General features: G+C 32.3%; 8 protein-coding genes and 2 long non-coding RNA genes across 15 annotated transcripts; 4 read left to right on the forward strand and 6 right to left on the reverse strand.

Moving 5' to 3' along the window:
• Positions 1 to 3,696: 3,696 nt before the first annotated feature.
• LOC109816843 (protein NODULATION SIGNALING PATHWAY 2) lies at positions 3,697 to 5,667 on the reverse strand. The gene has a single exon (XM_020381990.3). The coding sequence runs from the start codon at positions 5,203 to 5,205 to the stop codon at positions 3,883 to 3,885; it is 1,323 nt and encodes a 440-aa protein (XP_020237579.2). The 5' UTR covers positions 5,206 to 5,667; the 3' UTR covers positions 3,697 to 3,882.
• Positions 5,668 to 9,156: 3,489 nt separating this feature from the next.
• LOC109816838 (histone-lysine N-methyltransferase) lies at positions 9,157 to 15,911 on the reverse strand. Of its 6 annotated transcripts, none has more exons than XM_020381987.3 (4): positions 15,684 to 15,911; positions 15,534 to 15,602; positions 15,247 to 15,432; positions 9,157 to 9,471 (listed from the first exon to the last, which is right to left on the reverse strand). In XM_020381987.3, exons 1-3 carry the CDS (start codon positions 15,837 to 15,839, stop codon positions 15,253 to 15,255), a joined length of 405 nt encoding a protein of 134 aa, XP_020237576.1. In that variant the 5' UTR covers positions 15,840 to 15,911; the 3' UTR covers positions 9,157 to 9,471; positions 15,247 to 15,252. The 6 variants fall into 6 exon arrangements, with proteins under 6 accessions (XP_020237576.1, XP_020237573.1, XP_020237574.1 ...); XM_020381984.3 differs by lacking the exon at positions 9,157 to 9,471 and adding an exon at positions 12,418 to 12,720; XM_020381985.3 differs by lacking the exon at positions 9,157 to 9,471 and adding an exon at positions 14,308 to 14,723.
• A 454-nt stretch (positions 15,912 to 16,365) lies between these two features.
• Positions 16,366 to 22,817, forward strand: LOC109816840 (uncharacterized). Its single transcript, XM_020381988.3, has 2 exons — positions 16,366 to 16,530; positions 22,321 to 22,817. The coding sequence occupies exons 1-2, from the start codon at positions 16,481 to 16,483 to the stop codon at positions 22,553 to 22,555; spliced, it is 285 nt and encodes a 94-aa protein (XP_020237577.1). The 5' UTR covers positions 16,366 to 16,480; the 3' UTR covers positions 22,556 to 22,817.
• A 792-nt stretch (positions 22,818 to 23,609) lies between these two features.
• On the reverse strand, positions 23,610 to 27,845 carry LOC109816842 (uncharacterized). The gene is made up of 7 exons (XM_020381989.3): positions 27,450 to 27,845; positions 27,223 to 27,364; positions 27,040 to 27,141; positions 26,272 to 26,396; positions 24,788 to 25,068; positions 24,629 to 24,713; positions 23,610 to 24,215 (listed from the first exon to the last, which is right to left on the reverse strand). The coding sequence occupies exons 1-7, from the start codon at positions 27,561 to 27,563 to the stop codon at positions 23,778 to 23,780; spliced, it is 1,287 nt and encodes a 428-aa protein (XP_020237578.1). The 5' UTR covers positions 27,564 to 27,845; the 3' UTR covers positions 23,610 to 23,777.
• A 3,178-nt stretch (positions 27,846 to 31,023) lies between these two features.
• LOC109816833 (Ribonuclease II/R family protein) lies at positions 31,024 to 37,568 on the reverse strand. The gene is made up of 7 exons (XM_020381965.3): positions 37,012 to 37,568; positions 35,966 to 36,357; positions 35,827 to 35,880; positions 35,623 to 35,691; positions 32,812 to 35,073; positions 32,577 to 32,648; positions 31,024 to 31,851 (listed from the first exon to the last, which is right to left on the reverse strand). Exons 1-7 carry the CDS (start codon positions 37,124 to 37,126, stop codon positions 31,441 to 31,443), a joined length of 3,375 nt encoding a protein of 1,124 aa, XP_020237554.1. The 5' UTR covers positions 37,127 to 37,568; the 3' UTR covers positions 31,024 to 31,440.
• A 4,037-nt stretch (positions 37,569 to 41,605) lies between these two features.
• On the forward strand, positions 41,606 to 45,712 carry LOC109816829 (glycine-rich protein). Its single transcript, XM_020381960.2, has 4 exons — positions 41,606 to 41,761; positions 44,956 to 45,059; positions 45,165 to 45,348; positions 45,469 to 45,712. The coding sequence occupies exons 1-4, from the start codon at positions 41,743 to 41,745 to the stop codon at positions 45,501 to 45,503; spliced, it is 342 nt and encodes a 113-aa protein (XP_020237549.1). The 5' UTR covers positions 41,606 to 41,742; the 3' UTR covers positions 45,504 to 45,712.
• Positions 45,713 to 54,807: 9,095 nt separating this feature from the next.
• Positions 54,808 to 60,732, forward strand: LOC109816831 (flavonol synthase/flavanone 3-hydroxylase). The gene is made up of 3 exons (XM_020381963.3): positions 54,808 to 55,316; positions 59,848 to 60,178; positions 60,340 to 60,732. Exons 1-3 carry the CDS (start codon positions 54,847 to 54,849, stop codon positions 60,550 to 60,552), a joined length of 1,014 nt encoding a protein of 337 aa, XP_020237552.1. The 5' UTR covers positions 54,808 to 54,846; the 3' UTR covers positions 60,553 to 60,732.
• A 32,567-nt stretch (positions 60,733 to 93,299) lies between these two features.
• On the reverse strand, positions 93,300 to 94,243 carry LOC145951699 (uncharacterized). The gene is made up of 2 exons (XR_014429593.1): positions 93,746 to 94,243; positions 93,300 to 93,603 (listed from the first exon to the last, which is right to left on the reverse strand). It is a non-coding gene; the product is annotated as an uncharacterized LOC145951699 (long non-coding RNA).
• Positions 94,244 to 103,598: 9,355 nt separating this feature from the next.
• LOC145951821 (uncharacterized) lies at positions 103,599 to 108,762 on the reverse strand. The gene is made up of 3 exons (XR_014429755.1): positions 105,977 to 108,762; positions 103,859 to 105,892; positions 103,599 to 103,772 (listed from the first exon to the last, which is right to left on the reverse strand). It is a non-coding gene; the product is annotated as an uncharacterized LOC145951821 (long non-coding RNA).
• A 139-nt stretch (positions 108,763 to 108,901) lies between these two features.
• On the forward strand, positions 108,902 to 110,416 carry LOC109816846 (Pathogenesis-related thaumatin superfamily protein). Its single transcript, XM_020381992.3, has 3 exons — positions 108,902 to 109,044; positions 109,270 to 109,933; positions 110,044 to 110,416. The coding sequence occupies exons 1-3, from the start codon at positions 108,984 to 108,986 to the stop codon at positions 110,177 to 110,179; spliced, it is 861 nt and encodes a 286-aa protein (XP_020237581.1). The 5' UTR covers positions 108,902 to 108,983; the 3' UTR covers positions 110,180 to 110,416.
• The last annotated feature ends 15,107 nt before the right edge of the window (positions 110,417 to 125,523 follow it).

Consider the following 125,523-nt stretch of genomic DNA (forward strand, 5'->3'; position numbering starts at 1 on the left):
TTTTTTATTATAATTTATTTTCTCTTCATCCATTCAAACAAAACAAATTTATAATATTATTTTTCTTTTATTTCTCACCTATTTCTCTCAAATCAAACAATTTTATTTTCACTTTATTTCTTGTCTTTTTTTATTCACTCATTTCACTCACTCTATTTATCTCTATTTTATTTCTCACTTATTTCTCTCCACCAAACATAATATAAGGAAAAAAAATTAGAAACAGGAAAGTGTTAAGCTAGTCATATTTCTTCCTTCACATTGATATTGTTTCTCTCACGTGACCATATAATAAAGTGTTAAGCAGATCAATTACTTTTTTTTTAATATATATATATATATGTAAATCTATTTAGCAGATCAATTACTTTTTTTTTAATATATATATATATATATATATATATATATATATATATATATTTATTAATAGAGTATATTAAAAACTTAAAAAGTACTCGTATATGATTAACATTTATCTCTTATATACATTACAGTACTGCTGGTTGTAACGAGCTGTTTTGGGAATGATTGAACCTGCTCTTTCTGCAGTATATACGTGCTGTAATTGGTGTTTCCTGTGCGAAATTAGTTGATGATATTCTTTTAAAGGATGCGTGCATCGTAGCATTTTGTTTGTGACAAAATGTCCGAGAAATAATGCAGAGAGAGAAGAAATATTATCGTTCAAATAAGTTACATCATTTGTTAAACAAGAGATTCATCCAAGGAAAAATTTGCAGGCGTGAATTCCATGTACGTAAGTTTCTCCATAAACTTGAGATGAAATACGAAGAAAACCAAAAAGAGAGACAGAAAATAGTTTTTTCTCACACTTTTATCCCTCTCCATCCATTCGAATAGGTTGTTGAAAAAAAAAAAAAGATGTATTCGAATATATATGGTCTTCTACTGTGAGATAGCTTGTGATGAATAAAGGTTTGCATGATGTATCATTTCAATATATATGAACTATCATTTGAATATCAAATACACTTTTTTTCTTGTCTACTTTCTCATTCGAATACGGTGCTTATTTGAATAGTTGTATGATGTATTTTAATATCGGAAGTGTTTATTTGAATATATAAAATGTTTATTTGAATAAGTGATACTTCGATCAAATATTACTTCATTTTATTTAAATATATATGCTCTATTATTTGGTTTTTTATTCAAATACATTGTAAATTCTAATTTATTTTATTTGAATATGATGTATTTTTATTTGAATGAATAATAAATAGAAATAAAAGAAATAAGTTTACATAACATAAAAGGGTAAAATTATAAATTTTTTTGTTATTATAATTTATTTTCTCTTCATCCATTCAAACAAAACAAATTTATAATATTATTATTTTTTATTTCTCACCATTTTCTCTCAAATCAAACAATTTTATTTTCACTCTATTTCTTGTCTTTTTTTATTCACTCATTTCACTCATTCTATTTCTCTCTATTTTATTTCTCACTTATTTCTCTCCTTATAACCAAACATAATTAAGAAAAAAAAATTAGAAACAGGAAAGTGTTAAGCTAGTCATATTTCTTCCTTCACATTGATATTGTTTCTCTCACGTGACCATATAATAAAATGTAAAGATAATACTTGTAGACATGCACTTTAGTACTTACTTTAGGTGGTTTTCAATAGAGTAACAATATAAGATTAAAAAAAAAAGTGTACCGAAACCTCATTAAATTTGTGTGAGACACATGTAGACGATAGTAACCTAATTTCATGATCTTCCTATATTTTCTTCCGCGTGCTGTGGAAGATCATAATTAAGCAGAGAAAGCCTTAAGGTAGAGAGCTACATCGAATGCGTGAAATGGAGTGGGGGTTCATAATTTATAAACTCAGTATATATGGATTTGAGGTCAAATACATTCTGTTTATTAACATGCAAATCAAACAAAGTTAAGGAATAGTTAAAATGTTAGTCTATTTTAAACATAGAATTTATTTGGTCTAGTCCATTTAACAGGTGGGTTATACAAACATCATTTGCATGTAAATCTATTTAGCAGATCAATTACTTTTTTTTAATATATATATATATATATATATATATATATATATATATATATATTATAAGTTTTATAAAGTTTATATTTTAATTTTTATAGTTAAAAATGTTTTATTTAAATTCTTATATATACATATCATTTTTATTCCATTTTAATCTCAATTATTTATTTCTATAAAGACTAAATGACAAATTTTATGAAATTATTCTCTTTTCACCATCGCAATCATTGAAACAACCACACTAAACAACTCAACCCCAAACCTAAACTACTTAAAAGCAAACCCCAACCCAAAACCATGAGCTAGCTTTGTTATTTTTTTCTTCCACCATATCCAAGTACCTCCTCACAAATTTTGATATTATCAATTTATCATATATTTTTTTTGTAGTTACTACTTACTAGCAATTGGTAAATATTTTCCAAAACTTGTGGGGGCAAAGGGAGGAGATGTGTCCCATTGAAGAACATTTTGTCGATTTTGTCCCTATCATTTTCTCGTCTTCAATCCTTGTTGTTTGTGAAAATGCATTTCACATTATGAAAACTAATGATTTTAGACTCAGTTTCACTTGAACAGAGTTTAAATTTTGGATTGATCTTTTCATTATGAATTATATGTTGACTTCTATAATCAAAAGATGGCAGAAGGAGATGAAATGCTTGCAGATAACAGTAAATTAAGATTTTTAATTTGATTTAAATACATTTTTAGTTTGTATAATTTGATATTTTAATTTTTCTCCCAGTTAATTATTTTAGTTGTTATAATTGGTATTTTACTTTTATTTTAGTTTTCATAAAATTATTTTTGTTATTTTGATCCCAAAACACATGGGATGATTGACAGCATAGTGGCATGACATTCTATTTATCATTGTTTAATAGAATATCTCTAATGACATGAATCAAAAAGCGAAAAAAATAAATTAGAGTCTGTATTGTCCCGGTCAAAAGCCGATCTGACCCCTAAATAGATATTGTACCAATATCATGACTAACTAAGCCCCTACACCTTGTAGGCTCGGGCTGGAAGGCAAGTGTAAGGTCTCGATCAGAAGTCGATATGATCCCTCTATATGAGTGGACTCAGTCAGAAGCCGATCTGACCCCTCTAACATGGGTTCACTCGGTCAGAAGCTGATCTGATCCCTCTATATGGGTACACTCGGACAGAAGCTGATCTGACCCCTCTATATGGGTGAACAAATATTCTCAAATAAAAACCGTCGTAAAAATCTCCGCACTCACAAGGCCTATGAGGCCCATGAACAAGAAAGTATAAGATCTAAAACACTAGAATTAAGGAGACAGATTACACTCTTGAATACTCTAGCTTGCGAGACACCACCTAGGACAAAACCCTAGACGCCTCCTTTAGCTGAAACAGAGTCTAAAATGACCAAAATAACGATAAAGTGACTTAAAAAATTAAATATGTAAATTACATGACTAAAGATATTCAACCTTATCTTCATTATATGTATAAATATATAGATAGAGATAGAGATGTATAAATGTATATGAAATAATCATAAAAATTATTAAAATAAAAAACTACAATCGCTGTAAATTACTTTCATAAATTCTATTAAAACTCTTTCAAGCAAGTTCACTAAGCACGAAAATGAAAAGGTAAAAACACAAGTAACTGAAAAGTCCAAATTTCAGGGTACATGCAATGAAAGCCAATATCCATTTGATGTCACTTAAGAAGAGAACAGTCAAACATAACAAAATCATTAAAAGAAAGAAAACTGAAAACATAGTTTGAATTGTTCCCTGCAAGACATATGAGAAGGAACAGAGGAGAGCCCATTTATTTTAAGAATGAAGAGACAAGAAAAGGAATCAAGAATGTGAAGTCCAAAGAGAAGCTGAGAGCAAGCGGCGTGATTTCCAACCCAACACTAACTTGTTATTCCCCAACTCCTCCACCCTATATCCGTCGTTAAATAGTCCCACCAACAGATTCGCTTGGCAATGATTGGCGAAGCTTATGGGAACTCCCCTGAAGCCGCCCGCACCCAACCACTCCACCCACGACCCTCCCTCCTCCTCCTCCTCAGTCTCACCCCCACGAAACATCCGCCCCACCGAGCCCACTATCCTCGGGCCCAACAACACGCGCTCCACCAAACCCCGGGCCCATCTCTGCATCGGAAACCCAACCTCAAGCGAATCAAACACAGCCGAGTAGCGGTGCAGGGAGTCCATAAAGAGGCCCAGAAACCCCCCGTCCCCGATGGGGCCCACCTCTTCCTCGACCACAACGACCAGGCTGGCCTTCAACTCCTTAGCACCTTCCAAAAACGAAGCAACCGAGGCTGAGGGTCGGAAAGCGAGGTGAGGCAAATGGAGAATGCAGTTAAAGACCAAAGCCTCGCCACGAACGAGCTTCAAGGAAGAAGGACGAAACGTTTCGTCGGGGTCCAACCGACAGTGGTGAAAGGAGAAGGGTTGTTTAACGGAGGCCGCGAACGCCGTTAGTCTCCGTCCGGTTTCCTGAACGGTGGCCAGGGATTTGCGTTCTCCGCCTCTGGACAAGGCAGTGATGCGGAGGTGTGGGCCTGGGGATGAGGAGAGGGCTTGGATGAGGGAGGCCCATTGGGCCCCTTGGGAGACGTCGAAGTCGACGACGTGGAGGCGTTTTTGGTGGGCCAGGGATTCTAAAATGGCCTGGTTGGCGGTGAAGTGGGCGAAGTTGACGTAAGGGGACATGTCCTGGAGAAGCTGGAAGGCGAGGAGCGTGTCGGTCACTGGGAGTGGGGTGCTGTGCGCAGTGCCCGCGCCGTTTAGCAGATGCTCCAGGGCGTGGCTAAAGTGCGCGCCGAGTCTTTCCATGTTGGTGCCGTGGCTGGGGGACGCCAACTCGTTGAGCCGAACCAATATCGCTCGAGCCAGGGAGTGGCTCTCGGTGCCGGAGCTGAGGGCCTCCGCCGCCGCCAGGAGGAGGTGCACCAGGCGGAGGCCCTTCTCCTCCTCCTCCTCCTCCTCCTCCTCCTCCTCCGAGGTGGCCACGGTGGAGTCGGAGTCTTCGGCGGGGGGTGGGTCTGGGCTGAGGACGAGGGCGGCCAGCGAGTCCCAGTCGATGAGAGGGGAGGAAGGGGTGGTGGCGCTGTGGTGGTCGGAGAAGTCCAGAAAATCAGGGTCGTCTATCATTATCATGTCCATGGCGGATGATCATGAGAGAGAGAGAGAAGTGACAAGTGTAGTAGTACTAACTACTGAGCTGTGTCGTACAATTTATTAATGCCAGATTTATAATTATAACATGGTTAACTAGGATCCAAACACACTATTATTTTATCAACACTTACACTTGTTCTGCTCTCATTTAGGCTAAATTAATTTTAACATATGTCAATTATAGTTAACCCTCACATACAAGCTTAATTAAAGCTTTGCATTTTTTTTTTCAATTCCGCCATATATTTCCAAATATTATACAAAACATACATTAAATAGTCATCTTTCCTCGAGAAGGTGAGAGAGTCAGGGAAAGAGCACGTACTTGTATCTTTGAATTTTATTACGGTTATTATACTTCTCATAATTAAAGAAAAAAAAGTATTGATCAATAAGATTATAATATTAATAAGCAATTGAAGAGAAAAATATTATTTAAATTAATTTTACTTTTGATTACTATTTTATCATTTTTATTTTTTTATAAGATAAAAATTAAAATTAAAAGAATAATTTAATCTAAATATTATTAAATATTTATTGTTATGTGTTATGTATTTAATGTCTATTTTGGTGATAAGATATGAGACTTGTCACTAGAGTAATCAAAGTGACATTTCTTTCTTTCTAAAGGTCTTGAATTCATTTTGTGAATAGGTGTTAAGGTTGTGGATGTTCTAGTGAATGGTGTCAAGTTGTAGGAGGTTACAATGTCAAATCAATGTTAATATATAATTTTAATGATCAATAGATGAACATTTAATAGTTAAAATGAAATTGAAAATTTATAAAATTAAGAACTAATTAAATTATAAAATTAAAGATTAAAAATTAATATCATAAATTAAATATTATAGGATAAACAAAATTATAATTTAACTTAATTGAAATATCATAAAATGGAAGTATCATAGTCTTAATTAGCATGTACCATTAACACAAAGTGGTCTAAAGACTAATAATTTCTTGACATTTAACTAGAGATACAAAAGCAAAAAAAACACAAATATAACATGTAATAAAAAAAATAAGAGAGATAAATAATTAAAGAAAATGGTGAAGGTGGTAGTTATTTTCACGGTCACAACCACCAATCCCATTGTTGTCGTGATCATGTGGAGACAATGATGATGGTGCTGATAATCACCATCATTACCATCATTGCTACTAGCATTCTTATCGTTATCACAATCTCCTAATTATTCTCCTTAACCACTATCTTTGTTGTCATCTGACAAAAATGATAATAGGTGTGATGGTTGTGGCAACAGTACAAGTGGTGGTGGAGATGATAGTAGCGGGGGTGGTTGCGATAACCTTCACTCCAAACAATTCTCTTTATTAACTAATTATAATATGAAAATCAAAATACAAGCTATTTTTATCATGGATAAAGGGTCACATTGTTCTTAATTTTGAATGAAACTTGGATAAAATAATAATGTATATCATAAGTAAAATAAAACCCAACCAATAACAAATTTTATTTAATATAACTTGTTAAATTTTTTTCATAAATAATGTGCTACAAAAGAACAACAAAAGCATATGAAGATAACTTGGTTATAGCCTTTCCACTAATTACAAAGAAATTGATATACCAAATGATTACATCTTGAAATGGAAATTCAGAGAAAAAATTGATACATAATATGAAGGGTTCCCACTAAAACAAAAAGACTTCTATTAAATATTATAGAGTAGTTTTCTAAACCTCTAACTGGTTCTTCCTTTCATCATTTCCTAATTAGCTCTTAACATTAATAATCAAGTCATCAAATAGACATAGATTTCATTGTTGGTTCAATTTTATCTTTGCTTCACGAACAACTTACAAAAAGAAAATAAGGAAAATACATTTAGTGAGTATTGTACTTACATCTCATTTTCTCAGTCCAACACACAACAAACAACAAATAGGAACATATAGGAAAAACCTAAAAATTAATTATATTATCAAGACTTCAACATCAATTTCATCAAGGTTCTCAATACAAACCTAACTGAATTTTCAAGGTTTTTCTCCTCTCAGCCTTCACACATTAAAACTCCATCTAGGTTCACAAGGCTCTTAGTCATCACTCATCATATCAATCCATACTCACTATTGACCAACAAACCATCAAGACAACATCTAGAAAATGATAAAGAGTAAGTGTATCTCTAATCCAAAACCATGACACTTTAACACCAAATTCGATTGTCACACATCATACAAATGTTCATATATTGGAATCAATTAATACAAACGAGTTCTTGATCGTTTTGGCACTGTCACACATCTAGGACTATTTATCTTGACTATCTTAATAATCAAGTGTTAAGACAACAATACAAAATCGAGACCACTGTAATTGGGTCAATTGTGTACTAAGGTTGTCTATCTCAGCTATCAAGAGTGTCAAGATAGCCATATTGAAAAGATTTACAAAATTTATCTTGACTATCCCGATAGTTAAGAGTATCAAAATGACTAGAAACTTGTTCATTTTAATCCATTCCGATATGGCTTACATAAATAACATACCCACATTACGCATAACTAAATTGGGTTATTGCCGTAAAAGATATACCTTCTACTCATCATATATTTCTTGGCAATATTGGGATTATAAGAATCCAAAAGACTATAAATATAATGAAAATTACGTTAAAAATATATCTCACAAAAAATTTAAAAATAATAAATATTTTTTTTTAAAATTTCTTATTGCTTTTAGACTTATTTTCACATGATTTTGATCATATTTATGACACTTTTCTTGTTTGTTTAAACTTTAGTAATTTTCATAGAAATGAATCTAATGAAACATGTTTGAAGTCTTGAATTAATCAAAAATATACTTAAAATATTGTTTAAAAATTAAAAAAAAATTTAGAGAGATTAAATTAACCTAAAATTTAAAAGATAAATGGCAAAAAATAAATATTTTAAAAGATAAAATAGAATAAAAGATCAAAATATAATTTATTCTATTATCAATTACTTCGGTCAACCAAACATTCTTAGATTTAAAAATCTCGTATGAAACTCCCATCGTTTAAATAAAACTAAATGAATAAACCTTGATAAAAAATATATATATATAAAAATACACCTTGAGAGAAAATAAAAAAACTGAATAAATAAACTGATAACTGCATTCAATCTTTGCTGTTAAATAATCTGTTCCAAACAATTAATCATGTGAAGCATGAAACAGAAATGTAAATTTTCGCGATAAACAAACATATAAGCAGAGTTAGCCACCATTTCTCGAAAAGAGAGATGAGAATATGGACTTTGAATTGATTTCTAATTTTTAATAATTCAATTACAATCCTCTTGCCAATCTTGCATGTGCTGATTAACAAGAATCATAACCAAATAGAAACGTGAAAAACGTGAACAAAATATGCAGACAGAGAATTGGCTTCTTTAAAATGAAGTTAACTTGTAACATTTTATTAAGAAATACATCACTAAAATATGATACAAAATATGCAGTAAATTGAGGAATGTGCTCTTGCATGCGCTGAATAACATGAATCCTAACAAAAAAGAACAAAATATTTTTGTTGGCAATTTTTAATTAATAAGATTATTTAAGTACATTGTATCATCCAATATATTTAATCTTTTTGTAAAAAAAAAAATATAAAATAAAAATATAGAATATGGATTTGTTATAGGACAATTTTTCTTAAAAAAATAATTTAAAGTTAAAAGAAGATCTTATATCCCTCAAATTTTGATATTTTAATGTTAGTAATGAAACGTTTTTATAAAAGAAAATATCTTAAAAAATGTTTATCGAGACAAAGTGTAAAAAATAGATCATTTGTAAAACAATACAAAAAAGATGAAACATACGATTTATTCTAGATATATGTTCTTAACCATCCTCAATCGATATGATCATATTGATAAATATTCAAGAGAGTACACTTGTCTACTAATCTTAAACCTGAATGACATAATAATTAGGTCGAAACATTCTTTCGATACACATGATACTCCACATTATTGGTATGACCCTATTGAAAAATATTTAGGAAAGTACAAAATTAATTCCTTACTCCCTACACCTATCACTCCAAAGTCCAAACCCTCTCAAAGAAACTAAAATGCGGATTATCATATATTAATATTCAATACAAACAAAGTATGTTTTAGAGGATAAAGAACACAGGCAAGCAGGATCTTCTTTTATATATGGTTTATGTAGAAACCAAAATTGATAAATTATATCCACTTGAGGTCGACAAGGACTGAAAACGTGAAAAGTACAATGAGTTAATTTTGATTAGTGTTATAAAACCAAAAGCTTTATATATAGAAACAATCAAAATGAAAGCTCAACTGCCGAAAAATAGTGCTTTAATTTCTTTTTGGCCCGTGACCTTCCCAAAGTACTCTTTAAATTATAAGTATATAAAACAAAAGTTCCCCTTAAATTACAATTTACTGTGACAGTCAATTCAATGGAGATTTCATCTTTGAACTTTTTTTTATACAATTAAAATTTGAGAGACCATATTTTTACTATAGTTTTCCATTTTTAAACATATAATTTATCACTTTTAGTATTATCTATACTATTTTTTATATTAACATCCTTCTCTTTTTAAAAAATTTAGAAATTTTCAGTTTGATCATTTTATATTTTATAAATAAATTTAAAATTATTACTTTATTTTCATATCGTTTCATTATCTTCAAGACATGTAGAAGTTTTTTAATACAAATTTTTAAAAATAGAAAATTAAAGTAATGCATCAATTTTAAAATTACATATGAAAACTAAAAGTCAAAAAAGTATAATCCATTTTTTTTTTAATTTATGTACTTACGAAAATAAGATTTTTATTATTATTTACCAGATACTTGTTTAATTGTGTGAATTGTGTGTTTTTGTTGATTTTTTTTACAGCAGTGTTTTTGTTAATTTAAAATTTATGCTGTATTTATTTGATAGTATTAATGTTGTTTACTTTTTAAAAAAAAAAATCCCTTTTGATATTTAAATTTACTTCCTTTCCTTGATTGTTCAACAAAATTGCTTTAAAAAGTACAATAAATAAAATAAATATTTTTTAAATACATATAGTGGCTAATGGAAAGTAAATAACAAATAGTTGATATCATTTCAATCAATGTCTATGCGTAACCTTTAGTGACTTGAAGCCTATGCTCATCTGTTCTGTTTTTCAAGATAAAATATTTAGAAAAATCACTTCAAAATTATAATCAATTAACTCACAAATATTTATATAAAAAAAATTAATACAATTTCAAATTTTCACTCATATATATATATATATATATATATATCCCTATTAAACTAAAAAAATTTAAATAATTTTTTATAATCATACTAATCTTCGTTAAGAAGTGTGAATGTACACAAGGTGTGTATTCCCTTCCCAATACAATTTATTTTATACTCAAAGACTAAGATTCAAACTTTGAATACTTTAGTTAAAGAATATAACTCACTATCACTTGTGTCAATCAATGTTGATAAATTATTTTTTAATGATTTTTTTATTATTAATTTCTGTATATTCTTTATCCAAGTCTAAAAGCAGTATAAACCTTTTTGTTCAGTAAAAAGTAAAAAACTAAAGAAAACACGCACGAGTTTCTGTGTCAATTCTTGTTTTTATGTACGATAAATAGGCTAGTAAAAAATGTCCAGGTTCTTTATCTCATACATAGAGATTCGTTATTGTTATTGTCATTTTGGCAAAAGTCGAAAAGAGTTCCTTATTTTTATTCAGCTGTTGTGACTCTGCAAGAAAATCACTTAGCAGTAGATATGTCACCAGGTAGGACGCAAAACTTGACCAACCCACCAAGTTATTTATTCATAAACAACCATATGTTTGATGTTTTCGTTGTCGATATAAACCTAGTTAATGATGAATTCTTAAATTCTTTAGGTTTGTTGGCTGATCATGCTATAAAGTACAAAAAACTTAACTATTTGGCTAGTCATGCCTGACCACATACTGTATATTAGTCATGTAAATAATTAAATTGTATTCCAAGTATTTATAGGCCAAATGAAATTGGATTACTAGTTGATAACCGTAGCTTTTTGCGTCTCATATAACAGATTATTATATATTCTAATGGGAAAAAAATTGTTACACTTTATAAAAACAAATAAATTAATAATATTTTATTCTAATAGTATGCATCGTATCAATAAAAGAAAATACAATACATTTTTGTTATGAAATTTATCAATTTCGATTTCATTTGGTCATATTTTGCCTCTTTAATTTGAAAATGCATAATTTTTTGTTTCAAAAGTAATTTATATAATACTTTTATAACCGTTTTTAAGAGTTTTTTATACCACTTTAAAGACCACAAGTAATGTATTTCCAAACTAAAGAATCAAAATAGCACAAAAAAAACAAACTTGTTAACATACTAAAACTAAATTTAAAAAATGTTAGAGAAACTAAAAACATATCTTACCTTACAAAAAATATAAATCATTAATCCATCATGTTATTAGTTAAAACTCTTTGTTATATACTAGTGATTTATTTTTCATAAAATTGATGATCAAAGAGCAATTGGGATGAGAAATGTAATTTTATTTTTAGAAATGGCTTTGAATTCAATTGAAGGCAACAATGACACTATATGACAACAATGATAGCAGTAGTGACAACAACAACGATAATAATAGTGAAAATAATAATAACAATATCCATGATAGTTGTGGTAATAATGACAAAAATAGTAGGTGGCGGTGTGATAATAATTATGGAGGTAACAATAATAACAATCACATATCATAGGAGATTTCTAGCTAATGAATAAAAATCGTCAAATTAAACTAGTTTGAATGGTTGGGATTTGGTGTGAAATTAAAATTTGACACATTGATGTTTGTAGATCCTATCCCATGTAATGTTAAGATTTGTTAACATCTGGTATCAAAGTTAGTGAAATTACATTTTTAATATTGTTTTATAAAATAATTTAATCAATTCAACTTATGTATTTAATATTCTTACTAATTAGATCAAAAAGTAAAAAGTATTATAATTAAAAATTATTTAATAGTTCATCACATCACTTTATTTTAACGTTGTTTAAAATATATGTAAATATTTATTGTCAAATGACATATATAGAAAAGTTCAAATTATTTGAATTTTGATATACATAATCATGAATATAATATCACATAATTTAACAGTTAAATCAATAAAATTTGTATTCTACAAAAAAGTTATTAAAAATATAATTTTAATAACTTTGACACCTAGTATCAACAAATCCTAACTCATATTCACAAGTCAACATAAGACTTGAATTCTTTTTCCAATATTTATCAATACATATTAAATGAATGAATTATATAAGCATGTACAAATCTAATACAAAGCATCTCAAACCTAATACATTATAATTTGAGAGAGATGTTAGCGATACTCTATCAACACTTTTTCTATTATAAGCTGAAAGTTATTAGAAACTACTCCTTCTGTCACCTATTATAAGAAGAAAAAAATAATTAATTTTACGCATATTAAGAAAGTTAATTATCTAGATTAAATTTTACTATTTCCAAAATATTCTTCCAAAGTTTTCCTTGTTATAAAAAAATAAAAAATAAAAAAGTGCAAATAAAAGGTCATGCATTAAATGAGTGATATTTTAATGAAAGTATCATTAAATGAGACAAAAGTAGTTAAATTTGCTTATATTCAAGAATAAAAAATGTATGTTTTTCTTGCTTATAATAATAGAGAATAGAGGGGGTACAAATTTTGGTAGATCTCATAACTCATTTAATAAATCTCTCTTGATTTAGTGGCGAGACCAACCAAAACTTGTAATTTTCAATAAAATAAGTTAAGGTTGTTTTGGCAAATGCAAAGGTCATTGGAGATTTGGAGGCTTCCAAAACAAAGTAGATAGCATGATTTTTAGCCACGTGAAAATGAGTATAAAGACACGAAAAAAGACAATGGAGGAAAATATTAAAAGAGATCATGGTGAATAATATCCTTGAAAAATCAGTTATTAACTGAGCCTAATAACATCTCAAGCAATAAGCATTTAATCAAAATGAGGGTGGGTGTTACACAGAAAAAACGGCGGAGGAAGTTGAGGGTTTGAAGTTCAGAAGGGTGATTCACAGTTCAAATTAGAGAAAATAATGGAAGGTGAGCATCGCGAGAAAGTACTACTGGAGATGGGCAGGTATTAGTTAAAAAATGTGGGTGTTGCATAGTAGACATAAAAGCATAGGAAACTACATCCAAATATGAATATTTTAAATTATGAAAATGAGGAGGGAAATCTCAACTTCGCACATAAAAAAACACTACAAATAAAGTTGTTTTGAAGGCAAAAATGGATTTTAGGAAAAACCTCGATCTAGCACTGCTATGGCCGTCGTTATTCAAAACTTTATAGCAGACTATGGCCACTCTGCACCAGTACACCGCTATAGCACACTAATGATGACTATGATGTAAATCATATTTCCATTTCCTCAATCACTTCAAATATGGGGAAAGTACCTTCTTGTAAGTTCTATATGGATGTAAATCATACTGTTTTTAATAAGATTTATGCCACTACCAGTTTGAAGTTCTCATAAAGCATTCTCCCCAGACGTCCACATTATGTTCTTTTACGAGTCTGAGAATATTATACACATTACTCGAGTGCCCTACTGATATTTTTTTGGAGGTTTATCTTGACTTTTCCCAGTTTGGATCATCCAAATTCCAGATTTGGAAGAAGCAAACAATGCTAAGTTCTTTGTCATTGTTAAGTCAAGTTGAATTGGGATGACATTTGTTATCGTTGAATTAATTTATAATATATCTGTAATTCATATTTACAATTGGGAATCTGTGGTTTAGCTAAGTCATTGTAATTTTAGGAATAGTCATGTCATGTGTGGAACTAAAAATCTTAAGATATCTTATCACTAATGGGATAATGGATTTATTTCTTATTCAAATTTAGATTATTAGTGGATGTTGAAATTAAGCTTTCCAAAGGTAGCAACTATCTCACAAGGGGATAAATGTTAGCTTAGATACCAAATTGGTACAAAAAAGGGAAAGAACCAAAAGAAAAATCTTTGTAATAATCAAATTCAACAACTAAGCTGAAAGCCTTAAAGTATACCAAAAGAAAAAGGACAAGCCACAGGAACAATGGTTCAATAGCCAATGCTCCAATGATCAATGCAGCCATTATTTGAAGCATGAAAAAAAAATCATCAAATATACACTTCTGTAATTAATTAATTAATTATAACAAAATTAACATAATACGTTCCTCAATCCTCCTAGTGTTTGCTTCTTGGTTTATGAGTAAATGCCAACGTGACAAAATTTGTGGGTTGAGCCATGAGCAACATGATACGATATGACATTGAAGAAACAATAGTACATGTCTTCTGTTTTCAGTACTACCTTGGTTTTCTTTAACTACAAAACACTCAGTAGGGGGAAACTGGCTGCACGATACTCTGTATGAAAGTGACTTTGAGTAGATAATATGCTATGCTGATCAACTACAGTTTAAATTTTTGCTTCTGTTTTAATGTTCAGAATCAGAACACTTGCTCAAACAGCCTACTGATGGACATGAAATTAAATTGATATCAAACACTGATATACTATGAAACTGTTTAGATACATGCTTGGAAAAACTTTCGAGAGCTTTCTATTGAAACATTTTTTATTTTATTTTCAGTAGAGAAGCTTTCGAAAGTTCATCTAAACTCATATTCAAATCGACTTTCTATTTTGGTCCTCGCTCTTAAAATAAATAACACAAACATAATAACAGAAGAAATAAAAAAGAAGCCTGAAATTTTTTTTGACATAAAACTGTGCATATTTTTCAGTATTGGATGGTCTTCCTTTCCACATAGCAAAAACACATTTCCACTAGGCCAAAAATAAACAAGAACAATAATAACAATTCCCCTAGTCCCTTACCAATCATATCATGAACAAAAACACGATGAACAATTTCACTTCACTGACCTTGATTCACTTTGAGGCACTAGTGTGATTGTCAGGGGTAACATAATAAAGCGACTTCGCCGCTGCTATGGCGGAATCCCCTCTCTTAACAATTTTCTGAAGCTCCTCAACCTTCTCCGACAAGGACGCTACATTTGAGTTGGTAGACTGAACAAGCTCGTTCGCGGTTTCTAGAGCAGTGCATAACTGAACAAAGGATTGAAAAATAAAAACAATAATAACAACGCGAAGAAAACTGCGTTTAATACGTGCAAGAGATTGGATTGAGATGCGTAGCGCGATGATACCTTCAAGGTGAGAGAGGTCCAGGAGTGGTCGGTGCCGGAGAGCGCGGAATTCAAGTGGTCGTAGTGTTCCTGAAACGACGGAAAGGAGTGTCGTTTAAACGCGAGTTAGGGTTTGGAGGAGAATGAATGGGGAAGGGCGAGGAAGGGAACCTGGAAGAGCTTGGTGAGGTGAGGCGGTGGATCGAGATCGGAAGAAGAGGGAGAGGTTTCGCGACGGAGAGAGAGTCCTTGTTCTTCTTCTCCTCCGACGTCGTTTAGGAGATCTCCGATGCATAGAAGGGGGCCTCCGATTCCTCTCATCGACATTTTCGCTACTTGCGTTTCGATATTCCTTTGCTTTGCCTCTCAGTATTCAATCATCATTGTTTGGAATGGGGGAAAAGAACTTCAAATATATATCAGAATTTGATTTAAATAATTAAATTCAAGTAAATATCACTTTTATTTTATTTTAAATTTCGTAAAAAAAATTGTCATTTGCAAAATTTTAATATTTTCTTCATTTTTTTTAGTTGTTAATATTAATTTTAGATGTATAGTATAGTGTTAACATACTTAACAAAATAAATTGTATTAATTAGGATAATAAACAAATATTTTAAATTGGTATAATAAAATTGAGTTAAACTAATTTTTAATTCTTTGACTTTTTAAGAGTTTGATTTTTAATTCTTCTTTAAAAATCTGAGACTAAACATCAAATTATTAAAAAGTTGTGAAAATAAAAACTTACTTAACTTAATAAAATTATTTTAACTGCTTAATTCTTTTTCATATATGTTTTCCTGAAAGTAAAAACCCTAAAAAAACGATTTTTTTTTCCTTTTTCTTTTCTAATTGGTTCTTGTTTAAAAGCACTTCTCCTTGGAGTCGTAAGTAATTGAAATCAAGTGAAACGCATAGTTGTTCTTCCTCTATATCTATCCCGCTCATCGTATCTGCAGAAAATGGGAGGTGAAGAAAATGTTAAGCATCTCGAAGACTGCTCCGTTTCCAAGTCAGTGTCTCTTCTTTATTTCTGTTTTTTTTCCCAGAATTCATTCATAACTTGATGAACCCATCTCATCTAATTGACGGATTCATAGAAATCTAGTATCGATTAAATAGTTGAAGCCAGCTTCATGCACACCCCATTAAATATTGAAACCAAATTTAATTTAGAAGCCACTAACAATAAGGGACTCGGAGAATTAGGGATCCTATTTCCTAAAATCCTAAGTGGCTAATATATTTTAATGAGTTGTCAAATGTTTATTCCTGATGATAAATGTTTTTGGTAGTCCAGTAACTATAATTTACAATGCTGCACCAATTAATGTTTGGCAATTCATGAAGGTATTGGTACTCAGGAACACTTAGAAATATGAATATTGAGTAGACAATATGCTTCTTCGATAAATTATAGAATAAACCCTGCAGTTTATCATCCGAAGTTCCATGAGTCACTATATTAATCCTCCGGAAGTTTATTTCAAATTAGTCAGTCAAAATATAAAACAGACACCAAATTTGTCCCTTTTGTTTCTCCACTTTAGTCTTCCTAAGGACAAATTTGATGATTTTTTGAATACTTGAAGGAATAGTTCAGAATAAAAACCTCTGGAAAATAAATGTGGTGATGCTTGTAACTTTAGAGGATGAAGTTGAAGGTTTACTCTAAATTACTTACTGTATTGTCATTCAGATGTGGGCTTTTTGTATCATCAAATCTGCATACACATAAGTGGTCAGTCACTAAACAAAAAATGTATCTTCTCTGTTGAATCTCGGGCTGGTTAAAATACGATGTTCATGGTCATGATTACTCCTCTGATTTGTAATGACTTCTATGATCTATCTACTAGCACAACCTGTGAGAAAATAATTTGGGGGCCAGTAAGCATTGAAGAAAGGTTCTTGACATGTTTCATTGCAATGCCAGTGTAGTGCCCTCACTTCTTTACCTCTTAACCCTACTTTGTATATCATTTGTTTTATGATTATTTGGTTTTCTTATAAGCAGTTGGGAATGGAGTTAAGGTTGCCTCTTCTATGTTAACTCAGATCAGATTGTATAGAGTGCAAAAGGATAGAAACATATCTAAGAGCACGTCTTATTCACAAATGAAAAACAGCCAAGTTTATAGACTTAGCTCTACAACTGAATTCCTAGAAAATAGCCAAATAACCCACGACTAACAGCATATTCCTAGTTGTGGGAAAACAGATTAACTGAAACACATAAAAAACAGAAATATAAAATTTCAAAATAGATTTCTTAAACTAAAAATCTTCTGACTCAGTCAACAATTCCTCCCTTAAACTGCATGCTCCTTGCAGCAGTTTATTTCAGAATCTTCAAGCATGCCTAGAGCACTTCGTAGGCGCTGGAAATCTTCAACCTTCAGAGGCTTCGTCATAATATCTGCTAACTGATTTTTGGTACTACAGAAATTCAGCTCAATAACACCATCATTGCATAAATTTCTCAAGAAGTGAAATCTAACATCAATATGTTTACTTCTTCCATGCAAAACTGGGTTTTTGGATAATTTAATTGTAGAAACATTATCACAAAACATCACAGTAGCTCCAACCTGATAGTGATCAAGATGCTCCAAAATTCTTCTCAGCCAAACACATTGACAAGCACATAATGCAGCTGCTATAAATTCTGCTTCTGTTGTGGATAGGCTAACCACCAGTTGTTTCTTTGAAACCCATGAAATCACACCACCAGCCAAAAGGAAAGCATAACCAGATGTGCTTTTCCTATCTTCAAGATCTCCTGCATAATCACTATCGGTGTAAGCAAATAATTCTTCATTTATTCCAGCCTTGTAGAAAATTCCCAGATTTTGAGTGCCTTGTAAATATCTCAAAATCCGCTTCGCTGCTATGAAGTGACTCTCCTTTGGATGCTCCATAAAGTGACTAATCAAACTAACAGAATGTGCAATATCCGGCCTTGTAGCTGTAAGATACATAAGGCTTCCTACAAGTTGTTTATATATAGTACTGTCAACCTCTGTTCCTTTATCTTCTTTCAGCAACCTAGTACCTGGAGCAATAGGATTCTTCACTGAATTGCAATCAGACATATCAAATCTGTTCAACATATCCTTAATGTATTTTTTCTGCCCAATGTAAATTCCAGTACAGCTCTGCAAAACTTCAATGCCTAGAAAATATCTCATCTTGCCTAAATCAGTCATTGCAAATTCATTCATCATTATAGTCTTAAACTCTTGAAACATCAACTCATCACTACCAGTATATATAAGATCATCTACATAAAAACACACAATTAAAATTTCACTTCCCTCCTTCTTCAAAAATAAAGTGTGCTCATGAGGACATTTTAGAAAACCGTTAGTTACAAGATGAGACTCCAACTTACTGTACCAGGCTCTCGGAGCCTGCTTAAGTCCATACAACGCCTTTTTGAGCTTGTATACTTGATGTTCACGTCCTTGACATACATACCCCGGTGGTTGCTCTAAATAGACATCTTCATTGATTTCTCCATGCAGGAAGGCTGATTTAATATCAAGCTGATAAATACTCCATCTTTTTGTTGCTGCAATTGCAATAACAGTCCTGACAGTTTCAAGACGAGCTACCGGTGCAAAAATCTCCCCGTAATCTATGCCTTCCTCTTGAGTGTAGCCTTTTGCTACAAGTCTAGCCTTGAATTTGTCAATCTCCCCTGTTTCCTTCAATTTAGTCTTGAAAATCCACTTGACACCTATGACTTTGCAATTTGATGGTGGATCAACCAGCTGCCAAGTATCATTTCTTTGAATAGCTTGAATTTCAGCATCCATTGCATTCCTCCAATGCTGACTTTTTGATGCTTGATTGTATGTTACTGGATCTGCACCAGCAAACATGGCAAAATTCATGGCATCTTCCTCGGTTAGAGCATCACCTGTGACATAATCTCTCATCCATGTTGGTGGTCTTCTAGTCCTCCCTTGATCATGAGATTCTGAAGCTGCTGGAACAGAATAATCAGGCACATTTGAGGATGAGTTTGTTGTTGTTGCACTGGAAGTCGCAGCTATATCATTAGATTTGTCTTGAGTTTTCTCCTCAGCTACTTGTGAAGGCTCTTCCAAAGTATTCAACTCACCCGTATCAAGTATACTACTGTTTTTAGCTTCACTCCAATCCCAAGCAGCATCTTCCTGAAATTTAACATCTCTACTAATCAAAATTTTCTTCTTGACGGGATCATAAAGCTTGTAGGCCTTAGATTCCTCGCTTACACCCAACAACACACATTTGGTACTTTTGTCATCAAGTTTGCTCCTTTGCTGGTTATGTACGTAAACATATCCAATGCAGCCAAAGATCCTGAAGTAAGAAACAAACGGCTTGATTCCGCTCCATGCCTCCTCGGGTGTGATGTCTTTTACAGCAAGAGTGGGGCTTCTGTTCAGAACATGGACTGCCCACATTACAGCTTCTGGCCAAAAAGCTTTTGGAACTCCTTTTTCTCCCAAAACACTCCGAACCATATTGATAATGGTTTGATTTTTCCTTTCCGCCACACCGTTCTGTTGTGGTGTATATGAAGCTGTGAGTTGTCTTTGAATCCCCTGTTCATTGCAAAATTCAACAAACTCCTTGGAGAGGTACTCTCCCCCTCTGTCAGTTCTCAACATTTGAATAGGAACACCAGCTTGTTTTTCAACTAGTGCTTTAAACTTCTTAAATACACCAAATGTTTCACTTTTCTCAAAAAGGAAATATACCCAAACTTTTCTGCTTAAATCATCAGTAAAAGTGAGTATGTACCTTTTATTTCCATTAGAGGTAGGACTAATGGGACCACAAATGTCAGAGTGAATTAATTGCAGCAATTGAGAAGCGCGCCAATTACTCTATCGTGGAAAAGGGTCTCTTTGATGTTTTCCTTTGAGACAATGTTCACAGAGATGAGTTGGTGGCGTTAAGGAGGGCAGTCCTTTTACCATATTAAACTCCAATAAAGTTTTCAGCCCGCTGTAGCTCAAGTGCCCATACTGAGAGTGCCAAACTTCTGCAGGTGGCACTGAACTAACCTGAAAGCAAGGCTGAGAAACTCCAGATTTAACATAGACAGCAAACATACGATTGGTAGTCATAGAGGTTTCAAAAATAATCCCCTTTTCTTGAAACACTCTACACTTATTTTGCTTCATCTCAACAGTCAATCCTTTCTCTTGAAGTTGCCCCACACTAAATAAATTATTTTTCAGTTCAGGCACATAAAATACATCTCTAACCAAATGCACAACTCCATTAATTAAAAGTTTAACAGTAGCCTTCCCAGCCACTTTTGGAGAATAATTATTCCCTAATTTCACTTCATCAGAAAAAGAAAAATCAAAGGAGGAGAACCAATCTTTTCTACCTGTCATGTGGTTACTACAACCTGAGTCAATAAACCACATGTCTTGTGGATTTGATTTTCCATCTGATGAGAGTTGTGCCATCAGTAACACCGCTTCCTCATCGACCTCAACATAATTTGCTTTGCTGTCTTGTGGTTTCTTTGGGCATTCATATTGAAAATGTCCAAAATCATGGCAGTGATAGCATTCTATCATCGTCTTGTCCACGTATCTGCCTCCTCTGCCTCTACCTCTTCCTTGAACATTTCCACCTCGAAAAACTCCTCTTCCACGTCCACGTCTAGCACCTGTCTCATCTTGCGCAACCTTTAACACTTGCTCGTCTTGCGCATTGTGGCCATTTATTCGTTGCTCGTGAACTAACAAGTTGCTTTGGAGTTCATCTACAGTCATGGTGTCCAAATCATGAGATTCTTCAATGGAACACACTACATAATCGTACCTTGAGGTCATTGAGCGGAGAATCTTCTCAATGACATTAAGATCAGACACCCGTTCACCATACATCCTCATCTTATTTGCAATTGTGAGAGTTCGAGCAAAATAGTCATTAATTGATTCTCCGTTCTTCATCTGCAAAATCTCCCATTCACGTCGAAGGGCTTGAAGTTGTGCTCGCTTTACTCTAGCAGTGCCCTGGTATTTTTGTTTTAAAGAATCCCAAATCTCCTTCGATGTCTCCTTCTTCAAGATCGTTTCAAGCACAGCTTGATCAATTGCTTGAAATAAATAATTTTTTACTTTTAAATCTTTTAACTTGAGCTCCTCCACAGTCTTCTTCTCGTTCTCTGTTAATTCAGCTTCTGCTGCATGTTTGGGAATCCCTGGATCTATAAGATTCCAATATTCTTTTGACCTTAAGAAGTTCTCCATGAGCATTGCCCAATGATCATAATGCTCATTCAATTTTGGAATTGCAGGTTGCACAAAATTGCCATCCGTAGCCATGATTGAAGTCTGCTGCTTCTTGCTATAGTGAACCTGGCTCTGATACCAGATGTTAACTCAGATCAGATTGTATAGAGTGCAAAAGGATAGAAACATATCTAAGAGCACGTCTTATTCACAAATGAAAAATAGCCAAGTTTATAGACTTAGCTCTACAACTGAATTCCTAGAAAATAGCCAAATAACCCAACGACTAACAGCATATTCCTAGTTGTGGGAAAACAGATTAACTGAAACACATAAAAAACAGAAATATAAAATTTCAAAATAGATTTCTTAAACTAAAAATCTTCTGACTCAGTCAACAATCTAAACGGTTTCATGTTCTGCTTTAGTGTGGAAATCTGCTTGGGGGACTTCATTTCTTAGATGTTTAACTTTGTCATCTGCGCCATGCCTTTTTAATATTTCCAAAAGTGAATTTGTTTGATATTTTACTGAACATGGAAAGTTTTCAGTGCATTGGGCACTTGGGTATTCTCAGTTGCAGGAGCTTTGCTGGCTATTCCAGTGGGGATAAAGCGTAAATCTCTGGCACCCCTTGTATTTTTCGGCACCACTGGTACTATGTTGGATATTATTATGGGAATTAGTGCTTGCGAGAGGGAACACGCAGAGCGCCAAATGAAGCTACTTGAAGCGCAAAATGATGCTGCTGAGACTTCTTTGGGTGAAACAAAAATTGATTCATAACCATTATCTTGAAGTTGTCGGCATTGTCAAATTTGTTTGGTCATAACTGTAACAAAATGCATTTTTCTGGTAGTCCATGGTCAAATTTTCTTCTAACTGATGCTTTTATGTTGGTCTTTATTGGTTTTTCCTCCAGCAGTGTAGACCAAAGAAGGTGGATAAGGATTTCTTTGTTCATTCATAAAGATTTCTGGGATGTTTTATTACATTATGTTTCCTATATAATGATGGTAAATAAAAAAAACGCTCTTGCTGGCTCCTATTTGGGATGGCTATAACACCCAAAAGGATTATTATTTTGAGAGGCAAACCGTATATCGAATAATTGGAGCACTATACTCTTGTCTATAAGGAAGATGATCTCAATCTTTTTTATCGAATCACATCTTTACCTTGCTCATGGGGCACTCACAATTTTGTGCTCTGTAATGTAATATTGGATTATTATATGCAATTTTTGCCAGACTTGAGCGTGTTTGATTTCTTTTTTTGTTTTATAAACTTTCCTAAAACAATTATACTTTACTTATCAACCAATTTATCATCTAAAAGTCTATTAAGTTTTTAAAACTATGCCCAAAATAAAAAAATAAGTGTTTAAAAAAAAGAAAAAAGAAACAGGGAGATATTTCCCTTTTCACTTCCCAATGATAGCAGATGGAGAGAAAAGAATGGCATCAGAGAGAAGTTTTCTGGAAGCAAAGAACACAAGTTATTTGGGGCTGACTTTTCGTAGTTGCAAGACAAGTAATGGAGATAAGCACTCTTTGCCTCACAAACTTTTAAAATTAAAATAACAAACAACTGAGTAAACAAAAATAGCTTTTGGATGGAGAGAACAGGTAACAACATCGAAAAGACAACTCGTAAAGTGATAAATAGAGCAAGACAGTTGTTTACGATTTTCCTTTCCTTTTATTTATTTTAAAATTTTGCAAGACTTGAATATATTTCCAATTCCTAAAATATGATTTCTTTTTAGTTCTGTGTGAACGTTATTTGGTTCCAATCCTTAAGATTACAAGAACTGAGTTTAATTTTTTTCTTTTTAATGTAAAATTAAAATTGAATAACCTTTTATTGAAACTAAAATTAGAATACATTTTTATATATGTATAACATTTAAACTAATTTTGAAAAGAGCGCGTGGGAGTGTTCAAGAAATTGCAATTTGGACTTTGGAGATGTGCAAGCAAATATGCAAAGTTCAGGATGGATAAAATCATTTGGTTCCAAAGCAAGGCATTGTTGCAGAAACCATTTCAAACTTTCCATTTTCGATATCTAAGCCGGGATCAACAATGATCTCAAATTTCAGAGGCCCGTTCTTTCCTTGTTTCAGCAACATTTTAAGAAGAATTAACCAGACACGGTAAAAGTTGAACTTATCAGGAAGATGCTTTTCCTCTAATTGCAAGCTCTTACCCACCTCTAACGTATTGGCACTAGGAAGTCCTTCCTCAGAAAGTCTCGGGTTAATAGCAAGTCTTTCACCGGCATCTTTATCCTTGCATTTATTTCTCGGACCAAGATTTTGGTTACGCATTTGTTCTCTGTAAGTTGAATATACTTTTCCAGCCTTGATGTTCCCAAACAAGATTTCTGCGGCCCTGTTCTTAACGAGAATTGGCATGTAATCTGATTCATCCCACACGTATAGCTGCCAAAAATTGCACCAGTAAGCAAGTCTAATTATAAATTTGTAAGAATAATCTAAATGTTAACAATCAGATGCATAACAAGACTTATTTTTCCTCTTGTTATCTGATACTATCTTTTAATTATAAAATAAGTATGGTACGAAACACATTCAAGTATACTTCGAAACATTAGATAAAGATGCCTCACATTCCATCAATTTGGCTATGGATGGTTTCTTTCGTTTATAAAAGATATACGAAATTGTGGATTGCTCTTTGACAACAAGACATTTTTCTACTTTCATATGTATTATGATTAGTAATGTATAATTAAACACACCACATAAGTTATTCCTCAAAGTCTAATGAGTGACGGGATAAGATCATGGTGAGGAGAAATACATATGAGCATGATGTATGAACATATATTTACCATGAAGGGCCTATATATCGAGCATATAGAGTGAAGGCGGCTTGAATTTTTCCAACACATCAATTGATTAGCATTTTGCTCAAATCTGAAAAGGGGAGGAATTATTACTGATCATAATGAAAGGCACAACAAGGCTTGAATAATCATATAAACTAGTACTTTAAATCTAAGGGTGAACCACAGAGATGGCAGCCAGTGCATATGAGATCATCTACCAAGTTATTATTCTCAGCCCTGTAAGCTCTCCTGCTAATGAAAATCTTCTCTTTCTTCGTATCACCAACAGTCCTGGAGGTAAGTAGTGGAACAATTTCACCAATAGATGCACAGACAATAGCCTTGCAGGATGCTGTTAGCTGAGAGACTTCCATAAGTGAAAAGCAGTCCCTAGGCTTTTCCTCTTCAAGCACCGTCCAGTTTCTTGGCAGAAGCTCAATTTGCTGTGTGTATCACATTCAGTAGATTTATCAGTGTATCTTAACCAATACTGCATGGATAAGACATGAAGCATATTGAAAATTTATCTAAAAGTGAAAGAAATCAATCTATCAAAGACAACCTTTTTTGTTAAAGAAATTTAGATCTAAAATATGAAATGAACAAAGTATAATAATCTCGATTACCACAATCATTTGCACATGTTTACAACATAATGGGATTACAATGGAACTAGACAGCTATATTACCCATGATACGCTACAAACGGATGCTCGTTATCTATATGAATAAAAGAAAATCAAACAGAAGGATTTGCTAGCTTTTAATATCTAACTTGCCTTAGGACAATTGAGACAACTTGGTGCGTCAAACAAATAAAATGGAAAGATTTTGAATTGAATTATAATAGATGTATTAAAACTTTAAAGTAAATCATTAATTATTTATGATATGTTAAAAATGTACTCAAAGAATCCACTTAATAAAAAATCATCCAACTCATCCATTAACCATTTTATATGGATAGATACCCAACTCATCTATTTAAAGCATATTATATTTAATTTTTTTCAAAAAAATATTTTTATAAAATAAAGTACAATGTTTACAGAGTCCTTGTACTCAGACACAATAGAGTCCAAAACTCATCCCTAGAAGACCTATGCTGAAACAATGAACTTTGAATTATTTGACCCAATGAATAACAAAAATGTGTTGAACGGTTCATTCTCCTACCAATCAATTAATTTTAATTTTTACTTTTATAATTGAATGGATACATGAGTGGATTGGATGAATAGTGAATAAATGGATTGAATAGCCACCCTTAAGCACAAGAAAGAGAACCTGGCATTTCTAACAACAATAAATGTACAAAAGAACATAGCACGCTTATAAAATTTAAGACACTAATACTAGTAGGATAGTCAAGTACAGAGATTTGGAACTTGTACTTATTTTTTCTCTTTTGAATACACCTATGCTATGTGACTTAATCCGCTTACAGTAGGCGTCCTAATTTCATACTCTAAACAGTATGTGATAAATGCAACAGACGATGCCCTCAGCCCAATAGTGTAACCAAAGCCATAGGATACAGGGATGTAACGTGATAATGATATTTTTATGGTTTTTTCGTGAGGTATCCTCACACCCTTGTGAGAAATTATATAATGAAGGCATCAATTACAGGGCAAAGAGAATACTTTATTGGACTGCAAATTGATGTTGCAGATGGTGGACCGAGACTGCTGCACCCACTTTATGACCTTCCTAAGCTTGTCCTTTGTTGTTGTCCCAACACGGCAACCTGTTATCAACTCATCAACAGCTGCACAAAAGCAAATTGTGCGAGTCAAAACTTATTTTAAGCAGAATAAGAGCTTGTCTGGATAAGTTTTTTCAAAAGTACTTCTTGGAGAGAAAATAAAAAGGAAAATTGAAATAAGTTTCTTAATAACCTAAAACATATAGCTTATTTATGAGTTAAAATTAAGATTTTAGAGAAGCTACTAGGAGTCCACAAATTAACTTATGCATAAGTTAATTTTAATTTTATGGAGAAGTTTATTTTATTTCTACTTCTTATTTTTCTCTCATAGAAGTGCTTTAGAGAAGTTTCCCTAACTAACTCTATCCACATTCAATAATTCTTGTCGCACATCACATAGTAACCATGTGAGGTAGCACTAATCGTCGTATGAGAAAACACTTGTATAGGCAACTCCAAGTAGCAATGAAACAATGGTTAAAATTAGTCCCTAAAAGATGCAGCAACAGTCATGCTAGTTTCTAAATGACTACGATCATATCCCTGGTCCTTTAATTAAGCATTTAGTTGAGACAAAATTAAGATGCAGTGCCTTAGGTACTGTTTCGCAATAAAAGTTGAAGATTCAATTCAATAACAAAATCTACTACGAACAAAATAATTTGACGTAGTCAGTCATGAAAAACAGAAGCACATAACAGACCGTTGGAGAGAAGCGATTGGTAAGGGTGAACCAAGCGAAGCAGCGAAGACCACTGAACGGTTCTGGCCTCAACAACACCGCCATACTTCGCAACCTTCAAATCTGCCACGTGTCAAATCAGCGTTAACGCCGTCAAGTGAACAGCTACGACGAGTTTCGAAGAAACGAATAACGGAATTTTACTCTGTAACAAGACGACGTCTCCCGCTGCCACCGCGGACGCCATGTGCTTCTGCCAGAGAGAAACCACGAAATACGTCGTCGTATCGTCGCCGACTTCGATGTCGGTTCGCGTTAGGTCTCGTCCGCGTTTGGACGACTTGCACTGGGAATAAGAAACGGACGCAAACGCAAACGCAATTAACAGAAGAAGCATAATGATTGAGAAACGTGAACCGAGAATAAGAAACCTGAACGGGGAAGGAACGGTGAACGAAGACGAGAAGCTGCACGAAATCGCCGATGTGAAAGGAGGCAGCGGAGAGGTCAATGAGAGGACCGAACCATCCAAATGCTGAAGCCATCTTCTTCGGTTAACGCCCTAACCTAACTATTCTACCCTCTCTTCTTTTGGCGCCAACATTGCTCTTGTAATTCTCATTTCTTAGTTCTTACTTTACACAAGGAAAAGATTTTGGGTGTTGTTTGGGTATCTGTGTAATACTGTTAATCTAAATTGGTGTTTTATTTTAATAATTTATCAGAATAATCTTTTGATTTTGATTAAGGAATATTATTACACGTACCAAAGTAATATACTCGAGTTTGGTTCGTTAAGCAACTTCATCGTTTGATATTTATTTTTGGTCCTAGGACATTATTCATTTTTATTTTCATTGTTACAATTTATTTTTAGTTTATATAACTAAAATGCAATTTTTTAAGTGATATAATTCTAAAACTTTTCACTAAATAGGTTTTACATGTATTTCACATATTTAACTCTTATTTTTATTTAACTCATTTTTTCTTTAATTTTAAAAATAAAAAATATATAAATATAAAAAAAATTGAGAAAAATAAGATTATGTTATTTCATTTAAAATAATTGAAATAATACATGAGGGAATAAATTTAAAAGTGTACGTCACGAGACCCTAGCTAAACAATGAATGATCCAATTGACTTATTTCGAAATGAACTTTGTGATAAGTTCGGATGATTATGTAACAATCTTCTATACTTATTAAGAAGGGACCCATATTCTGAGTGGTGTGATTGAGCCCTAAATAGAGCTTCAAGGACAGACTTACAATCTGGTTACGTGGACGAGGCTCAAAGGTACTATCCATTGGATGGCTACAAATAAAGTTGTAGCTTCAGCCTCATGAACAGGTGGAAGGCCATGAGTCCAACCAATTTTGGCTACGATAAAATGTCCATGTTCATTTCGAATGCATATGCTATACCCAAAACAGGACGAGTCCTGGAAGAGAGCAATGTCAATATTATATTGCACATAAACCATCCCTACATGGGCCTTTTTCCACTGTAGATTGTGTATAGGAGGGATCCTTTGTGTTAATGGTCTTGCTTGTACCACCTGCCAATCCCAAAAATGTTGTTTTGCATGTGAGATGGCTATACCTAAAGGTGGGGCGCCCTAATCCCAAACCTTAGCATTTTGACGCCTCCTGATACAACCAAGCATGACCACGACTTCAATAATATGACTTTGAGTTATGCTACCAAGTAAGGAAAAAAGACCTCTACAATCCTTTCACCTACATCCATGTTGTCATATGTCAGTTGCTTGCCATACAGTCTGTACTTCTTGACAACCAAAGAATATGTGTTAGTCATTTTCTTTTGTAGCTTCACAGTGGGGACAAAAGGAGGTACAAAGGACTCCCTTTTGCTAAAGGTGCTGGCGTGAAGGAAGACAATCTCTAAGAAATCTCCAAAGAGATTTTCATATTATGTGGAATAGGTAGAGCCCATATTTTTTCAATCACTAGAGAGCCTTGAGATACAGTTGCATAACAAAGACTCCATAATAATATGATAAGCATATTTAACAAAGTACAAGTCTTTCCTATTGAGATTCCACGTGAGTGTATTTACTTCATTAAGTTGGAGGAGTGAGATATCTTTTATTACATCATCATCATGTTAGTTAAAAATCTTGTTGATAAGATCAAACTTCCAAATGTCATTCTCAAAATCAATTAGGTCAATTATCCTGATCTCCTCATACCTTGTTGGAGGCAAAAATGTTACATGAGGCTTACCTTGTTGTCACAATTAGGGATCAATCCATGACTTGATGTAGAGAACATTACCAATACACCACCTCATGCCCCCTCTTACCACTACCTGTGAAGCATGGATGTTATGCCATGCGAAACTCAGGTTGCGACCAAGATTAACCCCAGAAAATCTCCTCGCAGGAAGTATTTAACTTTGAATATATTTTAAAAATAATTCAAAGTACTTAATAATATAATTATAATATATTTAAACAAATATTTGTTCTTCTCAAAATAAAACTCCAATATTTGTTTTAACAATACTAAACCAATCCATATTTATATTTAATTGCATTACGTAATATTTCATATTCTCAATGCTACCTATTTTCCATTCAAAATATATTTTTAATAGAAAGGTTAAATCGATTTTTATTTTACGTAATAGTCATAAGGGCTAAACATTAATTCTTAACTAACAAACATAAATATCACACTACTAGTAATAATTAAAAGGATCAAACATATTTTTGACTACATAAATATTAAATTATTGATGCTAACGACTTTGATAAGTTAAAATTTCTTTATACCAATCTTAGCCTAAAAAATTACAAATTCATGTTTGAAATCTTAACATCAATTAAAAATTAAAAAGTTCAAGTTGTTAATGGTGACGAAAGGACTTCTTATTAAACCGAGAATCTAATCATCACATCGTAAAAATAATTAAAAAGAATAAGTCACGAATTCAAACACAATTTTAAACTTAAAAGACATGTTTCAGAAACATGACTTAAGTAGAATGAGAATTTTTAAAAGTTTATCCATAAAAAAAATGAAAATTACCTCTTCGAAGTCAACAAGTCAGAATGATATGTATGTCCCAAAAGCAAAAATATTTTCAAATGGTTATCTTATCAATTTAGAGTCTGCTTAAACTTAAAAATAAATGTTTTTAAACAACTACTTTTAAAAAAAATAATGCTTTTAAAAACAGATAAAAATTACTTCTTAAAAATACTGAAAATTACTTATTTAAAAAAAAATTAGACAAACACATTCAATAAAGCAGTGCTTTTTTTTAAAAAAAAAAAAAAAAAGAAGTTAGAAGGAAAAAAATTAAACAAATGGACCCTTAAATTGTTCTTTCAACAATTACCATGCATACTTCCCAGCTCATTCCTCAACTTTTGTTCTGCTACCCTTTTTCGATTTTATTGGCATTGCTTTTAATTTGTACATCCTCAGCAGAAATCTTGTGTTCTCAAGAACAAGGAAAGCTTATGATGGTCTCAGTTGAGGTATGGTGGTCACACGGTCAAGCTTCTTCCCACCATCTCATCTTTGCTTATATAGCTACCGAACATTCTAAAATGTTTCTTAACAAATTTGTGGGTCTAAATTGACATTATACACCTTTTGCTTGCAGAGATAAATATCACATCAGCTTAGTCCCAGAAGGTGGACTATGATTCAAAGTGAAGTTCACCTGCAATGTTCAGAGCATGAAGCCTAGCGCCATAACACTCTAGGGAGTTAAACGTACCTGACCAATAGTGTAACAAAAAAGATACGTAATTCCTGAGAATGTTATCTACCAACAAATATGGTTAGCTTTTGGCATATAAAAAAATACAAAAATTAACCCCAAAAGAGACGAATATCGGCCGGGACAACAGTGATAGTAATAGACTACAGCAACTGTAACAAGAAAGATCATTCCATTTCACCGTTCACCAAAGTCAGAAAGTAACGTACATAAATGTTGCAGAAACCAAATTACGAGTACAAGTGGCCACCCAAAATCAAAAAATTTATTGGGCTGCAGTCAAACCAAAATAGAACGAAAGTATGAATTGGCATCTCAGCCTCTATAAGGAAACCAAATACGTTGCACATACTAAGTAGATGGAACGGGCCAACAAAAACAAGCGCCAATTCCAGTACGAAGGTTCTGTTAGAAACAGGCCAGCCAGGCCAAAGCTATAACACAACCTTCTGCTTTTATCTACACACCTACTCCCAAATCTCAGTTTTAAACAGGTTCATAGAACATTAGCAAATTTAGACCATGTAATTTTCCCACCTATGTCGGAACTATACACTATTCCACAATGGAGCCAACTCCATTCCATTAATAGAAATCGACAGATTCATCACACCACAATCTTTGGTTGCAAACTGGATCTGCCACCTCAAAACTACCAACTCACCCAAAATAGGAGCTCATGTACAGCCTCACTCCAATATCGAGGGGCCCGTCATCACCACCAACAGCATGAAGTGCGACTGGAATTGTTGAAAGAACACGGACTGTTAGTGGAAAAACAGCAGGGTCAATTTCAGTTTCCACCGAGTCTGATCCTGAAATGGGCTCCCTGTCCAAGACAGATATACTATCATCCACTTTTGCATCACTTACTTTAGAATTATCCATGGTAACTTTCAGGTTATATGGACAAGTAAGCAATGCAACTTCTTCAAATGCCCTCCACTTGTTAGAGCTGCCCTTCCTAAATGCACACCTATTATTACACATGCTGAGCACCAAAGTGGATGTAGTCTCGAGCCACTCCACAGTCAAGCCTTCAACTTCATCATAATATATGCGCCGCTCAATCTGAATATGGAAGATGTACAAAAGAATCATAAGAATGGCATGAAGCGTTAGTAACAAAATCAGCAACTTGTGTGCGTCAAATTATGCAAAAATTCTCAATTTTTCATACATCATATACAATTCCATTTTTTTAAATGAAGTGCAAAATTCAGAATATACAAATTCTATCTCTGGCATAATGGTTTAGTCCATTTGGTGTCTCCAATAACAGATTTAATATGCACCTAGTTAGACTTAATAATCCTGCATTAATAAAATTTTCAAGAATATGACCTTAAGCATCCTTATAAACCCATAGTGAAATGAATAAGGTACTTCTCTGATGATACAAATTCAATTACAAAACATGTAGTATTCCTATTCAAGTAACATCAATGACAAATAACAAAGCGTTTTTTATATTAGATGCAGTCAGCTATGTCATAACGGATCACATGATGCCATAATTTTCTTTTAGGAATAACGTGATGTCAATAGACAAACTACACAATCAACACCCACCCAACCTCTTAAAATGAAAAAATTCCAAGACATGTTTTCATTAAGAGTTGTCTTGACAATCATCGAGAGAAAATGCTGAGATCTTATAAGCAGTTTTCTTATTCCAGTGATTTATGGAAACTGTTCCACATAAAGGAAATAAAAAGCATATTTACTGAAGAGACACTTTGACACATCTACTTTTTGGGCAAAATAGAACTTGCATATGGTCAAAAGTTACTTACAGCTAGCTTTTGAATATAAATTGACATGAATCTTGGGCCCAGTCCCAGTATTCTTGCTTCAGACAATAAGACCTGCACAGTAGAAGGAAGACTTTAAGTGCAAAGGAAAATATATCAGAATCAAACCTAAGCTTGAAACATGACAAGAACCAAAAGCCTCCCAACCAGCTATGAAAAAAAATAATTGCAAGGATAACAGCAGTGACTTCAAGAAAATGACTTAGAAAAGCTATACCTCCTTTTTCTTCAGGAGAAACCAAATGTAAAGTTTATCACAGGCATCCTTAACATTTCTACTAGCTAGCTTTCTCTCATTGCAATAAGCAGCAATATCTGCAAGTATTTCAGCACATGGAACACTATGCTTCTCAGCTGCAGCTGATAGTGCTTCCCTACCTTCTATGGATTCTGCAGCATTTTTATCAAAATTAATGCCTGTGAAACATCTTTTTTGCACTTTCACTCCCTTGTAATGCTTCATATATAATTCCTCAGCCTCTATAGTAGCCAGTAGTGTTCGGTGAACAATAATATCCGGATATCGACGCAAAGGTGATGTAAAATGAGTGTAAAATGGGACAGCCAAAGCATAATGACCCCATTCATTTTCGCTGCCCTTTAAATCTCCACTACAGAAGTAAGATGCCAACTGCATTGGTCTTGTAGCAAAAGAAATAAGTATATTATAAAGCACAGGATCACCTTTGAGCTTTTCCCGGATCTGCTCTAATGACCAATGGAACTGACCAGAAGAAGATGTGTTCAAATCTAAACCATGCTTCTGACAAAATGCCATAAACTCTCTCAGCTTCCGCATATTAGGTTCAGGATGCCTCCGCAACAATGCGCCATCAGGATAAGCTCTACATATAACTTCAGCTGCAATTCTATTGGCCAACAGCATATATTCCTCAACAAGAAAATTAGACTCTTTTCTTTCAGAAAGCATACTATCATAAGGATCTCCATCTTCATTAAACAAGATAACAATTTTGGGGTTTTCAAGCCGTAGAGACCCATCAGTAAACCTCTTCTGTTTCAAAACATTTGAAATTTCATAAAGACTCTTCAAAGACTTAATAACATCAGGCCATTCAAAATGGCCGTACACTCTAGGATAACCATCTTCAATAAAGTTTGAACCTTCAAAATCAAAAGCCCTGTCAATGATGTCCTGAGCATGTTCATATGAAAGCTTACAACAAGAATGTATAACAGTTCGACCAATCCAGCAGTCTACAACATCCCCTGCAAGATTTATATCCAATAGCATGGAAACCGCAAGTCGATCCACTCCAGGACTAAGTGAACCAATATTCTCTGACAATAATGCAGGCAACATTGGTAACTTCCTTTGCAACATATAGACACTTGTTGACCTACGCTGGGCCTCACTATCTAAGGCTGTGTCAGGTAAAACAAAATATGACACATCAGCAATGTGCACACCTACTCTATAATTTCCATTAGGTAACTTCTCAATTGACAGAGCATCATCCAGATCAGTGGCAGTTGAAGGATCAATAGTAAATATGCACATATTTCTAAGGTCTATTCTACTCTGAATTTCCTTCAGCGGCACCTCCCAAGGAACACATGGCAAACAGGACAGAGCTTCTGGTGGAAATTCAGACAAACAGATTGCATTCTGAAACAAAATTGCATCTAATTGGGACTGTACTTCACCACCACGTCCAAAAACACGGAAGACGTGAGCCTCAGGAAAAGGACTTTCTTCAACCCAATTATCAATTTGTGCAGCTACCAGATCCATTTCCATTGTCACATCGCCACTTTTCAGCCTTTTCTTAATACACTCAGGTAACTTTCTAACAGGAAGCATCATAATTGGAAACTTTGGATCAATTGGTATCAGCTGGATATATTCATGCTCAGAAATCAAATTCTTATTCTTCTTCACATCCTTTTTGCTTATGTCCCTGAAAGGAACCCACTGCTTCACATTTAGGTGACCAACAATACCCTCTCGACGTGGAGATCTCTCAATAATAGCAACCACCCTGCCAGTTGGTCTTTTAGAAGGAAAAGAATTAACCAACAAACATAATTTTTCCACTGCATTAACTATTTCACTATGTCCACTACAAGAATTGATCTTTAAGGAATCAGGAGCAGCACAGTGATGTCCATTAATGCTGTCATGGCTGATCATTCCATGTACATCTAAATGGTTAGTAGAACCCCGGGAGGTATTATCCTCGTAAACTAATCTTTTTTCAGGAGAAGGATAACTTCTATTGGAGGAGTTTTGATCAGCATCTTCCTTGATTTGACCAGGATAGCTTCTGCAATGGACTGACTCATAATCAGCATCTACCTTAGCTTTCCCTTTACAAATATTACCACCCTCTTCATTATCTTCTGTAAGATTGCTACCCTCCTGTGTTGCAGTGTTATTACATGACCCGTTTGGTCCTTTCATTTTTGTCCATAATGGCAAGGGATCAATCTTAACCGCAACAATATCACCTTCCACCTATACACAAAATAATCATCAGATGTACATTATCCAGCAAGATACATGGAACAATGAGGCACATTTCAGTTATAATATCAACTATGGAAGAAGCAAAACATCTCTGTCTAAAATCCATGACAGATTACTGATGAAAACTTTTTGTATATTGTAAAGGAGAGGAAGACAAAAAAAATAACATGACAGTACCCCACACATTGTGTGAAAATTATAACTACTACGTGGCTCAGAGAATTACTTTAGATCCCCCACTCACCCCATATACCAGTACACACACATATAATAATCACAAAAGCCTTATTCCATTAGGTGAGGTCATATAAATCGGATGCGCAGAGATCAACATGACCAGACATAGGCTAAGTTGATAATCACATCAATACGCGCATAAAGTAATATATGAAAATCTTAATGAATGGACATGGGACATATAAGCAAATGACCCTATTAAAAGCAGCAAAATACTTCAGTGATTTGTATATGATCAATAGGGGAAACAAATTCCATTAAAAATTTGAGGGGTAATATAATAATGACATCCATACTTACAGCTCTATTTTGGGCTGGAATCCCACCAATAAGAATATCAGTTGACACTCCATCAATTTTGCAGTAGGCCTACATGTATATACATAGAAAATTTCAATCGAACTATATCACAACTTACCTCAACCCCCTCTCCCATAAAAAGAGAGAGAGGGGGGGGGAGAGCAACTAAAAAGACTGCAAGATAGATGTTAGAAGAAAAAAAACCTCATGTTTATTGTGAGCATTGACATGAAAGAGAGCATTAAAAACATCGCCCTTCTGCAAACCAAGTGAAATTCCATTAAAAATGGCAGCAACTTTATATTGCACTACATGTGTGTGTGTAAAATACCGCATTACTAACCTCTGATGCCTTCTCAACAGCCTCTACGGACCAGTGTGGACTAAAATAATTTTTCTGGGCACAAAACCCAATCTGACCACAAGGGACTGAGTCCTTGTTTTTATTAGTTCCTGATGACCCTCTACAACCAGTGGGCTCAGAAAACGATTTTGATTCAACTCCTCCACCATGCATTGGCACGAAACGCAAATCACCATGTTCCACTTGCTCATTGATATGCATGGGGGGCATTGAAATAAAAGCGACATTTGACGCTTTGGAAAATCCTTGCTCATTAGGAGAACACACATTGACCTGCTTCAGTGAACTGCTCAAGGATGCAGAAGCATGAGCAGCTGTTCCATTTTTTCCTGAATCCGGCGACACACCCTGGGCCTCATTCACTTCAGATGCTATCATAACAGAAAAAGAAAACGCCAAGAATCACACAAGAGAAAAAAACTGACCCACCCCATTTTTTTCGCATTTGCTAAGCGCAAAAACAAAGAAAAAAGAATCAAGTTCTTCAAAAACCATTTCACCAATATTATTGATCCAAATTTTAAATTACGGAGAAAAAAAAAAGTCGATCTCAGTGGCAGGTAAACCAAACCACCATGGTACATTTTGCATTGACCAAACGATTCAAGAACCCAACACAACAAGAGGAAACAGCAACAGTATCAAACACAAGACCAACAAATGCAACCTCAGAACCATTCGTAAAGAACAGCAATTTGTGCTACGATTCATAGCGGTTGTGTTGCAGCATATTTTGTAATTTAAATCCACACTGCAATCGTGCAGTTGATGCGCAATTTAGAACCATCTCTCTGCTCGAAAAACGGAACCCGCTCTCGATTTGACTTGTCATAAATACGAACAACACACAACAGCAACTTCAACTAACACAAAACCATATTTTCACAACCCACGAGACCCAATGAGTAACCTAATAAAAAAAATTGAATTTTCTCACCTGGGCAAGAATGAAAAGTCCCCAATACCCCCATAAATAACATAACAATTATAAATAAATAAATAAATAAAAAATGAAATTGCAATACCTGAAGATGAGGGAGGGTTTTGCTTGGATCGACGATTGGATCGGCGCTTCTTCTTCTTCTCCTTTTCGCCGTCGTCAAACCTCTCAGCCAAGGATCCTTCAACCGCCGCCCTCATAATTACCGGAATTAAAAAGAGAGAAAGAAAGAGAAATGTTTGTTCTTTTTTTTTTAAGGAATAACCCTGAAAGAAGAAATTGAGGGAAACTGAAGGAATTGAAATGAAAAGTAAGTTAGAGGGAGGAGGTCTTCCGTATTTGGGAAAAAATATAAATCGGAAGAACCCGAGAGAGAGAGAAAGGGATAGGGTTTTAAGATTTAAGAAGAAATGCTATTGATTATTGAATAGAGGAGAGAAGATTAAACGACACGGGAAGAGAAGGGTGATGAGGTTGAAAACGACGTTATGATTGGTCGGCGGGGACATGGGGCGCCGACTCTCCTTTCCTTTCTCTCTCTCTCTCACACTCTTTTCTTTTCTTCCCAATTCATTTCCTCTCCACTTCTTTTCTTTCTTTCTCTTTCTCTCTCTTGCCTTCCGTACTTCCTACTCTTCTTCAGTTTTCACCTTTTCTTTTTTACTTTAATTGTTTTTTAATTTTTTTTTTTTTCTTGCTCTAGAATCTGAAGGGTTGTGCCATAGAACACGTTTTAATTGATACATGTGTCTTGGAAGTATAACCAGCCAGCTGGAAGAGAAGAACATCAAAACATGCATCTGAATGGCAAATCTTCTTGAAAGCAGACAAAATGCTGAAAAAAAGTTATGACTGGAAAATCACAATTTAGTTAGATTCTGAATAATATTTTTAATGAAAAAAATTGTATTGTAGATATTATTAATGTTATTTTTTTTTATTAAAATTGGAGTTTTATCCACTGATATTTAATAAAATCTTTATTGGATACACATTGACACTTTTATATTGTTAAATTCAAAAGTGAAAGGGTAACATATTTCTCTAATCGTGCGAATCAATATTTTTCTTTTTCGGGGAAAATAAATGCTAAAGTCTAACTTTATGGTCTAAATGAATTTGGATTTATCCATTAAATTATAAGATGTTGACTTGTGGCAACATTTAGTATAGAGTCAATTTGCTATGTAATATACCAATGTAACTACATTCTTTAATTCTTTTGAATTTTGAATAACTTCTAGTATTTTATTTTTAATTATTTAGTAAATCACTTGACGAAAGTAAAATTTTTATCCATTCATGTTTAATATGTGTATAATATCTTCCTGAACTAAACATTGATCTTTCTATTTATTTGATTTTCCCACTCAATTACTTAAAAGGAAAGTTTTTTATTTTTATTTTATATGATGAGTCTTCCCACCTTTCTATTTATATTTTAAAATCGTTGAAAATAATTATTAATGTTAAACTATAATATTTGGAGGATTTTCCTATCCAATTAAATATATCATGAAAGGTAATTCATTTTTTATTTTTATGATCACAATAATGTTATGGTATCATGTATATATTTTTTTTGTACTTAGTCATTTTAATAGAATTATCATTGACTTAAGTATTTTTGAATGTAAGATTAATCATGTAGTTTTAAAACTTTAAATATTTGATTGAAATCAATTAGTTCAAATAGTAATCTAATCAAATTGGTTGAACCAGCCAATCACTTGAATTGACCGACTTTCATAGTAGAACGAAATCTCATTTAACTGTGATAAAACATTAGTGTCATTTTTTGAAAAGATAAATAATTTGAATATCACTACCATGATGTATAGGTAGAATATGGATGAATTGGTCATCTAGTCATAAATTTACCCAACCACTTAAAAGTTTATTAAATACATACCCACTAAAAAATATTTTAGGTAGTATAATTTGAGTTGGCCATCTAATCATGAATTTTCCTACTTAATCTTCATAAGGTTTGTTTTGTTTATTCAATTGACATTATGATTGATGTTTTAGGTTGATTTTTCTAGTCCAATCTCATTTTTGTTGATTGTGATTCTCTCTCAAATTAACTGACCAAACAGCCTAATCTTCCTTATGTCAATTATTCAATATTCTTTAAGTCAATTACCCAACCTCCTCCAAGGCAACTATCAATTCTCCTCCTTGTCTAATCTTTTATAAATTGATTTTCTATTCTTTTCCAAGCCAACAAAGTCCCTAATATTTAGACTAATATTTCTTCCACACACCCACAATGGAAGTCAGGTGCAAACTGACTTATAAAGAGTTATCCTCATAAATATGCACATTGACCATTAGAATACAAAGCATGCCACTCCAAGTTTTTGAAAGACTACCTTGAAAACACCTAGATTTTGATACATGTGTATAAAATACAGCCTTAGGATTGAAATACCCTAAATTACACATCTGAATGTTTTGAACGTCTTTCTAAAGAAAACCCTTTATATCATAGCAAAATATAATCAACAAAAGTCAAAATATTTAATACTTAAATGTAAGGGTGAAATGAACTAAACTAACTAAAAAATAGGTCAAAACTTTACTCGATAATTAACATGTTAAATTTGGTTCATAAATCAAATGAGTTAAACTTAAGCTCGATAAATAAATAAGTCGAATTTGAGTTATTTATAATTCGACTCATTTGGTTTGTGAATTAACTTAATAAAAAAATATATAATTAAATTTATAATTTATTTTATTTTATTAAAATTTGAAAGAAATGAGCATTTTAAAATTTCATGGTTATAATTGAATTTTCTATTATTTTATACAAGATAGAGTAATTTTAATTTATACAAACTTTAGTTGTAATTATGATTCTTTAGAAATGTACCTTGTAATCTTGCAAAGCTGATATAATAATTTACATTTTATCTTTATAATATTTTTAAAAAAATTATCTAAAATATATTATTAAATTCAAAATATGAAATGTATAAGATTAAAAAAAATTGAGTCTTGATTCATATTATTCAAATTAACGATTTGCTAAAAATTGAGTCAAGTTTGAGTTATAAAAAAGTGTCAACGTCAAATTCGAGTCAAACCACAAGTTAGGCTAAATGTTATTGAGTAAAATCGAGTTCGACTAAACTCGATTCGTTTCTAATCCTTAAATGTAATAAAATATTTAATATAACAATAAAATATTTTTCTATTAAATATTTAGCTAAATTAAATTTTGATCAACTACAAACAAATCATTAATTCAAGTAAAATTATTTTCATCCCTTTAAATAAGGTATTAGATTTGAGATATGTTAGACCAATGTAGTTAAAAAAATTGTCAACTAATCTATATCTATACCATTAATAATGAAGATTATCACATTTAGTATCTACATTTTTGAGCAATTTTATTCTCATAACTACCTTTTTATAATTTTTTTTTATAAATTCCCCTCCAAAAACATCTGTTTTCATTTTTAATAATCATTTACTATTATATAATTTTATTATTCATTATATTTTTTAAAATAATTGATAAAGACACATAGACATAGTGCCTTTTGTAAGTTGGTATATTATAAAAAATATATCAATATTATTAATAAATAAAAACGCCTCATTTGGTGTCAATATTTATGAACAATATTACCCTTATAACTATTATTTTATAAATTTTATAAATTTATTATTTTCTCTATGTTTTCGCTTCAAAAGTAATCATCTATGTTTTTAATAAGTATAATTGACATTACTTATTTATTTATTTATTTTTGAATAATCCATGTAGCCACACAATACCTATTGTACGCTAGTTATCGATAAAGACAATATCTTTTTTTTTTTTTTTTTTTAATTTGCATATTCAGCTCACCATTTTGTTGCCTAACTTTCAAAACATATTTTATCTCTCGTACTTTTTATATATTTTTTCTTATAAATTTATTTTTCAAATATTTCATTTTCCTAAAAACTACTCACACTTATTTAATATTAATTATCTTTTATCAATTTTTTAATTTACACAGACATAACTTTTACAAATAAAATGATATTAATGAATACAATTTTTTTAAACAAGAATAGAGAATAATACTAATACTGGGTACTAAGGGTATAAGTGGATAACAACTAATCTGCAAACATAGTCTACATAAATCAACCTAATTATATTTTTGCATGTTAAATTTGTAACTTTTACGTTACCCAATTATGATGGATTCAATAATTATTAATGCACTTTATCTTTTAAAGTAAATTTTAATTTTAAAATAATCAACCATTAATTAAAAAATAATTAATACTATAATTATTTTTAAATTTTATTATACATGAATTTGGTTTGATCACAATTCTTACTGATTTTTTAATTGATAATTATAAATATAGTTTATCTTTTACGATATACTTTCTCAAAGAACTAAATCTTAATTTTTAATAACTTAATTCGAACATCCAAACTCAACCGAATTCCACTGAAATCAGGTGAGTTGTCATAAAAAAAATATCCACCAACTAATTTAAGTTTAATTGAGTTTGGTATTAAAATAGCTCAAATCCGACCGGCCTTTTACGCACCAAACACTGTATATAGTGGGCTGCAGGCAGGGACTCTTTCGGCCCACGGGCCCGTCCCAAATGCAAATGTGAGCTTGGTTTTCATTGTCCAGTGAAAACACGACACGTGTGCATGGTGAAGGAAAATCGCGTAGGGGCTAGAATTGACTCGGAGTCCAGAACAGCGTTGAATTGAATACGTTATAATAACAAATTTATGAAGTAATTTCTCTTTCCATTCAATTGCATCATTCTCCGTCTCTGTCCCATGGCGTACGTTGAACGAGGTATCTTCCTTTTCTCAATTCTCGTTCATAGTATCAATTTTCCTTTCTTATTGCTTAGGTTTAGGTTCTGATTCATCATCGCTGGACTTGGGATTTACAGAACCTATTATCTGTCCTTTCAGATCCATTTTATTTTTAAATCCTATTTTAGTTTTTAAGACAAATTTCCGAATTCTGAAACTTCGGAATTCCCAACTTTCGATGATCGCTAACAATCTCGTATTTTATCCCGGTGTCTCCGGATTCTCCAGTTTTGTGTCATAATTCTTGAAACAACTAATTTTGTTGATATCGAGCAAAGGGGTCTTAATCTGCGTGGAAATTTACGACATATTATTCTCGAACGGGACTGATTTTATTCATCTCAAAATTTACATTAGGAACATCGCCTTCTGTAATGGATAAAATTAAATATCGTCTTATCAAGACAATTGGAAAACTTGACTCCTTGTTGATAAAACTCTTATCAGCGACACACGCCGTGTACACACTTGATTAGTTCTCAAAATTATTTTTTCAAACACTTGTATGCGGCTTGAGTGTGACTCTAATGAGACTAGGTGTATTTTAAGGTATGGTTAGGTATGTGTATATTTCTGTATTTAATCAAACCAGTCATCCCCGCTTGTGAGATGTGAGATACAAGTCTGCTAGCTTATTCTGTTATAGATTTTTCACCGTAATCTACAAGTAATTTATATTTTTCAATATACCCGCACCTTAAATTTTAAAAAGTTGCTGGATTTTGTATCTGTTCTGGGTACCAGTACTGTTCTCGTTTTCATGCAACCGTATTTTAACTTTAAAAGGGTTGTGACTTGTGAGTAGTGTATTCATTTTCAATTGATGATTGATATACCAGTAACTTGAAAGACATGTAAAGACTTACTGGAAACTTTTCAAGTTTAAAACTCTCTTTTAAGGTCAGTATCTTCTTTGTTGTACGTTACTTGGCTCCAATGCAACAGTAACGTCAATAATGCAGAGTAAAGGGTTTGTTGTTATAATGAAGACTAAGTAGTGGATGTGCTGGAGTAAATACCAGTTACTACCATTTAGAGGAGGTTATTTGGTGAATCAGGGTTGTGTCATTTCAATTTCGATCAATTTCTTTTGGTTTCTTTCAGGGGCATTGGTGAGCCATTAACCACGGGCTTGTCTTTTGTCTGTTAATACTTTTTCTGCTGCGAATATTGATTCCTTATCTTCTCATTTTCATTTATACATTTGTTGTTTAGAAAAGTGTTGGAGTAAATTTGGGGATGTTCTGTCAGAGTCTTTTGTAATTCTAAAAGAGTAAGCGACACAATTATGTTGGGTTTGGAGGGAAAGCAAAATGTGTTATCAAATTATTGAATGACTTTTCTATAGTATGTATAATAACATAAATATAGACTAGGTATGAAGCACAATTTTCTTTTGCACTGGGGTACTTATCTTTAAGGTTATAATTTATAGGTGAAATATTGAGATATTGTTATTGACTTATTTCCCATTTCTTGCTTGTACATATTTATTTTATTTATTTTTTTTTTTTTTAATTTCTGTATGATAGTTTTTGGTCCTCCCTTTCTCATTTTGGCTGACATTCCCCTTTTTAATGCTGGAAAGTGATGACCTAAATATGGATAGTACATAGACAGCTGAAATCTTCATATTTTCTATTATATCAATTTTTACTTTACTTTTTTGTTTTAGCCATTGTTTTCGTGCATTTGGCTATTCCATTAGTTGTTCGTTTAAGAGCATAAGATAATTAGCCTAAATGTCTGTGACTGCAAAAGTAATTGCTTGATAATTAGTTGTGGTTGGAATTTATTGATACACTTGAAAGAGGAGTTTAGTGGTAACTTTATTCATATTGTATTTTCAGCTTCTCTATTCCCCTCCAATATATAACCATTTAGAGAGATTCCCTATTTTGTACCTAGGATGTAAAAATGGGGATGTATTCACCAACTATTTAAATCAGTTATGATACTCTTCAAGGGGTCATTTCGTAGTGAAAGCTTCTGATTTTTTTTTTGGAGCTTAAACGCTATCTTAAAATTGAAGTTAAATAAAAGGTTAAAAGTTGTTTGTTAACTAAATTTTTTTAAGCTTAAAAGCTGCTTAAAATTTCTTGGTTGGTGTGTTTTTGGATTACATGAAATACAAAAGGAAAAGGAGTAAAAACCAGAATTCCTATAACTAGCTTTTCTAAAAATTTAAAGTTTATTCCATTAATTTTTTTTTTCTTTTCAAAGTTTCTCTTCTTATAATTCTGTTTGTCTAACCTTTTCTTTTAAGGAGAACAACCCAAAATAAGTTGGGCCAAATACTACTTGAGGCTATTAATTATGCTGTGGTGCCTTTAAAACTAAATTTTTGGAACATGTACTGCTTTTTCATGTGTGGACAGTTTTCTAGCCTATGTAATGAATGGGTCCAAAAGAGATTTTCTATAGGCCTTGCTTGGATAAAATTCTCAATAAGTACTTATAGAAAAAGAAAATAAAAAGATAAAATAAATATAAATTGCTATAAGTTAAATTCAATTTATGCATTTCAACTTTTGTAGAAGCTTTTTAATATAACTTTTCCAAAAGTGGATTTGGCTCCTCTAAATTGAGTAGAGTAGTATTAATCATGATGAAAAAATCAACTATTAATATTTCACCACGTGCATGATTTGATAAACTTGTCAATAAGTCCTTATAGAAAAATAAAATTAAAATGTAAAATGAATTAAACTTCTATAAGTTAAAATCAATTTATGCTCTTCGAGTTTTATAGATGCTTCCAAAGCTAACTTGTCTAAAAGTGGATTTGGCTCCTCTAAATTGAGTATAGATAAATAAAGTATGTAATCTTAATCATTGATGAAAAATCAACTACTATTTTTCCAGTACATTCTTGATTTGTTATGCATGTGTACGTAATATTGACTGTTGTTTTTCTCATCAATGAATGAGATTACTTTAAAAAAAAAAAATGAGATTACTTCTGTTCCAAAGTGAGTTGCTCACTCTTGAAATGCATAATTTTATTTTAACTTGCAGAATTTTGATTCATTTTGTTATTTATTTTCTTATTGTATAAGTGTTTATTATGAAGTTTATTCAAACAAGGTCCTGGATGATTTCTTTCTCGACACTGAAATGATTGTGTCTTGATATTGATTCTTAACTGGAGCTTGATGCATTTTTGTGCAGGTGTTGTTAAATCAAAGAGATCAATATGGCGGCTTAAAACAATCACTGATTTTTTCTGGGCCATTGTTAACTTCATAAGCGTGTTTTTTGCAACAATGTTCTCGGTAATATTTACCTGTTTCTTGATTCATAGTATAGAAATTGAGGAATATATGGTCATTGTATTGAATAATGAATATTGATGTATGCTCATGATGTTTCATCTTCAGATGGAAAAGTCAGATGCCTACAGAAAAGGATCGGTTGGCAAGAAATGGGATGGGGGTGCTCCTGGAGGAGGTCCTGGCGGTGGCGGCGGTGGTGGAGGACCATATGGTGGTGGTCCACGAGGCCCTCCTCGTGGGGGTCTTGACAATGTTCGTGGGCTAGATAGTATAAGGGGACGTGACCATAGTAAGTTTATGGTGTCTACGTAGCTTTTAATCTTTAGTTATTCAGATATATATTCTGCCTTTCGTTTGCTGATGATTTATTCTGTTTTGGGGTGTTGTTTTTATTCCATTGAACTTTCAGATTCACTACCTGCCTGCGGTTCCTGCTGTGGTTGAGTATTGGAGACCTAAATTGTCTGTCTATATGCCTTGTACGTTACTGTTGGTATCTGGTGTTGAACTGGTGAAATATGTAAACATCGATACGACTTTCAAGCTTTATGTGCGCATAGGCTGAAATAACAAAATTGAACTTTATTGTTGAGTGTGATAGTTTTTCAAATGACCAATTATTAATTACATACCCTTCAGATCTTTTTTCTTCAGCTATAAGCTTGGTTCGTGGCTTAAAAGTGTTTCTCAATACTCAAGTATAAATTTCACTAAGATTTGTTTTAAATCTGCGCGTTGTTTTCTCACATTTTCTTTGTAGTGTATATACTACCAACTATGACGACCGGGTTCGAAGCTTTTCAAAGTATCTTAAAATGTGTTTGGTTTAACCTATTTTACAAAAATAATTTATATTATATATATTTATTTTAAAATCAAGAAACCATTTCTTTGTATTCCAGTTGCACAAAATAGGCACGAAATTCAAAATTACAGGGTGAACCAGTCTAAAATTCTTCATTTAGTTGGGCCTGCGTGAGCAAAACTTAACTGCTCTCGACTCGTGCCTGGTTTTTCTTCGGACATTTGCTAATAGAAAAAAGGGCTGATTCAGGATCTGAAATTGTCATTTGTCACTTTAATTCATGAGTAGTAATGAAATTTAAAAAATGTTTCCAAATTCGTAAAGCGTCATTGAGTTCTTTCGTTAAGTAATGTCTCTTTCTAGGAGAAAAAAAAAGTGTCTATTGGACACGGTAGCTGTTACATAAGATACACTTGATTGATACTTGGTACACAAGTAAATAATGCACATCATGTGTTGTGTTATGTGGTTTTACGTGGTATATGGGTTTCGTATGTCAAATGAATATAATGAAATTGAGATGTCCTTTTAGTCTTTAAAATTATAAGGGGATGTTATATTAGGTTTTGAAATTGAAACCTGATGTTATTTTGATTTCTAAATTTTATAATTTTATTTTAATTAATTAAATGTGACTTTTATAGTTTTAAAGTAAAAAAACTAATTCAATTAATATTGTGAATAGAAAAAATATATATTAAAATAATAATATCATAAAATAAATAGTTAACATTGTATTTTTTTTTTCAGTATGTTATATCTTCCTTTCTAATTGGGAATTCGATCTTCTTTTATTCATTTTATTTTTAAAATACATAAATAAAGAAGTTCACAATTCCTCTATTTTTATTTTATTTTCATAATTATTTGACTTATTAATTATTTCTTAATCTCCTCCATTTAAATTAAAAAATGTTTATTAGTTTTACTGCCTAAAAGTTATAGAGTTTATAGGAAGATTAATATATTTAACAACATACTACATATAAGTGATTCTCAAAATTTATCCTTGTATTGAATTTTTTCTTTATTAATCATCTATTTTTATATATTTTAGATTTTTTATAATGTATAAATAAAAAACAAAGATTTAATTTCTATGTTAAACTTTTAACAAGTAATAAATTATAGTTTGATTGTTTCTTTAACACATCTTCTTCAAGCTAAGCTTCTATTCTTATAGTAAGTTGTCAGATATATTAGTCTTCCTATAACAATACTATTTTTTAGTTTAATTTTATTTTACAATTATTGAAATCAAAATTGGAATATCGTAAACTCCTCATCAAATAATATAGTAAACTCTACAATTTTAAAGAAATAGAAGTAATAAGAAAAATAAGAAATAATTAATGAGTGAATTAATTATGAAAATATAATAACATATAGAGAAGCTAGGAACTTTTTTTTATATCATTTATATATGTATTTTGAAAAAAAAATGAATAAGAGAGGATAAAAAATGACAATTAAAAGAAGAAATATAATGTATTTAAAATAAAAATACAACGTTAAATGCTAATTTTATAACATGATTTGGATATGTTAATTTTATTTATAATATTAATTTAATTATTTATTTTAGTGTGTAAAATAAAAAATAAATATTTAACTATTTAAGTGACATTTGATTACCATTTTAAGGATTAAAGTAACATCATATTTGGATTTTAAGAAATAAAATGATATTATATTACACTTATGTGGGAGTGAAACTCTGAAACTCTTATGTCATGTGTCACATCTACATGACATGTTCACTTATATGTTATATATGGATCACAATTATGTCACTTGATATTTATTTTATGTATTAAAAAAAACTTATTCTACTTAATGGAGGGGTTAAAATGAGTATTGAATTACAACTTTAATTTTTTTTATAATGAGTATCACATTTCTAAAATAAGTGTTATGTTAATTTTTTAATATAATATTAATTATCACTTTTTTCTTTTATATATTTCATAATATTTTATAAAAGGTGATTTCAAGTTGCATCATTTATAATAAATAAAATTAATTATAAAATTGTTATTATTTTACACCTATTTATAAACTTTATTTAACTTATTTAAAATAACTGAAGATGAGATTTATTAGAGCAATTCTAATGGAGTTACTTGTCCCATGAAACAACTCAAGTCCCGATTTTTTGTCATTGGAGGACTCTAACGTGGCAACATGAGTTGTTTGAAGAAGAGAAAAAATTGCTTCTTCAAGTAACCGTTCCTTACCAGATTTCAAGCAGATCTTATTGAACATATTTAGGAACATTTCAGAAATAATAATGAAGAAAATTAATTTCGTATAATGTTTATGTATTTACTATTGTTTTATTTGATTTTTAATATCTACTTATTGTGTATTTTTTCTCGTAATTTATTTTATTTCATTGAAGTGCAATTATCCTTTTTAATAAAAATTTAAATTTGGTTCATAAATGATTAGAAAAAAAATTATAAAAATTGAATTGCTTAAAGTTTCTTATCATTGAAGTAAATTTGTGTTTGAGTTGTTTAATGCTAATATGACATACTGGAAATCATTTTTTTTATTTTTCAATGCATGAAGCAACTCAAATGAGTTGTTTCCATTTGAGATACTCTTAATTATAGTATTGTTGTATATTTATTAACGACTTAAAATTCTTAATAATTGTAAATAAACTTTGAAAAAAGTTTAAAAATATTATTGAAAATTTTACTGAAAACAAGCTTGGGGCGTTGAGTATAGGGTACAGTGTCATTCATTTGTGTTTTGAGTCTTTTCTATAGAGAGTGAGCAATTATATAAATAGCTTATGGCAAGTACAGCTGTTTCACATTTTTCAAAGCAGTTTCTAGAATGTGTCCTACTTACCGACTGCTGATATGTTAGCTGCGGCAAAACTAGAACCGTCCATTTCAACAACCTCTAAGATCAAAGCCATTGAATCGGAATTTCTTTGTTAGAATAATTTTTATGGTTAGTAATCCAGAATATTCTTTTAAAATTCATTCACTCATACGTTTATATTTAGTATTTATAATTTTAAATCATAATTTGAATACAAAGTTATTCTTTATACTAATACAACTTATTTTCTTCAAATCAAGAATAACTTTGTATTCAAATTATTTTTTTGTTATATATTCTTTATTTGAATACAAAGTTATTATTTATTTAAACAAACACTTAGAGTTGTTTTTTTGTTTCATTATATCAGTACTTATAACTGTTTTATGAATTCAACCATTTTTTTTCTCTGCTTTCCTATTTCTTTAATTTAAAAGTATACATTTTGATAAAGACAAAGATAAATACTCTCTCCGTTTTATATTGTTTGACTTTTAAAATTATATACAAGAATTAAGAAAATGATTGATATTTTAATTTTTAAAATATTTATTATTTATTTTTCTGTTATATTTTTTAGCTTGTTGGAAAATAAATAGATATATTAAAAATAAATAAATATATTATCCAGTAAACACACTTTAATTATTAAAGATAAAAGTGAAAAAAAAATTAATAAATTATTAATTTTAGAAAAATAACAATGAAAAAATAAAAAAAATAGTATATATTAATAGAAAAAACGCACTTCACATTTATATTAAAAGAATTAGTAGGTTTTTTTATGGTAATTTGTGCTAATAAATGCTTTTTTCATCTATTTTTTTTTTAAGTTTCAGCTATTTTTTTTATATTTAATTGTCATTTTATGATATTAATATAATATTAAATATTATTTATTTATTATATCTTCAAATACTATTAATACATTATTTAATTATTGATGAGAATCTAAAATGTTTAAAAATATATAAAAAAATTATATAATTTATTTTGTAAAATTAGATGTATTAATTTTATTTTTTAAGTCTTGCGCCAAAATCTTAAAAATCTATTTGGTGGTCAAAATATGATAAAATGAGATTAATTATAATTTTAAAAATATCACATGATTTTAGGGAAAGTAACTACATAGATAAAAATTAATTTTTATCTTATATATTTAAAATTATATTTTAATATTTTTATATTTATGTGCAATTTTTTTATTATAATAATGACAGTTATATTTTTTTGTCGAGATTAATTTCTCACGACTTATTGCATTAAAATTATTTTTTATAATGATATTTTTTCATCAAATTTAAAACTTAAATTCGATATATTAAAATTTGATAACTAACACAACAATTATTAAAATAACTAATGTCAATTAGTTTAATATATATGTGCAATTATTAAGTGTAGAATGAAGAAGTATAGACACCGAATTTAATTATCCTAGTAATTAGTATAGAATTTTAGACCAGACTTTAATTACATGAGCGAAATTAGATGTGGGAAGTAATCTGACACATAAAACAATTTAATTTAAGGGAGAAAATGATCCCACGTATATGCAAATTAACTATTGGTGGATATTGCTTTGATTGCAATCACGACTTAATAATGCCTAGTTGTCTCAAGTTTCATTTCCAAGTCCCTTCCTCTATTTATTACTCATAAATGTAACTTTAATGATAGGCAAAATATCTGTATTCGAGGTTGCTTATAAATAATTCTTTGTGTCATATTATATTATATTAATTCTTTTTTATTTTATAAGTTACTTAAATTTTAATAAAATTATTTATAAAATTTTCAGTGTTAAAATTTAAACAATCTATAAAATAAAAAGATGATATGACACAAGAGTTGCTTATAAGAGACCAAACCAATAGAGATGCTATATAATGTACTGACAAACGGTGTATAAGAGATCTTATTTCTGTACTTAAAAAAATAAAATAAAATCTTATATCTATGCTATAATAATATTTATTTCAATGATAAATGTTATTACATATTATTATTAATATTATAAATACCTTTACAATATTATTTTATTTTATTAACAAAAAAAAAAATTTATATTCTGAATAAATTAAATTTAAAAATCATTTCAATACTAATTTGAATTAATTTTTTTCAATATATAAAAATTAAAGAATTTCTTTTAAAATAACTTTTTATTATGACGGGTTGAATTTTTGAACTCAATTTAAAATTTTTATTTTTATTACTATTTTCATTATGTAAAAAAATACTTATCTTTTTTATCAATGTTTTATAAACAAAATTGAATTTTTGAACTAAATTTTACTAGCAAGATATTGGATGGGACGATGCGTGACAGACTAATAGGGTTGAACACGTGACATTTTATTACTTCAACTTTCAATAATTTTTTATTAATCAATAATAAATATTTAAAATATTTTTTTATAAAATTATAAATATTATAAATATAATAAATTTTTATTTACAATATAATTATAAAACAACTAAATATATTTATCATTTAACATTTTAAAATTATAATATTTTCATTTTACAAAATATATTAATTTAAAGCAAGTTAAATTCTTTTTGAATTTAAACAAAATTTTCATGTTATAAAAAAAATTATATTTCCATAAATATTTTACAAATGAGGTGAGTTAAATTTGTGAAGTCATTTTGCTAAGTGAGACAAGGTAGAATGAGGTGGAGCATGAGGGATTAATGGGACAAGACACAATATTTTTTTTATTCTCAATTCTAATAATTTTTTTTATTATTATTCCTTAGTAAATATTTAAAATATTGTTTATAAAATTAAAAAAAAATTATAAATATAATTAATTTTTCTTTACAATATAGTTGTAAAATAATTAAATATATTTATTATTTCACATTTTAAAATTATAAAATATATAAATTTATGATAAGTTAATTTCTTATTAAATTTAAAATAAAAATTTTATGTTATAAAAATAATCTTACATTTTTATAAAAGGGGCGAGTTGAATTTTTGAACTTACTTTACTAAGTAGAATAAGATGAGGTAGAACAAAAAGGACTAATCGTGTGTAACACAAAATATTCTGTCACTTTCACTTCTAATAATTTTTTGTTAATTCATAAGAAATTATCAAAATGTTTTTTTAAGAAAATTATAAATATTATAATTATAATAAAGTTTTACTTACAATATAGTTATAAAACAATTAAATATGTTTATCATTTCACATTTTAAAATTATAAAATATTTAAATTTAAGATAAGTTAATTTATTTTAAAATTATAATTCAATTTTGTGTTGCAACAAAATCATATATTTTATAAATATATTAATTAAATTAATAGACATATATAAGATTATATCCGACTTGAATACTTGTATTCTTTCTATATTTTTGAAAAAATAAAAAAAATCTAATTATATTATCTTAATATAAAAAAAATTATAAACAAATATACTTTCAACATACTAAAAAGGAGAGTGACCTGTGCATATACACGGATTTCGTTCTAATTCCTTAGTAAAAAGGAAGATCTTATTTTAAACTCTCTCTAGTTTTAAATATATATATATATATATATATATATATATATATAAATAATTGATTTATAATAACTAAAAAATAATTAACATCATTTAATTTATTTAAATAACATTTATTTTTTTTAAACTGTTTTTAAACTTTATATATTCATAATAAGAGTGATCATTAAAAATATAATCTCAATTAAATCAAATAACATTCTAAAAATGTAATATTATATAGAGTAATATTAATTAAAATTTACTAATATTTAAAATGTAACGACCTGCTTGGCCGCCACACACAGCTCAACACTCCCACAGCACAGAGAAAAGAACATACATATATCCAAATAAAGTATATACAATATGTTTAATCTAGGGTCTGAAGAAATCAGAGTATAAAATACAGCCCATAGTAGCCAAACTAGTGGCCAAAAACAACAAAACATCAAAAGAATAACTCTATCTTCCAGCTGCAAACCTGCCTATTGACACCAACCTAACCCTGCTCTGCTCTCATACAACGTATGATCATCACAGTACAAACCACATGAAAACAACAAAGGGTAAATTAGTGAAAAGAATCAACATATACACATATAATTTCAAAAATTATAATAAGCTTCAACTAATAGCATATCAGTCAGTTTAGCAACATCAGCATATAATATATCTCACAGCATACATCTCACATCATTCAGCAATAACAACAGTAAACACACAATGCGTCGTCACGCATATCAGCTTGGAGATCTCCTACAACAACTCAGTCTTACGGCCTACAACAACTTAGCCTTACGGCCTACAACAACTCAGCCTTACGGCCAACTACAGCTCAGCTCAGCATATAACAACATCTATCAGCATTGTTCAACACATACCAGCATAACATCAATTATCATCTCCGCGCCCAGCGCGCTCATAATTGCGCCCGGCGTGGCCCAACCAGAGAGTACCAGGGTTCAAACGCGCCCGGCGCAAATTGCGCTCGGCGTGCTAGGAGGCAGAGACCCCAAAAGGTCTCACACGCCCGGCGTGCCCATCCCGCGCTCGGCACAAGGTAAGAAGAGACCTCCCCAAGGTCTCACGCTCGGCACAATACTAATTGTGCCTGGCGCCATAACTAGTAGAGACTCCCAAGGAGTCTCCACGCCAGGCGAGACAAGGTCACGCCCGACGCAGCACCAGAAATCCACAAGCAATGTCACTTACTGATATCACGTCCAGCGCGGTCCAACCACGCCCGGCGTGGATCATCCAGAGGCTCACATTTTCAAGCTAGCCCGGCGCACACACCCCTGCGCCCGACGAGTTTGCTCAAATGGAGCCTTCTGGGGGTCACGCGCCCGACGCCAAGAACTGCGCCCGGCGTGATACTCAACAGTAACCCTCGAACTTCAAAAAAATTCTTAAAAATCTGCATAAACAACCCAAAAATCCACATGCAATCGGCCCAAAACATCACATTTTCACCAAATAGCTCAAAAATATCATCTTTTACAACATGCAACCACAAATCGTTAAAAACCCCAATTTTTACCCAACCCCGAAAACTCCAAAAATGAGTTTTTTTCAATCTCAGCCAAAATCATCCAATCATCAAACCATCCATGAGTTACTAAACTCATTTTCACACAACCGGCATGAATCCTAGCTTCCCTTACCTCGATGTGAAGAAATTCTGAGTTTCGGGCAAGCGGAGAAGAAGAAGAAGAACGATCGGAGACCAACAGAGAAGAGAAAGGAAAAAGAATTCGTCTTCCGGCTAGCTCCACACGGCTTGCGTTTGAGAAATTGAATCTCTAAAGGTCCACAGCTTCAGCTATAGAGAAAATTAAAGAAGTTTGAGAGGGTAAGGGTCAAGGGAGAAAGCAAGGTGAGGGAGATGAGAAAATAAAAGAAAGGCAATGGGTCTCACATAAAACCAATCATAAAACTTTGTTTTGTTCTTAAAAAAATATATGACTTTATATATATATATATATATATATATATATATATATATATATATATATATATATTCAAAATCCAAGGGTGTATGTGTAGAAAAACTGAACGATAATATACTGTTTAACTAAAATATTCTTATTTTATATATGACAGTTGAATGATAATATAAAAAAATATATACCACCGACAATATATATTATTTTTAAAATAATCACATTGTAATAATAATAAAGAATTATTTAATTAACAATATTTTATATGTCATAATATTATATTTATATTCATATTATTTATTTTGAAGTTTATTATATAATATAATATATTATAAATATGTTAGTTTGAGTTGATATTTAAATAATATAATCCAATCTATTAGAATCTTAAATGAGAGCGACATATTTATTTTTTTAACATCAATTCAAATAAATGAAACATCTCGTTAACACTCTTAATTTATATTTATTTTTATTACACTCTCTCAAGGTGTTGATACGAATATATATATATTTATTTATATTAGAAGTTGTAAGAAATAAAAAGTATTTATTTTATGATTTATTCTTTGAAATGGTATGAGTAAGTGGATAGGGTGTTGCTGGTAGGTAGTGGCTCCCCTATAATATTGAAGAGGCAACATGTCACATTCGCATGATATATATTAAGATAGGTATAGTAGGCAACATAACATGGAGGTGCTACGGGTGCAAAACATAGCCACCAACTCCAAAGATGGAGATGCTGCCATCCCCGCCATGTTCCTCAGGCCAGAGACGGAGCAACCGGGCATCACAACCGTCCATGGGGTCAATCTCGAGGTTCCCGTCATCGATTTCAGCGACCCTGATGAAGCCAAAGTGGTGGCCCAGATAGTGGAGGCAAGTAGGGTATGGGGCATGTTCCAAATCGTCAACCACCATATACCAACCCATGTCATAAGCAAGTTGCAAAGTGTTGGCAAAGGGTTCTTTGAACTGCCACAAGAAGAGAAGGAGGTGTATGCTAAGCCTCCAGGCTCTGATTCCTTGGAAGGCTATGGCACAAAGCTTCAGAAAGAGCTTAATGGCAAGAAAGGCTGGGTCGATCATTTGTTCCACATTATATGGCCACCTTCTTCCATAAACTACCGTTTCTGGCCTAACAACCCCACTTCTTACAGGTTAGATAGTTTCATCGTTTCTCTTTCTATATGTCCATCCATACCACAAAACTTATTACTTCACTCTTCTTTTTGCTCCTTTTTAGATTATAAATTAAACTTTTATTCTAATAATATATAACAAATCTGGATTCACATACTGATTAATTAAGAATATTCTTGTACTGATATGTTAAGAAGATGGTTTATTTTATGATGAAAATTCATCGAATTAATCAGTGACGTGCTGGATGTAGATTTTTTTTTTAATGGGGACAAAAAAATAATCTATAATATTTATATATAAGAAAAATATAATAATTCTTTTACAAAATACATATTTTTGTGACAAAAAGAATCTAAAATATCAAAATAAATTATAAATTAGGATTTTTAATGATTAGAACGATAATTTTTATTTTTTTCTCTTTAATTTGTGATTCTAATAAAATTTATATTTGTAATCTTTTATAACTTGTTTAATATTAAAGAAGCGAAATGAAACTATTAGGTTAACTTAGTGGTCCAGGATTGAAATAGTATACATTAGATCTTAATCTCAAATCATTTTATTGTTGTCATAGATAAAAAGTTAAAATGTTAAAAATTAGAAGGTTAAAAGTAATAAAATTAGTATTTTTTTTTACCTTTTATAATTTTTTGTACTCATTTAAAAAACTTATTTTATGAAGATAATACTTATTTTTTTAAGACAAAAAAAATTATTTTTTTAAGTATATATAATTAAATGTAAAATTTTGTGGGGGGGGGCAATTGTCCTCATTGAACTTCACATGGATCTGTCCTTGAAATTAATAGTGATCTTAATATCTTGATTTAGTAGATTAGAAATTACGTGTAGTAAGAAAAAAAATCATTTATTTGAGTAAAACTAAATTTAATCTCCTTTTATAAGATCTCAAATTTGAGTTTTGTCAATAAAAGATATGTGATTGAAAAAATAAATCCTAATTAATCATGAATAAAGTTGATAAATATTTTATATTAATAATATAGTTAAAAAAAATAACACAAAATATAAAAAGTTACATTAATAAAAAAATAAATGTATGTTACGGCAATAAATTTTTGTCTCCACCCATGCTTGATGCCTAATCTTATGGGATGGACATTAAATGTTCTTTGCGTGATTTGTTTTGTCCGGTAGAAAAATAATATTTTAGAGTAAATAAAGTAATAATGAAGATAAAATAATATGTTATTATTAAAAACGAAAATTTTTCAGTAGCGTGTTACTATTTTATTGAAAAATTAGTAAAGGATAAAATGGAAATAGATAATTTCAGTTTCTAAGGGAATTAGCATGAAGTGATACGTGTTATATTGATCAAAACTTCCAACAAAAAAAAAAAAAAAATCCATCCAAATCAGATTAGGGTTAGACATAAGTATACGTGGATGTTGATTGTAGAGGTTTATAACAAGTTCACTTGCAGTTTAAATAAATAAATAAATAATTCTCTCTAACTTTTGTATAAGAAATAATTTATAAATTTTACTTAACTATTTTTATATACTGTCTCTCATATAAACAAACATTTTCTTTTTTTGCTTCAGGATAATTATTAATAGATGGAGTATATGATTAGATTTTTTGAGAATATAAGTTTATCTTATAAAAAAAAGTATTTTGAGCATTTTTTTACATACGTAGTTTACAGAAATTAAAATCATAAATATTTCAATAAAAAGGAGATTGATCGATAATAAAAATTGATTAAAAATAATTTAAAATATATAAAATTTAAAAGAAATAAAATATTATGAATTTTTAATTCTAATGATAAAAGTATTTGAGTATGGAGTTTAATATTTGTCACGTTCAGAGCGTGTTCCTTACTTTATTCATTGCGGAATGAATGGGGGTTTACACGTGATAGTCCTCTGTTTTATAATAATAAATGCTGCTCTTAGTGGGAAAAGCAAGTTTCTGACTTTCTGCAAATGCTAAATTTTTTAAAGACATGGGAAGGCATAAAACTACTAAAACAACATGGCCAAACAGCCTGGACAAATCTCATGAACAGAAGAACAACCAAATACTGTAATTCATACGCATGACATGATAAAATACATTAGGTAACTTTTCAATATATATTTATTTTTTTATTTTTATTAAAATCATTAAGAGTATTACAAGAAAATATTTAATATTACATTAATTTTGTAAAATTAACAACAATTTTTAATTGAAGTAAAAAATAACTACTAAAATATAAAATTAAATGGAACGAAAGGAGTATGTAATGGAGTAGTAATTTAAACAAGGTGAGGAATTTTGAGTTGGTCATGTTAGATAAAAAAAAATAGGAAAAAGAGAATAAAAATTAATAAATAGACGGTAAAAAATATTGTTTGATAAAAGTTAAATACAAAAATAAAATAAAATTTATTTTTTTAAGAAATAATTATATTGAAAATAATAAATAAAAATATTTAATTTTATTATTTTTTATTATAAAACTATTCTTTTATTATTTTTAATATATATAATTTTTATCATAAATGAGCTTATGGATATTCAGAATTTCATGACAAAAGATCGGGATTGATAGAGTATAATATAAAATCAAATTATGATATAGTATGTTTTTTTATAAATATATGTTAATTTGAATTGACACAATAAAATTTTAAATAATTTTTAAATTTTATAAAAATTTATAAATTTATTTATTCAATAAAATTATTTAATTTAATTATTTTATTGTTAAAATTTAATATATATCATAAATTATTTACTTTTTTTTTAATAGAGTAACATCATCATAGTTTCAAACACTAATATATAATCTCTCCATATTCGAACATTAATATTCATTAAGCTATTTAGTAATTTTTCATTTATTAAGTTATCTAATATAAAGATATTAGACATTAATATATATTCTTTCTAGTTTCGAACACTAAAAAAGACATTGATTTCAAATATTAACTAACTAATTTTATTTTATTTAATACTATTATTTATAAATTACTCATTCATTTAATTAAAATTGTATTTTCAATAATTTTTCCTATTGTTAACATTTAAATTTTAGGAAATGATAATTTTGAAAAATAGATTATATTTTAAATTAAATTAATAAAGTTAAAAATATTAACTAATTTTCTTAATTAACAAAAAATTATTTTTACTTGTATTTAAAATCAGAAAGAATAGTAAAAATAAAGTAAGGTAGAATATGGCAGGCCCATTTGTGTCTATTCATTGATGTTATTTCAACAGGAAAGTCGTTGTCAAGTTGTCACTGCCATGACCTTTCCACTCTCAGTCCAACCCAACCACCTTCTCATAAACATCACTCTCCAATTTTTGTTGCCAATGATTTTAATTCAATCAGTAAAGTGAATATGCGTCCAAAAAAATAATAATAAAGGAGAGATAAAAAATAATAACAAATATAATACGTGACATGATGAATAATTAAAAAGATGAATAAGAAGAAGATAAAATATTAATCATAGTACTCTCACACACATCATTATATATATTTATATATTTATATATATAATCTATTTATTTCATGAGTAAATTTACTTAAATTTAATTTATTTAATAATTTATTTTTTATATCAAATCAACTGTTAAATTTAAAGTTATGCATAATCAAGATCAAGTATACAAATTTTTAAATTTTTTGAAAACTCTTTGATATTTTATTTTATTAAATTAATAGATAATTATAAAAATATTTCAAATGTTGATTTGAATTAATAAAATAAAATATCAAATAATTTTTAAATTTTTTAAAAAATTTACAGATTTAATTTAAGTATTAAAAACTTTTAAATTAATGAATGAATCGTTAAAATTTGATATAGAATATAAATTATTAAACAAAATAAGTTTAGATAGATTAACTCATAAAATAAATGAATCTCTCCTTTTATATATATATTATTCATAATTTTCCTTAAAGCTCAAGTTCATAAGAGTTACATTACTAGTTTTGTGTTTGGAGGTGATTTAATATAGAATGGAGAAGAATTGGAGAAATATTAAAAAATTAGAAGAAAAAAAAGGTGTGTTTGGAGGAGAGGATTAATGCATATTTATGAGAATATTATGGTAAAATTTATGTGAATTTAATTTTACTATTTTATAAGTGAATTTGTGTGAAATTTTTAATAAAAAAAATGTTTAGATAAAACTATTCTACACTATTGTCTAAATGTATAATTTGAAAAAAAGTTAATAAAAGGTAAAAATATAGTTACTATCAATCAATTCTCACATATTTTTTTTATTCTCTTCCATTCTTCCTTTTTGCAAACAAAGCATAATTTTCCTTCATAGACTTGAAATTTGTATGAATACAAGTTTAGAAACATTTTTTAAAAATTTTTCTATCAAGAAATACTTTTTATTTTCAATACTAAAACTCTTAAAAATGTTTGTATAAAAAAGGTCTGTTGGTACACTATTTACACTAATTTTTTTATGAATAATAACCTTTTATATATAAAATTATGTTGATAAACGATGAGTTAATTATTATTTAACAAAAGAGAGTTAATTTTCTGGTAGGGAAGTGAATGAGGAATACTGCATGTTCATACGTGAGGTGGTAGAGAAACTGTTGAAAAGCATGTCAATAGGGCTGGGTCTTGAAGAAAATGAGCTAAAGGAGGCTGCAAATGGAGATGATGAGATGCATTACCTTCTAAAAATCAACTATTACCCACCTTGTCCATGTCCTGATCTGGTTCTGGGTGTGCCACCACACACAGACATGTCCTACCTCACCATTCTTGTCCCCAACGAGGTGCAGGGCCTTCAAGCCTTCAGAGATGGTCACTGGTACGATGTTAAGTATGTCCCCAATGCCCTCGTCATTCACATTGGTGACCAAATGGAGGTACGTACCCATGTCCCATACCATATACGTATCTTAATTATTACTATCATGCATGCTCTAGTCTTCATTATATAATTTTCTTATTAAGTACTTGTACAAAACTATAAAATTAATTATTAAATTTTAAACAATGATATTTACTTTATTTAATGGTGGTGTAGATACTGAGCAATGGAGAATATAAGGCCGTTTTCCACAGAACAACAGTGAACAAAGAGAAGACAAGAATGTCGTGGCCAGTGTTCATAGAGCCCAAAGCAGACCACCAAGTTGGTCCTCACCCAAACCTTGTTAACGAAGCCAATCCACCAAAATATAAGACCAAGAAGTACAAAGATTATGCTTACTGCAAGCTCAATAAGATTCCTCAGTGAATCAACTCGCCACTACCCCATAATTAATATTGTCAATGATTTTTCTGTTTGCTTTTATTTGTATTTTATCAAATAAATGTGTAGGTTGTGCGAAGTGGATTAAGATCTATGCCTAATGTTTGCTATATATGTTTCTGACGTGAATAAAGATGACAGGAAGTTGCTTCTCCTGTTTTGTTACTATTATCTAATTTTACTAGCTACAACATGTATACGTATATTCTTTTGAGCATTTTTTTCTTGTTTAGAATTAAAAAGTTGTTTCTAAAACATATAAGTAAAGGCTTTTATAGTTGGAACATTTTCACTGTTAGCGGTTATAATTTTTTTTTTTAAAATTTAAATACGATTTTAGTTCTTGTAAAATGAATATGTTTTGATTTTAATTTTTGTAATTTTTTTATGATCTAAAATTTGAAATTATTATTTTAATTTTTATTATTATATGTGACATCTTTTAACTAATGTGTTTATTAGAAAGTTATGTAACTATACTTTATTTACATATGATATTTCTATGATTTTCTTATATATTTTTAAAATAAGTGTTCTATATACTTTAAAATGGTCATTTAGGATAAAATAGTAACTTAAAATTTTAAAGGGAAAAAATTAAAGAAAAATTTTAACAAGGAACAAAACTAAAATTTGTTCATTTTATAAGACCAAAAATAACATCTATAAATTTTAGAAGATAAAAAACAGAAAAATTATGGAACCAAAAATAAAACTCGCTTAATTTACATATTAACTAAAAATATATTTAACTTTTATTTTAAAACACATGATAGATAGCTTTTATATGTTGCAATTTTCTCGTAAACAACAGTAAAGTTGCAACATAAGTTACCATAGAACAGCTTTACATATCAATTAAATCTTTTATAGCCATGGCCACTAATGTTATGTTCCGGTCCGGGGAGGGCAGAATGGGTGAGAATAGAATAGGGAGAAAAGGAAAAATAATATTGTGTGATTGATGCAAATAAAATTTATTAGATTAGATTAATCTGACAGTTACAAATCATGATCCATCGTGGATCACCCACCCTAGCTTCTTACCTATAATTGTTACTAAAAATATAAAAAGTCATTTTTAAAACAAAACACGAAACATTATTAAAGATATCATATTAGTTAGTAAAAAATTGTATTTTCTTTAACTAAAACAAATAGATAATATATCTGTCTACAACTCTTATATTTCTATAACGAAATAGTTGTTGAGTATTTATTTATCAAAAATTTTGGATAAAAATTGTGCACATAAGATATAAGAACAATTTTATAACTATATTACAATAATTCTTCAACATTAAGATGTTTTGATTAGGTATAACAATGGGTGAGTTTAACCTTCTAAGTTCCCACTCTTATTCTCATAAGTAAGAATGGTAAAATGGATTCGAATTCTACGGATATCTGTAAAAATATTCTCATATGAATAGTCAAATATCTGTTTATATGGGATGGATGGGGGCAAATATAGACCCACTTATATATATACATATATATTAATTAATATAATAATATTACAATTATTTTATATCTAAGATATAAGTTGAAGTTCTTAGAGTATTTTTTTAAGCATTATGGTAACTCATTTTTAATTGAAATTAATAATATTAAGAAATTATGTTACTTATTATTTAAAGAGTATCAAATTAAAGTTAAGAGAATAGTGAAAAATTCAACTTCACGAATAAATGTTAATAAATCAAATTTAGATAATCCAAAAGTTGGTAATTTTTTTAGTAATTATGACTCATTTGTGAATAATATAATTGAAACACAAATAAAGTCTAAAATAGAGCTCTATTTGAAAGAAAATTTTTTTGTTTAGGAGTACTACTTTTGACATTTTTAAATGGGAGAAAACAAATGGGATAAAGTATCCCATTTTGAAAAAAATTGCTAAGGATGTTTTGGTAATTCATTTTAATTTCAATCGTAACCTTTAAAATTTGCATTAACACAAAAGGTAGATCTTTTAGTACTCATCATTTTAGGCTCCATGAATTTACTTAGAAGACACTTATGTGTGCACAAAGTTGTTTGAAACATATGAGGCAAGGTAATAAATGATTAAACCTTATTTATTTAATAAAAATTATTTTATTTTTATTGTTGATTTTAATTATTAATTTAAATTGTCTAATCATTCATTTTCTTGTCATGTAGTTTCTATTGGTATTACTAGACCAAAACTATATATATATATAGACTTGAAAGACAAATATTTGCAAAAATATGAAGAAATTGATTATGATGATGATGTCAAATGGTTACGTATTTATTTTTTAAAATTTATAATATATAATTTAATCTAACTAATTTTTGTATAATGTTTTTCACAAGTCATGGAGAACATTGTTAACGCATAATCATAACGTTGAAAGTTTAATTACAACTTTTATTATGTTGATTTTTTTTAAAGTTTATTTACAAGAATTGAATGTTTTGTAATATTTATTTATAAGAATTGTTACACTAGATTTTTGTAATATTAAAAACCTAACAAATTAATATTTTGTTTGCTTATGTAAAATGTTATCTCTTGATTGATTTATTTACTTTATACATAAGTAAATTGCAGGTCGTAGACGTGGGTATGGATATACATATACCTAACGGATATAGGGATGGAGATTAAAATCGCTATCTATTTAGATACGAAACTCGGTACGAATATTATTTTTAAACACGAATGTAAGGGTAGATACTATAAGACTCTATTTAAATTCTACTCATTGTCATCCCTACCCATAAGAGATAGGGTGAATTTGGGGTCAAATTAAGAAAAGTAAGAACATTAAAATTAAACTCAAGTGTATTTATGTTAGGCTTTTTTTTTTTATCAGTGAGGGTAATTTAATTATATAAACATTTTTAAAAAATTACTTAATGGCATTTATATTTCAATTAAGTTAAAATATATTCTTACAATTTAATATTTTTAAAATTTAAAATAATATAAATATGTACTTTACAATGATAGCATAAAAAATAGAAATGAGATCATAAAAAAATATAGATTTTCTGTTTATAATTTCATATATCCTAATAAATGATATATATTGCAATTAGTATTCTGATTCAAACTCATCTTAATCTTAATAATACTCGATCCATTATAATATTTTATCTTGTTTTTTCTTTCTTCTATCATTTTCTTTAAAAAAATCAAAATACATTAATTATTTTTCACATTAATTATTGTACTCATTCTAAAATTCTTCCAGAATAATTGACATATTAAAATCATTAAAAAAAACAAGATATGATATAAGTAATTAAAATCAAATATAAATTAAAATCATTTAGGTGTATAAATTTATAATGAAAATTAATATTTCATTTTTACTATATATATATGTATATATATTAACAATAATAAATAAATAATTTTTTTTCCTATTATTAGTTGGTTTAAATTTATTCATTCTAACAATTTTTTTAATAATTTTACTAATAGTTCGACTCTAATTAATTTAATAACATTATAATCATGTTATACCAAATTATATATATATATATATATATATATATATATTAATATAATATAAAAATAATAATATTAAATCGAAAATAATTATCAAGACATGTTAATTTTTCCATAAAAAAAAAATAATTATCAAGACATGTTAATTTTTCCATATTAGTGGTTGTTCTTATTCTAGAATCTTTCTTGAATAATTAGCATATTAAAATATTTTTATTTACACCATTAACATATTGAAGTTCTTAACAAAAATTAAAGCATGCGTTAATTAATTACAACCATTATAAATTAGTTGCAAACATTATAAATTCATAATGAAAATTAATATTTCATTTTTAGTTTACAATATATATATATATATATATATATATATATATATATATATTCATTTTTAATATATGTTAAAATTAATAAAATAAAAAAAAAATTTACTTATAATATTAGTTAAATTTTTAATTTAAATTTATTCATGTACCCTTATAGGTCGAGGATCGATTGATCATGTTCGTATAAGTCTAGGGTTGATCGATCTTGTTATGCTACCTAAATTCTAATCCTACTTGTCATAGGAGGATAGCCAGTCGATCTATCTCATAAATTACAATAACTCGACTATAACACTAAACAAAAGATATAAATCTATATCCTCATAAGCAAATGATTTATCGACCTTATTACCCAAATGCTGATCAAACTTGTCATAAGAGAGTATTGGACTAATCTATCTCACCAATTACAATGACTCGACTAAAACACTAGATAAAAGATATAAATCATTACTTGATAAGATAAGTGTATCTGATATATGCGAAATTCTGTAATCACAGACGTAACTAAAAAGCGTTGAGATCAAGGATTAGGAAACAAGTCGAAAAATCAAGGCCATGAGACCCTATCGCTAGGTTAAAAAGAAGGAAACACTTCTAGAGGATGCATGTATTCATTGAAGAAACTAAACACACCAAAAAGATAGAGAGAAGAGAAATATTGAGTGTTTCGATGACAAAAAATTGTCTTTGTGACCAAAACGATTAATTTCAACAAGTAATTTTTTTTAATTTTTATATTATTTTAAATGCAAATCTTTTATATGTAAATATAAATAACAATTTACAAGTTAGTTTTTTTTTTTTTACAAGGATTACCTATTGAATTTTGTGATATTGCTCTATTAATAAAGAATGAAAATCATATGAATTTAGTGGATTTTATAGACAACATATTTCAATGTAATCTTATTCAATAAACTGAAATTCCTTTTTACAATTATTTGAGTGGAGGATGAGAACAATTTTACAAATCCAACATCAAAGAAAGAACTAACATCTTACTTCAAGTACTGACAAAGGACAATCATGATTGCATTTACCCTCATTTCATGTAGTTATGTTAGTTTATATTAACATATATATGAAGTTCATAATTTTCAAAACACTTCCTTAAACTCCCACCAAATGAACAATTTGGTTGGATTGGTATTTGTTCGCGTCTTAGATAAGAAAATGAGCATATGTTTCTATTTTTTTGGTATTGACAATTTTATGCTAGTGTTTCAATGTTTAGATATTGACAATTTTATACTAAAATAATTTACTTTTGTACCCTTAAATTATATGATTTTTATTGATTTGAGTATTTATATTATAGTTTCTTAAGTAAATTCCTTTAAACGTGATTAATATAATTTCACATTGTATATTTTAAGGTCCATTGCTAATATACTAAATTTGTTAATAATTTTAACTTCAATTGACTTAATATTGATTTTTCAGTATTTCAAACTAAGTCAATTAAAAAAATAAAATAAAAAATTGTTTTTTAAACTAAATTAAACATTTCATTATTTAAAATGGTATTATTTTGTTTTCACTAATGGAATTTTTTTTTTAATTATCCAAAACCATCTTATTTTCCTATTTAAAAATATCAATAGAAAATAATTGTATAGGTCGAAGGTTGACATGGGACTGTGGAAAGACAATCTATTTTTTTATATAAATTTGCAAATAATTATTAAATATACTGGCATCACATAAGTACAATAATTAGTTGTATGAATAAATTCATATTTCATTATTGATTTTAAGAAAATTAAATAATTAAATATAAAAGATGTTGCACTTTAAAATTTAAATAAAAGCATTGAAACGCTCATTGAAAGAAAAACATTGAACGAATAAGAAAAGCTTTCAATTTATTAATTGTTTGCTTCTTATAATAAAAAATAAAACATGTGAATAATATTAAATGAAAATAAATTTATGATTTTCAATGTTAATTTCTTATTCCTTCAATATAAATTTAAATATGTTTTTATCTTATAAAATAAATGAGTTTTGATTTTAATTTATGTAAAAAAAACTTATTTATTTTATCTTCTAAAATTTAAAATCATTTTTTCCTAATATCACGTGACACTCATTAACCACTTACATTTGAAAAAAAAAATCATAAGATTGACTTGAGAAACATGTATCAGTGTCTATAGTCAATATTTGACATCTTTTAAATTTTCAAAATATCTAAAATAATTGTTATTTATTTATCTTAAAATGAATATTGATGACCAAAATTATTGATTTCAAATTTTGAAATATGATTTTAACAAAAGTAAAATTTTCCCACTTTTTCTTTTGTTTAAATTTTAACTTTTCTATCTTTTAATAATTGATAAAATTGGTAAATAGTTTGTGTCAATAACATGTGATCCAAAAAAATAAAACTTTCTATCTTTTTCTCTTTCTTTTCCATAAAATATTGTAATTCCATAAAATTCCTATAAATCTTAATATTCTTATGATATAAATCTATTAAAATCTAAATTATAAAAATTTAATTGATTATAAAAGTCTTTTAGAAAAATCTTAAAAATTATTACATTTTTGTTCTTTATGTTTAAACAGTCTTTTTGAAATCTCAATAGCTCATATATATATATTTTTTTAATTTTTGTATTGATAAAGTAAGATGGGATTTTTTTCATTTTTTTTTACTTTTATTATATTTTTTGGATGGAAGAAAAAAAATAAAGAAGAAAGTAAACATAGACAAAAAAATGTATTTTCTTTTGTTTGACTAATTAAATTTTAAAAAAAGGAGAAAAATTATTGACTTTTAGAAATAAAATTCAATTTTTCCACTTCCTCTTTAATTTAAATTTCATACTTTTCTATGATTTAGTATTGGCTTTTTATACTTTCCCCGTCATTCCAACTACAAAATTATAATTATAAATAAAAGTCGCTCTAAAAAAATATAAACACCACATTAAAAAAAAGCAAGAAAATGATCTATTTCAATTGATTAATTTATATTATACAAAATTACAAAGTGAGGTCCTAAAAAAAATATACTTAGTGACGAGTGACGAGACGGGAATGGTGAGTTAATAATCTAACAGCGACGTATATGCTAGAAAGGCGCGGCGTTGACTTGAAGAGTTGAAGTTGTTCCATTTATGCTTCTTCATACATACACCTCTCCACACAGAATCTTGGCCTCGCTTCAATGAAAGAAAGAGCCGTTGTTTCCCGCTCCAGACACACCCTTTGGTCTCTTTTCTTACACACATGACACACCCCTTCATTCATTATTTATTCATCACCCATTTTTCTTGTCCTAAAATTTTCATCAACATTATTCTTGTCCTAACATTTGTATTTGGTGCAATAACCAACAACAACCATCAACATCATGACTATGTCGGGAACCCCAGATTCAAAGTCATGCTCAAGCACACCCTCTCCAAGGAGAAGCCCAAGATTGTACCTGAAGTATCTCAAACCAGGAGCACTTGTGAAACTCAGAGACTCCAAGATAAGAGTCTCACGCAACCAAAGGAAAATGCAAAATTCTCTTTCTGAACTCTTGCTATTGACACGCACACCATCACCTTCCTCACCCCCCCAACAGGATCAACCATTCAACGAGGAAAATGGGGTTCCTTGCTTCGACCCACCTGTGTATCACAATCGACCCAATTGCCTCACCCGAAAGAAACTCTTCGCGGTTAATCCTACTTTTACCAACACCGACACATACCAGTTTTAGTTCCTAGGCTTAAACAGGTTTTTTTAGTTGTTTTTAATTTGTGTGTGAAGTTTTAAGTTGAAGTTATGATTCTGTGGCTCTAGCGTCTTACTACACAGAATAAATGTTGTGTAACCCTATATATTTATTTGTGATATTATTGATTATTATCTTTTAATTTGATTTTCTCTGTACACAAGCAATGAACGATACAATTTATTCAACAGTGGTTAATTTATGGTTTTTGATTATTTGTGCACTCTTACAAGTTGTTGGATCCACTTAAAAATAGTAAGGAAATGATCAAAAAGTGCAAGACGGGTTTACGTCTCTGTGATATGTTTGTTTTCAATTGGAATGCTATAAAATTTATCTTTTGTTTTGCTGGTTCCATGTTATATATTAAGGTCTGGGACTATGAGGGGTGAAGTATTCAACCACTTAATGTGCTAGAGTGTTCTTTACTTCATGCTGAAGCGCTTGCAGAATCGCAGCAAGTGAGATCGATGTAAGATCGTGTTTTCGTGGGATTGTCTATTCCTGAAGATAAGGGGGGTTGTTTACGGAAATGGGTCGTGGAGTAGTTACTAGTTCCCCATAGACAACCTTAGGTTAATGAAAGCAATTCTGTTCGAGGTTCGAGTTCGACACTTGCTTTACTCCTCTTCTATTTATTCTTTTTGAAAACCCCATCTTTCTTTTCATTTTCTTTTAATTTATGCTCCTAGTCATGAACTCATGCTATTCAGTTTTTACTATTAATTCATTCTCCTTTTTCACAACAAAGCCATTCTTGTTTCCTTATGTAATTTTCTTCTTCTTTAACTTTCTCATTCCAATTCTAAATACCTTGATTCTTTCAAGTTTTTGCTGTCAAAGCCATTTTTTATTGCCTTGATTTGTTTTATTATTATTTTTTTTATGTATTTGAGTATTCGATTATTTGAAATTTGGAAATTATAGTTAATGATTTATTATTATTCTAAAGTTGTTGATTGTTGTGATTTATGGATTTTTTTTTAATTATGTAGTTTTTTAACTACATGTATTGTATGTAAATATTTTAGATAGGAATGTAGGGTTTTATTATTTGAGTTATGATCCTTCACACCCTTTTTATTCTTAGTAAAATCTCAAATTTAACAATATTTAGATGAATATATCATTGAGGGAATATGATTTTTATACGCTCCTATCTTGTCTCACTTTAATAATAACACTGTTGTTGTTTATTTTGCTTAATATGTTTGTCGCTTTAAATACGTTTATCCCAAAATAATATTATTTCACATTTATCTTAGAAATTAAGCATGGTTTTGTAGTTGTAGTTGTAGTTGACGAGAAACCTTTGATCAATTTCAATGAGAAAATTAATGGCATTAATCTTGGATTAATTTGTTGCACACATTGTTTCTTGATCTTGGTTGTTTTAGTATGTGTTTGAAAAAATTGTGAAAATTAGACTGGTTCAATAATTGATTATATGAATAATCAATTATTTTGTTATAATTGATTATAACTAAAATAAAATTTTGTTTGCGTAAATTTGTTAAAAGAAATATTAAGATGTTTCATTTCTTTTGGATTAAAAAAATCAGTTTTTACTTAAAGTTTTTACGTGGACAGTTTTTTCTCAAAAAGAAAAAAATAGTTGTACGAATTTTCTCAAACATACTCTTATAACTATAAATGTTCCACATTGTAGGAATTCACTCCCCATCGACAAATTCTAACTCAATTGGGTATTATTGCCACTGTTTCAATTCTTTTCTATATATTTGTGTTTTTTTTTTAATTTTTTTAATGGCATTTGTAGGTACTTAGTATGTATTATGGTATGCGTCGGGGCCATTCCATTAATCAGTTCAAAGATGAAGAGAAAGAGGACAATTCACCTGAATGCAACGGCAACTCATCTCGATCCAGTAAATGATGTGAGCATGCAAATAGAAGAATCATATAATTTGGGTGTGCATTCAGGAGAGTGTGCCTCAAGAGTCAAGATTGTATCCCCTTATGTAACCATATTATAATATAACATTTATTTGTAATATTATTCATTATTATAATTTTTTAATTTGATTTTCTCTGTGCACAATCAATGAACAATACAATTTATACAAGTGGTTAATTTATGGTTTTTGATTATTTGTGCACTCTTATTAATGGATCGATCCATCATGCTTGCCTGTTGAAGACAGACGAACGTCAATATATATCATGCATGGCTTGATTAATTGATTTAATATTTGGTAAATTGATATTTGAGAGCGACCGTGTCGCAAAATAATCAACCAAAAATGGGATGTTGCAATTTGCAATTTAATTTAAGGGTGTGAAATTTTCGATATCAATTTGTGAATGCACACTAACTATTTAGCTCAAGAACTTGCATCTTTTGTTGATTTTCCATGGGGGCAATAATAAAGAGGAAACAAAGTCAATTTTTGCTGCCTTACTAGGCTCACCAAAAATATGACACATTATTTTTAATGAAGAAGATACTAATATCTCAAGAGAATATACAAAATATATGTAATATCCTAATGTTTTTAGATAATAATATTCTAAACATTATTATTAAGTGTATTGAAATGTTATGATAATATATATATATATATATATATATATATATATATATATATATAAATAGATATATATATATATATATAAAAATAAGTATAATATTTTTACTATATATATATATATATATATCAAATTTTATTATAACATTTTAGTGAAATAAAATTATAAAATATTTATTTCTAATTATATAATTATTATGAATTAATTAATAAAATAGAATCACCTAATATTTATAATTTTATTATTATTTTAAATTAAATTCTTAAATTTTAGTTAGTATAATTAAAATAAAATAAAAAAATACTAGTGTTTTATTTTATAAAATCTTACGTTCAGTAAACTATATATATATATATGTGTGTGTTATCTAATTATATTATAAATATTACATACGAAAAATAACTTATTATAAATTTGCATGATGTTGTAGACATATATAAAATAAAATGATTCAGTGGTTTAACTAGTTTTGCTTAATAACTACATGTACTGGGTCATGGGTTCAAATCCTACCATGGCCTTATATATTTTTATATAAATAATTAAAACTAGGAAAAGATAAATATAACTCTCCCAAAGTAAATGTTGTGGTGTTTACACTTGCACACATAAACCTAAAGAATAGGTAAATCATAAAAACATGTGGATTTATTATCAAATATTCTTTCGTTCATAAATGCTTGAAGATTATCTTCAGGTAAATATTCCTCGTAGTAGATAAGGAAATTACAAAAAACAAGAAACATTGTAACAGCGGTGTGAGAAATGAGAGAAAGAGAGTGAAGTGGTAAGGGGGACGAGAACTTTATCTTTTTAAAATTTTATTTACTACTATGTTTATTTATTTATGTTATTTTCCATGTGTATTTATCTAGTGAGGTGTCCCTAACCTCATTTATTTGCATAACCTATGATTATTGTTATCCATAATAATTATTAATATGTTCATATTTTATTTTGTTTAATTATTTTATAATAATTATCATTGTCATTTAATTAATTGATGCTCTTAATATATTTTATTTACGTATATGTTATTTATTTAAAGCTTAAATAATGATAAATTTTCAAATTTATTTAGCATGATTATTTTTAAGATTGATTATAATATAATTTTGTTAAATTATCTTAGACTCGTTTTAAAGATAAATATTATTCTATGGTCATAGAAGATAAAATTTGAATTATTTGTAGCTGGAGTTTTGACCTTGGGGATTTAAATGAGTAAGGAATGAAGGTGAAATATCCTATTGTTGGTTAAGGTGAAATATTCTTTTGTTGGTTGGTATTATGATGATGCTCATTTATCCTGACTAGTCACTACAAGTATAATTCAAATTTTAATGTTAATCATCATTAATATATTCTTTTTTAATATTAATTATTGCTACGCGTGTTATGTGATTATAAATATTTATTTGAAAACTGTTCTCATTCCTTATGTTTCTTGTGTTATATAATCATAAAAATAATTAAATAAATAGAGATGGATGTTCCAGCCATTCCAACTCCTTTTCCTTCAGTAATTTCTGCAGTATTTTCTAGGACTACGTGGAGTGTTGATGCGGTAGCAAATGTAGTCACTTTCTTTTTACCGCCCGCTAACCATGTGAACCCAATTGTAAATTTGTTTCAACCACCCATGTAAATATTATATTAGAAGTAGAAAAAGAAACTAGGTTATGTAAATAAGCACGTATTGTAAATGTTTCCAAAAATATGTAATATATATGTAAAAGTAAGCAACTACGCACGTAGTGATAAATATTTATGATATGGTATGATATATAATATTATTACTATACATGTGTTTTCTAGCTAGAAATATTATATATATATATATATATATATACGTATATTACTGTGATTAATATTAATACAACTAGACGTTACAATATATATACAGAAAATGGTCTCTAAAATAATATATATGTTCGGAATCGATTTTGTGTAAGAAGAATATTTGCATATAAAACTGAGTTAGGAAATTCTATAAAAACAAAGAAAATATTTTAATTTATATATTTTATTATTATTATTTTTATTTTCAAAAAGGATTTTGTTTTTTAAGTAAGATGAAAATAAGAAGAAAAAAACATTTTGAATTTGATTTTTTTTAAGAAAAGAGAATTTGAAATGAAAGATTAAAATTTGAAAAGACAACTATTTAATTATGAAAAAGAGTTTTTGTTTATGGAAAAGATAAAAATATGAAACGATTTTTTTTTTATGAAAGGAAAAATTTGAAAAGAGATTTGGTTTTTATGAAAATAGTTATTAGAAAATTTAAATAAAAAGTCCTTTATGATTTCTCAGTCCTATTACACAACTTGACCCAACCAAATTGTACTCGAGTTAGGTTACATGAATATTTTTTTATAAATTTGATCTAACTTGACCCGATTAAATTTCATTAGGTTGGTAATAAAATAATCTAAATTCGACCCTTTTATACTTCAAATATTTTATTTGATTTATGCTTTTGTTTATATTCAATTGATTTGGTTAAAACTTTTGTATATATGGTCTTTTGGATATAATATTTACTTGTAAAAAGTTTTTTAGATTATGTTTTGAATATATAACGGTCTTGTATAAGTTGTCTTTTTTATACATATATTTAGTCTTACTTTATGTATGATCATCTCTTATTCTAATCTAATTTTTTTTGTAATAGAAAAAAATGTGTATATGGTCATTTGGAGTGTCAAGTAGACTTTGTTTTAAAGGTTTTTCTATATATAGTCTTTCAAAGTGTCAAGTGAACCTTTTACTATTGCAAAATGTTAGTAATATATTTCAAAAACCTTATTGTTTATTTAAAACAAATTGCAAAAACTCTTTTTAGAGGGGTAAAGGATGTCACATCTCTCAATCCTCAATTATGATTCTCAAGTTATGAATAACTCATTTTGATCAAATATAAAACATACAATTGATTTAATAGCCTAATCAAAGGATTATAATCATGTTAGAGATCTCACATCAACTAATGAGATGATCATACTAGTGTATAAAAGTAGAGAGAAACCATCACCTTACAAGATAATTTTAAGGTAATGTAATATTAATGTGGATGTGAATTGAATTCCGTTGATAAATATAAGAAGGCATGTAATGAGTAATGTGATGGAAGTGACGAGTAGAAATAATTGTTTATCTTCTCCTAGTTCCATCTTCACGTCCAATATTCTCTTGAGGTGTTGAAATTTACGAACAAGGTTTCAAACTCTTGGAGTTTGAAAGAAGCAACTATGGTGGCGTGGCACTCTTCTTGAAGAATAAGAAGAAGTAGGAACCAAGGCACAAAGGAAGGAATCATTTGTGAAGGTTCTTAAGGATAAGGCTTTCTCCTAGGTTTGGACCTTTGAAAGTAGAGAGAATTTCTAAAAATTCTAATCTCATTAACATCAAAAGTGTTTACAAAGTCAAGGAAAAGACTTATATAGTGAGGGAGAAGCTTGTGGTGCAAGCTAGATTAACTATGGTTCAAGGGAACCACGGTTAACCTTCTTACACTCAAGCTAACCAATCTCATTAGTTAGGAGGCTTGTGGAGCAAACTTCTAACTCATAAGCTTGGGAAGCAAGCTAAGTTAGAAGCTTGTAGCACAAGCTTCCCAAGTGTGTAGAAGAAGCTAAGTCGATTCGGCTAAGGAAGTGAGCTAGGCGACCAAGGTGTTTTCCTTCATTTAGTCCAATCCAAAAATTTTGGAATTGATTTAGTTAGGTTCACCAAATGATGGTGAGACCTAGCTAAATGAATTCCTTGGAAAAAAAATGGAGGAAAACAAGCCTAATATGTAAAATTTAGCCTAGGCCTGCTTCTGGCTCAATTACTAGTTACACCTACATATCTTACTATTTGTCATCCCACTTCTGCTACTAAAAATATGAAAATCAATTATCCTTAATACAAGGTCAAATTGAGCATAAGTCTCCAAGTAACATACTCTAAAATCTCAAAGGAATATCCTATAAGAAAAGAAAGAAAGTTCTTTACAAATATAAAGGCAAAATAAACTTATACAAGTAAATACTATGTACAAATGAGTTACGCCAAATCTTAAGATGTGATGGCCCACATGAAGAATAGCTTGGGCCTAGAAAGCCCACTTTCCTCCAAGCTAGCCAATTCTTCCTGTATATATACTCCTAGTCATAGCTCGAGTAATTGGGCCCTTGGCCCATGGTCTTCCATCATAATGAGACATGATGAATGTGTGAAATGTGAGATTATAGAATCATGTGCATATGATGTATAAAGTTTGTTTGTCATGCATCATATGCATAAAATATTTTTGTAAGAGTACAATATGAAATACATCGCTAGGAAAGGTCCCTTGGGTAAAAGCTTGGGAATAAACCTTGGAGATAGCTCAGTTTGGAAGTCTCAATCTTGCCCTCGTGAGCATAGGATGTATCTTGCCCAACTTAGTTATCTTGACCAGACCCTAGTAATATGTCCTTTTAGTGAGAGTATGCAGAGGATGTGATCCAACATGTATTCCTAGACTATTCTGGTGTGTTGTTAGTGACAATGCACAAATGTGGTGTTTTTACTGGTGTCACATGCATGATAACATGCAGTCTGTGTCTATTGCATATGCATCATGATCTTATATGTTGTTTTTTTGTTATGTTATGAATGAATTAGGTATGATGATAACATGTAAATGTGTATGCTATATCTTATTGTATGTGTTGTTTATGTTTGGTTAGTCGATTTGCATTTCTGCATTTTGAGTTAAAGTGAGATATTTCTCACTCTTTTCTTTTGTGTTGTTTTCTTGTGATTTCTATAAGTAACCACCAGTACGGTGTTGAGAATATTAGTGATGAGACTTAGTCTTCATTGTTGGGTTTTGCTCTGATTAGACACGTTTCATCGTGAATTAGTTAGGACTAACTAGTATTTAATTCATGTTATTTAATCTAAGTAGATTAATTTTAATTTCCTTGTAATTTGTTATTTTCGTTAAATTTAGTTTATGTTAAGATGTGATTACTTCTACTTGTATGGATTTTGAGTTTATTTATTATATTGAGGTTTTTTAGTTTTATATTATATTATGTGTTATGCCATGCGGGGTAGAGGGTGTCACAATTATTAAGTCCCTAGGCATATATAAGGGGCAAGGGTAGAGATACAATTGTTAATTCCCTTAGGTTGTCTATTTGATGTGGATTTCTTAAGTATAATGTTCATTGAGATTGTATAGTTGTTTTATACTAAGGTTCTTATGTATCTTGAATTGATTAAATTGATATTGAGTTTGTGTATTGTAAGGGTTATAGTTAATGTGTGACAATTTTGAGAGTTTTATATTGAAATATGTTAATTTGAGGATGTAGTAATGATTGTAGACACCCAATTTTGTCCGGGGGCATACAAACAAGGACATGGACCTCTGTTATGAAGGGAAGGAGCTCCCGAAGCATGCCAACAAGAAGACAGGACCTTAAAGGGCCCAAAAGCACAAGTTGAGTTTTTTATTGGCCCGGAACGAACCGTTCCAAAATCGGAACAGGCCGTTCCAAGGTCCAGAACGGGCTGTTATAGATTTGGAACGGGTCGTTCCAAGTCTTTTAAAGGGGCCAAAAAACCCAAATTGGAACGGGCCGTTCCAAAACCGGAACGGACCGTTCCAAACTCATCCAAAAAGGGTTAAAAGGTTAACTGGAACGGGGCTAGAATGGGCCGTTCCTAAATATGGAACAGGCCGTTCCAAGGCCGTTCCAGACCAAATCATGTGGGCTTAATTTGGCCTCAGAAAGGCCGTTCTGAAATCAGAACGGGCCGTTTTGGTTCCCCGGAACGGGCCGTTCCAGGGTCCAAATTAACCCACAATGGCCATATCCAGAACGACTGTTCCGATTTTTGAACGGGCCGTTCTGGACCCCCTTCCTGAAGTCTATAAATAGACAGCTGGGGCTCATTTCTCCGGACTCCGAAATTTCGTCCAGACTTCCTATAGCTCGAAATTTCTCTCTTTTTCTCTCTTTTTCTCTCTTCCCCTCTCTTTTTGTATTTCTTGAGATTTTTGTGAGGTATTGTAGTGTGAAGGGTTGCCAAAAAGCACCCAAATATCCATCTTTGAAGATTAATAGAGCTCGTTCAAGAGGTATTCAAATCAATTTTTTTCTCTCTATTTTATTTCTTACATTTGATAAATATTGTTTATAATAAGAGCAATCATGTAGATATTTTAGAGTCAATTGTTAATTTAAATTTTAAATCATGTAAATAATCATCAATAAAAGGAGATATAATATTTAATTTATTATTTCTTATCGCATTAACTTCATCATAGGGTACCGAATTTAGGGCGTTGTAAGGGTGCTTAATACCTTCCTTACACGTAACTGACCCCCGAACCCAATTCTGGTTATCAAGGCCATTATTGGATCTTTTAAAAATCTTTTCTTTTTCCAATGTTTTGAGTAAAACATTGGTGGCGACTCCATAAAACCTATTTTCAAAACCATTGATTAAGGATTAGTCTGGTGTCCGGACATTCCTTAATTGATGAGATCTTTAAAAGGATGTTTAAACCATTAGTCGCAAGATCGGAAATTTTTGGGTTACGACAGATGCCGACTCCACTAGGGACGTTTAAAGAGGGTCAAGCCCATTTAATTGATGAAGTTAATAAAATAAAAATAATAATTTAAATATTTTCCCCTTTACTTTGTTTGCTTTATTTGTTTGGCTTTAATATTTGTTTGCCTGTTTAAATTCCGCATTTGTTTGAAATAAAAATTGTACACAATCCTTTGCACACAACAGTTCCCCCTACACCCGGGGGCATGAGGGTAATAAACATAGGGAGTGGTTGACGTACGACCTGCCCAAGTTTGGCCTTGGAGCCTGCGAGCCTTGTCGGAAATCACACTCAAGGTGATAACCGGTTACTCTAGCCCGAAATACTGCGACAAACCTTAGAGTTTGCCAGGTGACGGCGACAGAGATACTGGGTCCCTATAATGGGGGCACCTTGGGGGCCTTAAGACCAGCGAGATTAGAACTATCCTATACAATGCACTTTTCTTGCAAGGACCACAGACCAAGAATTTAAACGTGATTGTTCGCGGGTGTACATTTGTTTGAGCATATGTGTGTTGCATTTGTTTGTGTTTATTTATTTCAAATAGATAAGAATTACAAACAAATAAATATTAATAAAAAAATATGATAAAATTTTAACTCCCTTCTATATACCCAAACTTTAAAGCATCATATATGATAGTTTATTTAAAAAAAAAAGATAAATATATATCAAAAATCATGCATCATTTCCTTTTAGTAAAAAAAATGAATGATAAAGTTTAGGCAGAAAACAAATATCATGCATCTTTTAGTTTAGCATATACATTCATTAGAAAATGGAAGACACATAGTATGTAAAGATTTTTGAGAAAGGAGAACATTCTAAAGTACAAGAATCGTGTGCTCACACTAAAGAGGCCTACTAGGCTTTGGACTCTCGTCATCCTTTCAATAGAAGGCAAAGTCTACATCTTCTCAGACTTCTTCCGATTTAAAAAGATGTCATTCCTCAACTCAAATAGGAGATTATTTGAAATTTCGAAAAGGAGGCACGCAAAAAAAAAGAAAAAGAAATTGAAGCGAAATTTTTTTTGATGATAAACTCCCTTAATCCTCCAATTCGTTATCAAATCACTCCAAATTGCATCTTTCTTTTCTGACTCATCAACCTCGTCAATAAAGATGAAAATTTTGGCAATCACCAAAATAGTGGTGAACTTGAAGATCCTATTGATGGTTACTTATGATGGGAATAGCAAGAAGAGAATCTGAGAAGAAACAAGAACTAATTGCAAATCAACGAACGAGCAAGCATGTCCATAGGGACATCATTCAAGCATGAGCTTCTGTAGCCTCAACAACATCATCAAAGTGCACCAAAAGATTTGTACAAAGCATGTTCCCTAAACAAATAAATCAATGAGAATGATATTTGTTGAATTTCTCAATCATCTTTGCATCCTATTTTGCACTTCATATAGATAATATGTCTTCCTTGTAAATAATAAATAAGAATAAAAAGGGAAACCTAACCTGTGCGTGTTAATCAAATAATGAGATCACTGGTAGTCAAGTGCAAACTCGATACATCAAATTGAAAGCACTTAAAAACCAGTAATTGTGCAAGAAGACTGGGGGGCATAACACGCCCAAATTGACGATTCAAACACCAAGAGTTCCCCATGCGGAAATGACAACTGTTGGGATAGGAGGAACAATCAAGAATGAATGAATCTTTGCTTCTAGGGAATTACAACAAAACTCAATTGAAGAATAAAGGCATTGCATGACAAAAACCCGCTAGGATGAAAACCTGTAAAGGGTGTCCTAGGCAAAAATTAGGGTAAAGAAAAAGAATCAAAATCCCGATAGGATACGTCATATGCAAAAATTAGGGATACATAAAAATAAAAAAAAATAATAATAAAAAGTAATGCCTACTTGAGTTGAAAACCGAAAGGCGGCTTGAGTATTCCCTTTAGAAAGAAAGAATTCATAAAGGTTTCACTCCGAAGTCGAAACACCCACATTCAAGCAAGTGGGAATGCTTTCATAATGTAGTTCAACCAATCGTCAACCATGCCTCTCTAGGGGGCAACCTCGGTTAATCTCTCTGTGTATGAATCACGAACTCGGGGCATGCCCGGGCCTCCGAGCTTTGCTAAAGGGGCACGTGTAAATTGGAAGTACTGTTTTAAATGCCATAACATTCTTTCATTTCTCTTCTCCCTTTAAAATATTCACTCTAGGCCCAATCCATCAACCCTTAATAAACAAAATATATTTGCGACAAAGATGTTACTCGATAATAGCATGGAAAGGATAACAAAAGAACAATCAGAAAACCGAACATGACTAGGGTTCAATAAAAATAAAGTCGTCCCACACAAATGCTGCGAAAAAGAAGGCCCGGCAGGAAACCCACTAAGGGGGCTGCGCAAAAGTTAGGGCAAGATCTGCTAGGCAACCCACAAGCAAAATTGGGTAACCTAGGCAAAAGAAAAGATCAAAAGAAAAATGTCTGCTAGGAAACACATCTCAAGTGACCTAGGCAAAAGTTAGGACGTTAAAGCAGCAACCTGAGTTGGAAACCGAAAGGCAGCTCAGGGGGATCATCTAAAAAAACGCAACCCCACTTTCCAAAAAGGCTAAAACACAATGATAGCTTATTTGCAACAAATATGCCTTGTTTAATAGCCATAAACACTAAAGCCTACCTTGGCCAGCCATTCTTCTAAAAACCCCTTTTGAAAAAAAAATCCCTTCTAACAATCTTTTGAAAAAATACAAACATCCCTTCTTTCTTTTCGCTTGACCCTTATGGCATTAAAATGGTACCAAAAATATACACAGAGAATGCACAGTGAATACTCACAGAGGAAAGATCGAGACGTCCCCGAACGGAGTTGGGAGACGCTTGACTACACATTGATAATTGAGGAGCCACTGGAACCTCGTGTTCAAAAGAACATATCCCAATAATGATCATAAACGACATGAATGAAAAGGAATCGTCATCATTAACCTTAACACGTACAGGTTAATTTCCCGATATAAAAAAAATGAATTGCATCTTTAGGAGCAAACACAAGCATAAACTGTATCGCATGCATATGAGTTAGGGGCATATGGAAGGGCGTTACACAAAAAAAATAAAAGAATCATTCTTGTCTTGCATTTTCTTTGCATCCATGCATCCATGCATTCTACTTGCTATGGGTCAAGAAGAGTCATCAGGACAAAACACTCGTAAAAGCTCAAAAGCCAAGCATGAGTCGAAACGGTGACAAACAAAAACCCCAAGTGATTCTACGTGCCCACTAAGCAAAGACACATCAATAGTAGAATAGAATGGAATCGACCAAGCAAGCAACTATAAGCATGAAGAGGCCACCACGCCTTACTTCTTCAGCAAATGAAAGATGATCCAAGAGAATGTCAGACTAGGAATGGTTTCCTCACCAAAGCCAGGCGTGGCTTCCGAAATAATACTCATTAATAAAGATTCAGCAAATAACATCATCATGGGATGGGATCCCTCCACCAATGATGACAACACAAAATAAAACAGAAAAAAGGCAAGCTTCGTACATGTAGAAAAAGCCGAAGCATCTAAAAATAGCAGAAAAAGGCAAGCTTCAAATGTGAAAAAGCTGAAGCTAAACAAAGAAATGAAAAGAAAAAAACCTACAACAAGAAGATGCCTGGAGAGGCATTACAATACTCACCTTGACAAGAACAAAACCAAACTCCTACCAACCATCCCACAATGAAGACGCCTGGAGAGGCATCATAATACTCACATGGCAGGGGCAACACTAGAATCCTTGTCATCCATCTATCTTTGCCCACCAACATAGGGGCACATCAAACATTTCCTGCCCATCCACCTAGGGGCAGACTTTCATCTCACAACACCAACAAGAAGACATCAAGTACAACCAATGAAAGGGTTGCTAGATCCCCAAAACTAGTACAAAGTGGGTTACCTGACCTTAGCGAAAGGGTTACTAGATCCCCAAAACTAGTACAAAGTGGGTTACCTGACCTTAGTGAAAGGGTTGCTAGATCCCCAAAACTAGTACAAATTGGGTTACCTGACCTTAGTGAAAGGGTTACTAGATCCCCAAAACTAGTACAAATTGGGTTACCTGACCTTAGTGAAAGGGTTGCTAGATCCCCAAAACTAGTACAAAGTGGGTTACCTGACCTTAGCAAAAAGGTTGCTAGATCCCCAAAACTAGTACAAAGTGGGTTACCTGACCTTAGCGAAAGGGTTGCTAGATCCCCAAAACTAGTACAAAGTGGGTTACCTGACCTTAGCGAAATGGTTGCTAGATCCCCAAAACTAGTACAAAGTGGGTTACCTGACCTTAGCGAAAGGGTTGCTAGATCCTTAAAACTAGTACAAAGTGGGTTACCTGACCTTAGCGAAAGGGTTACTAGATCCCCAAAACTAGTACAAAGTGGGTTACCTGACCTTAGCGAAAGGGTTGCTAGATCCCCAAAACTAGTACAAAGTGGGTTACCTGACCTTAGCGAAAGGGTTGCTAGATCCCCAAAACTAGTACAAAGTAGGTTACCTGACCTTAGCGAAATGGTTGCTAGATCCCCAAAACTAGTACAAAGTGGGTTACCTGACCTTAGTGAAAGGGTTGCTAGATCCCCAAAACTAGTACAAAGTGGGTTACCTGACCTTAGTGAAAGGGTTGCTAAATCCCCAAAACTAGTACAAAGTGGGTTACCTGACCTTAGCGAAAGGGTTACTAGATCCCCAAAACTAGTACAAAGTGGGTTACCTGACCTTAGCGAAAGGGTTGCTAGATCCCCAAAACTAGTACAAAGTGGGTTACCTAACCTTAGTGAAAGGGTTGCTAGATCCCCAAAACTAGTACAAGATCGAAGAGGGTTACCTAACCTTAGAATGGAAGGAGCTACACATTATCACAAGGGAAACAACGTAGGAGCATCACGCAAAGAGACGAAGAGAAGACCCGGACGAAATGTCTACGTCTTTCCTTGCCTTTGGAAAAACAACACATTACTATTCCAAAGGACAAGTAAAGAGGGGCAGCTGTAGACACCCAATTTCGTCCGGGGGCATACAAACAAGGACATGGACCTCTGTTATGAAGGGAATGAGCTCCCGAAGCATGCCAACAAGAAGACAGGACCTTAAAGGGCCCAAAAGCACAAGTTGAGTTTTTTATTGGCCCGGAACGGACCGTTCCAAAATCGAAACGGGCCGTTCCAAGGTCCAGAACGGGCTGTTCTAGATTTGGGACGGGCCGTTCCAAGTCTTTTAAAGGGGCCAAAAAACCCAAATTGGAACGGGCCGTTCCAAAATTGGAACGGAACGTTCCAAACTCATCCGAAAAGGGTTAAAAGGTTAACTGGAACGGGGCTGGAACGGGCCGTTCCTAAATCTGGAACGGGCCGTTCCAAGGCCGTTCCAGACCAAATCATGTGGGCTTAATTTGGCCCAGAACAGGCCGTTCTGAAATCAGAACGAGCCATTTTAGTTCCCCGGAACGGGCCGTTCCGGTTTCAGAACGGGCCGTTCCAGGGTCCAAATTAACCCACAACGGCCATATCCAGAACGGCCGTTCCGATTTTGGAACGGGCCGTTCTGGACCCCCTTCCTGAAGTCTATAAATAGACAGCTGGGGCTCATTTTTTCGGACTCCGAAATTTCGTCCAGACTTCCTATAGCTCGAAATTTCTCTCTTTTTCTCTCTTCCCCTCTCTTTTTGTATTTCTTGAGATTTTTGTGAGGCATTGTAGTGTGAAGGGTTGCCAAAAAGCACCCAAATCTCCATCTTTGAAGATTAATATAGCTCGTTCAAGAGGTATTCAAATCAATTTTCTTCTCTCTATTTTATTTCTTACATTTGATAAATATTGTTTATAATAAGAGCAATCATGTAGATATTTTAGAGTCAATTGTTAATTTAAATTTTAAATCATGTAAATAATCATCAATAAAAGGGGATATAATATTTAATTTATTATTTCTTATCGCATTAACTTCATCATAGGGTACCGATTTAGGGCGTTGTAAGGGTGCTTAATACCTTCCTTACACGTAACCGACCCCCGAACCCAATTATGGTTATCAAGGCCATTATTGGATCTTTTAAAAATCTTTTCTTTTTCCAATGTTTTGAGTAAAACATTGGTGGCGACTCCATAAAACCTATTTTCAAAACCATTGATTAAGGATTAGTCTGGTGTCCGGGCATTCCTTAATTGATGAGATCTTTAAAAGGATGTTTAAACCATTAGTCGCAAGATCGGAAATTTTCGGGTTGCGACAATGATGAATTAAAATAATTGATGTGTTTGTATGAAAGTTTAAAAAAAATTTCAAATAATTATTTTTCTATGGGGTGATCTTGTTTCATTACTCCTACGCTATTCTATATACTCGATGACAATGAGGAGATTGCTACCATGCATGTAAAATTTGGAGCATGCATTACACGAGTCTTAGTTTATTGTTCTGTTTGTATTTTGAGGTGAATTGGTAGTGAATGATGGATGAATATATATTAATTGTTATCAATAACACATATGAGATTGACTATGATATGTGAGATGCAATTTCTATTTATGTGTGTGAGTATATGCTTATATCTTATATATGTTGTTTATGGATGAGATGTATTTCATTCCTTATATTTGTGTTGCTTGGGTTTCGATTGATCGTCATTTGCAAGATTATAACAAGTACGAGAAGATGTGTTTGATGAGAAAAAAATATAAAGAAGGGTTTTGTTCTCATAGTGTGACATCGAGACAATTTTAATTTTAGAAATTGGTGAAATGTTGAATTCTTCTTCATTTGTGTTTTATTGTCGGAATATTAATAATTATGAGGTTATGTTTTATTTTGATTCAAACAATATTTTTTTATGTTTCTTTACTAATAAAGTGATGGATAAAGCTTTGTGAATCCTTTTATTATGTATTGACAAAATAAATTTTATTATTAATTTTATTATATTTTCCCATAATTTTTATCATTTATTTGGGGGAGAGGGTGTCACATAAGTCTCATACAAGTTTTGTTATCTCATCCCTATAAACACCTATTACAGAGATAATTATTATTAATATCACCTAAAGCTCTATGTGTGGGGATTTGTTCTCCTTATCCCGCTCCTTCTTATTCTTTTCCCTTCTATTTTTTTCTTTTTTTATCCCCCTTTTTCCTTATTTCTCTTATAGTGTTTGTATGGGCCTTTAGTAGACTCTAGCCTACCATGGGCTTAAGTATCATCTTAGTTTTGATATCACATCCTTATAAACACCATTATGGGGATAATTATTACTAATATCACCTAAAAACATCCTTATTAATTATTATAACCTTATTTCTAATGTTTAAAATTAAGAATACTCTATATATATCTTTTTTTTCTCTCTCTTCAAAACTACACAAAAAAATAAATAATGAATGAGAGATATAAAAAAATCAATTATGAGAAAATGACACTCAATTATCTAGACTCGAGTACACAAAATTGTGTTATTGAGACCCACATCTTTTTATATATCTCTAAAATCACAATAAAAATGAATAATAAATTAGAGGTGTATAATAAAAGTGATTGAGGAAATGGTAATTGATTATCTAAATTTGTGCACAAAAAAAAATGGTGTTTTATATTGATAATCCATTGTGAAAGAGCATGATTGATTACGAAAACTCATCAAAATCAATTTTTATAAATAGACACTTGATTATTTTATTTCTTAAATAAATTATAGTTGTTTTTTTAATTGATTAGGTAGATTTTAAAATTCATTGTGTAATTCTCACACCTCAATTAATTAATTTATTTTAACAAAATATTTTTATTAATTTTTTTTGCTTTTTATTTTTTGTTTATCTTAAATCAAACACTCTTATTTTTACTTTATTTTTCACTTATTTTTATTTACTTTATTTCTCTCTTATTTATTTTCTTTCATATTATTTCTTATATATTATTTTCCTTCTTTGCAATTAAAATTATAAAAGTAAAAGTATTTTTTCAAAAGAAGGAAAATATTTTTCGAATAAAAGAAAGAAAGAAAAGTAAAGAGAAATCATGAATGACCTCACAAGTAATATAATGAAAATTAAATAAAGATAATAAAAATTAAAAAATATGAAAATAAAATTGGTGGAAAAAATTAATGTGTGACTACTTTATGTAAATAGATATTAATATCACACTCTCTTAATTAATATACTTCTAATTATTAATTATTAATTATTAAATTTTAGTTTGTGCATTTTACATGTTAATTGTTTATTATATGTAATTAAAATTTATAATAAATTATACATAGAAGATTATTTTAAATTATTGATTTTATTTTAAAAATTTATAAATGGACATAATAAATAAAAATTTGATTAAATAAAAAATTAAAAAAATCCTAAAAATATTTACATCATATAATATTTTCTAAAAACATTATTGCACAAGATAGTTATTCGTAATTAATATATAGAAATTAATTTATTTTAAAATATTAAAATTTAATTCATAAATAAATATGATAAATAAAAATTAAATTAAATAAAAAGCTAAAAAAATCTGTATAAACCTTTTCGTGAAAGAATAGTTCTTAAGACATTTCTATTTGATATTTATTATAAGACATTTATAACAAAAACACATAAATTAATATGAGTAATTATTTAAGTTGTTTTTATTTTATTTTTTAAAATTATAGTATACTAATGCTACTTATAGTAGTTATCATTAAATTGTCAAAAGAGATATAAAAATATTACTTCATAAATACCGAACTTTATGCATCAATACTAATAAAAATTGATAAATGATAGTTAGAAAGTTCAAAAGACAAGAGATAAAATATTTATTTATCAAATCATTTTCTCAATATTCAATGTCAAAAAACATATATACTCATAATTTTTAGTAAGAATAAAAAATAAATATAAAATTAATACTTTATAAAAATTATAAAATAACTTATAAAAAATTACTATTTTTTTTCTTCTAATTGTAAGTTATAATAAGGTTCAGAGGAAGCAAAATTTATTTAAAAAAATCAAACTTTGTGAATCTCATTTTTTATAATTTTATTTTATTCATAATTTATAAAAAAATTAAAATTAATAATAAATAATATACTTATTATCTTATAATAAGTGTTATCCTAAATTATTTTATATAAATTAAAAAAAAATTTATAAATTTAATTTTTTTTATTAATTTTCTTTATTATAAAATATTTATCATAACATTATAACAATAACTTTTTAAAAGAATATTAGGAGGGATATAGGAGAGAGTGACTATGATATGATATAATGATGTGTATGGATTAAAAGTAAAGAGAAGTGGAAGTTGCCCTAGATTTGCTTCCCGCGCCATAGAGCATAGAAAGCTGGGTTCCAGGCGAGAAGGGAGCGTTGTTTCCCGCCACAACCACACCCTTTAAAAACCCCTCATCTCTTACTCCCATTCATTCATTCACTCTTTCTCTTGTCTTTATTGTGAACAACCAACCACTCACCCATGACCATGGCACGCACATCCTCTCCCCACAGAAGAACCCCCAAATGCCACCACAAGTACCTCAAACCAGGAGCACTCGCCAAACTCAGAGACTCCAAGATCGCAATCAATCGCACAACCAACTACCTCTTTCTCTCTCAACTCTCATCACCCCCCGCACAACACCACCACACTCTCCACCACCAAAACGACGCCGTTCCTTCCTTCCATCCTCCCATCTACCTCCGCCGTCCCCGCTGTCTCCTCCGCAAGAAACTCTTCGCCGTCGCTCCCTCTTTCACCCACGCCGACCACACCTACCGCTTCTAGGTCTAATCGATTGCGCCATTTAATGCAACTGTAATTCATCATTTCTTTTTCTCATACCTCCCAACGACGTAATAAATGAACCATACAATTTTTCCATTTATTCTGCCTTCTCTTTGCGTAATTCATTACAGTAGTAATCATTCATCGCGTGTGCGCTCTTAATTATAACGAATCCAGTAGATACACGCGTGTTCCAGATCCATGTTTCGATTTCCGATTTAATGCGCCGCGTCAAAACTTGGCCGTTTTAATGCATTTAATTATTCTGCTCATGAACGCGACTTCATTAGATCTTCTTCAATAGAAGGATTGGGGTTTTGTTTTGTTTCATTGTTAATTTCTGGTTTGGGAGAAGGAAACGGTATATACCCTATCTTATGAGATCCATATGCTAATCATGCTGTTGGCTGAAGAGGTTAACTAATAAGGCGAGAATTATGTGATGTTACTGGGAAATGGTAGAAGTATGCAGCACAATCCCTAATCAAATCAGAGTAATAGGAATATTATATACACTACTGAATTCGCCCAATATGAATACAGATAAACCTAACGTTCATTGATATTTCCTGCTTCGTGTTTTTGTGTTTGCAGTGCCTTCTGGCGATATATGGCAACAGATGCAAATTCATTTAGGTGATCTTCTGCTTCCTCTTTCTTTTTGTCTCTGTGATGTTATTCAAACTGTGGTTCGGTGTAGTCCGGCTAGTGAGTTTGGATTTGATATTCTGTATTGTTAATCCTAACATTTGAAAGAATAAGATCAATCTGGATTATATCTGTTAGACGAAAAGATTGTGTATTTAGCCGTTTATTCTTTGGTCTGATGATCTTGAAACCATCACACTGCGAATAGCCTTGGTTGTCATTGAACAAAAATTAGCATTTAGTTATTAAATTATGATACAAATTGTATTGTATATTAAATTAAATATCTCAGACAGAAAGAAACTATGGAAACCAGACAAATCCGAAGCATTGTATTTAAGTTGATGTCAATTAGCTAGCAATATGATATGTTCAGTCTGAATAACCATGCCTTGAATAAATTAATTCCTGCATTACGAATAACTCGACATATTGAAAGCTTATCATGCCTGTGCACATGGGACATTAAACTTGATTGAGTTACAAGCAAGACTGGCAACTCCAACTGGGGTTGACTAGTTTATTAATATATTCTTCAAACCAGAGGTTCTGGATCTTTATGCAGGATACTTTTCTTTTTGTATCAGATTCCCTTTGATTGTTAATAAGTGAATATGTTCATAAAAGAGATGGGAATAGTGGAACAAATTATTGCATGCTTCACTATGATCTCCGCTTTCATTTAAAGAACATTAACATAAATTTGCGTATAACAGTATAAAATCAACAATGGAAATCTTCTTGGAGCATGCATTGTTTGTTGGTTCAGTAGGAGGATTGATAGTAAAACAGAACAATTAATTGGGACTTCACGAGGAATAGGGGTTTAGATGTGTATGAGCTCATAAAGATCCATCAGAAAACTCGTTTGACATCATCATTTGACTCTAGATAGAGCCTATTAATATGAGCAGTACATAAATTACTGTTTTTGTGAACTGCTCAGTCCCTCTTCTAGACAAAATTAGGGGGACCAGTATATGTTATGAAACTTAAATTAGGAGTTTTATTTTGTTTTAATAATATTAATGGTGTGAATTATGAGAGGCATTTAAAATATGTAAACGTTGTTTTTTTTTGTCAGCTACAAATAAGTGTAATTTCATTTTACAACAAGAATGAGAATAGAGAGTTTGTTTTGCTCCCAAATTTATGCCCTTTTTCATTAACAAATTGGCATCAGAGCTTGTGTGCGTGAGGTGAGAGTAAGCCGACCTGATCCGACCTGAGCTGACCTGATCCGACCTGAGCCGACCTGAGCCGACCTGAGCCAACCTGGTGTACCCAGCCCGAGAGAAGAGAAAAAATTCTTATGAGGTGTGTGAGTGGAGCGTATACACTCAAGAGAGATGGCAGGTTTAACTAATGGCATTCCATTACCCAAATTGACTAAAGATGTCAATTACGATAACTGGAAGCTGCAAATGAAGGCCCTTCTCGGCTCCCAAGACAACTGGGATGTGGTTGAGAATGGGTACGAGGAACCGGTGACCACTGAGGGGTATACAAATGCCCAGATGAATGCATTGAAGGTTGCTCGGGCAAAGGACAAGGCAGCACTGTATTTGCTGTACTGAGCTGTTGACGAGTCGGGCTTTGAGAAGATAGCTAATGCTAAATCTTCAAAAGAAGCATGGGACATACTCGAGAAAGCAAAAAAGGGAGATGAACGCGTGAAGCAAGTTCGGCTTCAAACCCTTAGGGGCGAACTGGAAAACATGAGGATGAAGGAGTCAGAAGGTGTATCCGAGTTCATTACTCGGGTGGAGACTGTGGCGAACAAACTAAACAGGAATGGAGAGAATCTTCCCTCAAGCCGAGTTGTGGAGAAGATCTTAAGGTCATTGACAGATGACTTTGAGAATATAGTGTGTGCAATTGAAGAGTCCAAGGATCTGTCAACGCTCACTGTCGAAGAGCTTACTGGGTCCCTGGAGGCGTATGAGCAGAGGAAAAAGAATAAGAAGGAGAAGGGGGAGTCCCTTGAACAAGCTCTCCAGGCAAAGGCGACAATAAAGGAGGAGAAGGTGCTCTATGCTCAGAATAATAGAGGACGAGGAAGAGGTAGAGGCCTAGGTGGTCGAGGAAGAGGAGGACGAGGTAATGAGTATGTCGGCCAACAGAACTGGCGTGGCCGAGGTCAAACTCAGGGTGGCCGAGGTCAAGTGCGGGGAGGCCGAGGTCAGACCTGGGGTGGACGATCAAACACAAATAACATTATTGAATGTTATAACTGTGGGAAGTATGGACATGTGGCCAAGGAGTGTTACTCGATAAAATGCTACAATTGTGGAAATCTGGGTCATATTTCCAAAGATTGTAGGTCCGAGAAGAAAAAGGAGGAACCAACCAACTTCCTTGCCGAGGAAGAAGATGAAGGATTGTTGCTGGTGACAACTATTCCAGAAACCGAGATCAAACCGAGTTGTACTGATAACTCTGTTTGGTACTTGGACACCGGAGCAAGCAATCACATGTGTGGTGACGAGCACTTGTTCAAAATGCTTTCAAAGGAGGAGGTCGGATCTGTTTCTTTCGGAGATGCTTCAAAAGTAACTGTTAAAGGCCGAGGAACGATCCGATATCAACAGAGAAATGGGAAAATCGGAGAGATCAGAGATGTATACTACGTACCCGATCTTAGAAGCAACATATTGAGCATGGGACAGTTAATGGAGAAAGGGTACTCGGTTCTGATGAAAGACCGAGAACTACAACTGAAGGATAAACTCGGGAGACTAGTTGCCCATGTAGAAATGAAGAAAAATCGCATGTACAAACTTGAATTGAAAATAGTTCGAGATGAATGCATGCAACTTGATTTGGAGGATGAGGCCATGAAGTGGCATCGGAGGTTCGGTCATCTTCACTTTAGGGGGTTGACCGAGCTGGTGAAAAAGGAGATGGTGATTGGACTGCCTAAAATGGAGTTTGAAAAGAAGTTCTGTGAAGAATGTGTAATCGGGAAGCACGCAAGGACTTCTTTCCCAAGGAGTTCTGAGTACCGAGCAAAGGAGCAACTCGGACTGATCCATACCGACCTGTGTGGCCCAATAACTCCAGAATCATTCAGTGGTAAGAAGTATTTCCTCTCTTTCATTGATGATTTCTCAAGAAAGACGTGGGTTTATTTTTTGAAGGAGAAGCTAGAAGTGTTTGAAACCTTCAAGAAATTCAAAGTGATGGCAGAAAAAGAGACAAGTAAATTTGTCAAAGCAGTCCGATCTGACCGAGGTGGCGAGTTCACTTCCTTTGAGTTCAACAAATACTGCGAGGAACATGGGATTAAGCGTTTCTTGACTGCCCCATATTCTCCGCAGCAAAATGGTGTAGCGGAACGGAAGAACCGAACTATTCTTGATATGGTTCGATCTATGTTGAAAGGGAAGAATATGCCGAAGAAGTTTTGGGCAGAGGCAGTGCAGTGTGCAGTCTATGTGCAAAATAGATGCCCACATGGAAAGCTAGGAGAGAAGACGCCTCAGGAGATCTGGAGTGGCATGAAGCCAAGTGTTTCTCATCTTAGGGTGTTCGGTAGCTTGGCCTATGGGCAAGTACCAAGACAGCAGAGGACAAAGTTAGAAGATCGAAGCAAGAAGTATATATTTATTGGATATGATGAAAAATCCAAAGCATACAAGTTATTTGATCCTGATAACAAAAAGGTGGTGGTGAGCCGAGATGTTCACGTGGAGGAAACAAAGCAATGGTGTTGGAGTAACTCGGCCGAAGTAGAAACTAGCTCGGATAGCTCGGACATTGTTGTACCTTCAACAATAACTATGACCGAGCTCTCAGATGAAGAATCCGAGCTACAACAGCCAAGGATGAGAAGCCTCAGGGAAATTTACGACACTACAAGTGAAGTCCATGCTGTATGTCTTCTTGCCGACTCTGAAGACTTGAGTTTTGAGAAAGCTGTCCAAGATGAGAAGTGGAGAACAGCTATGGATGAGGAGTTTGAAGCGATTGAGCGTAATAAAACTTGGGAATTGACCAACCTTCCTGAAAGAGCTCGGCCCATTGGAGTAAAATGGGTGTACAAAAAGAAGATGAATGCTGAGGGAGAAGTTGAGCGATATAAAGCTCGGCTTGTTGTGAAGGGCTATAAACAAAAGGAAGGAGTAGACTATGATGAGGTTTTTGCTCCTGTCACGAGAATGGAGTCAATCCGACTTCTGATCTCGTTAGCTGCTCAGAGACAATGGAAAATTCTACAGATGGATGTGAAGTCAGCCTTTCTAAATGGAGTGCTGAAGGAGGTGTATGTTGAGCAACCACTCGGGTACATGAAGAGAGGAGAAGAAAAGAAGGTGCTGAGATTGAGAAAAGCCCTCTACGGGTTGAAGCAAGCTCCTCGTGCTTGGAATGAAAGGATTGATGGGTATTTCAAGAAGAACGGGTATGAGCAATGTCCGTACGAGCATGCCTTATACATAAAGAACTCAGGAAAAGATATGATGGTAGTTGCTCTCTATGTCGACGACCTCATATTCACTGGAAGCAATGCAAAGCTGATTAAGGAGTTCAAGGAGATAATGGAGAAGGAGTTCGAGATGACTGACTTAGGCTTGATGAAATATTTTCTTGGCCTAGAAGTGAAGCAATCGGATGAAGGGATTTTTATATCCCAAGAAAGGTATGCACTTGAAATCCTAAAGAAGTTTAAAATGGAGGATTGCAATCCGGTTTCTACTCCAATGGAACCAGGCACAAAACTTTCAAAGTTTGATGGAGGAGATCGAGCTGATTCTGGGAGATATCGGAGCTTAGTCGGAAGTCTGAGGTACCTTACAAGCACAAGACCCGACTTAATGTTGAGTGTTGGGATAACGAGCAGATTTATGGAGGATCCGAGTTACACACACTGGAAGGCCTTGAAGAGAATTCTGAGATATTTTCGAGGAAGCCTATCACTTGGTCTTTTCTATTCAAAATCGGACGACTACCGATTAGTGGGTTACTCGGACAGTGATTGGTGTGGAGATGTTGATGATCGAAAGAGTACCTCGGGTTATGTATTTCTACTCGGGAATACGGCTTTTACTTGGCTGTCAAAGAAGCAGCCTATTGTAACTCTGTCAACTTGCGAGGCCGAGTACGTGGCGGCATCTTGGAGTGTATGTCATGCAGTGTGGCTTTCAAATTTACTGAGGCATATGGGAGTGATCCGAGAAGAAGCGATTGTGATCCGAGTTGATAACAAGTCGGCAATCGAGTTGGCAAAGAACCCGGTCAATCATGGAAGGAGCAAGCACATCGACGTCCGATTTCATTTCATCCGAGAGCAGATCAGACAAGGAAAAGCCGAGTTGGAGCATGTCGGAAGCCGAGTTCAAGCAGCAGATATATTTACCAAGCCACTGCCGACTACACTGCTTGAAAATTGCAAAAAGCTGATTGGAATGAGAGATGGGAAAAACATTTAAGTTTCAGGGGGAGATTTGTTATGAAACTTAAATTAGGAGTTTTATTTTGTTTTAATAATATTAATGGTGTGAATTATGAGAGGCATTTAAAATATGTAAACGTTGTTTTTTTTGTCAGCTACAAATAAGTGTAATTTCATTTTACAACAAGAATGAGAATAGAGAGTTTGTTTTGCTCCCAAATTTATGCCCTTTTTCATTAACAGTATATGTGTTATAAACATGATTTCCTTCTGTCCCCCTTGCACTTGTTACTTTCAATTCCTTTGTCTAAACAGTTATGTATATTAAGATTCCAACACAAAATGAGACACATTGTAATCAAAGCACAGGAATACGCTCTCCAAGGGTTCTTACTTTCTCTAATTTCATTGAACTCTGCAGCAAAAGTAGGAAACAGTACTCAGACAGCCCCCGTCAGACTAAACTGTAGCAATCTCTGGTGTTGAGTGTTGACCTGCATCATACAGGAAATTCAGGTCATGACATCCAAACTGTGATGTATATCCTCTTTAATAAGAATAAACAAAGCACGGTGCAAGCATCAAGATATGTCATTCAATATCAGCAGATAGAAGTTCAAAGAGAAATAGTATTACCCGATGTAAGTAAATCTCATTCTCAAATATAATTCTGTTTGTATAATTACTGGCTTAGAGATTGCATAAGGCAGAGCCAAGACGCGAGGGGAGTGAAATGTTAGAAACTTACTTCTTTATTTACACTAGCAAAGTGCATCCATAACACTAGAAGCAGATATGGCTACAACAGGGAGGCTACACCCAAAGGCATGCCCAAAGAGAAATACGGGATGCTTCAAGTACGTGGTGCTCAGGAACCCTTGCCAAATTGAGGGATTCGAAAATCAACTCCAGACGCAACCAAAGTATTTCTGCTTCTGAACCTCTTTCCCCGGTTCCCCCCACCCAACAGGATGATCAGCCATTCAACAAGGATAATGGGATTCCTTGCTTCGATCCCCTCATCTATCACAAATACAATTGCATTAATTGCCTCACCCCAAAAAAAATTTATCACGGTTACTCTCCCTTTATCCCCGACGACACATTCTATTCCTAGGTTTAAACAAATGTGATCACAACCAATGATTAGATGTTTCCTTTGTTACTGTACCGGGAGGACCCTGTCGGTCACGTTGACCAACACGTGTTGTTCTGTCAGACACCCATGCGAACTGGACAATACTCAAGGTTGACGTTAGCATCGGCTCGGTTTATAGCTAAAGGCCGAGATTAGTCAACTGGCACATGTCGGCTCGGCTGAAGGCCGATGCAAACAGCATGATGCATTCCCACATACTACGAATCGGCTCGGTCAACAGCCGAAGACATGCAACCTCCCAAACATTAGCCTGTCGGCTCGGCAATGTGCCGATAGGTTAACGGGTTATAGTACAAATCACAGTTAACAATGACAAGTGCATAATTAAGACATGATTAGCTGATTAACATCGTATTACCTAATTTGGTAAAGATTAGAATAGGCCCACCACGTTCAGGCGCATGTCAAGTATTATAAATAGGTCACACGTAACGAGGTACGTCACTGTTCATTAATTATCCTAGAATATCGTGCTTGTCCTAATTTGAGCGTCGGAGTGCCTTTGGCAGGTACCTCCCCCCTCTGAAGAGTCCGTTTGAAGCATCCGTTCGGTCCTTCTCACTATGAAGAATACGAGTGTACCCTCAGGCAGGTACAATTACACTTTGTTTAAAACTAGGGGTGAGTCAGGGATGGTCATACCAGTCTGGCTGTCTGTATTTTTTATTCTTTGGAATTAAAATTACTTGTATTGTTGGTGGACATAATTAATAAATAATCTTATTTTTTAAGCGGGAGTATTAGATTAGAATTTTATAAAAAAAAATTAAGTAGATTTTATAACACTTTGTAAGAATTTAATAAATTTTAAAAGACTTTTTTAATTAAAATTTTATAATATAAATTTTAATAGAATTATATCTTAAGAATTTATAAGATTTGAAATGTTTTTATTAGATTTTAAATGACAAATTAAATATTTAAAAAATTATATAATTAATAAAAAATATAAATAATAAGGTTTGAATAAAGAAAATAAAGTTAATAAAATTTCGAATCTTTCAATAAACAATTGATTATGATTTTGTGTCCTCTTAAATAACATTTCATTATATATAATATTCTATCCATTTATATTTTCTTATTCATATTATTGAATTTGAATAATATATTTAAATTTATAATATTCATTAATTGATAGAATTGTCAAAATATATTTTTAATATATCTAAAATTTGATATTTCATTATTAAATTTTATTGAAAATAAATATTTGTTAAATTTTAAAATTAACAATTTAACAATAATTATATATAATATTCAAAAATAATTTTAAATATTTAATAATTAATTTTTTTTGGATAAATTATACATCAATATTAACAAATGAAAAAGAAAAAATATTGATAGATAAAAAAATTAAAGAAAAGAAGAATAAGAAGAAGAAATAAATGAGAGATGAGCAAAAAAATATAAAATATGAGATGAAGAAGACATGAGAGAAGAGAAGAGAGAGGGAGAGGGGGGCATAGAAAGAGAATAAAGAAGATGAGAGAGAGATAGAGAGAGAGAGAGAGAGAGAATAGAAGATGAGTGAGAGTGAGAGTGAGAGAAAGAGAAAGAGAAAGAGAGAGAGAGAAAGGAAAAAAAGAGAAGCAAAAAAAGATAAGGAAGAAAAAAAAACTCATGTAAAATTTCAATAATTTTGATGAAATTGTTTAATGAATGAATTATATGTAAATTTTACTAAATAATCTGTTGAAGTCTTTATATTTTTTTAATTCTAATACTTTTTTTAAGTGAAAAATGATTTTAATTAAATATTATTAGATTTTGATATACTTCTAAAAATTTTTTAATTATTTTAATTGAATATCATTATATTTTAGTGTATTTTAAAAAAAAATCTTAATTATATTGATGGAAGATTAGACTTAAGCATGTGCATTCAAAATCAACACAGTGCTTTTATAATTACTAAGTCAATTTGGTGTCATGGATAACCCCAACTCATGAAGCAAAGTCAACACAACGTTATCACTGAGTTTTACAGCAAGAAAGTTGTAGATTACCTACATGAGATCACAATCCACCACTCTGAATATGAATGCATTTTAAAAAGATGCAGACATGAACATAATACTCATCAGAACTTTACAATTAAGTTCATTAGGACCAAGTCATTCACCACATAGTTAGGATATCACGATCTTTTGTCAATCATCATATATTTGATTTTATTTCAACTTGTATTATTTCCATTATCATCAATAAAATGACTCAAATTTATTCCTTTCAAAAAATCAAAAATAAAAAATCTAAAGAATCAAATAAGTGACAAAAAATTTAAATTAAATGATAAAGATTTTTTTTAAAGAACGTATAACATTAATCTTTCCCACCCAACATACCCTTTAAAACCCCCCCTCACCCTCTATCTTTTTCTTTACACTCATTCTTCATTCTCTCGTTCTTTGTTCTTGGTTTTTTCATCGATGGCCAAAACAAGAAGCTCAGACCAGAAGAGATGGTTAAAGTTTGTAGCCCCAGGAACTCTTGCGAAGTTGAGGGACTCCAAAATCAGCAAGAGACGCAAGCAAAGGATCTCTGCTTCTGAAGACATAGTATTCACATCTACCTATTCTCCCCCCGAACCCCAATTCAACATGTATACTGGGATTCCTTGCTTCGAATACAATCTCCCCATTTGCATCAACAAAAAAAGAATATGCATATATAGGACTCCCTACTATGTCACCAACGACACATACTACTCCTAGGCTTACACATATGTCATCACAATCAAAGATTACATCTTTCTATTCTTTGACTTTGTTTTAAATCAGGGATCACTCTGCCTGTTTGTATTTTATTTTATTTTATTTTTATTTTTCTGCATTATATTTGTTACTTGTAGTTGGTATATAATCACAAGTCGTAATATAGTTCATAAATAAATTGTCTTTTAAGCATGTGTTACATATCATCTTTGGTGTAGTGTTTTTTTCTTTCTTAATTGTATTTTGGTGTTCTTATAATTTGCAATAGATTGAGAAGCCAAACTGAAACTCTTGGCTGTTTCAGCCCCAAATATGATGGAAAAAGCGACAAGAAACAATCTTGAAATACTTTGGGTATGTTTGTCGTATCAATTTAGCCATGATGAAGGAAAAGATTAAAAAAGAAGCAAATTGAACTTATCTTTTTCAGTATATATTCATATATATATATATATATATATATATAGAGGAGGGTTCAAACGACACCGGTGTAACTTTTACTAAGTGTTACACCGCTTAATAACTTTATATTAAATGTGAATTTTGAAAATTCAACCATTAGATTGAAAGTTCATATCTCTTAGATCATATATATCAAATTTTATATTAATCTAAGATGATTTGATACTTCATTCTCATAAAACAAAATTGACGTAATATATACATTTTAAAATATACTAAAATATGAACACTTTGATTACCTTCAAGTTGTTGTTCAAATTTAACAAAATTTGACATATATGATCTAAGAGATATGAACTTTAAATCTAACGGTTAGATTTTCAAAATTCACATTTAATATAAAGTTATTAAGTCGTGTAACACTTAGTGAAAGTTACACCAGTGTCGTTTGAACCCTCCTCATATATATATATATATATATATATATATATATATATATATATATATATATATATATATATATTTAGATTTATTGGACATGACTTATATTTAGAATGACATATAAATATTGGAGCAAAGTAGATTATGATTGAGTTATTTATTTAATGGATTACAAATTAATTGAGTTGAAGGTGTTGGGTTCATATTTCTAATTAATAATAATGTAGTAATACAATTTATTTGAGTGTTTATTCTTTTCTTTTAAAATCTGATTGTTATCTCTAATAATTTGTATCAAAATTGATGGTGGATCCATATATGAGATTTCTTGTATCAAAAGTATTCTTGGTGAGTTTATATATGGAGAGTCTTTCTAATAATATAAGGATTAAAAGGTATGTTCTAGTATCGTGTATAAAGCGAGAATGCATTTTTTCATAGGAGGTAATCTTTTATTTGAGGAAAAGATTATTGAGATATATCAAAATTTTTCATTGTTACAACAAGAGAAAAGACATGAATTTATAAACACATGAATGTCTGTATTAGTTAGAGGTATTCTAGGTAATATCTAAAAAATTATATTGTATTTTTAGTTTCCCTATTTTTGAAAATACAAAATTTTGGTCATATGTTATTAATTTAATATTCATTTATTGTTAAATTTTGACATTATTTAATAATCTATTATTACTTAAATGATGTTCACGAGACATACATGGATAAGAATTAAAAAATAACAAAAAAGAAATTCATTTATATATATTTTAATAAGTGATCTCAGTATTTATTTTATTAATAAATCTTATTTACATAATTTTTTTATACTACTAAGTATGAATAAATGTTAAAATTTAATGATTAATAAATGTAAAAAATATATATAATTTAAAAAAGAAGAAAAAACGCGGGTGTGAGAGAGAATGTTGTAAAACATTTTTTTTAAATGCAGTTACTTACCTATTAGAAAACAAGTGCAGAGAAGAGCCAATATCCAGAAACACAGAGGGTCCCCCATTTTCTGATTCCCACCGCTAAAAGTTGTAATACTCCCTAAATAATCAGTTGTTATTGCTATGGCCAGATGCTCTGATACATGTTATATGTCTGCTTTGAATACAACACTATATTTGGTGCTTAACTGTGCGATAATAGCACTACAATTACGCTTATAGTCATTGTTGAAATCGGCATTACTTATATCTTATTAAGATGTGCATATAGTTGACAAGTAGTGTTTTACACAATCTTCAGCTGATACTAACATGAAATTTGACAATAAAGACATCTTAGTGCTGAATGCTAATCATAGATAAATTGTTTCCACTAACTCAAATACAATGAAACAAAGAATGGATGAAATCAGAAGAAAATATAGATAAGTTAAACAATTTATTCCTAATATTTCCCATTCTGCTAAGTCCTATCATAAGCAATAAGGTCTTTCAGTACTTAGGTGTTACTCAATTCTAATAGATTACAAGAAATAAAAAAAAAAACTAATTAAATAGAGGCAGAATATAATAAATAAATAAATAATACAAGAAATCTCATGACTCACACGTATATTGCACTTAGTTCGACTTTTGAGTTCATATTATTGGTTTCCTTGAACCAAGTATAAACCACATATTGCAGCAATCATGTCATTGAGTTTTCTTTTACCTTTTCTGTAGTTGTTTAGTACATAATCTGGGAGATGATAATTTGAGTATCTATCAGTGCAGACTGGAAAAGCATTAACTTCATATATGAATATATATGGAGCAGTTAATGCAGGTGCACTTCAGAATTCATGACAAAATCCTGGTAAAAGCTTGGTTTAGTCTCAAGTTTATTGCATGTCACGTGCATAAGCAATTTCCTAAATGGCATAGACTTGGTTTAATTGTGTTGTGTCAAATTTCTCAAAAGTACAACTACAAAATGCTGAAGAGAGCTTATATGCTTTGTGTTTCCTGCAGAATCCACTATTGCTGCATTGGTTGGAAATCTAATTATATTTTACCGAAAAATGATTGTTTAAAAAACTTTAAAATTACTGTATATCTATAAAATAATATTTTTAATAAACACTTCATTTATTTGATAAAACTATTAATAAAATACCTAACAGTAATATGTCTTTAGCATTGAGGGTAGATTCTGACATCAAGTAAATTTACAATTAATGATTTACCAGCTACAGTAGTATCTGTTGTTCTAATTCTAAAGTCATTAATCTAATAAAGATTCCAACTTATGAAAATGCTTTTTAAAGAAAAAAAAGAGTAATTAATAAAACATTTTTCTTCGCCAACAGATGAGTCGTGTGATCTTCATTCAATGGTTCTAATTCACTAATTGAATAAATGCATAAAAAAATTTGATGGTTTAACATTCATACGGATTGAATGTAGCGATCCAATTCATATCAATAATATGTGAATTTGTTGTCATTAGATAGTGTCATCGTCATTTAGTAAAAGTTGACTTAGTTTCTCATGAAGAATTAATCCAATATGCATATAACAGAATTTATTGAATGGATTTCATTTAATTAAACTGATGAATGAGCATGAGAATAACAACTTAAACTTAGGAATAGAGTGCAGCTGCTGATGGCAAAGTTAGGGTCATTACACAATGTTGCCATCAGATAGATTAGCTTAAACTTCTGTGGCTTCCACATTAATGCTTGCATAAAGTGTAGTTCAAGCACCGCAAAGTTATAGCAAACAATATCAAAAAGAAGAAAATAAAGTGATCCACTAACCTATCTGATGAGAAAATCCCTCATCATATAATAAGGTTATCCATGCAAAATCTTAAAGGGAACAAACATCATGATTTTATTTCTTAGCTCCATATATATAGAAAGCAAAACTATAATATAAAATTTAAATAATATAATTTTCTTAATTAAAAAAAAAAAGAAATAAATCCTTAGAAGATATTAAAATAAAGTAATAAAAATATGTAAATCTAAATAATATCCTAAAGATTATAAATTCTTAAATTTGAATTTTCACTCACTCAAATTATTTGAAATTTGAATTATTTTCCCAACGAATCCTCCCTTGATTAACATTTCTAAATAACTAGATGATCAAAACATTTATTTTAAAACTTATCCTTCCAAGTAGCAAAGATTTTTCTCATTCTTTTAACCCCTTCAATATCAAATGCCTCCCATTGTATACTTTGCATCCCTATTTTGAACCAATATACCTATAGCCTTGTGATGTCATCTCTTTTAATGAAATTATATTTTATACAACAAAAAATACATATCTCACATTTTCAAAAGTTTGGATGACATTGTTGTCAAATTTCATTCTCATAGTCTCAATGTCTTTAACTCCCCCTTTTTCACCATTTCCTAACTTGAATTAAGAAAACTCACCATTAATTTTTAAAGTGTGAAACATCGTTTGGTCTCTACAAATGTGTTTTGAAGCAACATAATCTATTACCCATTTTGATTTAGCAACTTCTATAGTAGTTGTCAAATATACATCTTCATCAGCATGAAAGTTTTGGGTTACATTGGTTTGGGAGTTGTCATCATCTCTCCTCATAATTCTCAATTTTTTCAGGTCATCTCTCATTTCTTTATACATGGATTGCATGTGATCTTTCTTCTCACAATAGTAGCTATTATAATATGCCTAAAAGTCTCACATCACTTTAGAATCGAGGTTAAGGGTAGTTTATAAACACTCTCCCCCTTAAACCACCAAGATGTCTTTTAAAGATCAAAACTATGATAGTCCAATAAGTATCAAAGCGGATAATACCTCGGACACGATAGCGAACTTATGGTTGGAACATTAGCGCTAGAAACAGAGTCTAAGCCACTCTTATCCTTTAGCCTCAACTAGAGAACTTGTTCCGGTAATGCCTAAAAGTTCTTTATCGGTTAGGAATTTAAGCTAAAGGTGGTTTATAAACACCTTTCCCCTTTAACCCACCAAGATGCATTTTCAAGGACAAAATCATAATGACCCAACGAACGTTAAAGCGAATACGGTGACCTTAATGATATTAGCAAACACCTTCCCTCTTTAATCCACTGAAACGTCTTTTAAAGGACAAAACCATCACGATCCAATGAACATCAAAACGAACAAAATTTTGGATGTGGTGACTCTAACGATACTAGCAGACTAACGGTCAGATTAGTAACATTGCATATTCCTCATGTCTCATTCCAAACGTGATTGAAAACTTGATCATCCTTTAGGCCCATCTTATCTCCACGAATTACTTCTCCCTTACTGAAAATGTTGTACGGCTGGTGCATGACCTTCCGTATCAATATTCTCATTTTTCATCTTCTCCCTTTTTCTCTTAAAGCGGCTATCACCTCATTTTGCTTCAACAATGTTTTATCTACAAGCAACATATGAACTAAAAACTTATAAGACTTTAGTAGTGAAACCAACAACAAGATTGCCTGCTCTTCATAAAAAAATATTCATTTACATTTAACAATGGGCATACTAGCGGGTTAAAATGATTAATGTGATCATGATGATTTTCTTCCATCTCTATTTTGAGTTGATACATCTCCATTTTCAAACATAAATGGTCAACGACTTAGACGCATAAATACTCTCGAGCTTTTCCCACAAGACTTTTGGAATTGTCTCCTCTAACATCTTGCACTTATCTCGGGAGTAAGAACTAACCAAATCATGCTCATGACCTTCTTTAGACCTAACTCCATTCACTTTTGTTGATAATATTTGACTTTTCATCTACTAAAGTTTGATCAAGACCTTGATACACTAAAATATCTTGAATGGTACACTACCAAATCATAAAATTTGTCTTACCATTAAATAATATTATGTCAAACTTTTGTGTGTTCTCTATCACAATTTTGATGCAGATGATGAAAAAAAAAACTCCTCACACAAGAAAATTACTCACATAGAATCTTAAATGGAACACGTATTATGATTTTATTTCTTAACTTTATATATATAGAGAACAAAACTATAATGCAAAATTTGAAAAATATAATTTATTAATTAAAAAAAATAAATTCCTAAAAGATATTAAAATAAATTAATAAAAATTTATAAATCTAAATAATATTCTAAAGATTATAAATTCTTAAAATAAGTCTTTCAATTTCTCCTCACTCAATTTATTAAAATTTTAAATTATTTTTCTAATACTGTGATCACACTCAAACAAGGGAGAGAGATGGATATGGACAATAAACTTTATAAAAATAATCACCTCAAATCAACCTTTTCCCTTTCCTTTTTGGTTCGTACTCAAGATAAAGAACACTAATAAAGTAAGCAATTCAACTTCTCATTCACTAGTACACAAAGGGTCTTTTATGTCGGGTATTTTGAGCCTTTTACGTCGGAAAAGGTTCCAACGTTAATACGGGAGACGTAAATTAACGTCGCCTCTGAAAGACGACGTAAATTTACGTCGGGGATTCTCTAAGACCGACGTAAAAAGGGGCAAAAAACATGCCACAATTTTACGTCGGACATGCCGTTGACCAACGTAAATTTACGTCGGGCCTTGTAAGGGCCGACGTAAATTTACGTCGGTCAACGCCATGTCCGACGTAAATTGTGGGAGTTTTTTTTTTGAAACGTTTATAAATTTTTGATATACCCAACACCTGCATATAAATATAGTCCAGAATACCAAATCTAAACCAGGCAGTCCAGAATAGAAATTTAAAATTGAATGACAAAAAGAAAATAATATATAAATCTTAAAAAACATAAATTATGACAATGTAAATCCTATTATCCTAAAAAAGCTATAAAACATATGTTTGTCAATGCTATCTAACTAACTAAACTAACTAACTATCAAACTATAAACATAATATCTAACTAACTAAACTTAGAAAAAAAGTTGTCCATTGTTCTCTTATCTTGAGCAACTCATCTTCGGGCAATGGAGATGGATCTTGAAAGACCTGAAACATTAATTTAAGTGTCATTAATATGCAATGTTAATTATCCTAAAGGTAAATATAGTTAAATAAATTTTGATATGAATTACCTGCGCCCAAGAATCAATAATACCCGCAGAAACTATGGCTCTCATCCAATACATGATGTAATAGCCACATTCAAACGAGTCTTGTTGCTTATTACACTAAAATGAGAAACAAATAACTATTATTTCCAAAGTCAATAAATTTAAATATTATTGACTGTATGAATTAATTTGCTAACCTTAGGGTATATGAAATGCAATGACTTTGATGATCTGGCTCTTCCACTTAAAATATTAGCTCCAGACACGATTCTAATTAATTGAAATAAAAACAAATGTTAGCCAATATATATAATTACAGTTTTAAAACATAATGAAAAAATTTAGTTACCCTTGTAATTGACATTTAATTTCGTAGCTTGGTTTTCGATGTAGTGAACAAAACCACACCACGGTGTATTCCTTAGGAATGATTACCATTAACTGCCAATGGGACCTACATTGTATGACAAACAAATTAGTTATAAAATTACCATGATTAAAAAACTAACCCATCAATGTATGGAGCCATGTATATATCTCTTCTTGAGTCACTCATTCATGTTTGCATATATTGTTGGATCTGGACCTGAGTGTTTCCTGATTTTTGGATTGATTGAGGCTCAATAAATCCATATACTTCTGCTTGTGCTTGCTCCACACTCAATTTGTCCATGTACCTAACACAAATAATTATTATAAGTTAAATGTAATTATTGTAAATTTAGACTCATAAAAGAAAATATGACTTACATGGCCCACAGCTGTATGATAGATATATTTAACATGGAGTTTCCCCCAACAATCTCTAATGCATCAGGCAGAGATATGTATAGTGGAACATCAGAGCTATCAACTCCAAAAACTCTAATGTCCCACTGCAATTGAATTGGCTTCTTCTTTAATCGTGGTAATATGATTAGAAGCTTAGATATGGGATCACCCTCAGCTTCTGCGATATTAGCATCATCAACATGAGGTTCTCTCATGACCTTCTTACCACGATTGATAAAATCCTAAAGAAATAATCAAAATTAGTTAAACAATAATAGAATTATAAGAATATAAAAGAGCAATAATATAATTACCTTTGCCCGTGCTGAAAGCGGCATGACCAAACGTTTTGGCCAAGCTAAGAATGTGCCGGTTGCCTGCCCCACTAGTTGAACCTCTATGTTGGGCAAAGGCATTGGAGCAGCAGCATCTTGAACTTGGTCAACCACAACCCGTGTCCAGTCTGGCTGTAGAGGGACACCATGGATGGTTGAGCCACCCTCAAATACTCGGCCAATAGCCACTAACCGTGGGGGGTCATCCTCAACATATAACTCACACTGGTTTGGTACATCAGTGTGAGTCTGATCCGGTGAGGGATTTGGAGCAGCACAACTCCCTTTAGTGCTGACTCGAACACCATCATGAGCAACTGCAGTCTGTTGCTGAGAACGAGTCAAAAGTTCAAACTTATGCTCAAACTCTTTTTGAATATTCTTCAATCTCTCTTCAAACTGACTCTCCAATCTCTGCTCCATTCTCTACATAACCTCTTGACTGCAAGAGTCAACAGTGCTCCTCGATGATCGGGCACCAAAGAAATCTCGGTGGCTCCAAGAACCACCAACACCACGCACACGGCCTCCGTGCTCTAGCCTTCCTATGGCCGTTGTGAGGATATCATTCCGACCATCGGAAACAAATGAGCCCTGGGTGCTCTGCTCAACTAAACCCTCCTACAACATATTAACAATAAGTATACCCTAAACTACACTTATGAATTAAATGAGTTGAAATGAAGAGTCTTAGTTTGTATATTTTTACTTACTATTTTATCCGCAACGACCCTTGCAGACTCAGAAGTCATTTGCCCATCTGATTTTGTCCGGGCTGCTATCCACATCTCATGGCGGGGAGGTGACTCCACACGGTCAGCAGACTCAACCCCTGCTGGCTCTGCCCTAGCCTTCTTCATTTCCTTTTTTTTCTTTCATATCCCCCTCTTGACAATAGATAGGGTGCATCATTCTTGGCCTGTCGTTCTTGGGCAGTTATTCTTTTAGCCTGCAATAATACAAAAAAGAAAATGAGATTAATTAAAATATACCTTAAGTATTTGTGTCAATGTAAGAGTTATCAATAACTAACCTGCCACGAAGGGTCCAATCGAGTGGCACGAAATTGCATCCACTCCTCATCAGTGATCTGGTACTTTAGACAGGGAGTCTCATTTTGTCGCTCTCCAAATACATACTCCCGTGTTAAGAAAGTCTTGAAGTCTCTCCACCTGGTGGCCAGGGCAGATAACATCTTCCTCCTCATGACCTCAGTGTTGGAAATGTCAAAATTTTGCTATTAAAATAACAACAATTAATAAATAATATATTTAAATTATATAATATTCAAGAGATGTGAAAGTATATACTTGAATATCCTGCCACATGAGGTTCTTGTCAACCTCCTGAACGTCATCCCATGATGGAATGATAATAGAAACATGTCGTCGAGCTAGGACTCCCAAATAGCTCTTAAACTTGGTAGCATTTGGGCCTGATGCCTTGCCAGAACGAGGATCCACCTCAACCGGTGTCCTCTCCTTAGCAATGCGCCCAGCTGTCAACCCAGACAATCGGGTGACAGATCTACCTTCCCTCCTTCCACCGCCAGACCCAGAATCCTCCATAATCCTGAAAAAATTAAAGTCTCATTACTAAAACAATGAATTAACTGAATAGACAAATAATGCATCTGGAATGGCCCGTACTGAAACCAGAACGGCCCGTTCCAGATCAACAATTTACAACACAAAAGATTTTAGCAGAACGGCCTGTACTGCTTGCAGAACGGCCCGTTCTGCACCCGTTCCAGATGAACAAACAGAAGGAAGTAAACCAAAAATTTGCGTAGACAAGAAACTAACCTCAAACGTGTAATGTGCAGACACTTAGAGAGTTATAAACGTTCAATGTACACACAAACTCACTGGGAGACTTAGAGAATGAGAGAAAATGGATTATTAGTTTCTGTAAACAGGGAGCGCGGGAATGAAAAATGAAACTTGCATGAATATAGGGCCATATTCACGTCGGGTATGTGGGGTGCAACGTAAATTTACGTCGGACCAGGGGGAGTCCGACGTAAATTTACGTCGGATAGTGAGAGAGCCGACGTTAATGAGCTAATTTACGTCGGACCCCCCTTTGTCCGACGTAAATTAGTTCCCGTTATTTACCATTCTGCCACCCGCGTTTTTATAACGTCAGTAGTTCCTTGTTCCGACGTGATTTAGGTGACGTAAAAGCGTCTTTTTGCACTAGTGATTAGTCCATAAAAAAGCTGAAAATTAATCCTACATAACATCCCCAGTTGTGAAAATGAATATGGTAGTCTCAATAGGCATAGCACTTGTGCAACCAACATTAATGCCAACAAACATGTAATCAAAATGTATGAGTTCTGCCACACCTAACAATAATACATAATCAAAACAAAACTCACATAATTTAGGAATAAATATTAGAAGCACAGCTAAACCATGCATCATAGACAGAACCACCATGCCAGAAGGGCTCAGGTATTTTGCACTTAACTGAGCTAGAATCCACCCCTCTCCTCTCCATTTCTAAGTAGTTCCCTGCAATGATAGTCTCAACCTTCTCTAAAGCCGTTGTTGTCGACTTGTTTCAACTTTCAAGTGCTATGCGAAAGATCTAGGAGATTAATTCCACATTTGACTAATGATATTATTATAATAGTGTATATAAATTAAAAAAAATATTTCTTAATTATAATCAGCTTGTAATAAAATTGAGTTAAATCGAAAATCCACCATGTACTTACAAATAAAAGCACGTCTTTGTGATAAACAAAATCATTTCTAACTTTATCTTTGTAGTAATCCACCGCCGACAGCAGTGACTAATTTCCTCGCTACGTTGGAGGCACCTCAAAGGGTGGGATAGCTGGCCCCAAGATTTAACGCGGCTACATACACAAGGCAGGATTCGAACCCCTGACCTTGCTTAAGCGTGGATCAACCCCTACCGCTGAACCACACGCTTAGGGTTATATTTGTCATTTGTTTAATATATTGGCATGCATTTTTATCATTTTTAATTGTATAGTCTTACTAATTTGTGATTATTTTTAATTAATAATGACAAAATTAATTTAAAATTATACATTTTTATTGTTTAATATTTTATATAAAATAATTAAATAATTGACTAATATTTTAATTTCATACAAAATTAAGTATAAATTAAAAAAGACTTAAATATGTTTTTAGTCTTTCAAATATAGTATAAATTTATTTTTATTCTCTTAAATTTGAAATTGGTCTTTTAACTCATGTAATTGTTTTTAAAAAAAATATTGTTCTCTAATATAATAATTGACAATGAGAAATTAAGATAGTTATACAATATTAATTAAATTTAACTATCAAAAACATTAATAAATGAATTTTTTGATTCAATAACAAGTAAATTTTATTTAATAGATTCACTTACGGCATTTGAGTAAAAAAACAAAAATAAATTGTTTTATTCAAGTTATAAAAATTAAAAATTAATTTTAAATTTGAGAGTTAATTAAAAAATAAATTAAATCCATTTAAGTGCTTAAAAATGTATTTAAGTCATAAAAAGCACAAAGTTTAGATATTTCAAGAGTTGTTTAAAATTTAATCATTGAAGAAAAAAAAAAACTAACGAGTTACTTATGAATTACTTTAACAAGATGTAAATTCAATAATTTGCAATAAAATACATATTTAAGATACTTGACTTAAAGTTTTAAAGTTGTTCTTAGAATAATTCCCAGTGCTTAGACATATGAAGAAGTGAAAGTTATTGCCACGTGTCACATGATAAAGCGTGGGCTTTAGGCCCTGATGTAAGTTGTGGAAAGTGTGGGAAGCATAGAACCTAGATAAACTTGCCGCCATGTAATAATTCAGCAACAAACTTGCAGCTATGTACTTGGAAAAGAATAATAATCATCCCAACATGCATGCATACCTTTTGTTGCTTCGATTCACATCCCTTCTTTCCGCACGTATTCCTTTTTCACCCTTCTTTTATATTCACACCTCCCATCACTTCCTTCCTCGTATCTTAATTATTCCCTTCCCCACCCAACACACACAAACATCATGGAATTGCATCTTCATATCACCTTACCAATCACTTTGCTCTTAGCCATAATTTTATCAGGTAATAATATATATCCATGATCATTGATCATTTTTTATATATACAAATTAATTCGTAAAAGCATTTTCTTCACTATACATGAACATGAATTAATATATATATATATATATATATAATCTTTTACATTAGTAGTACGAATTAAGCTATAGGAAAACGTTACATGAATGTTTTACTTTTACACGTGTATTATAATTAAACAAGGTTAAATTTTGTTGGTTGGGACAGGACAAAGAACATGCGAGTGTGCGAGAGTTTTCACCATAGTAAACTACTGCAAGGAGACTCTATGGCCAGCAGTGACCCCCGGAGAATACTTCAACGGCGGCGGTTTCGTCCTGAAACCGGGCCAATCGGAGGTGTTCACCGCCCCGGTGAGCTGGAGCGGGCGCATATGGGCCCGAACCGGTTGCAAGTTCGACCAAAGCGGAAGCGGGCAGTGCCAAACCGGTTCGTGCGGCAGCACTCTGAAGTGCTCGGCCTCGGGCAAAACCCCCGCATCGCTGGCCGAGTTCACGCTCGCCCAAGTCGACTTCTACGACGTTAGCCTCGTTGACGGCTTCAACGTTCCCATCTCCGTTAAGCCCCTTAACGGAAAGGGCAACTGCTCCACCGCCGGCTGCGACTCCGACCTCCGCTCCACTTGCCCCAAGGAACTCGCCGTCAAGGCTAACGGCAAGACCATTGGGTGCCGCAGCGCCTGTGACGTCTTCAACGCCGATGAGTATTGCTGCAGAGGCGTCTACGGTAACCCCGTCACGTGCAAGCCCACCTTTTATTCCAAGAAGTTTAAGGACGCCTGCCCTACTTCTTATAGCTATGCTTACGATGATCCTACCAGTATTTTCACTTGCTCAGGGACCGATTATGTCATAGCCTTCTGCTCTTCCAGGTTCACATCTTCATTACATGCATTATGTTTATGCCCATTAATTAATTAATATATATATATATATGTTTTATTATTAACGAATAATAATGTCTTGTGTTTTTCGAGTTCAGGAAACGACAGGTGTGCTCTTACCATAATAACAAGCTTCATTGCAGTGGATCACAAGGGTTCAAATCGTTGATTGGGAGGTGGGGGATCCTCATGATAACGCTGTTTTCGCTGCTTACTTTGTGGGTTGGATTCTAGGTGCTCGTGATGATAAATGATTCCACTATAACAGTACTTCATTTTATTTTATGACTTTGTGTATATATATAAATGGAAGTATGAAACCAGTTTTTTTTTTCTCTGAGGATGTTACTGTTGCGGAGGGTCTATACTCTATACCCTTGAAAGTGTTGTTTATACGGGAAGGTGTTGTTTTAACAATTGATTTGATTCATATTCGTTTCCTTTAATTTAAGGAAAATGTTGATGTGCACCTGAGGTTATTCTTATCGTTCCACACATCATTATGCTAGCAACAATATTATACATTTGTTTAGTAAAGCATGGGAAGAAAAATTGGCATGGTTCATTCCGTTGAAGAAAAAGGAAAAGGATATTTTGCACCCAAAAGAATGAGCTTCTAAAATAATCTGTTTTTTTTTTTCCTTTTTTACTATATAGGCCCAAATAAACAAATAAGGCATGTGTCGCAACCCGAAAATTTTCGATCTTGCGACTAATGGTTTAGACATCCTTTTAAAAGTCTCATCAATTAAGGAATGTCCGGACACCAGACTAATCCTTAATTAATGGTTTTGAAAATAAGTTCATGGAGTCGCCACCAATATTTTACTCAAAACATTGGAAAAAGAAAAGGTTTTTAAAAGTCTAATAATGGCCTTGATAACCAGAATTAGGTTCGGGGGTCGGTTACGTGTAAGGAAGGTATTAAGCACCCCTACAACGCCCTTAATCGGTACCCTATGACGAAGTTAACATAATAAATAATAATAATATAAATATTAAATCCCCTTTTATTGATGACTATTTACATGCTTGAAATTTAAATTAAACAATTGACTCTAAAATATCTACATGATTATTTTTATTGTAACAATGTAAAATAAAAGAAGAGAAAGATAAAACAAGAGATTGATGAGTAATACCTCGTAACAAGCTTTATTGGATCTTCAACTATGGAGATTTTAGGTGCTTTGTGGCAACCTTTCACACTACAATAAGTCTCACAAAACTCAAGAAGTACAATAGGAGAGAGAGAGAAAAAAGGGAGAAATTTCGAGCTCTAAGGAGCTTTGGATGAAATTTTGGAGGTCCTTTGAATTGTGCCCGAGATTTCTTATTTATAGGCATCAGACGTGGGCCGAAACGGCCCGTTCTGGATTCGGAACGGCCCGTTCCAAATCCGAACGTTATGTGGTTTTTTCGTACCCTGGAACGGCCCGTTCTGAAATCGGAACGGCCCGTTCCGGGGAACCAGAACGGCTCGTTTTGAAGTGAGAACGGCCCGTTCTGGGGTAAAAAATTTAACCCCTTTAATTGGTTCGGAACGGCCCGTTCTGGTCTAGAACGGCCCGTTCCAACCTATTTTTTTGAGGCCTTTTAGAAGCCTCGGAACGGCCCGTTCCAATTCTAGAACGGCCCGTTCCGGACTTGGGAACGGCCCGTTCCGATTTTGGAACGGCCCGTTCCGGGCCACTAAAAAAAGTTGATTTGGGCCTTTGGGCCCTCTGATGTCCTATCTTATTATTTGTATGCCCCCCGGACGAAATTGGGTGTCTACAGCTGCCCCTCTTTACTTGTCCTTTGGAATAGCTGTGTTGCTTTTTCAAAGGCAAGTAAAGACGTAGACATTTCGTCCGGGTCTTCTTCCCATCTCTGTGTTGATGCTTCTACGCTTCTGCTTGTCTCATGGTAGTGTGTCTCTTTATTTGTGGCTTGTTAACGATGGAGTATATTCTGAGCTCAGCCTCTCCAAGCTGGACTGATATTTAGGGCTTCAGCCGGCCCATAGGTAGGAGCTTGACGGCGGTCCCGATTTTGACTTCAAGGAACTCGGCGGTACCCTCGTTGTCGTTCACTGATTTGAGAGGCTCGACGGCGGCTCTCGATCAAGCTTGGCTGATTTTAAGGCTTCAACCAACCTATGGTGGGAGCTCGGCTGCATCCCGGTTTCAATTTCGAGGAACTCGGCGGTACCCTCGTTGTTGTGGTAGTATTTTCGTAGCCTCTTCAGGCCGTAGTATTTTCGTAGCCTCTTCAGGCCGTAGTATTTTCGTAGCCTCTTCAGGCCGTAGTATTTTCGTAGCCTCTCTAAGCCGTAGTATTTTCGTAGCCTCTCCAGGCCGTAGTATTTTCGTAGCCTCTCCAGGCCGTAGTATTTTCGTAGCCTCTCCAGGCCGCAGTATTTTCGTAGCCTCTCCAGGCCTTTCCCTCACGGCTTTGTCGTATACCGGATTGGGATGCGAGTACAGTCTCTCCAGACCTTTCCCTCACGGCTTTGTCGTATACCGGCTTGGGATGCGAGTATAGTCTCTCCAGACCTTTCCCTCACGGTTTTGTCGTATACCGGATTGGGATGCGAGTACAGTCTCTCCAGACCTTTTCCTCACGGCTTTGTCGTATACCGAATTGGGATGCGAGTACAGTCTCTCCAGACCTTTGAGGAAACTGTCGGTGCCCTCGTTGTCATTTACTGATTTGAGAGGCTCAACGGCGGCTCTCGATCAAGCTTGGCTGATTTTAAGGCTTCAACCGACCTGTGGTGGGAGCTCGGTGGCATCCCAGTTTTGATGGTGATTCTTTTTTGATTTGAGGTACTTGACGATACCCTTGTTGTTGACTTGTGATGGAAAATGCCCCAAGGAGGATGGGCGAGACGTACTTGGTGTGCCCTTGTGTTGGTGGGCGATGGATGGGTGATAGGGATTCTGATGTTTCCCCTGCCATGTGAGTATTGTGATGCCTCTCCAGGCGTCTGCTTGTGGTTGCTTGTGGTAGGTTTTTTTTTTTTTTTTTTTAATTTTATATTTGTTTAGCTTCGGCTTTTTCAAGTTTGAAGTTTGCCTTTTTCTGTTATTTTTCTAAATGCTTTGGCTTTTTCAACATGTACGAAGCTTGCCTTTTTTTTTGTTTGAACTTTTGTTTTCATCATTGGTGGAAGGATCTCGTCCCATGATGTTATTTGTTGAATCTTTATTGATGAGTATTATTTTGGAAGCCACTCCTGGCTTTGGTTAGGAAGTCATTCCTGGTCTTGGCATTCTCTTAGATCATCCTTCATTCGGTTGAGGAGTAGGGCGCGATGGCCTCTTCATGCTTATAGGCTTGCTTGTTTGATTGTTGAGCTTTTATGAATGCTTCGGCCTCTTGATTCCTCCAGCAAGTGATGGATAGACACACACAAAGAATGCAAGAATGCAAAAGAAAATGCAAAGCAGAAGTGGATTGGATTTTTTTCAAATTTCTTTTTTTTTTTTTTAAATGAACTTATACCCTTTTGTGCACGCTTGTGCCATATGCATGTTATGCAGTGATGCTTCTATGCTAATGCTTAAAATGCAAATTTATTTTTACTTTCAAGAAATTAATCTATGCGCATTGATCAATGACATGGACTGTTAGCCTTTAGCCCTGTCGAATTCAGTGTTGCTACTTGAACCTACAGTTTGTGTAGTTCAGCCCTCTTGCTTGTACCGAATATGATATGTTAGCTCTTAGATTAGGTGTACTTAGACTCTGTTCTAGGACACCTCCATCTTCTCCTTGTGAGTGTTCACTGTGCATACTCCGTGTATCTCTCAAATTTATCTTAATGCCATATAGGTCAAGAGGAAAGAGAGGAAGAGGATATATATATATATTTTGTAAAAGTTTTGGTAGAAAGGATTTTTTTCAAAAATGGTTTATAGAAGAATGGCTGGTCAAGGTAGGCTAGTAGTTTAGGCTGATGCACAAGTACATTCAAAGTGAGGAAATCATTTTCCGCGTTAGCTTATTATTTCCTTCAGAGTTAAGCCATGACTTGGGATTTCATATTGATTAAATGATCTTCTCGAGCTGCCTTTCAGTTTCAGCTCGGGATATTGCTTTGTCCTAACTTTTGCCTAGGTTACTTGAGGTGTGTTCCCTAGCGGACATTTTCTTTTTGATCCTCACTTTTGCCTAGACTACCCTTGTTAATTGTGGGTTGCCTAGCAGATCTTGCCCTAACTTTTGCGCAGCCCCCTTAGTGGGTTTCCTGCCGGGCCTTTGTCTTTGCAGCATTTGTGATCATCTTTCATTATTCCATTAGAGGGGGATGCCCCTTGCACTGATTTCATTTGGCCTTTTATCCATAAGTCATGCCAAGTTTGATTGATCTTTATATTTTATTTTGTATAAATCCATTGTTTCTAATGACGTCCTTATTTCAAATGTACTTGTTCATTTAGGGTTTGTTGACGAGGCTTAGAGTAGAGAAAAGGGAGAAGAGAAATGAAGTAGAAAAGTGTATGGCATTAAAATAAAATTGTCAATTTACACGTGCCCATTTAATGTAGCTTGAGGGCCCGGGCATGCCCCAAGTTCGTGATTCATACACAAAGAAAAAGAAGAAGGTTGCCCCTTAGAGAGGCTTAGGTCATCTAACTGTAGAGCTAGTCCTCCACTTGCTTGGATGTGGCGCTTCAGAAGATTTCGTGTAGAGGGAGGGCCTTTGGCTTCTTCTCTCATGAAGGTTTTCTCAACCCATATCTTTCCTGAGATGTAGGAATGGGGAGACGCGATGATGGAGCTTTCTATGAAATCTGAAGAGGAACATTCCAGCTGTCTCTCAATTTTCAGCTCGAACAGACATTTTTTTTTTTGCCTAGTACGCCCTTTGTGGGTTTTCATTCTAGCAGCTTCTTGACAAGCAATGCTTCTCTCTTGTTGAAATCACCTTTTGAGAAAGCTCTAATCGTTTTGCCTTAGTGTTTGAGAGATTCGTCATCCTTAGGTTCTCTTTATTAGCTTGCAACTCGTTAAGAGTGTGGATTCATCCATTCCCTTTGGATTTCACGGTTGCACGACACAGCTTTATCTTTTTAGGGTAAGAGTTGGCGTCTTAATGATTGTGAAGTTCTTTACCCTCAACTCTTTATGCATGGCTTGTTTCCATTACTTCCGATTAACGCACATAGGTTGATTTCTCTTTTTATTCTTATTTATTCTTTTACAAGGAGGGATATGTTCTAAATGAATGTAATGCATAATGTAGAGAAAGTTGAGAATAATAAATATCAGTCTCATTGATTTGTTTATTTGTGAATGTTCGAATAGATTTCAACAGTATTAAGTGAGAATCTATATTAGATTCTAAGAAGACTTACTTCAACAAACATACCGAAGCAAGGGCCCAACCATAGTATATTTTTAAAAAAATGATTTGGGCTTTTTCTTTATAACGCAGATACTGTCGTATATTAGAGCATTCACTTTTCTTTTCTTAACTTCCTACACATACGGCAACCTAATCCTCCTTAGCTAATAAAATAAAATGAATGAAATTAATGAGCTAATCTAGAATGCATGTCATTTTTTGCCTAATCTTTATCATGTTTCTATTATCTAAAAGGGAATGATGCATGGTAAAGATGAGATTTCTTTTATTAAATTTTTTTTTTTTACAAAAAGGAAACTACCTATATGATGTTAATGGAATGCTGACCTAAGGATGTACAAAGGGGTATAAAATTTTATTTTTATTATTATTATCTTTATGGTTTGCTTATTATAAAATTCAAATCTACCTTATTAGAATAAAATAATACAAACAAATGCACACATATATGCTTAATCAACGTACACCCACGAACAATCATGATTAAATCCTTGGTCTGTGGTCCCTGTCAAGAAAAGTGCGTTGTATGGGACGGTTCTATTCTCACTGGTGTTTAAGGCTCCCAAGGTGCCCCCATTATAGGGACCCAGTATCTCTGTCGCCGTCACTGGCAAACTCTAAGGTCTGTCACAGTATTTCGGGCTAGAGTAACCGGTTATCACCTTGAGTGTGATTTCCGACAAGGCTCGCAGGCTCTAAGGCCAAACTTGGGCCGGTCGTACGTCAACCACTCCCTATGTTTAATACCCTCATGCCCCCGGGTGTAGGGGGAACTATTGTGTGCAAAGGTTTGTGTACACTTTTATTTCAAACAAGTGCGCAATTTAAATAAGCAAACAAACAGATGTTAAAGCCAAACAAATAAAACAAATAAAATAAAGGGGAAAAATATTTGAATTATTATTTTTATTTTATTAACTTCGTCAATTAAATGGGCCTGACCCTCTTTAAACGTCCCCAGCAGAGTCGCCATCTGTCGCAACCCGAAAATTTCCGATCTTGCGACTAATGGTTTAGACATCCTTTTAAAAGTCTCATCAATTAAGGAATGTCCGGACACCAGACTAATCCTTAATTAATGGTTTTGAAAATAAGTTCATGGAGTCGCCACCAATATTTTACTCAAAACATTGGAAAAAGAAAAGGTTTTTAAAAGTCTAATAATGGCCTTGATAACCAGAATTAGGTTCGGGGGTCGGTTACGTGTAAGGAAGGTATTAAGCACCCCTACAACGCCCTTAATCGGTACCCTATGACGAAGTTAACATAATAAATAATAATAATATAAATATTAAATCCCTTTTTATTGATGACTATTTACATGCTTGAAATTTAAATTAAATAATTGACTCTAAAATATCTACATGATTATTTTTATTGTAACAATGTAAAATAAAAGAAGAGAAAGATAAAACAAGAGATTGATGAGTAATACCTCGTAACAAGCTTTATTGGATCTTCAACTATGGAGATTTTAGGTGCTTTGTGACAACCTTTCACACTACAATAAGTCTCACAAAACTCAAGAAGTACAATAGGAGAGAGAGAGAAAAAAGGGAGAAATTTCGAGCTCTAAGGAGCTTTGGACGAAATTTTGGAGGTCCTTTGAATTGTGCCCGAGATTTCTTATTTATAGGCATCAAACGTGGGCCGGAACGGCCCGTTCTGGATTCGGAACGGCCCGTTCCAAATCCGAACGTTATGTGGTTTTTTCGTACCTTGGAACGGCCCGTTCTGAAATCGGAACGGCCCGTTCCGGGGAACCAGAACGGCTCGTTTTGAAGTGAGAACGGCCAGTTCTGGGGTAAAAAATTTAACCCCTTTAATTGGTTCGGAACGGCCCGTTCTGGTCTAGAACGGCCCATTCCAACCTATTTTTTTGAGGCCTTTTAGAAGCCTCGGAACGGCCCGTTCCAATTCTAGAACGGCCCGTTCCGGACTTGGGAACGGCCCGTTCCGGGCCACTAAAAAAGTTGATTTGGGCCTTTGGGCCCTCTGATGTCCTATCTTATTATTTGTATGAGATCGGAAATTTTCGGGTTGCGACAGATGGTTTAGACATCCTTTTAAAAGTCTCATCAATTAAGGAATGTCCGGACACCAGACTAATCCTTAATTAATGGTTTTGAAAATAAGTTCATGGAGTCGCCACCAATATTTTACTCAAAACATTGGAAAAAGAAAAGGTTTTTAAAAGTCTAATAATGGCCTTGATAACCAGAATTAGGTTCGGGGGTCGGTTACGTGTAAGGAAGGTATTAAGCACCCCTACAACGCTCTTAATCGGTACCCTATGACGAAGTTAACATAATAAATAATAATAATATAAATATTAAATCCCCTTTTATTGATGACTATTTACATGCTTGAAATTTAAATTAAACAATTGACTCTAAAATATCTACATGATTATTTTTATTGTAACAATGTAAAATAAAAGAAGAGAAAGATAAAACAAGAGATTGATGAGTAATACCTCGTAACAAGCTTTATTGGATCTTCAACTATGGAGATTTTAGGTGCTTTGTGGCAACCTTTCACACTACAATAAGTCTCACAAAACTCAAGAAGTACAATAGGAGAGAGAGAGAAAAAAGGGAGAAATTTCGAGCTCTAAGGAGCTTTGGACGAAATTTTGGAGGTCCTTTGAATTGTGCCCGAGATTTCTTATTTATAGGCATCAGACGTGGGCCGAAACGGCCCGTTCTGGATTCGGAACGGCCCGTTCCAAATCCGAACGTTATGTGGTTTTTTCGTACCCTGGAACGGCCCGTTCTGAAATCGGAACGGCCCGTTCCGGGGAACCAGAACGGCTCGTTTTGAAGTGAGAACGACCCGTTCTGGGGTAAAAAATTTAACCCCTTTAATTGGTTCGGAACGGCCCGTTCTGGTCTAGAACGGCCCATTCCAACCTATTTTTTTGAGGCCTTTTAGAAGCCTCGGAACGGCCCGTTCCAATTCTAGAACGGCCCGTTCCGGACTTGGGAACGGCCCGTTCCGGGCCACTAAAAAAGTTGATTTGGGCCTTTGGGCCCTCTGATGTCCTATCTTATTATTTGTATGAGATCGGAAATTTTCGGGTTGCGACAGATGGTTTAGACATCCTTTTAAAAGTCTCATCAATTAAGGAATGTCCGGACACCAGACTAATCCTTAATTAATGGTTTTGAAAATAAGTTCATGGAGTCGCCACCAATATTTTACTCAAAACATTGGAAAAAGAAAAGGTTTTTAAAAGTCTAATAATGGCCTTGATAACCAGAATTAGGTTCGGGGGTCGGTTACGTGTAAGGAAGGTATTAAGCACCCCTACAACGCCCTTAATCGGTACCCTATGACGAAGTTAACATAATAAATAATAATAATATAAATATTAAATCCCCTTTTATTGATGACTATTTACATGCTTGAAATTTAAATTAAACAATTGACTCTAAAATATCTACATGATTATTTTTATTGTAACAATGTAAAATAAAAGAAGAGAAAGATAAAACAAGAGATTGATGAGTAATACCTCGTAACAAGCTTTATTGGATCTTCAACTATGGAGATTTTAGGTGCTTTGTGGCAACCTTTCACACTACAATAAGTCTCACAAAACTCAAGAAGTACAATAGGAGAGAGAGAGAAAAAAGGGAGAAATTTCGAGCTCTAAGGAGCTTTGGACGAAATTTTGGAGGTCCTTTGAATTGTGCCCGAGATTTCTTATTTATAGGCATCAGACGTGGGCCGAAACGGCCCGTTCTGGATTCGGAACGGCCCGTTCCAAATCCGAACGTTATGTGGTTTTTTCGTACCCTGGAACGGCCCGTTCTGAAATCGGAACGGCCCGTTCCGGGGAACCAGAACGGCTCGTTTTGAAGTGAGAACGACCCGTTCTGGGGTAAAAAATTTAACCCCTTTAATTGGTTCGGAACGGCCCGTTCTGGTCTAGAACGGCCCGTTCCAACCTATTTTTTTGAGGCCTTTTCGAAGCCTCGGAACGGCCCGTTCCAATTCTAGAACGGCCCGTTCCGGACTTGGGAACGGCCCGTTCCGATTTTGGAACGGCCCGTTCCGGGCCACTAAAAAAAGTTGATTTGGGCCTTTGGGCCCTCTGATGTCCTATCTTATTATTTGTATGAGATCGAAAATTTTCGGGTTGCGACAGATAGTTTAGACATCCTTTTAAAAGTCTCATCAATTAAGGAATGTCCGGACACCAGACTAATCCTTAATTAATGGTTTTGAAAATAAGTTCATGGAGTCGCCACCAATATTTTACTCAAAACATTGGAAAAAGAAAAGGTTTTTAAAAGTCTAATAATGGCCTTGATAACCAGAATTAGGTTCGGGGGTCGGTTACGTGTAAGGAAGGTATTAAGCACCCCTACAACGCCCTTAATCGGTACCCTATGACGAAGTTAACATAATAAATAATAATAATATAAATATTAAATCCCTTTTTATTGATGACTATTTACATGCTTGAAATTTAAATTAAATAATTGACTCTAAAATATCTACATGATTATTTTTATTGTAACAATGTAAAATAAAAGAAGAGAAAGATAAAACAAGAGATTGATGAGTAATACCTCGTAACAAGCTTTATTGGATCTTCAACTATGGAGATTTTAGGTGCTTTGTGACAACCTTTCACACTACAATAAGTCTCACAAAACTCAAGAAGTACAATAGGAGAGAGAGAGAAAAAAGGGAGAAATTTCGAGCTCTAAGGAGCTTTGGACGAAATTTTGGAGGTCCTTTGAATTGTGCCCGAGATTTCTTATTTATAGGCATCAAACGTGGGCCGGAACGGCCCGTTCTGGATTCGGAACGGCCCGTTCCAAATCCGAACGTTATGTGGTTTTTTCGTACCTTGGAACGGCCCGTTCTGAAATCGGAACGGCCCGTTCCGGGGAACCAGAACGGCTCGTTTTGAAGTGAGAACGGCCAGTTCTGGGGTAAAAAATTTAACCCCTTTAATTGGTTCGGAACGGCCCGTTCTGGTCTAGAACGGCCCATTCCAACCTATTTTTTTGAGGCCTTTTAGAAGCCTCGGAACGGCCCGTTCCAATTCTAGAACGGCCCGTTCCGGACTTGGGAACGGCCCGTTCCGGGCCACTAAAAAAGTTGATTTGGGCCTTTGGGCCCTCTGATGTCCTATCTTATTATTTGTATGAGATCGGAAATTTTCGGGTTGCGACAGATGGTTTAGACATCCTTTTAAAAGTCTCATCAATTAAGGAATGTCCGGACACCAGACTAATCCTTAATTAATGGTTTTGAAAATAAGTTCATGGAGTCGCCACCAATATTTTACTCAAAACATTGGAAAAAGAAAAGGTTTTTAAAAGTCTAATAATGGCCTTGATAACCAGAATTAGGTTCGGGGGTCGGTTACGTGTAAGGAAGGTATTAAGCACCCCTACAACGCTCTTAATCGGTACCCTATGACGAAGTTAACATAATAAATAATAATAATATAAATATTAAATCCCCTTTTATTGATGACTATTTACATGCTTGAAATTTAAATTAAACAATTGACTCTAAAATATCTACATGATTATTTTTATTGTAACAATGTAAAATAAAAGAAGAGAAAGATAAAACAAGAGATTGATGAGTAATACCTCGTAACAAGCTTTATTGGATCTTCAACTATGGAGATTTTAGGTGCTTTGTGGCAACCTTTCACACTACAATAAGTCTCACAAAACTCAAGAAGTACAATAGGAGAGAGAGAGAAAAAAGGGAGAAATTTCGAGCTCTAAGGAGCTTTGGACGAAATTTTGGAGGTCCTTTGAATTGTGCCCGAGATTTCTTATTTATAGGCATCAGACGTGGGCCGAAACGGCCCGTTCTGGATTCGGAACGGCCCGTTCCAAATCCGAACGTTATGTGGTTTTTTCGTACCCTGGAACGGCCCGTTCTGAAATCGGAACGGCCCGTTCCGGGGAACCAGAACGGCTCGTTTTGAAGTGAGAACGGCCCGTTCTGGGGTAAAAAATTTAACCCCTTTAATTGGTTCGGAACGGCCCGTTCTGGTCTAGAACGGCCCGTTCCAACCTATTTTTTTGAGGCCTTTTAGAAGCCTCGGAACGGCCCGTTCCAATTCTAGAACGGCCCGTTCCGGACTTGGGAACGGCCCGTTCCGATTTTGGAACGGCCCGTTCCGGGCCACTAAAAAAAGTTGATTTGGGCCTTTGGGCCCTCTGATGTCCTATCTTATTATTTGTATGAGATCGGAAATTTTCGGGTTGCGACAGATGGTTTAGACATCCTTTTAAAAGTCTCATCAATTAAGGAATGTCCGGACACCAGACTAATCCTTAATTAATGGTTTTGAAAATAAGTTCATGGAGTCGCCACCAATATTTTACTCAAAACATTGGAAAAAGAAAAGGTTTTTAAAAGTCTAATAATGGCCTTGATAACCAGAATTAGGTTCGGGGGTCGGTTACGTGTAAGGAAGGTATTAAGCACCCCTACAACGCCCTTAATCGGTACCCTATGACGAAGTTAACATAATAAATAATAATAATATAAATATTAAATCCCCTTTTATTGATGACTATTTACATGCTTGAAATTTAAATTAAACAATTGACTCTGAAATATCTACATGATTATTTTTATTGTAACAATGTAAAATAAAAGAAGAGAAAGATAAAACAAGAGATTGATGAGTAATACCTCGTAACAAGCTTTATTGGATCTTCAACTATGGAGATTTTAGGTGCTTTGTGGCAACCTTTCACACTACAATAAGTCTCACAAAACTCAAGAAGTACAATAAGAGAGAGAGAGAAAAAAGGGAGAAATTTCGAGCTCTAAGGAGCTTTGGACGAAATTTTGGAGGTCCTTTGAATTGTGCCCGAGATTTCTTATTTATAGGCATCAGACGTGGGCCGAAACGGCCCGTTCTGGATTCGGAACGGCCCGTTCCAAATCCGAACGTTATGTGGTTTTTTCGTACCCTGGAACGGCCCTTTCTGAAATCGGAACGGCCCGTTCTGAAATCGGAACGGCCCGTTCTGAAATCGGAACGGCCCGTTCCGGGGAACCAGAACGGCTCGTTTTGAAGTGAGAACGGCCCGTTCTGGGGTAAAAAATTTAACCCCTTTAATTGGTTCGGAACGGCCCGTTCTGGTCTAGAACGGCCCGTTCCAACCTATTTTTTTGAGGCCTTTTAGAAGCCTCGGAACGGCCCGTTCCAATTCTAGAACGGCCCGTTCCGGACTTGGGAACGGCCCGTTCCGATTTTGGAACGGCCCGTTCCGGGCCACTAAAAAAAGTTGATTTGGGCCTTTGGGCCCTCTGATGTCCTATCTTATTATTTGTATGCCCCCCCGGACGAAATTGGGTGTCTACAGCCAGCAAGCTGACCCAACACTATTACACTATACAACCAACATCCTACAAGTGAAGGACTCTATTTGACATCACATTCTTTATTTTATCTTATAAACACTTAATTGAGTGTGAGATTCCTTACAAGCACTACTAATTATAGATATGGTTATAAAATGGTTATGGTTATGGTTAGGTTATTTAAATAACCTAACCATGAGCACCCCTAGAAAGTCCTTACAAGCACTCCATTAAAGCTTAGCTCACTGAGAATCATCTCAAATACTAGAATTAATCTGCCTCTCATATCTTTTGTATTGACTAGTGGTGTTCAACAGTGATATTGGTAAAAGAAATAAGTAATCTTAGATGATGGCTTCTTCTGTGAAGAATAACAAGAAGTTGTCCATCAATTCATAACATAAACAATAATGGAAATATTTTATTAATTAAATAAAATCAATTTATGGTCAAATTACAAAAATGCCATATTTAAATATTTATTTTTTATTTATATATGTTCATTTTAAGGTAAAATGACATACATACTTTGTTTTAATGGATATGATGGGCACCTGAAATTTGTGTCCTAGGTTATTGTATCCCTTCCCCGATTACAATATTTGGATTTTTACAATATAAAATTGTTAGTCTTCGAATCTGAGTTGTGTGACTTGTGTCTTGCATATTCTCATAGAGTTTTAGGATATTGTACTGTTAACGGTTTGTACGTGTTGAACCAATTGAGTTTCAAGGGTGGTTCGTTTTCACACATTGGAACATAGGGAGATTGGAGAGTGGTGGTGGTGGTTTGTTGAAGAACAGTTGAGATCTGGGGACTGGGGTGTTAATAGAACCACTTTCATTTGGGGCAACAAGAGTTTGTTCTGTTGTTGAAGATGTTGATTTTGTTGAAATGGAGAATGACGTTACTATTGACTCTGAATATGACCTTTTTACTTCAGATTTGAAAAATCCAAGATTTTCACGAAGTCAATAATTTTGAATTTGTGAGTTTTGAAATGGCTTACAAAAATTATTATTGATTTGCAAGAGTCAACAAATTTAGTGAAAGAAAAGCAAAGTTGTGAAGAATAGTCGAGGTGAAAAAGTGTGCAACGAACTTTTGTGTACTACAAAAAAGGGTTTAGAGAAGATATGTGCTTAACAATTGAGAAGCATCATACATGGGCCAGAGACAACGTGATCGGTTGTGAAGCGAAACTAAGAGTTCATGTAGACATTAATTCAAGCTTAATCGTGCATTTTAGAAGACATGCATTCAGATTGTTGGCAAATCATAGAACAATGAATGATTTTGATGCAATCCAAATGAAACATGAGAGCAGTCTCTATTGGTACACCACAAACACTAAATGTATGATGTATATATATACCCAAAACTAACTATTAGCCAAAAAGCATTTGATAGTCTTCACATCTCAGTTGCTCTTCATTTTTCAATTCATGAACAAAACTTGGTGCAATAGGGATTTAAACACGGAATGGTGCACCTCCTTTTAAGGCAAAGTAAAATTTGTGGGGGGAAAATGGAGAGTGAAAAACTGTGGGTTAAATCACATTTTAGTGCATGAAAGTTTGTAATGTTAAATTATTGTTTTTATCTTTTAAAGATATAAAGTTGTCAAATTGATCTTTAGAATTAAAAAAATTCTAAACAAATTCTTGAAAGCCTAATTCATCAATTATATCAACTAGTAAGGAATAAAAATACTCTATGTACCGGTGATAATGTCAATATTTTAGTTAACTAAAGGAAATAATTGGTTATCAGTATAAATTTTTTTTACACTAACAGTGTATAGGTAATTAACTCTTTAATTAAAGAAAAAATTAGAAAACAAAAGTTGGACGCAAAAGATATATCCTTTATTATTAATATAGATTAAAAAAATGTTTAACTTGAGTAATAATATTAACCTACATGTAAGAACCAAAATAATTATAAAATATCATGTTGTAAAAGAAATTCATTTAATTATTAACAAGAAATAATTAAAATTTTAAAAGATTTATTTAGAATCTCAAATACTTAAATGACAATGTGTTATCCTTTTAAAGGAAAAGAAAGGAAAAATTATATTTATATATTAAATACAAACAATTATTTCATATAATAACATTTTTAAGAACTATTTTTCGATATAAGAATTTTTTAAAATTATTAACTTATCTTATTCAATTTTATATTTATTTGTGAATAAAATTTTAATATTTAAAAAAATAAATAATCAATAAATAAAAAATTATATCACAATATAAATTATTTATCTTAAATTTAAAATATTATTCATTTATTTTTAAAAAAATGTATACAAATTTTATATTTAATAATTTTGATCCTTTTAAATTTTGATCAATTTTAAAATTTTGTTCCAAATTTTGATGGATTTGATTCTTTTAAAATAATAATTATTGATAATTTAAAAATATAATTTTAATTTTTTTTATTGATTTAAGATTTGACATTTATCTTATTAAATTTACTTATATGAAAATTATTTTATCTAATTGAAATGTAAAACAAATATTATATTTATACAAAATTTACATAAAAATAAATACAAAAGAATACACACAAAAATTTAAAAATCTAATTTCATAATATTTTTTTAGATATTTATTGAAATATATTTTTCACATTATTGTTACTATGCTTCTAATCTTTTTTTAATATGAATGTTAATTAAATTTAATTATTTTTATATAAGTAATTTAATATTAATAATTTTACGTCTTAAATTCACAAAATTTTCATGTATCACAAAATTAAAAATGATCACTATTTAAAAAAAATAAATTGATTCAAATTTAAAAATTAGTATTTAAAATAAATATTTTAAAAATAAAAGATAAAAAT

The sequence above is a fragment of the Cajanus cajan genome, chromosome 9, assembly GCF_000230855.2.
Source record: "Cajanus cajan strain Asha chromosome 9, NIPB_CcT2T_4, whole genome shotgun sequence".
Taxonomy (NCBI): Eukaryota; Viridiplantae; Streptophyta; class Magnoliopsida; order Fabales; family Fabaceae; genus Cajanus; species Cajanus cajan.

Excerpts from the sequence above, each read along its gene's own strand:
- LOC109816843 (XM_020381990.3), bottom strand. The coding sequence starts at position 5,205 with ATGGACATGATAATGATAGACGACCCTGATTTTCTGGACTTCTCCGAC.
- LOC109816838 (XM_020381987.3), bottom strand. The coding sequence starts at position 15,839 with ATGTCGATGAGAGGAATCGGAGGCCCCCTTCTATGCATCGGAGATCTC. Across the intron at positions 15,603-15,683 it reads ACCTCACCAAGCTCTTCCAG|GAACACTACGACCACTTGAA; the intron begins GTTCCCTTCCTC and ends CCGTCGTTTCAG. Across the intron at positions 15,433-15,533 it reads GGACCTCTCTCACCTTGAAG|TTATGCACTGCTCTAGAAAC; the intron begins GTATCATCGCGC and ends TCCTTTGTTCAG.
- LOC109816840 (XM_020381988.3), top strand. The coding sequence starts at position 16,481 with ATGGGAGGTGAAGAAAATGTTAAGCATCTCGAAGACTGCTCCGTTTCC. Across the intron at positions 16,531-22,320 it reads GAAGACTGCTCCGTTTCCAA|TGCATTGGGCACTTGGGTAT; the intron begins GTCAGTGTCTCT and ends GAAAGTTTTCAG.
- LOC109816842 (XM_020381989.3), bottom strand. The coding sequence starts at position 27,563 with ATGGCTTCAGCATTTGGATGGTTCGGTCCTCTCATTGACCTCTCCGCT. Across the intron at positions 27,142-27,222 it reads AGACGTCGTCTTGTTACAGA|ATTTGAAGGTTGCGAAGTAT; the intron begins GTAAAATTCCGT and ends GACACGTGGCAG. Across the intron at positions 26,397-27,039 it reads CCAATCGCTTCTCTCCAACG|CTGTTGATGAGTTGATAACA; the intron begins GTCTGTTATGTG and ends GCTTTTGTGCAG.
- LOC109816833 (XM_020381965.3), bottom strand. The coding sequence starts at position 37,126 with ATGAGGGCGGCGGTTGAAGGATCCTTGGCTGAGAGGTTTGACGACGGC. Across the intron at positions 36,358-37,011 it reads AAACCCTCCCTCATCTTCAG|CATCTGAAGTGAATGAGGCC; the intron begins GTATTGCAATTT and ends CTGTTATGATAG. Across the intron at positions 35,074-35,622 it reads TTCCAGCCCAAAATAGAGCT|GTGGAAGGTGATATTGTTGC; the intron begins GTAAGTATGGAT and ends TTTTGTGTATAG.
- LOC109816829 (XM_020381960.2), top strand. Across the intron at positions 45,060-45,164 it reads TTTTTGCAACAATGTTCTCG|ATGGAAAAGTCAGATGCCTA; the intron begins GTAATATTTACC and ends TTTCATCTTCAG. Across the intron at positions 45,349-45,468 it reads TATAAGGGGACGTGACCATA|ATTCACTACCTGCCTGCGGT; the intron begins GTAAGTTTATGG and ends TTGAACTTTCAG.
- LOC109816831 (XM_020381963.3), top strand. The coding sequence starts at position 54,847 with ATGGAGGTGCTACGGGTGCAAAACATAGCCACCAACTCCAAAGATGGA. Across the intron at positions 55,317-59,847 it reads AACAACCCCACTTCTTACAG|GGAAGTGAATGAGGAATACT; the intron begins GTTAGATAGTTT and ends ATTTTCTGGTAG. Across the intron at positions 60,179-60,339 it reads ACATTGGTGACCAAATGGAG|ATACTGAGCAATGGAGAATA; the intron begins GTACGTACCCAT and ends ATGGTGGTGTAG.
- LOC109816846 (XM_020381992.3), top strand. The coding sequence starts at position 108,984 with ATGGAATTGCATCTTCATATCACCTTACCAATCACTTTGCTCTTAGCC. Across the intron at positions 109,045-109,269 it reads CTTAGCCATAATTTTATCAG|GACAAAGAACATGCGAGTGT; the intron begins GTAATAATATAT and ends TGGTTGGGACAG. Across the intron at positions 109,934-110,043 it reads ATAGCCTTCTGCTCTTCCAG|GAAACGACAGGTGTGCTCTT; the intron begins GTTCACATCTTC and ends TTTCGAGTTCAG.